General features: G+C 38.1%; 8 protein-coding genes and 1 long non-coding RNA gene across 13 annotated transcripts; 1 reads left to right on the plus strand and 8 right to left on the minus strand.

The window, feature by feature from the left end:
- Positions 1-288: 288 nt before the first annotated feature.
- On the minus strand, positions 289-12,852 carry LOC125276178 (CD209 antigen-like protein E). Of its 2 annotated transcripts, none has more exons than XM_048203697.1 (8): positions 12,725-12,852; positions 6,704-6,814; positions 5,379-5,507; positions 4,099-4,188; positions 3,853-3,924; positions 3,584-3,735; positions 1,283-1,395; positions 289-1,074 (listed from the first exon to the last, which is right to left on the minus strand). In XM_048203697.1, exons 2-8 carry the CDS (start codon positions 6,768-6,770, stop codon positions 912-914), a joined length of 786 nt encoding a protein of 261 aa, XP_048059654.1. In that variant the 5' UTR covers positions 6,771-6,814; positions 12,725-12,852; the 3' UTR covers positions 289-911. The 2 variants fall into 2 exon arrangements, with proteins under 2 accessions (XP_048059654.1, XP_048059655.1); XM_048203698.1 differs by lacking the exon at positions 12,725-12,852 and adding an exon at positions 7,642-7,694.
- Positions 12,511-16,705, minus strand: LOC125276177 (CD209 antigen-like protein C). 3 transcript variants are annotated; one of them, XM_048203694.1, is made up of 7 exons: positions 16,564-16,705; positions 15,243-15,335; positions 15,076-15,165; positions 14,237-14,308; positions 13,987-14,138; positions 13,789-13,901; positions 12,511-13,590 (listed from the first exon to the last, which is right to left on the minus strand). In XM_048203694.1, exons 1-7 carry the CDS (start codon positions 16,613-16,615, stop codon positions 13,395-13,397), a joined length of 768 nt encoding a protein of 255 aa, XP_048059651.1. In that variant the 5' UTR covers positions 16,616-16,705; the 3' UTR covers positions 12,511-13,394. The 3 variants fall into 3 exon arrangements, with proteins under 3 accessions (XP_048059651.1, XP_048059650.1, XP_048059653.1); XM_048203693.1 differs by having other exon boundaries at positions 16,540-16,692; XM_048203696.1 differs by lacking the exon at positions 14,237-14,308 and having other exon boundaries at positions 16,540-16,692.
- Positions 16,706-34,646: 17,941 nt separating this feature from the next.
- Positions 34,647-38,153, minus strand: LOC125276172 (endonuclease domain-containing 1 protein-like). Its single transcript, XM_048203688.1, has 2 exons — positions 37,565-38,153; positions 34,647-37,030 (listed from the first exon to the last, which is right to left on the minus strand). The coding sequence occupies exons 1-2, from the start codon at positions 37,883-37,885 to the stop codon at positions 36,497-36,499; spliced, it is 855 nt and encodes a 284-aa protein (XP_048059645.1). The 5' UTR covers positions 37,886-38,153; the 3' UTR covers positions 34,647-36,496.
- Positions 38,154-49,267: 11,114 nt separating this feature from the next.
- Positions 49,268-54,976, minus strand: LOC125276264 (endonuclease domain-containing 1 protein-like). Its single transcript, XM_048203767.1, has 4 exons — positions 54,899-54,976; positions 54,210-54,726; positions 49,452-49,517; positions 49,268-49,311 (listed from the first exon to the last, which is right to left on the minus strand). Exons 1-4 carry the CDS (start codon positions 54,974-54,976, stop codon positions 49,268-49,270), a joined length of 705 nt encoding a protein of 234 aa, XP_048059724.1.
- Positions 54,977-57,425: 2,449 nt separating this feature from the next.
- LOC125276218 lies at positions 57,426-61,349 on the minus strand. Its single transcript, XR_007186603.1, has 3 exons — positions 61,258-61,349; positions 60,934-61,088; positions 57,426-57,952 (listed from the first exon to the last, which is right to left on the minus strand). It is a non-coding gene; the product is annotated as an uncharacterized LOC125276218 (long non-coding RNA).
- A 9,657-nt stretch (positions 61,350-71,006) lies between these two features.
- LOC125276170 (endonuclease domain-containing 1 protein-like) lies at positions 71,007-72,415 on the minus strand. Its single transcript, XM_048203685.1, has 2 exons — positions 71,765-72,415; positions 71,007-71,636 (listed from the first exon to the last, which is right to left on the minus strand). The coding sequence occupies exons 1-2, from the start codon at positions 72,077-72,079 to the stop codon at positions 71,085-71,087; spliced, it is 867 nt and encodes a 288-aa protein (XP_048059642.1). The 5' UTR covers positions 72,080-72,415; the 3' UTR covers positions 71,007-71,084.
- Positions 72,416-73,630: 1,215 nt separating this feature from the next.
- Positions 73,631-75,424, minus strand: LOC125276169 (endonuclease domain-containing 1 protein-like). 2 transcript variants are annotated; one of them, XM_048203684.1, is made up of 2 exons: positions 74,994-75,424; positions 73,631-74,336 (listed from the first exon to the last, which is right to left on the minus strand). In XM_048203684.1, the coding sequence occupies exons 1-2, from the start codon at positions 75,315-75,317 to the stop codon at positions 73,839-73,841; spliced, it is 822 nt and encodes a 273-aa protein (XP_048059641.1). In that variant the 5' UTR covers positions 75,318-75,424; the 3' UTR covers positions 73,631-73,838. The 2 variants fall into 2 exon arrangements, with proteins under 2 accessions (XP_048059641.1, XP_048059640.1); XM_048203683.1 differs by having other exon boundaries at positions 73,631-74,381.
- A 4,848-nt stretch (positions 75,425-80,272) lies between these two features.
- On the minus strand, positions 80,273-90,171 carry LOC125276179 (CD209 antigen-like protein C). Its single transcript, XM_048203699.1, has 7 exons — positions 90,073-90,171; positions 89,583-89,684; positions 88,373-88,453; positions 84,715-84,792; positions 84,420-84,571; positions 84,225-84,337; positions 80,273-80,955 (listed from the first exon to the last, which is right to left on the minus strand). Exons 1-7 carry the CDS (start codon positions 90,137-90,139, stop codon positions 80,790-80,792), a joined length of 759 nt encoding a protein of 252 aa, XP_048059656.1. The 5' UTR covers positions 90,140-90,171; the 3' UTR covers positions 80,273-80,789.
- A 14,690-nt stretch (positions 90,172-104,861) lies between these two features.
- LOC125276171 (endonuclease domain-containing 1 protein-like) lies at positions 104,862-106,219 on the plus strand. Its single transcript, XM_048203686.1, has 2 exons — positions 104,862-105,344; positions 105,468-106,219. Exons 1-2 carry the CDS (start codon positions 105,030-105,032, stop codon positions 106,008-106,010), a joined length of 858 nt encoding a protein of 285 aa, XP_048059643.1. The 5' UTR covers positions 104,862-105,029; the 3' UTR covers positions 106,011-106,219.
- The last annotated feature ends 4,941 nt before the right edge of the window (positions 106,220-111,160 follow it).

Here is a 111,160-nt window from a genome sequence, read left to right on the forward strand (position 1 = left end):
TGTAGGCTATATATTAATATTCATTGAAACTAAATCATTAATAATAACTATTAAACTAAAATTGCTTGTGTAATGGATTAATAATAATAATAATAAATATGATTTATAATAAAATAATAATAATAATAATAAATGATAAATCATATATTTATGATTTATATATGATTTATATAATAATTCAATTATATATATATATATATATATATACACACACACACACAATTGAATTATTATATAAATCATATATAAATCATAAAATCATTCTAAGAAATTATCATTAAAGCCAGACAATTTCATTGTTAATTTTTTTTTTTGCTATATAGTGACCTTTAATTTGGAGGACGAGAAACTGGGGGAGTGACTTTATTGCGTTGGATGTGTCTGTTCATTTAGCTCACATCCGATTGGCCCAATTTTGGTTTGAGATCTCTGAACCAGAACATAACCTGCCCTGGAGCAGGTTAGCCGTGGAGCGCAAGTTACTATGGTGATGAACACCGCTAAAAGCCAAGTCACTTTCATAGTACCTAAAACCCAGGATTCACGCAAACTAATCTGAAACTTACCTGGCTAGCCAGCTAATCTGGCTTCATGGTACAGGCCCCAGATCTTGTCCAACCACAAGGCTGTCGTCTGCTCACAGCAGTTTCATACAAAAGCATGACTGCAAGTGATGTGTGAAGAATCAAAACAAAAAGCTTTTGCATTAACAGATATAGTCTGCTTTAGAGCTTATACTGTAGATTAAAATGTAAAGTTAGTCAGGACATTATAATGGAGCTTTCAATTCAGTTCAGTGGAGGAAAAATAGAACATTTTAACTTGTAAATCCAAAAGAGTCCTCCCTCTAGTTTTATGTGCATGTAAAATCAAAATAGACCTCATTAATTAGTTCCACTGATGTAGGCATATTAATATTTCTTTTCACAGATAAACTTTTTCTCTGTTTTACAAGAAGCATCAAACCAAGATTGAAAATTGCCATAATGATCTCCCAGACTAGCACAGTTCTCTCCAGACGGATCCTGTACTCTCCAGTTATCAGGTTGTCTCGGCTCCTCATTGAACCAGAACCTTTAACACACAAACAAGCAAATCCAAGTAAAAACACATTTTCCCTTGCTATAATTTTAGCTGTAGTTTTAGTGATTTTGATTGTTCATGTTTTTTATGCACTTTTTGTTGGTTCTCAGTTGTCATAAGTTCACAATCATGTCATTAAAATGTCATTATTTACATTATGAGTATATGATAAAACAGATCACACATGCAGAGTTCTTACTGTACTCCAGTTTCATTGAGAGTTTGGTTATTCACCCAAACCCAGTGTCCTTCAGTGTCCAGATCATTGAGACCAATCCAGTGCGTAATTTTAATTTTGGAGAGCAGAAAGTCCTAAAGACAAAAATTATAGTGTCACACAAATAGTAAAAATAGTAAAAAAAAAAAAAAACCAGCGGATGATATCATTCTGTTTATTCTACAGCGTGTGCTGCAGGTTTGTCGTCTGCCGCTTTAGATGCTTGAGCTTGTTTAAATGGTTAGTTCACCCAAAAATGAAAATTCTGTCATTTATTACTCACCCTCATGCCGTTCCACACCCGTAAGACCTTCGTTGATCTTCGGAACACAAATTAAGATATTTTAGTTGAAATCCGATGGCTCTGTGAGGCCTCCATAGGGAGCAATGGTATTTCCTCTCTCAAGATCCAAAAAGGTACTAAAAACATATTTAAATAGGTTCATGTAAATGCAGTGGTTCAATATTAATATTATAAAGCGACGAGAATATTTTTGGAGCGCCAAAAAAAAAAAAAAAAAAAAAAAAACTTATTTAATGATGGCCGATTTCAAAACACTGCTTCAGGAAGCTTTGGAGCATAAATGAATCAGTGTATCGAATCTGCTGTTCAGAGCGCCAAAGTCACGTGATTTCAGCCATTGGCAGTTTGACACACGATCTGAATCATGATTCAATACACTGATTCATTTATGCTCCGATGCTTCCGGAAGCAGTGTTTTGAAATCGGCCATCACTGTAGTGTTTTTTTTTTTTTTTTTTTTTGTGCACCAAAAATATTATCGTTGCTTTATGTTATTAATATTGAACCACTGTACTCACATGAACCAATTTAAATATGTTTTTAGTACCTTTATGGATCTTGAGAGAGGAAGTGTCATTGCTCCCTATGAAGGCCTCACAGAGTCATCGAATTTCAACTAAAATATCTTAATTTGTGTTCCGAAGATTAACGAAGGTCTTACGGGTGTGGAACGGCATGAGGGTGAGTAATAAATGACAGAATTTTCATTTTTGGGTGAACTAACCCTTTAAGCAGAATGGATTCTGATTGGCTGTCAATGTTTTGAACATTCATCAGCTGGAAAAAAAAATCATTATGAAAGTGATTCCAACTACATTATTTCTCTGTGCTGTTATTGTTTTAGTTGTGGTATGGACTTTTATTCTATTCCTTTTATTCTATTCTATTCTATAGGCTATATCGTTGTCTTAAAGGTATAGTTCACCCAAAAATGAAATCAATTACATTTTTGTCATCATTTACTCACCCTCAAGTTGTTTCAAACCTGTATGATTTTCTTTCATCAACAGAAAACAAAAGAAGATATTTTGAAAAATGTTTGTAACCAAAGGTTTGGAACAACTTGAGGTGAGTAAATAATGCCAGAATTTTCATTTATGGGTGAACTATAACTATAACCATTTAAGTGTGCTAGGAATATGTAAAGGTGTGCTATGAAAGGGTTTAGCCATAATTAATTTTATTTACTTGCATTAACTTTACTCAAATAGTGGTAGACAACCAACAGACAAGTGACCAATCCTGAGTGGCAATGTCACACATTGTGCAAGCTTTACAAGTGAGCTAATAATAATAATAATAATAATAATAATAATATATATATATATATATATATATATATATATATATATATATATATATAATATATTTTTTTTTTTTTCTTTCTTCCGTAAAATAAGATACAAGACTGATCACCCTATCTGGGTTTATTGTGCAATAACAGACTCCCTGCACTGCTCTCTGAAATACTGTATTCTGATTGGTCATTGGCAGCATTCCTCTGTCTGATATTTCCTGATAATGACTGTCATCAATAGCAACAAAGAATAACAGACCACTCTCTTAGTCTTGACTATCACATAGCTGTCTAGGGATAATGTACACTGAGCTGGTTGTTATCACAAAATAAACTCCCTCAGGGTGATTCGAGACTTATTTTCCATTACCCTTTTATTTAAGATAACAACCAGCTGATGTACATCATCCTTTATATATTATTAGGCAGAGGAGGTGAGCAGATCCTGACTAAGTCACTGATATGGCTGAATTTTTCATCTCTTTCATCTCATACTTTTAAATGTATTTATCAAAAGTATGCTATTCTACTACTATTCAGTAAAACATTTTACCGAGGAAAAAAATTACCTAGTGCATCTTGAGAACTAAAACAAAATCACCTCCAAAATCACATGTGACAAAAACTTTTTCATAATGCTACTACATCTACTATCAATTATTTAATAATTGATCTGACTTGCCTGTTCTGATCGGCTGGTTATGGTGACCAGATCGGCTCCTTTAGAAACACAGACATCTCGACTGCTCGACCAGTTCAGTTTATCAGAGCTGAATAAATACAGCTTTCCACGACAAGCTATCCAGCCATCCGCAGAGAGATTACAAGACTGAGCTGTGAGTAATGAATAAAGTGTGATTAAACCTTCCATTATTTAGATCATGAACTTAATCAAACTGGATCCATGAGCAAAAATATTCACACTTTGTGTCACACTTAGCTGACACTCACCATCATAAAAGGACAGCCATTCTCTGAGTGTGTTGTATCTGGCTGTAAGATCATTAAACTCTTTCTTCAGGGCTGATGAAAAGACAATTAAAACATAAAAGAGAAACAAGAAGCCATTTAGAAATATGAACTCTTCTTATGAGTTCTTTTAGCTCTTTCATTTTAGCTTCACGCATTCATTTTCAGTTCTGTTAATGAAACGTCACAAACATGTTCTTTGGCATTTACTAAATATAGTTTTGTCACCTGTGCTGTTGATCTCTTGAGCTGCCAGTTGCTTTGAAACCATGATGTGCTGCTCATTCAGTGATTCGAAATCAGCACGCTTATTATTATCTGATTAAAGACAAAACCATAGCAGCAGTAGCAGCAGCGGGGTCATGAGAGGCAGGCAAGATCAGTTACAGTTCAGGATGCAAATAGATGTATAAACAGACCAATCACAATTCAATATGCGATTTAGTACAGTTAATTATATTTAAGTAATAAACACATTCAGGGCTTGACATTAACTTTTTTGGTCACCAGCCATTGTGGCTTGTGTGTCACGGTTCACTAATCCGCTGTCTCATACTGTTGTCTGTGTGAAGGTTTTGGGATGTGTCACTTGATTGTTCTGTGTGGGCGTCGCCGCTGATTACTGATCAGCGGCAGCTGTGGATCATTACAACCTGCCTATTTAACGCCTTGTCTTTCGTCTCATGTTTGTCAGATCGTTGTTTGGAGTCCTGGTGTTTGTCCCGTTGTATTCTCGTGTTGTATGTTCCTGGATTGGATTTCTCGTCGCTGTTTCCTGGTTCCTGTCTGTTTCATTGGATTACTCGTTCTGGATTATGTTCACGGATCATCACACGGACACACGGACTCACCTCTCGGATCACCATTCACCACGGACATTCACCGCCCATCAAAGTCCCTGTGTTACCCCTCTCCTGCTGTCTGTGTTGCTACTGTGTGTGTTTGTTTGTCCACTATCATCTGGCGTAAAGCTCTAATAAAGAGATATTAACTTGCAATTGTATCCAGCCTTCTTTACCCGTGACATTGTGGTTTTCCAAAGTTACTAGCCACTCATAATTTTCACTGGCCACAATTCTGACATCAATACCATGGGGAAAAACTGACAGATATTTGTAATATTTTCTTATAATTTGGCAGCAGGTATATTAGGCTGCAGTTACTTTAAGTCCTGACGCACAGATCCATTATACTGTTACACATGTAATTCCATCTTAACTTAACTTAAAACATAACAGACTGTGTTTACATGAATACTCGACAAGACTGGCATTTTAACATTAATTTGTTTGTATTTGACTGTTTAAGCGCAATAAGCAGTGAAAAAGAACTCAATTTAGGACTGAGACAGAGACGGCATTATGTTTGCGCACGCTGGGTGTGAGCACAAAATCTGCAGGAATGAGTAAAGTTATGTGCAATACGCTCAGTCCCACCCCAAAATTCAAGCCCTGTAACACCAAAAATATGAATCCAAATACATTTAATAAAGTATCAGTTATACTCACAGAGTGTCCAGAGAGCGCAGAGACCTCCGAGAGCAAAAACAAGAGAGAAACCCAGAACAATCTGAAGAACTTTATTCCACTTAGGAGAAATTACTTCTGTCTCTCGTTCTTGCATTTGAATGGAGTTCACTGGGGTCAGAAATTATGTGTTAAAGTATCTCAGACTAATAACTTCCAAATCCCTGACTTTCTTTATAGGGTCAGTTTCCTGATTATTCACTGTCTATAGCTATTCTTGAATTTCACAAATTACAAATGTAACAATTTCTTAGTTGTACCATGTTCTTCAGCTTCTTCAAAACACCTCATGTCATTTGTGAATTGTGGGCATTTAAAACTAATACAAACAAAATGGGGATTCTTTTGGTCACATGAAAAACAGTATGCTGTAACAATTGATTAGAAACACCAGATTCATGACTCATTTAAAGGGGTCATGACATTTTGCCTTTATGTTTCGACATGTAAGAGATCTTTGTACCATTAGAAGTTTCATAGCTTAAAACATACTCCGAATTATAAACCAAGATTTTTAATCAAGTTCCAAAAATGGTTCACATGGGCAAATACATTTGCATATGATTGCCTTCAGTGGAAGACATCGACGAATAGTTTTACATCATCGCACCATAGGCTCCGCCCACTTGCATTCAGTTGCTTTGTTGCGTCTATATATTGAACAGCTCTTTTGTGTATCTGTACAGACTTCAGAAGGATCCCAGCATCAGAAAGAAGTCGTAATGTCGTCAAGGACCGCATCGGAGGACTATATGTTTGTTCTGAGCATATTGTTTTGTAAACGAGGCACACTGTATTTGGAGAGTTTGCAAAGAAACTGTTTGTTGAAAGATGAAGCAGCCAACTAACTGTATTGGATCTGACAGCAGCTACATCACAAACCATAAGTAAATGATTTCATAATGCTTTGTCTGTAAATGATGGTTTTATATGGATAATGATTTTAAAATACTCATGTGCAATAGTGAGTGGGCGTTGAAACAGTTTCCCATGAAATGATGTTAGCCAATCATAAAAGTGGCCGTTTACTGATGAGCCTTAATGGAGTAGTGCCTTAAAAACAAGATCATTTCAGAACATTATAAGTGAACCTCAAGGAACATATTAAAATAATAATAAAAAAAATCATGTCATGACCCCTTTCATTTAACAAAAGCATGAAACATTTTACACAAAGGTCTTTCTGCTGTGATAATCTTGCTAATATGATCCGGATGCCCGTTTTCTTCTCAGAAAGTTTTCAATATGTACTCTCTTAACAGAAATGAGCAGAATATAAACTCTAAAACATGACAATAATATCTTACCTTTGTACTGAGAGCATTTGGCACCTGAAGCTGGCATGTAATCATTACTTTCATTGACTGAATCCATTTCATCAACCCAATAGAAGACGTGCCCTTCTGGTTGAACTTTTGCTATGAACAAGAAAGCCACAGATGTATAAGTACAGTAATAAGAGTGATTTGTACAGACGGGAAATACAAAAGGCTTTTAATAAACATTTAAAGGTCCCGTTCTTCGTGATCCCATGTTTCAAACTTTCGTTAGTGTGTAATGTTGTTGTTAGAGTATAAATAAAATCTGTAAACTTTTAAAGCTCAAAGTTCAATGCCAAGCGAGATATTTTATTTAACAGAAGTCGCCTACATCGAACGGCCAGTTTGGACTACATTCCTCTACTTCCTTCCTTTGTAGAGTGTGTTTGTCGCCATGTCGTCGAAACGCTGTTATTTTCATCCCGCAGTCCAATCACCGGGTCTGATTCCGGCTCAAATTGATAGGGTAAAATTAAAGACATGTTTACAATAACACTGAGCGCGTGCATCTCCACGTTATGGTAAGAGGCGTGACCTTTCCGGGCAAGGTTCGCTAAGCTGCTGTCAAATCACAACACAGGAACCGCTGGCACAATCAGAACTCGTTACGTATTTCTGAAGGAGGGACTTCATAGAACAAGGAAGTCATCAGCCCGTTTTTATGACAGTGGAAACAGCGGTATACAGATAAGTAAATTATGTGAAAGATACTGTGTTTTTTTACACGCGAAACATGAACACATGTTATATTGCACACTATAAACACAATCAAAGCTTCAAAAAACCACGAAAAACGGGACCTTTAACAGAGCATAATGACATTCAGCTTGAAAACACTCATGTCCTTTTACATTTAAACAAACACGTATGCATGTAAAATAGGCCATGTTTCAGTAAATACACACAGTGTAATGTGCAGTACATACCGACATTGAGGCTGTGTGTCACTGTTTAAAGATGTTGCATCTATGGTTGTATATATATTCACATACAGTGTATACATGCAGTTACAAAACCAAAATTATCACAAAATTTATTATATATATATATATATATATATATATATATATATATTAAATTTAATAGTTTGTTCATTAAAAATATCTACAGTGAGGTTTTGTGGGAGAGGTTATAGTTGGAATGTTCCAGCAAAGTAAAGTTCCATCATCAGTAAAGGGGAATGAAAAGGAATGGAACGAAACTTACCTAAATGTTTAACACTGTTCTTTATTTTTAGGAAATGCAAATCTATTTTGGGAAATATAACTTGGGAATTTTTTTTTTACAGTGTTGGTTCAATATTTTTTCAGAATTTGTCATATGGAAACTGAGACATTTGTTATCATAGCAATTAGCTGTGGATTTATGAAAATAAATCTGGTCAGCTTATTGTAGTTCCCTCTCTTATTTCCTTCCTGACATTATGTCGACTGGAAGCATTGCACAGATCATGTTTGTTTTCATGTGGTTTCATTCAACCCCAAAGGAGGAACAGGCGGGAATGGAGAACATTGGTAAGTTGTCAGCTTCACTAGTGAATAAGGAACAAGGAATGTCCTACATAACATTCAGAAGAATTGGAAGTGGGAAGGAATAGTTGTTTTTAAATGCTGCACTCACTTGAAAACAAGTGGAAATCTTTAGTTGAACATTGAAACGTGATATCCAGATATAATTGTTAAAGATGTTGTACATAAACGCACAAAGAAAATATATGAGTATACTGGAACTATGAGTATACTGGAACACAGGAACTTAAATACACAGGTAAATGAGATTAAATGGAAACAGCTGAGAGTGATAGCAAATCATATTAGTAACCATGACAAAGGAAAGAGCGGGAAAACTAAACAGAGGAAATAAGAGTCCATGAAAATGAAACCAACTAAACAGAACTGTAACATTAAGCCCCCTCTCGGAAAGGCGCGTCATCGCGCCGTAACAGAGGAGTAGAGGGAGGGATGGTGGGGGCTTGGGAGGTGGGCGAGGAGAAGGCGCAGGGATGGAGAGAGGAGCAGGCAGAGAGACGGTCGAGGCAGATGGAATAAATAATGGAGGAGTAGATGGAGGTAGCAGCCACAGAGGAGAAGTGTAGAAAGTCCAGATGGTGCAGACCCAGAGCTCGACCAGAACGAGAGCCAATGTGTCGACTTGGCTGTCGACATCCTGGTGACGATAGACGGAACTGTAACCTCGGTATGGCAAGCCCACGTCGCAGCCGGAGAGCCGAGGGAGTGATGGGACGCTGAAGACCAGGGTGGCCGTGACGGAGCCAAAGCGACGCCCCTCCGAGGAGACGGTAGGGATCCAGAGGCCAGAGGTTGAGCTGGGGTGACCGAGGGCAGAGGTGATGCTCAGGGAAGGTGGAGCATGCCGGAGCCGAAGGGGTGGAGGGCCGGAGGGCAACGGACGTGGAGGAGTGGCGAGGTCTGACCTGGGTAGAGCCGATGGTCCAAGGGAACCCGGTGAAGCCGAATGGCTGATAGTCACTGCCGGAAACGAGTGTGGAAGGAGCGTCGGCGTAGAAGTCAGGACGATTGGTTGAGGTGGACCAGCACGCTCAGAGCTTCGGCTCCAGGTCGATGGTGTGCGTTGTCCTCCTTTCCTGAGGTACTGGCTCACCGGTCACAGCAGGAAGAAGGCATCCAGTCTGCAGGGGGCTCTGGCGTACAGTCCGTCGATTGGGGTGGAGACGGGTTGGGTTCTGGGTCAGGCTGTGAGACGTCTGCGAGGTGGGACTGGACGTTGATGTTACTGTCAACATCCGCTTCGTCCATTGTGAATGTGGATCCATTCACCCACAGTGCAAAACAGATGTAGTCCTTTAGGGACCAGCACGGATCTCCATGGGGCATGACGAAGCGAATGTCGTCATCTAGTCCACACCGGAAGTCTTCCATCACGCAGACGTCATCGCAACTGGCAAGGTGGCAAGTGTTGAGAAACTCCTCTATGTATTCCTCCAGGTTTCAGCCATTTTGAAAAATAAAAATAGCTGCTCCACTCAACATTGTGTTGTCCCATACTGGGACAACGTTTATAGACGCAATGTCCATAATCACTTTCAGGTCCGGTCTTCTGTTAAAGATGCTGTACATAAACGCACGAAGAAAATAAAGACGAGTATACTATTAAGTCTTTAATAAAACACAGGCAATTCCAACAGGGTAGCACAGCATAACATAAACAAGACCAGACAACATGCACTGAAAACACAGGAATTTAAATACACAGGTAAATGAGGAGATTAAACAGAAACATCTGAGAGTGATAGCAAATCATATTAGTAACCATGACAACAAAGGAAAGAGCGGGAAAACTAAACAGAGGAACACATGTGACTGAAAGAGACAAAATAAGAGTCCATGAAAATGAAACCAACTAAACAGAACTGTAACAATAATTGAGTGCATTTAAACTTTAAATCAAACAAAATGACAATAACTATGAAAAATATGCTCTTTATGAAAACCAGACAACTCAAGAAAATTGCGTTCAAAACAGAAACAGTATTTATCTGGTTTTGACGGCAAGGAGCCTATACAGACATGCGTAATTTGGTCATTTATAATTGTCCCTCTCAGTGTTGAATGTCTACAGTGGTTATAGACCTGCATATATATCCTACCATTTCTTCCACATTTAATATAGTTATATATCATATCTTCTACATTTAAAATACATTTACAATGAATGACTGGTAGTCTATCTAAAGACATCTTACAATGCAAAAAATTTTAGGTCATATTATAATGACAGCATGGCGAATGTAGTACATCCAGATTACATACATACTACACACACTCATACTATTAAAATAATTAATTCAAAATAAGTACCTACTCAACAGAGTATGCTATTTCAGACACACCTACTGACTTCCGGACGATGGAACCGGAAGTGCTAAATGCTAACTAATTTCTGGGTTTTGGCCTACAAATATGCATCCCTGCAGCACTCTATGGCAAGCTAGTTTTGAAAACATGAGATCCCACCCTCCCTTTAGAGCATCTCCAAAGCCACGCCTCCTCCAAAACACATGAACGCGCACAGCAGAGCAGGGTCTGCAAAGCGTCACGAGAAACGGCGTTAAATTACTTCATGTCTCAAAGCACATAACATTACAATAATAACGAATGTGAACAACTTGCACAGCTCTGACTTGTACCACCTGACTGCTGCAGATTCATTTCGCCGTTCATAGTGTTGCCAGAAAAATGCATAAATTAACATGCAGCTCCAAGTAGAACGTCACGGGTTGCCATTTCGTAATTACAGTAGTTACAACATTGGGTTAACTGCATAAGCTTGTTGTTTCTCAGTGAGTATTTAGGACACATCCTATGATAGGACAAACATTTTTTTTTGTTCCTGAGACTTCCAAATAATATATATATATATATATATATATATATATATATATATATATATATATATATATATGAAGAGTTCAGATGCAAAAGCCTCTAAGTGCCATCTGAAATTTTCTTCTAAAATGAGCATTTTTATCAAGCTTGTATGTTTATGTTCAGTTATTTCACTTTAATGGCAATGAAAATGACCTATTAATTTACATTAAAGTGAAATTACTGAACCTAAACATACAAGCTTGATAAAAATGCTCATTTTAGAAGAAACTTTCAGGTGGCACTTAGAGGCTTTTGCATCTGAACTCTTCATATATATATATATATATATATATATATATATATATATATATATATATAGCCTACTATTATTATTTGCTATCAGGATGTGAAGAGAGTTACTAGTAGAGTTACTAGAGAACTAGTTTAACAAAAAGTGCTTATGAAGAACACTTTAAGAGCAAAAAATGAGTACATGAAAAATGAATGGGCTGTCTATATAAAAAGCTGTGTTTGTATGAGTGGACTAGTTTGACTGTTTTGACATAATTTAGAGCTTCTAAATTTAAGAAAGACTTACAGAACAGGATAGTTTGGATAGCACCCTTATTTGGATTTGTTTTTTTGTGGTACGTTAAAGTTACATGTCTTACTTCCAGTGAAGCGCTAAAGGACATACTTCACTGGAGAAAAGATAACAAATAAGCAAATCCAAAGAAGGATTGGATTCTATCCAAACATCTTGCAAAAATCACACTGAAAGGTCTTGCTTTAGATTGTTGTCAGTATTCCTACACATAAAAAGGTTTTTAGTATATATATATATATATATATATATATATATATATATATATATATATATATATATATATATATATATGTATATATCAACTGCTTCAGATGGCAAATGCTTACAGGACAGAGGTAAGATATTATTGGCATGTTTTAGAAATTATATTTCTACTTTTGAATTATATAATAAAGATCAGAGTGAATCTATTAGAGGGAATTTCAGAGGGAATTTCTGGGAATCTAAACATTCCTTTTGTCTATAGAGGGTGGAGAAACAGCTGCATAAACTAGTTGATGTTTTTCTTTCTTTTTTTGAGCTGTTACTGCTCTTAATGCCAAATTCACAATTCTTTGAGGCTTTGGAAGGACATTAAGGACATGCTACAAATTTACTATAATTTGGATTGAGCTGGAGTAACTGATTTGGGGAATTCTTAACAGAATCAGTCTCCAACATCTGGCCAGCACTCGTCTGGTGAATGTTTAGTGAGTATGTCTAGACTATAAGAGGATATTACTCTCTTGATCATTGGCAGTAATATCCTAATATTTATCCAACACATTTAAAAGCATATAGCAACAATCAGCATTATTAGGGACTCCAAATTATAAGCATAAAATACAAACAACTTCAGATGCAATGCAAACAAGATTTTATTAACTAGACTAAATGCTTAAAGTAGTTGAACAAACATGCACATTGTTTAGCTTAGACGTGTAATTATGGTAGCACTTGAAATGCAGCAGATCAGCTGCTTGATGGAACAATCAGATTTTTAGTTAACGCACCTCAGTGACAAGGAGTAGATACTTAGTGCATCAATAAAGAAAGATTAAACTTGATACTTGCATGTCCTGCCTGTCTGAAAAAAGCTTGTCCTGCAATTTGTTAAAGCTGCAGTTGATCTCTGCTGAAGTTGTATTGATGAGCGAGAACAGGTTTGATGCAGAGGGTCTTTGATAAATGAAAAGTGAGTCTGTCAAGGACTTTTTCTAGTCGAGGATCATCATCATAATATTTATGTCAGAACATCTAACTCTCCCAGACTCTCCTCCCTACTTTAACTAGGGATCTTTTGAAGCGTGAGGAGGATGACACTCCCTCAGAACATGAGCGAGCCAATAAAAAGTTTGGAGAAAGTTGACTCTCTTTGTCTTACAGCTTGGTGCTTTGTATATAGTAAAAATTAGAAAATTGGATGTTAAATGTGAAATTATTCATTTGCAATGTTTGACAGCTGTTAAAAGTAGAGGTTGCTGCAGTAGTGACATCTAGTGGAGAATAGATAAAAACAACCAGCAAACAGGCGCAAAAATAAGTTCATGGATTGCAGTCTAAATATATTTTATTGTTATAACATAAAAGTTCAGTTGATGCAGTTTTTACAGCACAACTGTACACAAAATACATTTTGTCATTACGTTCTTTCATGAGCATGAAACAAGACTACAAGAAGAGCAGCTTTGAATATTCTAGCTGCATTTAAAGCAAAGAAACATACAAAGAAAATGTTTCCATATCAGTTGTTGTCATCGGTAAAGGGGAATGGATATTTTTTTTCACAGATAAACTTCTTCTTTGTCTTGCAAGGATTATCAAACCAAGTCTTTAAATTGCCGTCAATATTTCCCAGACTAGCGCAGTTTTCTCCAGAGGGATCTTCATGTCTCCAGTTATCAGGTTCACTTTTCCCAAATTGCCTCTCAGTCCAGAACCTTTAGAAGCAGAAACAAACATTTAACATCATCTTCATAGAATGTTCAGCATTACAAATGTAACAGTAACTATTTGCATGTAACTATTGTAGAAAATACAAATCTAGTATGTTTTCTTTGCTTATTCATATGTCAATTAGCCAACAGCTGAGATATAACTGATTAATATAGATTTATGACAGATACAGTAGTTCTTACTGTACTCCAGTGTCTTTGAGAGTTTCGTTGTTCACCCAAACCCAGTGTCCTTCAGTGTCCAGATCATTGAGACCAATCCAGTGCGTCTCACTAATTTTAGACACCAGAAAGTCCTAGAAAAAGCACAGGAGCTGTATTGCTGTGCAGCTTCAGGTTTTTTTTTTAAATTGTGTTTTTAATAAAGTTTCTCCAGCTTACCTGTTCTACTTTGCTGCTTATGGTGACCAGGTCAGCTTGTTTTGAAATGCAGACATCTCTGCTGTTTGACCAGTTGCATTTATCTGTGCTGAAGAAATAAACCTTTTCACGACAAACCATCCAGCCATTTACGCAGAGGTTACAAGACTGAGCTGTGAATATTAAAGAATAAGAATTTGTAGTTAAGTCCTTTCCGAGGTGAATAAACAGTTGATTACACCTCTGTGCGCACGAGTCTGACAAAACTCACCGTCGTGAAAGGAAAGCCATTCTCTCAGACTTTTGTACCTGGATGTAAGTTTCTCGAACTTTCTTTCCATGACTGGTACAGAGAAAATGAATAGTAAAGTTTTAAAAAAGGAAGCAACCATTTATAGAAAGACTGACATAAACACTATAAACTCCTTTCTCTTTCCCATTCTCTCTTTTCCAGCTTTACTTTTTTTTTTTTTTTTTTTGATTGTTTGAATACAACACTTTATATATACTGAGATTCTGATTCGTGTTTGAACAGTTGTTTATTACAGTTTTTCTCAATTGCTGACACACTATAACTGATTCAGTTGACTCAATATCCCCAAACCATTCATTCAGTTCTAGAAACAAAGACACATTTCTCAAAACGTTTAACACATTTCACTGGATCTGTTGTATTTAACATACTGTATATCTGCTCTATTTATGTTGTATACTGTAATAGACATTGAGCTTTATCTGATTGCCAGTGTTTTGAATTGCTCTCACTAGAGTGTAAAACTATGTTGTAGTGTGTTTGTTTTTAGGGCTTGTGTGTAATGTTTGAGGTCATGAGTTAAGCAAGACAATGGCTTTGAGTGGAGAGCTTCATTTTGATCTGAAATAGGAAGTATGGGGTATTGGGTGAGAAGTTATGCATTTGTGTTTAGAGTTTGGAGGCACAAGAAATATGTTGAAGCAATCGAAACAAACTTTAGTGTTTGAAACTTCTACAACATATTTTCAGATCATAGAAAATGATGGCATGCTTTGGGATGTTTCACTCATTGAATGGGCTTCATTATGAACAAGAAAGTGTCATGCACTATAGTTGATAAAATATATTTTACTCACTTGCGCTGTAATTCTGTTGGGCAGACAGTTGCATTGATGTGTTGTGCTGCTGCTCGTTCAGTAATTCAAAATCTGAACGCTTATTGTTATCTTTAATCGAAAACAATACCAGTTGATGTTCAAGTTAAAAGCATCATCAATGAGAATTTACTATCAGCGATACTCACACATGATCCCCTGAACACAGAGACCCCCGAGAGCAAAAACAAGAGAGATACCGAAAACTTTAGTCCACTTAGATGAAGTGACTTCTTCCTGACCTGTGATTAGAAGTCCAGCGTGATAAAGGAGAAGAAGAAAAAAAGGAACTATTCTGAAATTGACATGTTTTTAATTTATCAAGTAGAGATACATTTGAATCAGAAGACACCAATAATCTCTAACACAAATATAATGGCCTCAGTTTAGCTAAAGTTGTTGTTTGTCATAATCAGAATCTCTATTTAGGAACCAAAATCTCTGAAGAGAAATGAAATTCTTTATGCGTTTTGGCTGTTCAATTACAGGACAGCAGTGTACTACGTGTTCAGTGTTTTTTTACAAAGAACATCAGCAACTAATGGCCTGGCAGCAGAGTACAGCGTTTTCTATGTGACATGCAGTTTCAATGGCCAGTTAGCTTCCATGTTTTTTCCAGGTTGCATATATATATATATATATATATATATATATATATATATATATATATATATATATATATATTTTTTTTTTTTTTTTTTTAATATATTTTTTTCTCTTGCAATTTCACATTTAGCTTAACAGGGATCGTTTTGACAACACTGTCATCTGTATGCGAAAACTTCAATTTTTAGTACATTGTTGTTGAGTAAACGAACCTTAGTTACTCCTGGTTGGTTCTCATTTATGTATTGTGTGTTTTGGTTCCTGTGATTAAAGTTTTCTAAAGTTTATTAAAAACTGTCATGTATATCTTCATAGCGCACTGCCACCATTACACACTAGATTCCCACAACCTGTGCCATAATTTTACAAACTAAAAACAGGATGTACAGAAAGTAAAAGTGTATTTAAATAAATGAATGGATTTTTTTTTTCCAAAACCAAAAACATTGACATTAAACATTATTTTGTGAATGTTTAAAAGCTCTACTATAACTATCACCCTTGGATGCACACAACTCACTCTTATCAGTTCACTTCACCACAATAAACCTTTAAAAAAATATGTAAAACACAAACAATTTACCAGCATTTTAAAGTAATATTTTGTTAGAGCCAGTTGTAGCAAATGAGCACAAGCCTATGCTATTGCTCGAGGCACAGTGATGCAGAGTACGAATCCCATCCCTGTTCCTAAATTTTCCCAAAGTTCAGATTTTAATGGTATTTGAGTAAGATACTTCATGTGTCTTCTCCTTTCCCACAAAAGTGGAGAACTATCATGAAACAGAACTGACTACTACGTAAATTAATTTAAATACATAAAAGTATTCCCAGCCTTACCTTTGCTTTGACTGCATTTCTCACCTGAAGCAGTTGTTGAAAAAATGAAATCTGAATTTTCATAGACTGAAGCCATTAAATTTGTTTGACAGAAGATTTACAGTGGCAAATAACTGTTAGTTGAAAATAAGGAAGTAAAAAGACAGGAAATGTGTCATGAAGAAAAAAGTCATGAATCAAAATTCAGTGAAACAACTAATCTCTGCCAGTTAAAGGATTAGTTCACTTTAAAATGAAAATTACCCGAAGATGTACTCTTGCTCAAGCCATCCTAGATGTATATGACTGTCTTCTTTCAGACGAATACATTCAGAGTTATATTAATAATGACCCTGATGCTCCTCAGCTTTATAATTGCAGTGCACAGAAACCACTTGTTTGAAATTCAAAAACGTATTCCACATGACTCCGGGGGTTAATAAAGACCTTCTGTCCATATTTAACAAGTTATAAAGTAAAATAGTTTGCGCCAGACTGCCTTCTGTATTCAACTTATGAAGTAAGTGTAAAGCTTCAACAACTTTTTTGTAAGTTGCATACAGAAGGTGGTCGAGAATATCATTAACCTCATATGAAATCAATGGAAGTGATGGAAATCAATGGAAATGTATGCAATGTCTCAAAAGTAACCTGATGAACCTGATGATGCACTAGACTCTCTGATTAGAAAATTATTGGGTGTGTTTTTATATTGACATTTATTTATTTTATTTATTTAGGCTATTTATTTCATGAAAACCCACATCTTCAAAACACACATTATCTATATTTAATGGCACTCTATTCTATAACAGTGAATATACAGTTATTTGACAGTTACAGGTCACTATATTGTCTGCAAATGCATTGAATCCATAGAATATAATGCTGATATTATGACAAATGTGAGAAATTTGCTATGGTGGTATATTTAGTCTCCACGTAAAAAAAGCTGCAGTTTGTAAGTTTTGCCTCTTTGTCGCCATCTCTGTTTGAAACCAGCAATTGCAGTTATTTGCGGAATTACAATCTTTACGTGGGTTGTGCATCGGCACAGCACCTCAGCGTGGATGAATCTAATGTTTGCTGTCAGTCACCGCACCGGTGGTAGTATGACCAAAGTAAGAAGTAACATGCCTGCCACTTTTGTTGTGACCAACTGAGGAAAAAAAAAAGTATGACTTGCAGCTGTCTTATGGTCTTTTTGGGAAAGCATGAACAAGTTTCTTTAAGTCTTGACTGGAAATAAAGCATCTATTTCTTGGAATATTTTTGAGATGATAGTATGCTGATTTAGTTATTGCTTTTACATGACTAATGAAACTAAGGTCTGACTCCAGAATCACACCCAGATTCCTGACTTCTTTTTTTTCTCAGTTTTTAGACCCTTAGAGTGAAGGTATGCACTGACCTTGAGAACTTCATCTTTGTTTCCAAATTCAATAATAAAATAAATAAATAAATAAACAAATAACAGTACAACACAGTACAAACCAGTAAACCTTTAACTGTATTACTTCTCACATTATACAGCAAAAATAAACATGAGAACAATTTATTTTTAGCCATTTGATTTTTAAAAAAAGATATATTATATTATAAACAGTATTGTAATTATTTTTTGTTTATTTAAAATAAAAAAAATATGCGTTCAATTCCCAGCGTTATTAATATTCTTAAACTGATAAAAATGGATTTCTTTGGATAAATATGCCTGCCAAATGCATAAATGTAAATTAAATACTCTCAGAGGGTATTTGAGAAACTAACAAGAATATATACAAGAATTTTTTTTTGCTGCAGTTAACCATGAAATTGTCCCTCAAACATCAAAATCATCAGAAATTTTGTACATGCATTCTACAACACATCAGAGTGTCAAAACTTTGCAGGCAAGTTCATAACCCTAAATGACAAATTGTCAAAAAAAAAAAAAAAAAAAATGTATTAGTATTTCTGACAACTCATGCATAATAGGGTTAAATAACAAATAACTTTTATTTCTTATGAATATTTAGAGAGAAATGTAAAAGGCACAAATCCCTTAACAGTCCATATCTGCAGCCAAATCTATTGTTCTAAATGTGTTTTTTTGAAGAGCATAAAATTGCTACAAGATGGGATATGAGAGCGCTTAATATAAAAAGCTACTTTCGCAGTTGGTTTGACATAGTTTAGAGCTTCTAAACTTTAAAAAAGCCAGACAAAACACAAACAGATACATTTCACTGGAGAAAAAAAATGCAACATTTTAAGTGAATAAGCAAATCCAAAAGAAGACATGATGTTTTTCTTTTCACTAAATTTACATGTACAAAAAAATACCTCTTTCATTTCATGTCACTGATGGAGATAAGTTACATTTTCTTTTCACAGATAAACCTCAACTTATGTTTGCAAGAAACATCAGACCAATTATTTGGCTGCTCGACATCTCTCATCATAGCACAGTTCTCTCCAGTGGGATCTTCTCCTCTCTATCAGGTGCTCAATACCAAAACCTTTAATAGCAGAAACAGGCAGTCAGTGTTAAAACCATATTCGTCCTTTCAACAATATTTTGAAGAAAACCTAGCTGTCGTTTTTGTACAATATGGCAATATTGCAAAGATTATTTGGTCCCACTTTATATTAAGTGGCCTTAACTACTATGTACTTGCATCAAAAAAATAAGAACAATGTACTTATTGGGTCCATATTGAATTGCAAAACACTTTTGCTTCTATTGAGGTGGGATACGGGTAAGGTTAGGGAAAGCTTTGGTGGTATGGGTAGGTTTAAGGGTAGGTGTAACGAGGTCAGTAGATGTGGGAAGAAGGAGGCGGGAACCGGCGAACGTTCAACAAAAGTTTAATTCAAAATAAGCAAAGAACAAAACGAAAGTAATGCCGACAGACCCTCGCGGACGTCTGCCGGCCACACAAACATAATAAAACATAACATAAAGTCCAGGCCTGGTCCTCTCTCGTCCTCCACGGTCGTCGCTCCTCCTTTTATGCTCCCGGAGCTCCTCCGTGAGAGACTCAAGGCCGGTGCGCCTCCCAGGTGTAGCTCGTTAACTCTCGCGCCACCGGCCTCACGCCGTTCCCTCACGGCTCTCGCCCGCCCTGGTCGCCACATACCCCCATCGCCCCTCGCAGGCCGGGGGGTACCTCCGAGACTGCGCTCTACTCCCCCCCGGGGCCTGTCTTGGCGGCCGCAGCACCTGGGGGTAAGGACAGACGAGACGAGAGAAAGGAGACGGAAGCAAGGGGAGCGACAGGACGAGAGAGGGGAGAGAGGAAAAAGAGAGAAAAAAAAAATTCTTGGTCCGGTTCCCTGACACACTGCCGCTCGGTCCTCAGCCTGCCAAGAGGCTCTTTCTCGCGGTGCCATGCGGTGGCACTGGACGCTCGGTGGACGGCCCGATCCTCGACCGCCTCCTGGCGGCCGGCGATGGCTCCTCCGGCTGAGGGCAGCCGGCAGCGAGTCCCCCGTCCCCTGCTCCTCCCCTTCATGGCGGACGGCAGCAGGCTCCGGCCCACGGCGGACGGCGGCGACTCCTCCGCTCCCTCCAGGTCCAGGACGGCAGCCACCCCACCTCGTCCCAGGAGCATGGCATCCGGGTCTCCATCCCACCTTTCACAAGGCTCCAGCACCACCGCCTCGGGCAGCCTCTCGCGGTCTACACACACTCCCGCGCTGCCCGAACTCCGCAGCACCGCGATCCCCCTCAGCAGCGAGGGCTCTTCGACAGCATGTCCCTCCTTCCTCCCGGGTTTCGGCACCAATGTAACGAGGTCAGTAGATGTGGGAAGAAGGAGGCGGGAACCGGCGAACGTTCAACAAAAGTTTAATTCAAAATAAGCAAAGAACAAAACGAAAGTAATGCCGACAGACCCTCGCGGACGTCTGCCGGCCACACAAACATAATAAAACATAACATAAAGTCTAGGCCTGGTCCTCTCTCGTCCTCCACGGTCGTCGCTCCTCCTTTTATGCTCCCGGAGCTCCTCCGTGAGAGACTCAAGGCCGGTGCGCCTCCCAGGTGTAGCTCGTTAACTCTCGCGCCACCGGCCTCGCGCCGTTCCCTTACGGCTCTCGCCCGCCCTGGTCGCCACAGTAGGGGTACGGTGTAAGGGTTGGGTCAACCGTCTAATTATAAATGTAATTACAGAAATTAATTACAGATGTAATTACATGCAGGTATTTTTAAAATAATATTAGTACAATATAAAAACACTTTTCTACACATTAATTCATTGTTTCAAATGATTAATTTAAATGGAAGTACATAGTAGTTAAGGCCACTTAATATAAAGTGGGACCAATTATTTTTATGTTCCTTTCATTACTATACTGATAATTATGATTATGATAAATGTGATTTTCTTATAGTGACGTTGATTAACAAATGATTGCAGACAGAGTTCTTACTGTACTCCAGTTTCTTTGAGAGTTTGGTTATTCACCCAAACCCAGTGTCCTTCAGTGTCCAGATCATTGAGACCAATCCAGTGCCATCCTTTAACTTTAGTGATCAGAAACATCTAATAGAGAAAAAGCACATAAAGCTAAAAATTCAGTGGAGAGATGTTATTTTGCAATAAAGCATTTTTATATATTATAGATGTTTATTTTGTGCAAAACCACATTGAACTGTTTTTCTTCTCGCAAGCTTTACAAGTGAGCTTTATATATATATATATATATATATATATATATATATATATATATATATATATATATACATTATATTTTGCTGTTATCGCAAAAGAAACCCCTTTTAGGGTGATACAAGACTGATCACCCTGTCCGGGTTTATTGTGCAATAACAGACTCCCTGCTCAGCTCTCTGAAATACTTTATTCTGATTGGTCGTTCGCAACATTCCTCTGTCTGATAATGACCGTAATCATAGGCATCTATCCAAGCACTCAAGGAAAAACATCAAGAACCTGACACAAAATCTTGTGCTTTGTGTTTTTTGCACGATGATTGCATTTTAAATAATTAACTCCAAAATCATCAGGCGTATCAGCGAGAGAGCGAGTTGCAACCACACTCATGGAAAGAATATGTGCTTTGTTTGGTTGCTAATGAATTCGAGTGTTTCTCTTCACGAGACACATAAGTTTTATGTAATGAATTCATCAAGCTCACCATAGCATGGAGAAAAAGACAGCACTCTTGAAAAACTTGAAACTAATTAATTATTGAGTAAAATGTCACCTTGCGTAGTCCAGTTAAGATTTGCTTATGGAAAGAGAGGTGAATAAAGATGTTTATATTTTGGGGGGGAAAACCAGCAGGGTTCGGGGGTTTAGAGGAATATGGACACCCACCGGCGGAAACATAAATCTGCGCCTTTGACTGTCATCAAAAGCATTCGACTCTCACACAGGTTTATGTACTTAGAGTTGGTTGTTATCAGAAAATGAACTCCTCTCCTTTGTTTTGAGGTGTTCATCACCTTGTTTATTTTAAGATAACGCCCAGCTCAATTTACACTATCCCTTACATATTATTATTAATAATAATGCCCCATGAGGTGGTGAGCAGATTCACTAGCCCTGACTGAATTTTTCCATCTCATTCAAGTGAGAATATGTTTAAACATATTTGTCAAAATAAAGTATCCACAACTCCTACTACTACCATCTACTGTTCAGTAAATCTTTTTAAAGAGGAAAGCTGACTTATGCTTGTTACGTGTAGCTGGTAGAGAGATGAGGCAGATACAGATTTCCACAACAATAGACAATACTTTAATGAACACGGGCAAGGAGTACCAAACATACACTAAGCATAACATTAAGACGGACGAGGAGTGAAAGGAGTGAGTGCAATATAAAGGGAGTGCTGATGAGAGAGTCCAGGTGCAGGTGATCCGTGATGATGGGGAGATGGCGAGGGAAGTGAGTGCAGGTGTGGAGAACAGGAGGATCTTGGGAAATGGAGTCCGGGGAACAAGGGATCTGTGACATTACCCCCCCCCCCCCCCTCCCGGTAGGCGCGTCCTCGCGCCGTGGATAGAACAACCGGGAGGGGGGGTGGGCGCCCTGGAGACCTCATGCAGGTGCAGGGAGAGGAGCGGACAGGAACGGAGGTCTCCAGGGCGGATCCATGAACCATGGCGGATCTGGAGCCGCGGGCAGCCATGGCGGGTCTGGAGCCGTCGGTAGCCATGGCGGGTCAGGTGCAGCGGGCTGCCATGGAGGGTCAGGTGCAGCGGGCTGCCATGGAGGGTCAGGTGCAGCGGGCTGCCATGGAGGGTCTGGAGCCCTGGTGGGCTCTGGCGTTTCCGAAACCCCGCCCAGGAGTTCCCCACCCACAGGTACCGGAACGGGTACTAGGCCCCCCCCAAAAAATACATGGGGAGGTTAAGGAGAGTCTTTAAAAGTTTGAGGAAGGGAGTGTTTCTGTGGGCAGGAGTGGGCTTTTGGGCGGCGGAGCATGGAGCAGGCTTGGAGGTGGAGCATGGAGCTACCGCCTCGGCGGCTGAGACTAGAGCTGCTGGCTCGGCGGCTGAAACTGAAGATGCTGGCCCGGCGGCGGAGACTGGAGATGCAGGCCCGGCGGCGGAGACTGGAGATGCAGGCCCGGCGGCGGAGACTGGAGATGCAGGCCCGGCGGCGGAGACTGGAGATGCAGGCCCGGCGGCGGAGACTGGAGATGCAGGCTCGGCGGCGGAGACTGGAGAGGCAGGCTCGGCGGCGGCGGCTGGAGCGGCAGGCTCGGTGGCGGCGGCTGGAGCAGAGGGCTCGGTGGCGGCTGGAGCAGAGGGCTCGGCGGCGGCGGCTGGAGCGGCGGCGGCTGGAGCAGAGGGCTCGGCGGCGGTTGGAGCAGAGGGCTCGGCGGCGGCGGCTGGAGCGGCGGCGGCTGGAGCAGAGGGCTCGGCGGCGGCGGCTGGAGCAGAGGGCTCGGGGAACAAGGAGTCCGGGGAACAAGGGATCTGTGACAATGCTCAGATCTAATATAATTTATATAACAATTGATCTGACTTGCCTGTTCTGATTGGCTGGTTATGGTGACCAGATCGGCTCCTTTAGAAACACAGACATCTCGACTGATCGACCAGTTCAGTTTCTCAGAGCTGAATAAATACAGCTTTCCACGATAAGCTATCCAGCCATCCACAGAGAGATTACAAGACTGAGCTGTGAGTAATGAATAAAGTGTGATTAAACCTTCCATTATTTAGATCATAAACTTAATCAAACTGGTTCCATGTGCAAAAATATTCACACTTTCTGTCACACTCAGTTTGTAAACTGACACTCACCATCATTAAAGGACACATTAAGTGTGTGTATTTGGCTGTAAGATCATCAAACTCTTTCTTCAGGGCTGATGAAAAGACAAGTAAAATGTAAAAGAGAAACAAGAAGCCATGAAGCATTTTAAATGCCAAATTATAAATGTCAACTGGTTTTAAGATCACTTCAAGAAAATTGTGAAAACAAGCAGACATTTTCAGTTCTGTTAACGAAACGTCACAAATGTGTACTTTGCCATTTATGAAATATAGTTTTGTCACCTGTGCTGTTGATCTCTTGAGCTGCCAGTTGCTTTGAAACCATGATGTGCTGCTCATTCAGTGATTCGAAATCAGCATGCTTATTATTATCTGATTAAAGACAAAACAATAGCAGCAGCAGTGGGGTCAAACAGTTTTAGACAATTCAGTAACAGTTTATTTTGATGGTCCCTTTTAAACATTCTGTTGACTACAAGTAACTACATGTCAACTAACTCCCATTAGAGTATTAGTAGACTGTCTGCTTAGTATCTGCTAACTCTTTATTCTACTGATTATATGTAACTTTGCAAGTGCATGTGAACTTATTCTAACCCTAACCCTGCCAGTCTACTAATACTCTACTCACACTCTATTGAGAGTTTGTAGACATGTAGGTGCAACATTACTTGTAGTCAACAGAATGCGTTAAAGGGACCATCAAAATAAAGTGAAACTGAAATATCACCTCATTATAAATTTACTTGATATTACAAATGTATGTTTTTCATTGACAAACTAGGTTTGGAAATGGCTAAAAGGCAGCAAACGATAAGCTTATAGTTTAGCCTAAATTAACCAAATGCTTATATTAAAACTGCAGTCCATTAGTTTTGCCTCTTTGTCTCCATCTCTGTTTGAAACCTGCATTTGCAGTCATTTGAGTAATTATCATCTTTACGTTGGTTCACTGGGTTGTGCCTCGGCACAGCTCCTCAGCGCGGATGAATCTAATGTTTGCTGTCAATCACAACATCAGTGTGAATACTGTACTTCGGAATCACAGATTCTGCGTCTTGGAATTTTTACCAGAAAATGTCTTCTGAACAAGTAAGTAACATGTCTGCCACTTTTGATCTGACCAACTGAGAAAAAAAGCAATAAATCGCACTACCAATGGTAATTAAATCTAACGATCACTTAGCTCAGATCACGTCAAACCGTGCAAATTATTATTGTTGTTATACTTTGTTCTCAAGTTGTTAATGTTAACAACATCAGCATTGCGTGACTGTGTATTAATGTATATTAGCGTTACCTGTAGATTTCAATTTCTGTAGCTACTCCGCAGTCCGAAGCCTTTTGCTTTTGACTACGGGTGAATCTCCAGTTGTCACTGATGATTGTCATTTGGACCTTTCTAGATTACAATCCACCATCAAAATGATACGTTTAATTACTGCAGATGCTGTGAGAAAAGGCTATAAATGATCCGCTAATAGAAGCATCCTCACATGTGATTTAGCCTACTAGCTGGGACTCGTTCTTTATGTAAACAGACGTGATGTAATGACGCAAAGACAAACGGCTGCATGCTTTAATTTCCTGTGGAAACCCACCAGTACTGATTTTATTATAAAAAATTATTACAATCTTACCATTGTGAATCGGGCTAAGGTAAGCAGGTAGTTTTGACAACTGGCTGGTTATGTACTTGCTCAAAAATTTTTAATCAAAAAAGTTACGGACTGCAGCTTTAAGTAGAGGCTCTACATATGAATCAACATCAGTTATATAAATTATTAAATAATATGAGGCAGACAATTCAGTATGCAAATAGATATAAGAAACCAATTCAATATAAAATTTAGTATAATTAATTATATTTAAGTAATGAACACATTTAATAAAGTATCAGTTATACTCACAGAGTTTCCAGAGAGCGCAGAGACCTCCGAGAGCAAAAACAAGAGAGAAACCCAGAACAATCAGAAGAACTTTAGTCCTCTTTGGGGAAATGACTTCTGTCTCTCGCTCTTGCATTTGAATGGAGTTGACTGCAGGGGTCAGTAATGTTTTCCTGATTATTTACTGTCTATAACTATTCCTGAATTTCACAAATTACAAATTTGATCAATTTCTTAGACATACCCCACTGAGCAAATTACGTCCAGAAGACGTCTTTTTCAGGTCTTGTCTCAGGTTGAAAAGACGTCCACTGAGGGGCCAGAATGAAAGTTTTTATGACGTCTTTTTTGGACGTCTTCTGAACATCCGATATAGACGAACACGCACAATCACCAAAGGAGAAAAATCACAATTTTTAAGCCACCATCGTGGAGATGAGTGTTTGCTTTAGTTGGGCTCTTGACCCTTGCCTTATTAATATCAGAATTTGTTTGGGCTGTTAACTCAGTCATAACAGCCAGACAAGCAAAAAGAAATGATCGGGTGTTGGTTATGTTTTCACATAATCATTATTAGACCTGAGTCACTGAACTCGTCTAGAGCCCAATCTCTGAGTTAGATTTACATTATTGATTACAGCATCACTGTGATTCTATAGCGGAAGATCAGCTTTATCAATGCGATTCACATGATTTCAGAAAAGGTGTGTTGAACAAAAAAAAAAGCTTCTAATTTAGGCACACACAGACATCAAGAATCAGCCTGTGAATCTCAACAGTGGTGACCATCAAAAAGCATGTTGCAGTGCATTCTGGGAGCAACCAATCAAAATTCATCCATGGCTCCCATCATGCATTGCTGCATGAATAAATTATGAGCTTATTTTTTTTAGTAATTTCCTTTATTCTCATATTTTATTTTGTTCTGTTTATGTGACTTTTTAGTAGCTTGTTTTCTAATGTTCAGAGTTGATCTGTTGATCAGAATATGTTGCTTGTCACCGTTGTTGAGATTCACAGGCTGATTCTTGATGTCTGTGTGTGCCTAAGAGAAATTTCTTTTTTTTTTTGCTCAGAACAACTGTTTGTGAAATCTTTCAGATTACATTGATAAAGCTGATCTTGTGCTGTAGAATCACAGTGATGCTATAATCAATAATGTAAATCTAACTCAGAGATTGGGCTCTAAATGAGTTCAGTGATTCAGGTCAAATAATGATTATGTGAAAACATAACCAACACCTGATCATTTCTTTTTGCTTGTCTGGCTGTTATGACTGAGTTAACAGCCCAAACAAACTCTAATATTAATAAGGCAAGGGTCAAGAGCCCAACTAAAGCAAACACTCATCTCCACGATGGTGGCTTAAAAATGGTGATTTTTCTCCTTTGGTGATTCTGCGTGTTCGTCTATATCGGATGTCCAGAAGACGTCCAAAAAAGACGTCATAAAAACTTTCATTCTGGCCCCTCAGTGGACGTCTTTTCAACCTGAGACAAGACCTGAAAAAGACGTCTTCTGGACGTAATTTGCTCAGTGGGACCATGTCTTCAAAACACCTCATGGCATTTGTGGCGAAATTAAAACTAATACAAACAAAATGAGGATTCTTGATATTTGTCACATGATAAAAAGTTACTGTGCTTATTAAAAAGAAACACCAAATTGATATCTCCAGTATACCAATATTTGATGAATGAATGAAACATTTTAAAAGGTCTTTCTGCTGTGATAATCTTGCTAATATGATCTCAATGTCTGTTTTCTTCTCAGAAAGTGTTCAACACTGTACCTCTCTGAACTCTCTAAACAGAAATGAGCAGAATATAAACTCTAAAACATGACAATAATATCTCACCTTTGTACCGAGAGCATTTGGCACCTGAAGCTGGCATGTAATCATTACTTTCATTGACTGAATCCATTTCATCAACCCAATAGAAGACGTGCCCTTCTGGTTGAACTTTTGCTATGAACAAGAAAGCCACAGATGTATAAGTACAGTAATAAGAGTGATTTGTACAGACGGGAAATACATAAGGCAAGATTTAAATAAACATTTAACTGTCAGTATACTATCATTCAGCTTGAAAACACCCACATGTCATTTTACATTTAAATAAACATAGCCTATATTTTTCTTTATGTAAAATAAACAGGCTATGTATCATTATACAATGTAATAGCTACCATGTTGAGGGTGTGTGTCACTATTCCCAGATACGGAGTGTCTATTTACAATAAGTGCAAATAGCCTGCCTTGTTGGCAGAGGCTATTTACACTAACTCCGCCCACTGACGTCTGGTTGGGCCAGACAAAATTACAGAAGACACTTGATTTGTCAACAATAGCATGAGTGTTGGGCTAAGTTGTGTGGCAGATAGATTAGACCCAAGCTCAAATCCATTTTTAGTGAATCTATATCGCTCCAGTTGGTTCATGGAACCTTCCAAATCTTGCCAACCCATTGAACTGAGATTGAGAAATGTCTATTTTATGTTTTATTCTTAACGATCAAGGTTGACCGCCCACTGACTTATTAAACCATCGCTGAATCGTTGTCTATGGAAGCTTGTTTCTGCCACTGAAGTAGAATAAATGGAATATTTTCTTGTAAAACATACTGCTTATTTCCTTCCTGTCATTATGTCAATGGCCTAATGCAGAGGTTCTTAAACCTGTCCTGGAGTACACCCAGCCCTGCACATTCTGTATACCTCCCTACCAGGGATCATACAAAATTCATGTCATTTTTTTATTTAATACTGTCCTGAGTAAGATATTTTACATAAACAATGTTTACATAAAGTCCACAAAACAAACAAAAAAAATAGCTGAATTTATAAATATTTTGTGACGGTTGTTCATGAGTTTGTTCTGAACAGTTAAACTGCCCAAAATTCTTCAAAAAAATCCTCCAGGTCCCAAAAATTCTTCAGATTTCCATCATCTTTTGCATATTTGAACCATTTCCAGCAGTGACTGTATGATTTTGAGATCCATCTTTTCACACTGAGGACAACCAAGGAACTCAAACACAAGTATTTAAAAAGGATCAAACATTCACTGATGCTCCAGAAGGAAACAATTTGAAGATCAAGGAATATTATACATAATTTGTCTTCGGGCAAACATTTAAGTGTATTCTGTTGCTTCTGAAGGGCAGTACTAAATGTAAAAAAAAAAAAAAAAAAAGAGAGAGAGAGATATTTAAACAAAATAAGAAAAAATTGGACATCTTTATCCTGTTCAAAAGTTTTAACCCCTCAGCTCTTAATGCATCATGTTTCCTTCTGGAGCATCAGTGAATCCTTGAACCTTTTTTAATAGTTATGTTCAGTTGTCCTCAGTGTGAAAAGATGGATCTCACAGCTGGAAAGGGTTTAAATATGCGAAAGAAGCTGGAAATCTGAAGAATTTTCGGGACCTGGAGGATTTTTTTGAAGAATATTGGGCAGTTTAACTGCTCAGGACTAACAAGGGACTCCTGAACAACCATCACAAAACAAACAAACAGTCGTGGATCATCCAGGTAACCATACACAGTATTAAAGGTCCCGTTTTTCGTGGTTTTTTGAAGCTTTGATTGTGTTTATAGTGTGCAATATAACATGTGTTCATGTTTCGCGTGTAAAAAAACACAGTATTTTTCACATAATTTACTTATCTGTATACCGCTGTTTCCACTGTCATAAAAACAGGCTGATGACTTCCTTGTTCTATGAAGTCCCTCCTTCAGAAATACGTAACGAGTTCTGATTGTGCCAGCGGTTCCTGTGTTGTGATTCGACAGCAGCTTAGCGAACCTTGCCCGGAAAGGTCACGCATCTTATCATAACGTGGAGATGCACGCGCTCAGTGTTATTGTAAACATGTCTTTAATTTTACCCTATCAATTTGAGCCGGAATCAGACCCGGTGATTGGACTGCGGGATGAAAATAACAGCGTTTCGACGACATGGCGACAAACACACTCTACAAATGCAACTCTTGTGTATTCCTGTGGGCGGAGGTTAGTCAAAAAACTGTTTTAGTGACGTCATTAAAGAAGGAAGTAGAGGGATGTAGTCCAAACTGGCCGTTCGATGTAGGCGACTTCTGTTAAATAAAATATCTCGCTTGGCATTGAACTTTGAGCTTTAAAATTTTACAGATTTTATTTATACTCTAACAACAACATTACACACTAACTAAAGTTTGAAACATGGGATCACGAAGAACGGGACCTTTAAGAACCAAGGGCTGAGATTTCAACTTAGTATTCATATCCTTTAACTTCAAAAGCTGATGCAAGAGCTAGCTTCCTCTTTCTCGACATTTCTTATAGCACTATAGACTACTGTTGCTATAAAAAAAGTGTTCTCGTCGCTTCATAACATTAAGGTTGAACCACTGTAGTCACGTTGACTATTTTAACGTTAACTACTCGTCATTGAATTCCGTTTGCTGCGCAACAGTTAATCGCTGTTTGCGGATACCATAGAAATGAACGAGAAGTGCCGTAAACTGAATCGCAGCCTGCCTGTTGTGAAATTGTCCATGACTTATAAAACTCTTATTTTTTCAGTGTGAACTCTAAAAATAGATCAATCCAAAATGAATGTTTGAGCAATGTTTGAACATGTTGAAGATTAGACAATATCAGATGATTTTGTATTGTTCTTATGGATTGTTTCAATAAACCTTTTTTTTTTTTTTTTTTTTTTGAAGCATACTGCATGTGGCCTCTATTATTTTAGGGGTAGTGTAGGGGGATAGAAAATACAGTTTGTACAGTATAAAAACCATTACACCAATGGAATGTCCCCACAATTCACAAAAACGAACATATGTGTGTGTGTGTGTGTGTGTGTGTGTGTGTGTGTGTGTGTGTGTGTGTATGTGTGTGTGTAATTGTTATAATTTACCCCAGCATGTGGTACAACCTACCCTGGTAGTGGGGTAGATTGTAACAAAGAAACACCATGTATTTGAGATCAACTCTTAAAGGCTGGAATATTGCTATAGAGGTTTGAGTTGGTGGATTAAACAATGGGTGCTTTGTATAAATGTTTGAACACTCTAGCTCAAACATTCAGTGAGTTACAGATGTTGAAGCAAAAAGTGTTACAACCATTAGTCTCCTTACTGTCCACAATTATTTTAAACTAAAGTCTTCAAATTATTCTAATAGATAGATTATATAGCATGTCACAGGACACAGTTGAAGCTCAAAATTGTGAGCTTTTTTTAAACAAACCTGGGTCTGTTTTTTGTTTTTTAAACAAACCTGGGTCCCCTTTATCTCTAGATAAAAACAGTACCATGCACTGCAATCATAAACTATAATTCTTCTTCTTTTTCTTTATGTTTTATTTCACTTGGGCACAAAATAAACTATGACTGCCACTAAGGTGCCTGACGCCCCTGCTTTTTAAAACATACCCAGATAGCAACACTGTGTCGGCCCAGATCCGGCCCACATCTGGCACATGCGGGATGATGATCTGGCCCACATGTGGCAGGAATGATGGCACTTGGGCGGACCGCTCCTGTTTGCCAGATCTGGACCACAAGCAGGCCATAGAAATGCCAAATGTCAGCCAAGAGCAAAGAACTGGACCTTATCTGATCCACAAAATATTGATATATTATTTATAGAGTCATCTCAGCATTAACAATCCTGTTATCAAGCAGAATCACTGAGGGAAAGAGGGAAACAGAAAAAAAAGAGATGAGCAGAAACACAAGAACTACAACTGACTTCAGTCACAGCCTTAGAGGAAATCAACTAAAGATAAAAGACATTAAATCTCTGAAGATCTGATTAAACAACTCCACAAACAGCATTACCAGCTTCACTTATCACTAACCAGACTGACTTTATTTCTGTCACACGTCTACAGAAGCTCTTATTGAGTATTAACAGAAGTTTAACTCTCATGTTTGTTACATTTCAGGTTACCATGATGGTGATTGATGTTTCCATTAGTTGGCCTCTTAACTTTATACATATATAACTGTCTTTTCTGACTGCTGTGATAGTGTGTTTATCAAACACATTAGCAGCAGCGATAAAAATTAAAATGAGATCAGGTGTTGGCTGTTAGCCATTGATGATTTTACTAATCAATGATGTTGTTTAGATGAAAAAAAATGTTTTGCGCCATTAATACACTAACATTACAAACCCTGTGTTTCTGTAACATGAGCTTGAGCTGTATTGCAGAAATAATTATTATTATTATTTTTTTTAAAAAAAGGCACTTTGAGATGACACACTAAGACATCAAGAATCAGCACATGATTCTCAACTATGGTGACAATCAAAAGCATCATGTAGCCGCAATGCATGCTGGGTACTATAGTACAAAACTCCCAGAATGCATCAGAGCATTATGCAGCTGATGTGATTGTCTAAATATTTTGTTTATTGTCACCATCATTGAGACACATATGCTGATTACTGATATCTGTGTTTGTCAACATAGTTTCCCTTCATGTGTTTTTATTTATTTTCATCTTCTAAGTGATTTCTGCAAATCATCAAGTTTTGCAGTAACATTTATATTCAATTATTATGACTTCAGTGAAGCTGGCTATTTGATAGCTAATTGTTGGACACAGTGTTGTTCACAGGCTATATGATGATTACTAAATCATCAATAGTTAACAATGATCACATGATCATGCTTCAGTTTTCTTTGCTACTGCTAATGTGTTTGACAGAAACACTACCACAGCAGCCAGAGAAGACAAATATATATGTTAAAAGTTAAGAGGCCAACTAATGGAAACATCAATCACCATCATGGTAACCTGAAATGAAACAAACATGAGAGTTAAACTTCTGTTAATACTCAATAAGAGCTTCTGTAGACGTGTGACAGAAATAAAGTCAGTCTGGTTAGTGATAAGTGAAGCTGGTAATGCTGTTTGTGGAGTTGTTTAATCAGATCTTCAGAGATTTAATGTCTTTTATCTTTAGTTGATTTCCTCTAAGGCTGTGACTGAAGTCAGTTGTAGTTCTTGTGTTTCTGCTCATCTCTTTTTTTTCTGTTTCCCTCTTTCCTTCAGTGATTCTGCTTGATAACAGGATTGTTAATGCTGAGATGACTCTATAAATCCACTATAGATCCACTCTGATTGTGGATCAGATAAGGTCCAGTTCTTTGCTCTTGGCTGACATTTGGCATTTTTGTGGCCTGCTTGTGGTCCAGATCTGGCAAACAGGAGCGGTCCGCCCAAGTGCCATCATTCCTGCCACATGTGGGCCAGATCATCATCCCGCATGTGCCAGATGTGGGCCGGATCTGGGCCGACACAGTGTTGCTATCTGGGTAAGATCGGAAATGAGTGGGCTGTGTGTATAAAAATCTGTTCCCATTAGCGGTTATAGTTTAACTGCTTTGGCATAGTCTGGAGTTTCTACCTTTAAGAAAGCCAAGCAGACAGTTAGAACAATAATAATTTGGTTAGGATCATATAGAATATGCTTTTTTTGTGGTAAGTTAAAGTTACATAGCTTGCTTCCAGTGAAATGTAGCAGGACATGCTTCACTGGAGAAAAGATATACATCACTTAAACTTACCAAAAATAAGCAAATCCAAAAGAGGATTAGATTCCATTCCATTCCAAACATCTGGCGGAAATCACACTGAAGGGTCTCGTGCAAAACGCTTTAGTTTGCTGAAATGATTACTGTCAATATTCCTACTCACACCAAAAGGTATTACTAAAGGTTGCTAATAATAATCAGATCTGAGGATTAAATGATCTGAGACAGAGTGGAAAATGATCATTCATTATTAAATTATACAATGATTAGTAGTCATTTAGAGATCTGTTTTTTCTGGGAATCTAAACATTTCTTTTGTCTATGGAGGGTGGAGGAACAGCTGTTTATGTTTTTCTTTCCTCTTTTGAGTACTGTTACTGTTCCTAATGCCAAATTCACAGTTATTTTGGGCTCCTGAATGACATTAAGGATATGCTTTGCTATCATTTCTCAGAAATCTGGCCAGCACGTGTTCAGCAAATGTTTAATGAGAATGTCTGTAGACTGATAATACTCTCTTGAACATTGACAATAATCTCCTAATATTGATGCTGCAACACTGTTTAAGAGAATATAGCAACAATCAGCATGATTAGGGACTCCAGTTTATAAGCATAATATACAAATGACATCACATGAAATAGAAAACAAGACTTTATTAACTAGACTTAATTCTTAAACTAGTTGAACAAACATGCAAATTTTTTAACATAGACATGAAATTATGGTATTATTTGAAGGTACAAACAGTTTTAGTTAACGCACCTCAGTGACAAGCGGTAGGTGGTACTTAAACTTGTCCTGGAATTTGTTGAGGCTGCAGTTGATCTCTGCTGAAGTTGTATTGATGAGCAAGAACAGGTTTTGATGCAGAGGGTCTTTGATAAATGAAAAAGGGCTCTGTCAAGGACTTCTTCTAGTTGAGGATCATCATCATCATCATCATCATCATATTCATGTCAGAACATCTAACTCTCAAAGACTCTCCTCCGAGTCCTCCCTACTTTAACCAGTGATATATTAAAGCGTGAGGCGGATGCCACTCCCTCAGGACATGAGCGAGCCAATGAGAAGTTTGGAGAGAGAAAGTTGACTCGCTTTGTGTTACAGCATGGTGCACCATCTCAGTAGGCCAAAATGGAGCGAAAAAGATGCGTTTTCAAATGAAAACTTATCAGCTTAGGCCTTATAATCACAACTTCAGAAGTGGGATGCAGGACATTTCCGATAGCACGTGAATGCAGCATTAGATAAGAGAAATCTCAAAAATGTGCTGGACCGGGATTGGCAAACATTAACTTACAGTGACAAGTTCTTAACAAACATAAATGAAGATAGGTGTATACACTTCACACAATGTTTATTTTCTTTATATTTCAGTTTTGGTCATGAGCCTTTATTTACAGTATGGGATATTGCTGTTTTGACTGGTTAATCTTTCATTGTCATCTTCAAAAAGACATTTCATTTGTCTTCCAAAATTTAAATGCCACTGTAAGTCCACATGTCGCCCCAGTTTGGACCCTCAATTAATCCTGGTATAAAGAAAGCATCATATATAAATGATTATGACTGAAGTTCAGTTAGCCTGTTCTGTTAGCTTGATAGAAAAATAACAATAGGCCTAATTGTGGAATTAGGCCGCTGCACAATAACATATTGAATTTGCTTGAAGTTTCTCTTTTTTTTTTTTTTTTTTTGTAATTGCGTCCTCTCGTGGAGAACAGATGGAATAACAATAGGCTAGTCCAAAACATTAGTCTATTTGCAGCATATTTTTCGTGATGTCTATGTACAGTATATTGTCTATACAGTCCCAAAGCTTTAAAATCGTGAAAAAATGGAAAAGAGATATGTCAAGGCTGAAAAAGCAGACGTGGCGCAAACAGGGTTGACAGGTTTTAACAACAAAACCCACCAAATTGCTGGTCAGAACTAGCCTGATCGCGTTTCAGGGGGGTCCCTCGGTAAAAAAAACAAACAAAACTAAATAGCATTCCAGGGGCTAAATATCATGTTTTTTGGGGTCGCTTCAACCTGCAGACATTAAAAACAACTCATGGTAACAGTGTTAAAGTAGCTCAAGTCCACGGGAAAACCACTCACTTGGAAATACTGGGTGCAATGGTCAAGACGTCTATATTACAGATCAAAACAACATTTGCAGCATCTCGTGCATGTCACGGCATTTTAAAAACGCGGTGCTCAAGTTCAAATCAGATAAACTTTATAATAAATAAATAAAAAAATGTAAAGATTCAGCTCAGATTACATTAATGAATGTAGAGCAATTGCGTGTGAATTAATTCTACCTGGCAGCTTCTCTCTACAAATACAGTGAATCTGTATAGTTACTAAGAAATATCCCAACAAACATTGGTCCGATGGCAACGTCGTGTCCCTGGCGAAAAATAGTCACGGTAGGACTGCATAAATCAGTAAAACTATAACACAGCGTTTCCTAAAAAATGCAAATGGGGGGTGAATGGGAACGCGGGGGCACCGCAATGCGACCGCAAAGGGCACTTTCACTTTCGCGATCAAAGGGGCAGGGGCTCAAGCATATCTTGTGGAGCACTCTTGGATTCATGCATTTATTTGCCATTAACTGTTACTGGCGGATACTGAGCGTAAATGTGGACTTCAAAGATTTGTAATCCTGCTGCGCCCTCTATGGGCCATGACCAGCGAGTAGTCGAAGTTATGCTTTTCGAAAAGACTTGGTACAGCGTATCTATCTTTTATAAATATAATAAAACTAAAGATTTTTCGGAGATATGAAAGATGCAGTACTAAATTTTAGGTACTCAAGATTAACATGGTATTGGCGGAAACTGTGTGTGTTATTTACCCTTTAAAACGTCATGTCAGAGCAATAAAGTCGACTAGTCTAGTCAGTGCAACCCCTACCAGCAGGCCTAAGTGTCTTTTATTTCTGTTGATAGTATGTTTGCAAACTCTGATCTCATTTTTGATGGTGCCAATAAACAACTTTGTTTCCTTCTCAAGTTGTAGTGAAATTGCTGTCCTTACAAACATTTTTTGGACCTGTACTTCCACCACTACACCCCGATATTCCTCTTTTTCTTCAGTCAGTGAGATGACTCTGATATGTAAACATTTGCACAAGCTTTATTAGAGAAAATGCAGTTTGCACACAATTCAATATAATATGATCACAGACGTGTGTTTAATAGATGTGGGAGAGCTATGAATTAAGAGCAGAATGCTAAGTTAGGATTCTGGAAGAGCTCAAAGAAAGCATTTGATGGACTTCTAATCCAATAAGCAGAATAAATGATTATTCAGTGATCAGATATTTGGTTTGCAGTAATTCTGAAACAGCTGTACATTTTCCCCCCATTTTTCATTCAGAAATTCCTGTAATTCCAACAGGCTCTTTTTAGGGATAATGACTTTGGTGTTTTCTTCTTCATTTGGGGCCCAGTAAGCTTGGGAGACCCATGCTTTTTCCATACTGTTGTAACAGCAAAATGCCATCCACATGTAAGAGGGAATGTTCACTTTCTCTTCCATTTTATTGTTACCAGGTATAGCTCCGGTCAGCACATAGGCTACAACTTTATTGTTGTTATTTTTGCATGTGTCCATGATTTCTTTGGTCTCCTTTTCCATGCGACTCCAACTGCCAGCATTAAAGCTGATCTTCTGTGGCACTACATTGGTCAGTGTGAATGTAGATTCAGCAGTTTTTGAATCAGCTGCATGACAGCAGGGAAACAAGTGGCCGCGATTCACTTTTATACTTTCACAGTTATTGCAGTAGTCTGCACTGATTGCCTGGTTTAAACATTGCACAGTCATCTCAGCAACAGGAGGATCAAGCTGTGTTTAAAATAAAGAGAAACAGTCACTAAAACACTAAGAGATAAACCTCACTATTAATGGATAATATATATATATATATATGCAAATTCTGTCATTTACTCATGTTGTTTTAAACCTGCATGTTTCCTGTGGAATACAAAATATTTGTTATATTTCAAGTTATCATGAAGTTAATTTTGGAACAAACAAATCTTTAAGTTCAAATTCTTTCTTCTTTTGGATCTTGACACACATGGCCACATGGCAAAAAAAAAAAAAAAAAAAAAAAAAACTTTTTTTGTTTCAGAGAAAAAATAACAGCTTTTTTCATGCAAATAATGACAGAATTTTCTTTTTTTTTTTTACTATTTACTGAATCAGCAAATAGAATATTTACAGAAAAGAGTAAACTAAGATGTCAATAGATTATTGTACAATATGTGTATAATAATGCACACATATAGCAGACATAGGCTACATTATAAAGCTCTATCTCTATAGACATCATAATAAATCATTGAGAAAGAAAAGAATGACTATGAAAAACATTACCTGAGACTCAGTCATCCATTTCATCTTTGGTCTTGGGAAATTTCCTTTCCCAGTGTATCTGTAAGCTGAGAAAACAGGGATCCTATTTGTTGTGTCGTAGAGAGTTGCAAATCTGTAAGCCTTCTCATATTTCTGACAGATTAATTTGTAGCGATTGTTATTCTGTGAGACTGAATTCTCCAGAATGCCAGGAATCACTGGAGGCTGTTTGTTAAAAAAAAATTGACTGCATGTATTAAATGAATCTACAACTTCAGTCATGATGAAAGGCAAGCCAAACACCAGCAACACTGAGATGACAAGACACATCTTCATCTGCATATACTCAATCACAAACCAAAAAATAAAGATGAAGGGATTGTAGAAACACAGATGCAGTTCCACAGAAAGATTTAACAATTCAAACTCAAACCTCTCTGAATGAACTCTGAATGAATTCCCTGTTCACATTTAAATAGTGTACCAATAGAGACAACGCCCACATATGCTCATTATTATGAACTCAACTCCCACTGAATTGATAAGAAATAGACTCATAGATTTCACACACTGGCAGCTGGTAAAACAATAATAAAGAATTAAAACAAAAAATGGCAGACCAAAGCTAACAATCTTCACAACTTTTGTCATCACAGAACCATACGAAGACTTGAAGTAAAAACTACAGTTGCAAGAAAAAGTAATACAAAATGCATGTTATTTTTTATTTAGTACTGTCCTGAGTAAGATGTTTTACATAAAAGATGTTTGCATTTAGTTCACAAGACAAAAAAAAAAAAAAAATAGCTGAATTTATTAAAATGGCCCCATTCAAAAGTATGCGAACGTCTAGGTTACTATTGTAACCCCCGTTCCCAGAAGGAGGGAACGGAGACGTTACGTCGATACTGACGTAATGGGGTCTCGCCTGGGAGCCCAATCACCTCCAAGGGTACAAAACAAGCCAATGGGAATTGGCCTGTGAGATTTACATGCTGGGCCCCTCCCACGGCATCCGGGTATAAATAGGGCCGGCATACTCACCTTCATTCATATTTTTGCTGAGGAGCTGAGATAGGTATCTGGCCGCTCAGCGGTGACTCAGAGCTATGGCAGGGGAACGTAACGTCTCCGTTCCCTCCTTCTGGGAACGGGGGGTTACAATAGTAACCTAGACGTTCCCATTCAGTCAGTCACATTCGAGATGGGGGCGTCGATTCGCCACTTAAGTCTGCCGCGTCCCGTCCAGGAACCACACGTGGAGGTTCCACAGATTGGGACGCGGGTGGAATATGATGCCCTGCCCCTGAGAAAGGAGGTCCTTCCTCAGGGTGATGCACCAGGGATGGGCTGTCGCAAGGAGCATGAGTTCTGGGAACCAGGTCTGGTTGGGCCAGTACGGCGCAACTAGCAAGACCTGCTCCTCGTCCTCCCTGACCTTGCACAGTGTCTGTGCAAGGAGGCTCACTGGGGGAAACGCATACCTGCGTAGGCCCCCGGGGCCAGCTGTGTGCCAGTGCATCCGTGCCGAGGGTCCCCTCAGTCAGGGAATAGAACAACTGGCAATGGGCGGATTCCTGAGAGGCGAACAGGTCCACCTGCGGGTGGAGTCTCCATTCCCCCGGGAGCGTGAGCTGTCATGAGAGCGCGTCGGCCACACGATTGAGCTCGCCCGGGATGTAGGAGGCGTGCAGCAACCTGAGTCGGCGCTGACTCCACAGGAGGAGATGGCGGGCAAGTTGCGACATGCGACGGGAGCGTAGACCACCCTGATGCACTGTAAAAAAAGTCAGTAAAATATACAGCAAAACACCGTCAAATTCCAACGGTAATGGAGCGTAAAACCAAAAACTTCCTTTTACTGTATTAAATAGATTGAATTACCGTTAATTGTGAGACTGGATAAAACTTTGTTTTTTACTGTAATAAAATGTTGAAATTATAAATATTTTCTGTGAAAACAAATAAATATGCATACATTTTACAATTAAATATTGTAATGTTGAAAATGTCTAAAAACCTTAGATTTTATGGTATTATTTGAGTAAAACTACATCTTTTCGGGTTGTGCACATTGGAATTCACAGTATAAATCTGTAGATTTTTAAGCAAACAAAAACATTCATTTTTACAGAAGCAAGATGTTAAAAAATCCCACTAAACACTGGACGTCGGATAGACGTGCAGATCATGTCTATATTAGGTCCGTCGGTCCATGACCATTTCTGAACATCTATTCGACGTCCAAACTACACAGTTAAAAAAAAAACTGTCAAATTTACGGTAAAATACCGGCAGCTGTGGTTGCCAGGAATATACCGTGAAAAAAATGTGGAATCTGTAAAAGACAATACGGTATAATGGTTTTGTAACCCTAAATTTTACAGTAGACAACGTATTTTTTTTACCAAAATCATGGTAGAAAAAAACAAATATATTTGTCAATTATACAGGTCCACTATTTGGACGTCCAACCATGACCCAACTTGGACGTCATCTTGATCAACATTTGACCTTTGAACAGGGTAATTTTTTTGGACGTCATTTGGACGTCAATAACAGATGCAGGAAATTGACATGATTAATATGTAATATTTGTTTTATAGGGCCTATCAACATGATTAATACATGAAGAGCTCAGATGCAAAAGCCTCTAAGTGCCATCTGAAATTTTCTTCTAGAATTATCATTTTTATCAAGCTTGTATATTTAAGTTCAAAAATTTCACTTAAATGGCAATGCAAATTACCTATTAATTGTCATTTAAGTGAAAGCACTTAACTATACACACAGCAAAATCCCCAGTGTTAAATTAACACCCAAAGTGAACATGAGTCCATCTTACCGGGTGTTAAAAAGTAACACTAAAGCAGTGTTAAAGTTAATGAGATAATTGATTGATGATTGAGTGATGATTGACAATTAGTGGAGACACCTGATGATAATAAGCAGAATCACTGAAGAAACAACAAGAGAAAAAGAGAGAGACACAACATCTACAACTGACTTCCAGCCATTAAACATTATTACACTTATTATTAACCAGTTTGATTTGATTTCTGTCATACATCAACAAAAGTTCTTACTGAGAATGAACAGATGTTTAGATGTTAATGTTTTAATGAAAGTTTAGTTTGAAGTCACCATGATGGTGAAAAGCATTTCCTTTAGCTGGGCTCTTGACTCTCTTTATTTGCATTAATTTATCTCTGGCTGCTCCAACTTTGTGTTTGTAAAGCACGTTTGTTATGGTCAGAAAAAACTATGATCTGGGCTGTGTTTCCCAATCGTAATATGAACCAAAGGTTATCAATTTAGGTTTACAATGCTTTTGGAGTCACAGTCATGATGGTTTTGTTTTGATGATGATATTCTCTTTGTGAAATGGTCAGATTCATTGATGACGTCCAGTACTGTCAGTCATATAGATGTTATATTATTTCTTTCTAGTAAATCTGTTACCACTTGAAATCCAGCAGAGCTTTTATAATCTGAAGAACAGAAAAAAAAAAAAAAAAAAAAAAAAAAAAAACACAGACATCAAGAATCAGCATATGACCCTCAACAATGGTGACAATCAAACAAAGTGCTTCATGTTGCAGTGCATGATGGGAGCCACCAATCAAATCTCATCCATGGCTCCCATCATGCATTGCTGCATGAATAAATTATGCAGCTGAATTGTCCTGTAATTTTCGTAGATTGTTCATGTTTGCTTTATTTTTCTGTTGTTTTGTTGTGACAGTAGCTTGTTTTGTGATGTTCAGAGTTGATCTGTTTGTCAGTATTTTGTATTTATTTATCGTCACCGTTCTTGAGAATCATATGCTGACTCTTGATGTCTGTGTGTGTGTGTTTTTTTTTTCTTGATTCTTCAGATTATAAAAGCTTTTCTGGATTTCAAGTGGTAACACGTTTACTAAAAAGAAATAATATAACATCTATATGACCATCAATACTAGACGTCACCAATGAATCTGACCATTTCACAAAGGGAATATCATCAAAACAAAACCATCATGACTTTGATTCCCAAAGCATTGTAAACCTAAAGTGATCAACTTTAGCTCACATCACTATTGGGAAACACAGCCCAGATCATAGTTTTTCTGACCATAACAAATGTGCTTCACGAACACAAAGTTGGAGCAGCCAGAGATAAATTAATGTTAATAAATAGAGTCAAGAGCCCCGCTAAAGGAAATGCTTTTCACCATCATGGTGACTTCAAACTAAACTTTCATTCAAACATTAACATCTAAACATCTGTTCATTCTCAGTAAGAACTTTTGTTGATGTATGACAGAAATCAAATCAAACTGGTTAATAATAAGTGTAATAATGTTTAATGGCTGGAAGTCAGTTGTAGTTGTTGTGTCTCTCTCTTTTTCTCTTGTTGTTTCTTCAGTGATTCTGCTTATTATCATCAGGTGTCTCCACTAATTGTCAATCATCACTCAATCATCAATCAATTATCTCATTAACTTTAACACTGCTTCAGTGTTACTTTTTAACACCCGGTAAGATGGACTCATATGTTCACTTTGGGTGTTAATTTAACACTGGGGATTTTGCTTTATAAAAATGATCATTCTAGAAGAAATTCAGATGGCACTTAGAGGCTTTTGCATCTGAACTCTTCACATACAGATTATTTAGAAACAAACACGATTTATTATGTGAATGCCTATTTATTATTTCAGGCCATGTTTTTTTTTTTTTTTTTTTACATTTTCCTGTTTTTCTTTAACTGGTTTATTTAAAGTAGCCTAATCAAGTTATTTCTTTATGCATATGTGTTTTTGCATGTATCTGTTTATTTATTTGGAAATGCAATTTGTGGGAAATTATTCAGAAGTTCAGAAAATAATTTCATGGTAGCATATATTAGGCCTACACTGTTAAAAAAAAAACTGTCAAATTTACGGTAAAATACCGGCAGCTGTGGTTGCCAGGAATATACCGTGAAAAAAATGTGGAATCTGTAAAAGACAATACGGTATAATGTTTTGTAACCCTAAATTTTAAAGTAGACAACGTATTTTTTTTTTACCAAAATCATGGTAGAAAAAAACAAATATATTTGTCAATTATACAGTAATTTTATGTAAAAAATGCAACTTTCCATAGCTTTTCACGGATATTTGCAGTAAAAAAAAAGTTATAATATAATAATATATACAGTAATTTGTTGTTAATTTAACAGTAATAGGACCCTATTATGGTAAATAACTGTAAAAATAACAGAAATATGTTAAACCTTATTAAAACCTTTGACAGTAAAAAACACAGTGAAATTGTATAACAAATTACAGCATTTTATTTTGACCAGATACATTTTACGGTAAATTCCTGGCAACCACAGCTGCCGGTATTTTACCGCTAAAAATACAGTACAATATAAGGAACATAAATAGTTTACCGTACATTTTACATTTGCAATCGCTAAATATAGAAAAATCTAAAGATGCTCATATATAACCAAGGTAGTGAATATTACTGATAAACAATGAGAAAATTTGACATACCATTTGAAAACAGACTAAACATATCATTTTCTCTATTCCTACCAAACAGCATAGATCTTGAGAATACAGCATATGTCCATATATATGGCTGGTAATCCATGGAGAAATGAATAAACATGAAACAAAAAATGACCTGCCCCTGACCGATCAACAGTAATGAGTCACTGGGTCCTGCCTTGGTGAAGGAAAGCACTCAGTGGAGTTTCTAATGCGCATGGTGTCGAAGATACAAGCTCTGCAGGAGTACTTCAATGTCCATCAGGAGTTCACTTTGGACTGGCAGGATCCCCTCTGCAGCAAAAAAATGGATAAAGTTTCAAAAGTTTGATCAGTGCTTGAGCAAAATGCACAGAAATGAACAAAATGTGCTGTCAAAAACAGATCTAATGATAAATGATTTCTTAGGTGTAAAGTATGCAGTTCTTAAAGGATTAGTTCACTTTTAAAAAAACTTTTGCTGATAATTTACTCACCCCCATGTCATCCAAGATGTCCATGTCTTTCTTTCTTCAGTCGAAAAGAAATTAAGGTTTTTGATGAAAACATTCCAGGATTTTTCCCTATATTATGGTCTCCAATGGGACCCAAACGGTTCAAGGTCCAAATGACAGTTTCAGTGCAGCTTCAAAGGGCTTTAAACGATACCAGACGATGAATAAGGGTCTTATCTAGCGAAACGATCACTCATTTCAAAAATAAATAAAAAAGTTTAAGTTTTATAAGCACAAATGCTCGCCTTGCTCTGTTCTGTGATGCGCGTTTGTGACGTCACGTAATACGCAATTACGTTGAAAAGGTCACGCTTGAAACATTTCTGTCCTGAAGAAAATTTTCTTTTAGGCTTTTTAATATTAAAGCACCCAGGATACACACACGAAATGGGCATTTTAAACGATAAACTGACACAAATACATTTGAATATGTGGTGAATATGGTCCTCCTTCCGCACATTTGTAAACACGTCAACTTGACCTTTTCAACGTAATTGCGTATTACGTGACGTCACGAACGCGCATCACAGAACAGAGCAAGGCGAGCATTTGTAAAATACCGTTAAATTCACAGTTTTTGGAAGTGAAAAATAACAATTCATTGTAAAATTTACAGTGAAAATCCGTAAATTGACATTCCCACAATTCCCTGCATGACACTTCACAATTGATATATTTTCGTTGAAATAACTGTTTCTTCTTAGTTTTTCTCATTTTTTTCTAATCAGTTATGTACATTAGGGTTTTATGTTACATCTAATGTTGTTAAATTAATGTTTATTGCATTTTTAAAATTTCATGCATGTTACCATGATGGTGTTTAGTGTGTGTGTGAATGACACTTTGTGCACCTTCTATATATTAGTATTGTTCTCCTCAGCTTGTGGAAAAGCTGCTTGTGATGAACTTTGATTCATCATGTGACTCTTATCACCACTGTGTTTGGTGACTGTCAGTGTATTATAAAGGTACAAAACAGATATTGGTACTTCATTAGGTTAGTAAATTAACATTATATCAGTTAATGAAATACGTTATTTTACCGTAAATTTAACAATTTTTTGTTTTACGTTGCTACTGTATTTTTTTACGGTAAAGTTCTGGCAACCACAGCTGCTGTTTTTTTACCGTAAATTTTACTGGGATTTTTTTTACAGTGTGTTACTGTTAAATTAACAACAAATTACTGTATATATTATTATATTATAACTTTTTTTTTACTGCAAATATCCGTAAAAAGCTATGGAAAGTTGCATTTTTTACATAAAATTACTGTATAATTGACAAATATATTTGTTTTTTTCTACCATGATTTTGTTAAAAAAAAATACGTTGTCTACTGTAAAATTTAGGGTTACAAAACCAGTATACCGTATTGTCTTTTACAGATTCCACATTTTTTTCACGGTATATTCCTGGCAACCACAGCTGCCGGTATTTTACCGTAAATTTGACAGTTTTTTTTTAACAGTGTGGTTGATGTACGCTACAGTCGATGTGTTGTCCGTCCGGACCAGTACATGCTTGCCCTGCAGCAGCGGTCGAAACCAGCGCAGAGCAAGGAGTACTGCTAGCAACTCTAGGCAGTTGATGTGCCAGTGGCGATGGGGTCCTGTCCAGGAGCCTGACGCCGACTGGCCTCTGCATATGGCACCGCAGCCAGTGGTGGAGGCATCTGGTGTGACAACAACATGCCTGCCCTGGACACTTGTACTAGGGGCACCCCGGCCCGTAGAAAAGCAAGGTCCGACCATGAATGTGCGCCGACAACTTGGTGTGATGACCACACAGAGTGAGCCATGATGCCATGCCCATCTCGGGACTCGGTCGTGAAGCCAGTGCTGAAGCGGTCTCATATGAAGCAATCCGAGCGGTGTGACCGCAGCTCTGAAATTGTTTCAGTGGGACTGCTGTTTTCCGCGAGAACGAATTCAGGCAGTTCAGCACGGACTGTGCACGCTCGTTGGAGAGACGTGCTTTCATGTTGACCGAGTTCAGCTCCACACCGAGAAAAGAGATGCTCTGCACAGGGCAGAGCTTGCTCATTTCCCAGTTGACCCGAAGCCCCAACTGGCTGAGGTGACTGAGCTCCAGGTCACTGTGTTTGCACAACTGCTCTCGGGACTGGGCCAGAATGAGCCAGTTGTCGAGGTAGTTGAGAATGCAAACGCCCACTTCCCTGAGCGGGGCAAGGGCCCCCTCTGCGACTTTGGTAAAGATGCGAGGAGACAGGGACAGCCCGAAGGGTAGGAAAACGGTCTGTGTCGAGGAAGGATCGAGACATGAAAGTACGCGTCCTTCAGGTCGATGGCTGCAAACCAATCCTGGGCGCGAGCACACGTGAGAATGTGTTTCAGCATGAGCATCTTGAACGGGAGCTTGTGAAGGGCCCGATTCAAGACACGCAAATCCAGGATCGGTCGTAACCCCCCGCCTTTCTTGGGTACTATGAAGTAAGGGCTGTAAAACCCAGACTTCATCTCGGCTGGAGGGACAGGCTCTATTGCGTCCTTCGCCAAAAGAACCGCAATCTCCGCCCACACCGAAGTGAACAGAATGCCGCTGAACCTGGGGGGACGCCTGGCGAACTGAATCGCGTAGCCGAGTCTGACTGTCCAAATGAGCCAACGGGACGGGTTGGGAAGGTGTAGCCACGCTGCCAAGCACTGTACGAGTGGAACCAACCAGACAGCAGAAGTACCCACGGGGGGCAGCATGGAGCACTGTGGCCCAACCCGGGAGGCAGTGCGTCCCGAAGTTGAGGCTGTGCGTGGGGTCCACTCACATGGCTCCAAGTGGGCAGGGTGGCATGGGGAGGCTCTGTGTCCCCGGGGCGCCAAGACCCTGCCCGTGGCGAAGGAAGGAGTGGCTGAGAGAGAGGGAGCGGGCGCTCGCTCACCCTCAGCACAGAGCATATGACCCAGAGGTTTTGGAAATTGCTCTTTCATTGAAAATGTGGGTAGCCAGCGGCGGAACAGAAAGAAAAGGCAACACAGGATTCTCCCCCGGGCCCTCTCCCGGGGGATGGAGCGGTGCGGCCACCGTCTCCCATAGAGCAACCTCCTTCACCACTGGGTCTCCTGTCTCAGGGCCGCTTCTTAGCCTTCTTCTTCTTCGAAAGAAGGCTTGGCGGCCTGGGCAGGGGGCGCCGCTTTCCTGCGGAAAGCTCGGGGAGGATGGTACGAGTCCGATCTCCCGGGAGCCTGAGCCGCAGGAGGGTGCCCTCGGCGAGGAGCAGACGGAGGCGCGGCCCGTGGCGGCTTGGTGGCATCATCATGCCGGGGCAGGATGTGTTTTATGGTCTCCGTCTGCTTTTGCACCGCCGAGAACTGCTGAGCGAAGTCCTCGACATTGTCGCCGAAGAGGCCTGCCTGGGAGATGGGGGCGTAGAGAAAGCGAACTTTGTCGGCGTCCTTCATCTCAGCCAGGTCCAACCAAAGATGCCGTTCCTGGATCACCAGGGTGGACATCGTCTGATCCAGGGCGTGCACCGTGACTTTCGTCGCCCAGAGGGCGAGGTCAGTCACCGTGCGCAGCTCTTGCAGCAGCCCTGGCTCGGAACTACCCTCGTGCAGCTCCTTAAGAGCTTTCGCCTGATGGACCTGCAAGATGGCCATGGCGTGCAGGGCAAAAGCCGCCTGTCCAGCGCCGGAGTAAGCCTTAGCCACGAGAGCAGCCGTAGTCTTACCCGCCTTGGACGGGAGAAGCGGACGGTTCCGCCAGGTGGCCGCGGACTGCGGGCACAAGTGCACCGCAATCGCACGTTCCACCTGAGGAATCTCCACGTACCCCTTGCCGGCCCCGCTATCGAGGGTAGTGAGAGCGGAGGAGGCAGAAGAACGGTTTCTGGCCGTGTGAGGGGCCATCCACGTCTTCTGGAGCTCCTCATGCACCTCCGGGAAGAAAGGCACTGGGGCGGGATGCAGCTGGGAGCCGTGCCCCAAACCCAGAAACCAATCATCCAACCGCAAGGGCTCGGGACACAGTGGAGGATTCCACACGAGCCCGATGCCCGCGGCGGCCCGGGCAAGCATGACCGCCAATTCAGAGTCCGCCTCAGACTGAGCGACCACCCCTGAGGGCAGAAGCTTGGAGTCATGACGTTGCGCAGGAGTGGGAGGTTCGTGGGGGCGGACCCGACGAAGTGGCTCCCACTGTGATCCTCAGATCTCCCAGAGCACTAACTGGACCGGCGGCTAGCGCTGGGGTAGTGACAGAGGGGACCCTCACTTCTGTGTTAAAGAAGGAGAGTCGCGATCTCAACGCCAACAAGGACATGCCCTCGCAATGAGGGCAGCAAAAAACAGCAAAAATTGCTGTTTTTAGGAACTTGTCCCGTAGCAATTATAATTGCTGTTTTGCTCTAATAGAAGAAATTCGCTCTCTTGAAGAGGTGAATGGCAGATCCGATCCGATCGGTTCCGAAGCAAAAGTATGAATGAAGGTGAGTATGCGGCCCTATTTATACCCGGATGACGGGGGAGGGGCCCGGCATGTAAATCTCACAGGCCAATTCCCATTGGCTTGTTTTGTACCCTTGGGGGTGATTGGGCTCCCAGGCGAGACCCCATTATGTCAGTATCGACGTAACGTCGAACGTGACTGACTGAATGGGAACCACTGATTCTCAATACTGTGTGTGGTTACCTGGATGATCTACGACTGTTTTTTTGTGTGATGGTTGTTCATGAGTCTCTTGTTTGTCCTAAGCAGTTAAACTGAGATCTGTTCTTCAGAAAAATCCTCCAGGTCCTGCAGATTCTTCAGTTTTCAAGCATATTTTGCATATTTGAACCCTTTCCAGCAGTGACTGTATGATTTTGAGATCCGTCTTTTCACACTGAGGACAACTGAGGGACTCAAACACAACTATTAAAAAAGGTTCAAACATTCACTGATGCTCCAGAAGGAAACACGATGCATTAGCTGGGGAGTAAAATCTCTTCCTCTGTTTAGTGTCTGTTATTGTTTGTGTCTAGTGCACTCTGTCTCACATGTTGTCTTGTTATCTAGTTTAGAGTAAATACTATACTATATTATTGAATCTTCATCATCGTCTTCATTTGGAACCTTAGCATTACAGAATACTGGACTGAAGAAAATGGATTATAATGCCAGATTCATCTTCCTGGCTCAGGAGAGGTTTTTTTTTTTTTTTTTTGTCATGGACTTTTGTTGTTTGGCTATCACCTGTACCCTCGAAGACGAGACCCTGAAGACCTTGTTTTGGAACGGGGCAACATTCCATCACCCTATCAACCTCTACAGGACTGAGCTGGAAAGAGACCAACATCAGGTGTCTGGAGAGCGCCCCGATTAAGAGCACAGCCAGAGCCCTTTTCACCACTACCGACTGAGGAGAAGTCACGTGAGCCCCCCACTGACCGAACAGCACCTCCCGCCGCGACAAGCGAGCCAAAGTCCGAGGATAAGAGGAAAGATTTTGCCCCAGTGAATTGCCCCAATGTGGATCTGACCAGGGGTGTCCGCCCAAGACACCAGCAGCCAAGGGAACTGAATCAGAGGATTGGCTGATGGACTTTGATGGGGACTCGTTAACTCCCATCCTATCCCACCCACTATCTGAATAACTGGGACTATTATTTTTTGCTTTATCCTGTGTGAACTCTGTCATGATTACCTTTATTCTCTCAAGTCTTGTTTAATCAGAACCACTACAGAGCTCAGCTAGTCCTCCAGTCCCATCACTGCTGGATGCTTGCAGCCCTGTGCTGTCTCTGGGGAGTCCCTGCAATGACGTTGAGCCACAGGTTGAGCAATCACCAGCAGCACCTATCCTGGAGGATCCTTTGGCCCCGTCTCCGGCCTCGAATCCCTTTGCTCCATCTCAGCCCATCGACCTGTTAACTCTGTCTTGGCTCCTCTTACCTTCAGCTCCACCAGAGACCCTCAGTCTAGTGGCTCCTATAGGTTCCCTCTTCCCACAGGCTCCCCCTTTGGCAAGACACAATGTTTTATTAAAACACTCAAAAACTGAGTCTTTTAGAAAAAGACAGTTTAATGCTGAGCAGACATTTGCATACACTAGATATGCAGAAGTGAAATTTAAAAAGGAAGAGAAGGAAGAGACTATTTATAATTATTATTGGAATTGTTTAAAGTATTACTCAATACTTGCAATTCTTTTTCAAGAATTATCAAAACAAAAATAGCCAATAAAAAATGTACACTATGTTGCCAAAGGTTTTAGGACACCTGCCTTTACGTGCACATGAACTTTAATGACATCTCATTCTTAATCCGTAGGGTTTGATATGGAGTTGGTCCACCCTGTGCAGCTATTACAGCTTCAGCTCTTCTGGGAAGGCTTTCCATAAGGTTTAGGAGTGTGTTTATGGCAATTTTTGACCATTCTTCTAGAAGCGCATTTGTGAGGTCAGGCAGTGAAGTTGGCGAGAAGGCCTGGCTCACAGTCTCTGCTCTAATTCATCCCAAAGATGTTCTATCGGGTTGAGGTCAGGACTCTGTGCAGGCCAATCAAGTTCCTCCACACCAAACTCGCTCATCCATGTCTTTACAGACCTTGCTTTGTGCACTAGTGCGCAGTCATTTTGGAACAGGAAGGGGCCATCCCTAAACTGTTTCCACGAAGTTGGGAGCATGAAATTGTCCAAAATATCTTGGTATGCTGAAGCATTAAGAGTTCCTTTCACTGGAACTAAGGGGCCAAGCCCAACCCCTGAAAAACAACCCCACACCATAATACCGCCTCCACCAAACTTTATTCTTGGCACAATGCAGTCAGGCAAGTATCATTCTCCTGGCAACCGCCAAACCCAGACTCATTCATTGGATTGCCAGACAGAGAAGTGTGATTCGTCACTCCAGAGAACACCTTTTAGCTGCTCTAGAGTCCAGTGACGGCGTGCTTTACACCACTGCTTCCGACGCTTTGCATTGCACTTAATGTAAGGCTTGGATGCAGCTGCTCGGCCATGGAAACCCATTTCATGAAGCTCTCTACGCACTGTTCTTGAGCTAATCTGAAGGCCACACGAAGTTAGGAGGTCTGTAGCTATTGACTCTGCAGAAGTTAGCGACTTCTGCGCACTGTGTGCCTCAGCATGCGCTGACCCCACTCTGTGATTTTACGTGGCTGAGTTGCTGTTGTTCCCATTTGCTTCCACTTTATGATACCACTAACAGTTGACCATGGAATCTTTAGTAGTGAGGAAATTTCATGAATGAACTTATTGCACAGGTGGCAACCTATCATGGTACCACACTTGAATTCACTGAGTTCCTGAGACCCAGGTGAAAAAAAGGACACTTCTATAATGTACTTAAAGTGCTCTATTTTCGTGCACTAATTTTGTACTTAATATACTAAAAATTCTTCTTTAGTACTTCTTAAGATAATCTTAAGAACATCTAAGTGTACTCAACTGTGCCATTTTGAGACAGTATGATATATGAACTAAAATGTGCTTTTAATATACTATCTAGGTATTTAAAAAATATATTTAGTTGTAGTACACTATGGGTTCAAATGCACTGTACTAAAATTTATCTAAATACATTTATTAAATATAGAGATAGTATATTAAAAGCACATTTTAGTTCTTATTTCATGGTGTCTCAAAATAGCGAGTCGAGTATACTAAAATGTTCTTATCTTAATAAGTACTAAAGAAGAATTTTAGTATATTAAGTCAAAAATTAGTGCATGAAAATAGAGCACTTTAAGTACATTATAGAAGTGTACTTTTTTTCCACATGGGTTATCCAAGAATTTTTTTTTTTTTTTTTGCTCAGACTTTTATTTCTTCAATATAAAACACTGTCTTCAATATAGAACAATATTCACATCCAGGCAATCATACCTGCAATTAAAAAATTAAAATGTGCCACGTCATGGGAAGGGTAAAATCAGCACATCAGTTATATTTCTATTTATACCTTAAATTCATATAATTTTTTTAACTTCTGGATAATGTTTTCATGTCATTTGTGAGCTTAAAACTTAACTCTAGTATTCATGAGAGTGGCATATTTAATCTAAATGTGTAAATGGAAAGCATTCTGTTACTTCATTACTTTGATGACACAGTAAAATAGTGAAAAGGATCCAGAGTGTGCGGGTGCTGCATGTGAATATATTTACACCATTTATTGTTTTTAAATCCTGATATGTGTGTGAGAAGTATTGTAGATCATGCCTGTCTGTTTGGCACTAAAGTATTTTGTGTTAGACATATATGTTTTAAAGAATGATAGAATAGATTATTTTTCTTTGCATTGTAAGTCTTTGTCATGTTTTAATTTTGTTTCATGTTCATGTTTTATGTCTTATTTTGAAGTTTAGTCATGTTTCATGTTCCTGTTTGCCATGTGCTTCCCTTGTTTGTGTCAGGTTCTAGTCATGTGATCATTCCATGTGCTCTGCTTCTCATGTGCTATGATTTCTTTGATAAAAACAAAATTGAAACCGTGTGGTGAGAGTAGTGGGTCTGAGTGAACCTGTGATCGAGGACCAAATTAACTGTGGCGGACTGGAGGGTTAGACCTAGATGTCCAACAGATTTAGTTGCCGAGAAAAAAACACAGAGAAAGACAGCCAATATGGGGAAGAGAAAAAAAGTTTGTCACATCAAATGCATACTTTTGCTACCAGACAGATGGACAGTTAATGAGAGTGTGACTGAGAACATTTTTTGTTTCGTTTAGAGAAAATGAGTTAATGTGTTTGAATCGCTTGTCTAAAGTTAAGACTTTCAAATCATTTTAAAAGTAGCTAAATTAAAAGTAGGTGCTTTTTGGAAAAGAGAAGTTGCCAGAGTAGTCAGAATTGTTGCTTAATGTAGAAACAGAATCACCCAGTCTGCATCCCTGGAATGAGGAAGAAAGGAAGTAGGGGAGCAAGTAGCAAGAAAGCAGAAGTGTTTAAAGGTCAAACTGAACTCTGTCAGCTGCTCTATATACAGTTCCTCCAGAAAAACGCGATTATGCGATCGCCTGATTTAATGCATAATCAGCCAAAGTCCATATATATGCGGGGGTCGCATCTTTTAGTAGAAAGTTGAAAAATGTTGCGTTTACTTCACACAAGTAATGCACCATTATTTTCCCCCTATTGCCATGGGAACCTTATTAAGTGCAAACCCCGCGGTGAAACCAGGGTGAAAAACATTCTCATTTGCCAAGAAAAATAAGCGTAAAAGACTGCGCTATAATGTTTTGTAAGTTTGAGCCATGTGTTAATTAAGGTCTGAAATAAAACAGAATGAGAACTTAAATATTCTGTGATTTAGTATGCTTGCTTATCATAGGAAGTATAAGAAATTACTCTTTACAATAAAGTAGTAGCCTGGTGAGAACAGGGTGTTGGGGGAATCACCTTTTTTCTCTTTTTCATCAAACCGCAGTTTTTGCAAGTTCCCGCAATTTCATTGCATAAAATAGCAAAAATATCCCGCATATTCCATCGCATTTTTTAAGAAAACGTGCCGCAAAATCAAGGATTTTTGCCCGCAACAATCCCAAAAAAAATAAAAATCTGCGTTTTACTGGAGGGACTGTATATAGTTTTGAATGCTTTAGTAAACTACAATCCCATTCTCAGAGGATAAAACACAGATCTTATCAGATAATCAGACAGAGCAAGAAGCAAAGCATTGATTGGTTGTCAGTGAGGTAATAGGTTGGATGTTACATGTTGGAGTTTGGGGATGGTTTGGTGAACATGCCCATTTTGAAAATCTGCTTAGGGCACCCAAAATCCTAGGGCTGGCCATGTCTTTCCAGAAAATTGTATTATAAACATTTCATGCTTTCAAGTACAACAAATATTTTATAGGTAAAGTGAAACTATCTTTGGGGGGAAAATATATATTTGAAGTGTTTTTTTTCAAAATCAAAATGTTTTGGCTTCACTTTTCAGGACTTGTGTGGCAGACTTGGTAAAGACAGACTACAAAGCAAAGCTATGCAGCATCAGAAGTCAAATACTTCTGCTACTTCGTTTGCGTCGACCATCGTGGTCTTTCTGGTTATGCTGGTTTATCAGCAATGCTGGTCTTTTACTACACATGGTTTTCAGTGTAGATGTCACAAAAACTGAGAGATTAAAGCACCAAGGATTAAAATTGTACCGCTATTTGTTTCCTTACTAATTACAAATTGTTCGGTTTAAGTTGTACAACAGTTAATTACATAAAGCCTGAACAAAACATTTCCATGTCACAGAAACATAAATATAATTTGTTTGTTTGTTTGTTTACCTTCTTACATGGCAGTAAAAATCTGCATCTTCATTTTATTTTAAGAAAGGACATGATTCTGCTGTTGTGACTTTCAGTGGAAATATGAGATGCTGTTCACACAATATAAAATATGTGAACAGATCATGATGGGAAATAAAAGCAAAAAAGTGAAATCACTACAGACGCTAGTATCATTTTGCAAGCATTATGAAAGCATTTATTTGTTTTGCATAACAGTGATCAAAGACATTTAGAGCAAACGTAACTATGCATGACTTCAAGGATCTTTCAGCTGCATAATCAGGTCCAAACCGATGCTGGAAATTGATTGAATTAAGGACCACCATGATTCATGCTTGCTGTCTTCAGTATTTGGGTTCAAGTTAACCTTCATTCACTTTTTTTAAAAACTCAGAACAGTCACCGTTGAACGGTATGAATCCTGGACCATATTTTTTCTGCAGAAACTCAGACTGAAATTTGTCCAGAGATTTTGCATTGATTGTGTTTACATTACTTCCTTTGTTTTCATCCCAGTGAGCTTGAGACACCCATGCTGTACCATTATAGCAGCAGAACACTGTCCACATGTGTGAGGGAATGTTAACTCTTTTATTCAAGAGGTTGGCAGGGCTTGACACAGCTCCTGTCAGCACATATGCTAAGGTATTAGTAGGGTTGTCTTTGTCACGGCAGTGAGAATCCATGACATTTCTAACATTTTCCTCCATGATACGCCAACTACCATTATTAAAGCTGATATACTGCGGCACAGTATTGGTCATTGTGAATGTAGATTCAGCAGTGATGTTATCAGCTGCATGGCTGTTGGGAAATAAGTGACCACGATCCAATTCCTTCTTTGCCCAGTAGTCTCCTGGGAAAGCCTGACTGACACATGGTTCACGCATTTCCCCATATGTTTCCCCATCAGTTTCAAGCTATAGAACATAAAGAGAAAACGATGAACAGAACATGAGAAAATCAGAAGCTAAATTATTATGTGCAGAAAGTAAATCCAGATAAATAAAGCACCAACAAAATACATAAGGTTACTCTCAAACACAGCTGGATTTTTTTTTTTTTTTTTTTAGAAACATTAACAAACCTCACCTGTGGCTCAATCATCCATCGAGGACATTGTCTTCCTGTATAATGCCCAGTATATTTGTAGGCTGAGAAAACAGGCATCTTCTTTGTTGTGTCCTGTTGGACTCTGTTATGTTATATACTGCTTGTGACAGGTTACGGTGCCTTTAAGGCTTACAGCAGTGGTTTACGGCAAAGGTCGAAAAACGCCAGGTTGGCGGTAGTATAAAAACGTGATATGAACGAAGCTACACGGTGTGGTTATTGAGTCCAACACAAATACAACAATGTGTTTTTAAGACCTTTACATCTTGAAGTCAGAAGATAACAAATACAAATCATATCAGTTTCCACATGTGACAGTTGAATGACCCTCGTCCACATACTACACTGTTAAAAAAAAACTGTCAAATTTACGGTAAAATACTGGCAGCTGTGGTTGCCAGGAATATACCGTGAAAAAAATGTGGAATCTGTAAAAGACAATACGGTATACTGGTTTTGTAACCCTAAATTTTACAGTAGACAACGTATTTTTTTTACCAAAATCATGGTAGAAAAAAACAAATATATTTGTCAATTATACAGTAATTTTATGTAAAAAATGCAACTTTACATAGCTTTTTACGGATATTTGCAGTAAAAAAAAAGTTATAATATAATAATATATACAGTAATTTGTTGTTAATTTAACAGTAATACACTGTAAAAAAAAATCCCAGTAAAATTTACGGTAAAAAAACGGCAGCTGTGGTTGCCAGAACTTTACCGTAAAAATACAGTAACAACGTAAAAAAAAATCTGTTAAATTTACAGTAAAATAACGTATTTCATTAACTGATATAATGTTAATTTACCAACCTAATGAAGTAGAGTTGTGACGTTCGCGAACGAACCGATTCTTTTGAACGGCTCATAAACATGAACGATGGGAGCCGAGTCGCGGCTGGAGGGGAGCCGTTCTTTCTGTCGTTCTTTTTTCCTATGCGTGTTTCACACAGATGCACACAAATGAGCTCCTCCGCGAGACAGAACAGTTATAGGGGAGGGGCGCACCCACCCAGCGCAGGCCAACCCTTTATAGCGTGATGATATTAGTTATTAGTTGTGCACGCATCCTTCACGTGAGTACTCCAGTGGAAAAAAATTATCAGGAAAAAAAAAATCATTGCAGCCCACTTTGTTATTGTTCATTGACTTGAAGGGGCTGATGTCCTATTTGCAAAGTTTACAGTAGTAATAGTATGTACTACATACATACTGTAGTAAAAGCTGTACTACATACTATGTAGTATGTAGACATTTCCATTTTATTTATTCTAATTTTATCTACTTTAAATATTTTTTGTTTTCTATCAAAATGTTCTTGTGTGATAACAATGTTCTGTGGAAGTGTTTGTAGTAAAAGCTGTTTTGCACAGAAATTCATTGCATCCGGCTTTGTTTTTGATGTTTATTTGTGAGTAGGTATTGTATGAATAACATAAGTCAACGTAGCTTTACACACACACACACACACTTTGTACTAAAGGTAAATCCAAAATAGTGATGTCACTGTCTAAGCAGAGGGATTTGTGCAACCCTATGGAATATAGTCCACACATGACAAATGAGGTAATAATCAATATTTCAGAATAATTCAAACTCAGATATTGGTGTGTGATATCCGAGTTTTAATTATTTGACTACAAATCTCACCTCATCATTCCTCCCAGTGATTATTTCCAGGATAAACTGAGATGCCCCCAAGCTGGCTTCTTAAAACTGACTAAATATTTAAAAAGAGCCAAAAGAGCCGTTCTTTTGAACGGCTCTTTGAAAGGAACGGATCGCGAAGATCCGGATTCCCTCAAAGAGCCATAAATCCCATCACTATAATGAAGTACTAATATCTGTTTTGTACCTTTATAATACACTGACAGTCACCAAACACAGTGGTAATGAGAGTCACATGATGAATCAAAGTTCATCACAAACAGATTTCCCACAAGCTGAGAAGGACAACACTAACGTATAGAAGGCGCACACAGTGTCATTCACACACACACTAAACACCATCATGGTGACATGCATGAAATTTTTAAAAAATGCAATAAACATTAATTTAACAACATTAGATGTAACATAAAACCCTAATGTACATAACTGATTAGAAAAAAATAAGAAAAACTAAGAAGAAACAGAGTTATTTCAACGAAAATATATCAAATGTGAAGTGTCACGCAGGGAATTGTGGGAATGTTAATTTATGGTTTTTCACTGTAATATTTACAATGAATTGTTATTTTTCACTTCCAAAAACTGTGAATTTAATGGTATTTTATCATAAAATTACATTAAATGTACCATTAGATTTATCACAGTTATTCACCGTATATAGTACGGAAACTTTCTGTAAACCAATTGACAGTTTTTCACCGCAGCATTTTTACAGTCTTTTACTGTTAAAATCACGGTCATTTTTTTAATAGACCCTATTATGGTAAATAACTGTAAAAATAACAGAAATATGTTAAACCTTATTAAAACCTTTGACAGTAAAAAAACACAGTGAAATTGTATAACAAATTACAGCATTTTATTTTGACCAGATACATTTTACGGTAAATTCCTGGCAACCACAGCTGCCGGTATTTTACCGCTAAAAATACAGTACAATATGAGGAACATAAATAGTTTACCGTACATTTTACATTTGCAACCGCTAAATATAGAAAAATCTAAAGATGCTCATATAAAACCAAGGTAGTGAATATTACTGATAAACAATGAGAAAATTTGACATACCATTTGAAAACAGACTAAACATATCATTTTCTCTATTCCTACCAAACAGCATAGATCTTGAGAATACAGCATATGTCCATATATATGGCTGGTAATCCATGGAGAAATGAATAAACATGAAACAAAAAATGACCTGCGCCTGACCGATCAACAGTAATGAGTCACTGGGTCCTGCCTTGGTGAAGGAAAGCACTCAGTGGAGTTTCTAATGCGCATGGTGTCGAAGATACAAGCTCTGCAGGAGTACTTCAATGTCCATCAGGAGTTCACTTTGGACTGGCAGGATCCCCTCTGCAGCAAAAAAATGGATAAAGTTTCAAAAGTTTGATCAGTGCTTGAGCAAAATGCACAGAAATGAACAAAACGTGCTGTCAAAAACAGATCTAATGATAAATGATTTCTTAGGTGTAAAGTATGCAGTTCTTAAAGGATTAGTTCACTTTTAAAAAAACTTTTGCTGATAATTTACTCACCCCCATGTCATCCAAGATGTCCATGTCTTTCTTTCTTCAGTCGAAAAGAAATTAAGGTTTTTGATGAAAACATTCCAGGATTTTTCCCTATATTATGGTCTCCAATGGGACCCAAACGGTTCAAGGTCCAAATGACAGTTTCAGTGCAGCTTCAAACCCAGATAGCAACACTGTGTCGGCCCAGATCCGGCCCACATCTGGCACATGCGGGATGATGATCTGGCCCACATGTGGCAGGAATGATGGCACTTGGGCGGACCGCTCCTGTTTGCCAGATCTGGACCACAAGCAGGCCACAAAAATGCAAATGTCAGCCAAGAGCAAAGAACTGGACCTTATCTGATCCACAAAATATTGATATATTATTTATAGAGTCATCTCAGCATTAACAATCCTGTTATCAAGCAGAATCACTGAAGGAAAGAGGGAAACAGAAAAAAAGAGATGAGCAGAAACACAAGAACTACAACTGACTTCAGTCACAGCCTTAGAGGAAATCAACTAAAGATAAAAGACATTAAATCTCTGAAGATCTGATTAAACAACTCCACAAACAGCATTACCAGCTTCACTTATCACTAACCAGACTGACTTTATTTCTGTCACACGTCTACAGAAGCTCTTATTGAGTATTAACAGAAGTTTAACTCTCATGTTTGTTTCATTTCAGGTTACCATGATGGTGATTGATGTTTCCATTAGTTGGCCTCTTAACTTTTAACATATATATTTGTCTTCTCTGGCTGCTGTGGTAGTGTTTCTGTCAAACACATTAGCAGTAGCAAAGAAAACTGAAGCATGATCATGTGATCATTGTTAACTATTGATGATTTAGTAATCATCATATAGCCTGTGAACAACACTGTGTCCAACAATTAGCTATCAAATAGCCAGCTTCACTGAAGTCATAATAATTGAATATAAATGTTACTGCAAAATTTGATGATTTGCAGAAATCACTTAGAAGATGAAAATAAATAAAAACACATGAAGGGAAACTATGTTGACAAACACAGATATCAGTAATCAGCATATGTGTCTCAATGATGGTGACAATAAACAAAATATTTAGACAATCACATCAGCTGCATAATGCTCTGATGCATTCTGGGAGTTTTGTACTATAGTACCCAGCATGCATTGCGGCTACATGATGCTTTTGATTGTCACCATAGTTGAGAATCATGTGCTGATTCTTGATGTCTTAGTGTGTCATCTCAAAGTGCCTTTTTAAAAAAAAATAATAATAATAATTATTTCTGCAATACAGCTCAAGCTCATGTCACAGAAACACAGGGTTTTTTTCATCTAAACAACATCATTGATTAGTAAAATCATCAATGGCTAACAGCCAACACCTGATCTCATTTTAATTTTTATCGCTGCTGCTAATGTGTTTGATAAACACACTATCACAGCAGTCAGAAAAGACAGTTATATATGTATAAAGTTAAGAGGCCAACTAATGGAAACATCAATCACCATCATGGTAACCTGAAATGTAACAAACATGAGAGTTAACTTCTGTTAATACTCAATAAGAGCTTCTGTAGACGTGTGACAGAAATAAAGTCAGTCTGGTTAGTGATAAGTGAAGCTGGTAATGCTGTTTGTGGAGTTGTTTAATCAGATCTTCAGAGATTTAATGTCTTTTATCTTTAGTTGATTTCCTCTAAGGCTGTGACTGAAGTCAGTTGTAGTTCTTGTGTTTCTGCTCATCTCTTTTTTTTCTGTTTCCCTCTTTCCCTCAGTGATTCTGCTTGATAACAGGATTGTTAATGCTGAGATGACTCTATAAATAATATATCAATATTTTGTGGATCAGATAAGGTCCAGTTCTTTGCTCTTGGCTGACATTTGGCATTTCTATGGCCTGCTTGTGGTCCAGATCTGGCAAACAGGAGCGGTCCGCCCAAGTGCCATCATTCCTGCCACATGTGGGCCAGATCATCATCCCGCATGTGCCAGATGTGGGCCGGATCTGGGCCGACACAGTGTTGCTATCTGGGAAGGGCTTTAAATGATACCAGACGGTGAATAAGGGTCTTATCTAGCGAAACGATCACTCATTTCAAAAATAAATAAAAAAGTTTAAGGTTTATAAGCACAAATGCTCGCCTTGCTCTGTTCTGTGATGCGCGTTAGTGACGTCACGTAATACGCAATTACGTTGAAAAGGTCAAGTTGACGTGTTTACAAATGTGCGGAAGGAGGACCATATACACCACATATTCAAATGTATTTGTGTCAGTTTATCGTTTAAAATGCCCATTTCGTGTGTGTATCCTGGGTGCTTTAATATTAAAAACCTAAAAGAAAATTTTCTTCAGGACAGAAATTTTTCAAGCGTGACCTTTTAAACGTAATTGCGTATTACGTGACGTCACGAACGCGCATCACAGAACAGAGCAAGGCGAGCATTTGTGCTTATAAAACTTAAACTTTTTTATTTATTTTTGAAATGAGTGATCGTTTCGCTAGATAAGACCCTTATTCATCGTCTGGTATCGTTTAAAGCCCTTTGAAGCTGCACTGAAACTGTCATTTGGACCTTGAACCGTTTGGGTCCCATTGGAGACCATAATATAGGGAAAAATCCTGGAATGTTTTCATCAAAAACTTCAAGTTAATGACTGAATGCATGGTGATGAGACCTATCATTCAATCTACATTTTATAGCATCAGTTTCCTTCATCGTATGAAACTGCTCACCTGGACATGAACCTGAGCTCGGCTGATTAAGATTAGTGTCTCCTGTCCATCTTTCTTTTGCAAAACTTGAATAATACCACTGCTTACCTCTTATTGAATCTTTGGGTGCAGACTTAATTGAAGAGCCTCGTATAAACAGGGTGTGATGTTTAGGGAAACCAAAGAATACAGGCGCCATCATTTCTGCCAGAAGACTCACAGGGGGGCAACGAAGCTTTCATTGTGGACTGGCTAGATCCCTTCTGCATTCAGAAAGAAAACAAAAAGAGCATACACCATAAATAATAATAACTGACAAAAATAATGAGACAAGAAATTAAAGTAACAAGAAAATAAGTGCAAAACAAGTTTCCCTGTGTTGCAGTGTAGCTGAATGTTTTTCAACAATTTGATTTACGGTAAAACACATACCAAATATTTCCAGCCAAGGTTTGATTCAATCTTCAGCATGCTTTTCCTGCCATTGTCTTGAAACTGTTTCACCTGTCACTCTCATTTGATGCTGTTTACAAAAACAAAACAGCAATATTGTAAAGAGACAAAGGAAAATTAATTTAATGAAAAAAAAAAAAGAAAAAAAAACATGGCCTGAAATAATAAATAGGCATTCACATAATAAATCGTGTTTGTTTCTAAATAATCTGTATGTGAAGAGTTCAGATGCAAAAGCCTCTAAGTGCCATCTGAATTTCTTCTAGAATGATCATTTTTATAAAGCAAAATCCCCAGTGTTAAATTAACACCCAAAGTGAACATAAGAGTCCATCTTACCGGGTGTTAGAAAGTAACACTGAAGCAGTGTTAAAGTTAATAGGCTTGTTTGAGATGCGCCTAGCCTCGCCTGAAGTTCAGCCGAGAGTAGGCGGCTGCAGTGAGGGGAGGACTGAAAAAAGTGCAGGCAAGACGAACAGTTCTCTGTTCTCGTAGTGGATCAGAACCTACGACAGGGATGGACAACTCCGGTCCTGGAGGGCCAGTGTCCAGCAGAGTTTAGCTCCAACCCTAATCAAACACACCTGAACCAGCTAATCAAGGTCTTTAGGATTAGTACACAGCAAAAACTGCAGTGTTAAATTAACTCTCCTGGGAGTACATGTGAGACCATACTCAAGAGTGTTAAAGTGTTAAAATAAGAGTGTTAAAAGAACACTGAAAAGTGTTAAAGTTAATGAGTTAATTAAGTGATTAATTGAGTGATGATTGAGCATTATTGAAGACACCTGATGATAACAAGCAGAATCACCAAAGGAGAAAATCACAATTTTTAAGCCACCATCGTGGAGATGAGGGTTTGTTTTAGTTGGGCTCTTGTCCCTTGACTTTTTAAAATAATGTTTTGTTTGGGCTGTTTTAACTGAGTTATGACGTCCAGACAAACAAATGGAAAAAATGATCAGGTGATGTTGGTTATGTTTTCACATAATCATTATTTGTTCTGAATCACTGAACTCATTTAGAGCACAATCTCTGAGTTAGATTTACATTATTGATTTACAGCATCACTGTGATTCTACAGCACAAGATCAGCTTTATCAATAAAATCTGAAGGATTTCTTGAAAGTTGTTCTGAGCAAAAAAAAAAGAAAAATCTTTCTTCTTAGGCACAAACAGACATCAAGAATCAGCCTGTGAATCTCAATGACGGTGACAAGCAACATATTCTGATCAACAGATCAACTCTGAACATTAGAAAACAAGCTACTAAAAAGTCACATAAACGGAACAAAATAAAATATGAGAATAAAGGAAATTACTAAAACAATTCAGCTCATAATTTATTCATGCAGCAATGCATGATGGGAGCCATGGATGAATTTTGATTGGTGGCACCCAGAATGCACTGCAACATGGTTTATTATTCTCACCACTGTTGAGATTCACAGGCTGATTCTTGATGTCTGTGTGTGCCTAAGAGAAAGATTTTTCTTTTTTTGCTCAGAACAACTGTTTGTGAAATCCTTCAGATTATATTGATAAAGCTGATCTTGTGCTGTAGAATCACAGTGCTGCTGTAATCAATAATGTAAATCTAACTCAGAGATTGGGCTCTAAATGAGTTCAGTGATTCAAATCAAATAATGATTATGTGAAAACATAACCAACGACACCTGATCATTTTTTCTCTTTGTTTGTCTGGATGTTATAACTCAGTTAAAACAGCCCAAACAAAATTTTATTTTAAAAAGTCAAGGGACAAGAGCCCAACTAAAACAAACCCTCATCTCCACGATGGTGGCTTAAAAATTGTGATTTTCTCCTTTGGTGATTCTGCTTGTTATCATCAGGTGTCTTCAATAATGCTCAATCATTACTCAATTAATCACTTAATTATCTAATTAACTTTAACACTTTTCAGTGTTCTTTTAACACTTTTATTTTAACACTTTAACACTCTTAAGTATGGTCTCACATGTACTCCCAGGAGAGTTAATTTAACACTGCAGTTTTTGCTGTGTACTAATCCTAAAGACCTTGATTAGCTGGTTCAGGTGTGTTTGATTAGGGTTGGAGCTAAACTCTGCTGGACACTGGCCCTCCAGGACTGGAGTTGTCCATCCCTGACCTACGAGATCAAAGGCGGATATCGCGGGATTCACACTCGTGCGCTGTGTTGCTGATAAACTGGATGTAATTTTAGTTCTGTTGCTTTTATATTAAAATAAACATAATGAACAATACATCCAAAGTACTTGTTATTTATTTCCATTCGAAAGATGTGTGTATCAATTATTTTTACTTTAATTATAGACATGTTTTTATATATTTTTTTATAAATGACAACGTTCGCATAACCCATAGAGAGATCACTGTGTCAAGAGAGTTTGGGAATATTAACACATTATTTTTACACATTAAAACATGATATTAGAGTTTTAAAATCAAACATTTTAAATCAGATCAATACATCACGGTTGTTTAAACCAATAAGCTTTAAGCTGTGTCGTCAGCAAGTCGTTTCCCATCGTGCTTTTGGTCAGCGCAGTCGGTGGAGAGCAACTGCGCTCGACTACAGAATCCGACACGTCCGCCTCGCACTCGCAAGAGGTTTTTGACACAAGTTGGCATGACATCAGAGCAAGGCGGCCCACCCTCGGACACATTTCTAACCGGCATGCATCTCGCGGTGATCACCGGTGATCGGTTCTGCGCAGAATTTGCTCATCTCAAACAAGCCTATTGAGATAATTGATTGATGATTGAGTGATGATTGACAATTAGTGGAGACACCTGATGATAATAAGCAGAATCACTGAAGAAACAACAAGAGAAAAAGAGAGAGACACAACAACTACAACTGACTTCCAGCCATTAAACATTATTACACTTATTATTAACCAGTTTGATTTGATTTCTGTCATACATCAACAAAAGTTCTTACTGAGAATGAACAGATGTTTAGATGTTAATGTTTGAATGAAAGTTTAGTTTGAAGTCACCATGATGGTGAAAAGCATTTCCTTTAGCTGGGCTCTTGACTCTATTAACATTAATTTATCTCTGGCTGCTCCAACTTTGTGTTTGTAAAGCACATTTGTTATGGTCAGAAAAACTATGATCTGGGTTCTGCTTCCCAATTGTAATGTGGACCAAAGGTTATCAGTTTACAATGATCATCGGACCCACCGGTTTACAATGCTTTGGGGATCACAGTTGTGATGGTTTTGTTTTGATGATGATATTCTCTTTGTGAAATGGTCAGATTCATTGGTGACATCCAGTATTGATGGTCATATAGATGTTATATTATTTCTTTCTAGTAAATCTGTTACCACTTGAAATTCAGAAGAGCTTTTATAATCTGAAGTCAAGAAAAAAACACACAGACATCAAGAATCAGCATATGATTCTCAAGAACGGTGACGATAAATAAATACAAAATACTGACAAACAGATCAACTCTGAACATCACAAAACAAGCTACTGTCACAACAAAACTACAGAAAAAAAGCAAACATTAACAATCTACGAAAATTACAGGACAATTCAGCTGCATAATTTATTCATGCAGCAATGCATGATGGGAGCCATGGATGAGTTTTGATTGGTGGCTCCCATCATGCACTGCAACATGAAGCACTTTGTTTGATTGTCACCATTGTTGAGGGTCATATGCTGATTCTTGATGTCTGTTTTTTTTTCTTTTTTTTCTGTTCTTCAGATTATAAAAGCTCTTCTAGATTTCAAGTGGTAACAGATTTACTGGAAAGAAATAATATAACATCTATATGACTGACAATACTGGAAGTCACCAATGAATCTGACCATTTCACAAAAAGAACGTCATAATCAAAACAAAACCATCATGACTGCGATTCCCAAAGCATTGTAAACCTAAATTGATCAACTTTAGCTCACATCACTATTGGGAAACACAGCTCAGATCATAGCTTCTCTGGCCATAACAAATGTGCTTTACAAACACAAAGTTGGAGCAGCCAGAGATAAATTAATGCTAATAAATAGAGTCAAGAGCCCAACTAAAGGAAATGCTTTTCACCATCATGGTGACTTCAAACTAAACTTTCATTCAAACATTAACATCTAAACATCTGTTCATTCTCAGTAAGAACTTTTGTTGATGTATGACAGAAATCAAATCAAACTGGTTAATAATAAGTGACAGTGTAATAATGTTTAATGGCTGGAAGTCAGTTGTAGGTGTTGTGTCTCTCTCTTTTTCTCTTGTTGTTTCTTCAGTGATTCTGCTTATTAACATCAGGTGTCTCCACTAATTGTCAATCATCACTCAATCATCAATCAATTATCTCATTAACTTTAACACTGCTTCAGTGTTACTTTTTAACACCCGGTAAGATGGACTCATATGTTCACTTTGGGTGTTAATTTAACACTGGGGATTTTGCTGTGGTATAGTTAAGTACTTTCACTTAAATGACAATTAATAGGTAATTTGCATTGCCATTTAAGTGAAATTATTGAACTTAAATATACAAGCTTGATAAAAATGATAATTCTAGAAGAAAATTTCAGATGGCACTTAGAGGCTTTTGCATCTGAGCTCTTCGTGTATTAATCATGTTGATAGGCCCTATAAAACAAATATTACATATTAATCATGTCAATTTCCTGCATCTGTTATTGACGTCCAAATGACGTCCAAAAAAATTACCCAGTTCAAAGGTCAAATGTTGAACGTCAAGATGACGTCCAAGTTGGGTCATGGTTGGACGTCCAAATAGTGGACCTGTATAATTGACAAATATATTTGTTTTTTCTACCATGATTTTGGTTAAAAAAATACGTTGTCTACTGTAAAATTTAGGGTTACAAAACCAGTATACCGTATTGTCTTTTACAGATTCCAAATTTTTTTCACGGTATATTCCTGGCAACCACAGCTGCCGTAAATTTGACAGTTTTTTTTTTAACTGTGTAGTTTGGACGTCGAATAGATGTTCAGAAATGGTCATGGACCGACGGACCTAATATAGACATGATCTGCATGTCTATCCGACGTCCAGTGTTTAGTGGGATTTTTTAACATCTTGTTTCTGTAAAAATCAATGTTTTTGTTTGCTAAAAAATCTACAGATTTATACTGTGAATTCCAATGTGCACAACCCCAAAAGATGTAGTTTTACTCAAATAATACCATAAAATCTAAGGTTTTTAGACATTTTCAACATTACAATATTTAATTGTAAAATGTATGCATATTTATTTGTTTTCACAGAAAATATTTATAATTTCAACATTTTATTACAGTAAAAAACAAAGTTTTATCCAGTCTCACAATTAACAGTTATTCAATCTATTTAATACAGTAAAAGGAAGTTTTTGGTTTTACGCTCCATTACTGTTGGAATTTGACGGTGTTTTGCTGTAATATTTTACTGACTTTTTTTACAGTGTATATTAGCCTACTTGTTCTTTTATTATAATACATAAAGTCAGAAAGCATCAGATAAGTTAGTTTAACAAAAATGCACATTTACAGTATTTGTGATCATGTGATGCTACTGTTGTCATTGTAGTTGTGCCAAAAGTTGTGCCAACTTTACTGTTTAAGAAGCCTGAGTATTGATACAAATTTAAAAAGAAATCAAATGTTATACCTAATATTAATGTTAATATGCTTTTGATCATTTTAAAACAGTAGTTTGTTTTATACCCTCACAGTAAATAGATTCTACCTAAAAATAAAGGTTACACTTTACAATAAGGTTCATTAGTTAAACATTAGTTAATGTTTTATTAACTATGAGCAATACATTTGTTACAGTATTTACTATTCTTTGTTAATGTTAATTCATGAAACCACAGTTATTCATTGTTTGTTCAGTCCATTAACTAATGTTAAGAAGATTTTAATAATGTATTAGTAAATGTTGAAATGAACATAAACTAAGATTAATAAATGCTGTATTAGTGCAGTTCATTATTAGTTCATGTTAACTAATGTAGTTAACTAAAGAACCTTATTGTAAAGTGTTACTAAAAAAGAAAAAAACTTTGTCTTTTTTTGCTAATGTACTTTTAATGTATTTGCCATGTTTGGCAATGTTCTTCAGATGAGGTGGCAAAGTTTTTCTTAGGGTGGCAGTGGCCACTGCATGCAGCACTGGTAGATCCACCTCTGTGATGAATAAAAGCCAATCACCAGCAGCATGGAGATGACAAACACATGCATTTTCAGTGTTCAACTGAATCACAAACCAAAAATAAAGCTAAAGTGAAATGCTGATGTAATTCTCACATTTCAAACCACACTTCTCTGAATATATTCCCTGTAAGCATTTAAATAGTGCAGCATATAGACAACACCCACACACTCATTACTATGAACTCAGTTCTCATCGATTTTCTAAGTAAAGGCCTCATATCACACACTGAGTTGAGGTGTTAATATTCTTTAACACCTCTCTTAGCCCCAGAGGTGGAAAGTCCAGGGGTCAGAAAGTAAAAGTCCTGCCATATTTTTTTTCCACCCGCTGAAGCGGTGTTAAAGTTAATGAGATAATTAAGTGATTAATTGAGTGATGATTGAGCATTATTGAAGACACCTGATGTTAACAAGCAGAATCACCAAAGGAGAAAATCACAATTTTTAAGATACCATCGTGGAGATGAGGGTTTGCTTTAGTTGGGCTCTTGTCTTGACCCTTCACTTTTTAATGTTAGAATTTGTTTGGATTGCTGTAATTATAAAAGCTAGACAAGCAAAGAGAAAAGATGATCAGGTGGTGTTGGTTATGTTTTCACATGATCATTATTTGGAATGAATCACTGAATTCATTTAGACCCAATCTCTGAGTTAGATTCACATTATTGATTACAGCAGAACTGTGATTCTACAGCACAAGATCAGCTTTATCAATATAATCTGAGGGATTTCTTAAAAGTTGTTCTCTTTAAAAAAAAAAAAAAACTTTCTCTTAGGCACACACAGACATCAAGAATCAGCCTGTGAATCTCAACAACGGTGACAGGCAACATATTCTGATCAACAGATCAACTGTGAACATTAGAAAACAAGCTACTAAAAAGTCGCATAAACGGAACAAAATAAAATATGAGAATAAAGGAAATTACTAAGACAATTCAGCTCATAATTTATTCATGCAGCAATGCATGATGGGAGCCATGGATGAATTTTGATTGGTGGCTCCCAGAATGCACTGCAACATGCTTTTTGATGGTCACCACTGTTGAGATTCACAGGCTGATTCTTGATATCTGTGTGTCTACATGAGAGCCTCTTTTAATTTTTTCTAAGAAAAACTTTTGATGAAACCTTTGAATTATTTTGAAAAAAAAAAAAAAAAAAAATGGATCTTGTGCTGTACAATGAATCACAGTGCTGCTGTAATCAATAATGTGAATCTAACTCAGAGATAAAGCTCCAAATGAGTTTGTGTTGTTCAGACCAAGTAATAAGCATGTGAAAACATAACCAACAAAACCTGATCATCTTTTCTTTCTGCTTGTCTGGTTGTTATAACTCAGTTAAAACAGCCCAAACAAAATTTAATATTAAAAAGTGAAGGGTCAAGAGCCCAACTAAAGCAAACCCTCATCTCCACGATGGTGTCTTAAAAATTGTGATTTTCTCCTTTGGTGATTCTGCTTGTTATCATCAGGTGTCTTCAATAATGCTCAATCATCACTCAATTAATCACTTATTTATCTCATTAACTTTAACACTGTTTCAGCGGGTGGAAAAAAAAATATGGCAGGACTTTTACTTTCTGACCCCTGGACTTTCCACCTCTGCCTAAAATAAATGACACCTCCATTAGTTTTGCTTATTGCTGACTGTCAAATCAGGTCTGAATAAGTCTAAGTGTCTGAATTTCACTATAGTTAGGTGACATGATATATGTCATGAGAAAAATATGTTGTTCCCTCAACATAGGATCTCGAGGCCACAACTTCACATTGCATAGCCACAAGGATGCTACGACAAAATTGTCCTCTGGCCCCAACATATCATCATGTTCCCACAAATTAATATCTTGCCACAACATATTATCATGTTCCCACGAGTTAATATGTCATAGCCACGACAAAACTAAGTGATGCTAACATGTCCCTTCCTGGTCACCATACTATAGCTATTTTATTAGGGCCCGAGCACCGATGGTGTGAGGACCCTATTGGAATTGCTCAGCCAATTATTCTTCTTCTCCAAAATGAATCGCATTTTTGAGGGCCTAAACGTTCTCAAAAACTCATGAAACTTTGCACACGCATCAGAAGTGGTGAAAATTTACATCTGATATGGGTTTCAGAATTAGGTGTGGCAAAATGGCTCGATAGCGCCACCTACAAAATTTAAATTAAGCGCCCTTCGTGCTACGTTTCACGTACAGTTATGAAATTCGGTAGACAGATGTAACAGCCCAAGTTTGTAAACCCAACAGGAAGTGAGATATTTTGAATTTTCTCTACAAAATTTTGGCAGTTTTTGCCATTTCCACATGTTGTACTTTAACGAACTCCTCCTAGAGCTTTAATCAGATCAACATCATATTTGGTCAGTCTAATCTAAAGGCCTTTGAGACGTTAAATTGCGAAGATCTAGAGTTTTCGCTGAAAGGCGTGTCCGTGGAGGCCTGGCAAAGTTCGATGTTTCGCCATGAAACAGGAAGTTGTTGTAACTCGGGCATACAACGTCTGATCTGCCCCAAAACTTCACATGTTTTATTAGAGTCCTGACCTGAAGACATTTATATGGCAATATTCAGTTACAGTCATAGCACCACCTGTGGGTAACAGGAAATTACATGTTTTACACCATGATTAACTCCTCATAGAGATTAAGCGGCCTGACAAAGTTTGATGTTTCGCCATGAATGATGAAGATGTTGTAACTCAAGCATACAATGTCCGATCTGCTCCAAACTTCACATGTGTGATAAGGGTCCTGGCCTAAAGACATCTATATGCCAATATTCAGTTAGTCATAGCTCCACCTGCTGGCAACAGGAAATGGTATGCTTTACACTTTAGTTCACTCTCAGAAAAACATTTTAATATGCCATGATGTACCAAACATACTAGAAATATGTTAAATCATGAAACACTTGGCTAAGTGCAAATGTATGCGATTAAAGCCATGAAACAGGAAGTTCTAGTATCTCAGGCATAAAATGTCCAATCTGCTCCAAACTTCACATGTTTGATAATAGTCCTGGCCTGAAGACATCAACATGGCAATATTCGGTTACGGACAAAGCGCCACCTGTTGGCAGCAGGAAGTGTGGCACTTTGAAATGACTTGGCTATATTTCTCCTGTATTTTCTCGCTTACATCCATGTCACCCACTGTTCACTGTTTTCCTGATACCAACGGGTGGCGGTTAACCTGGGTGCGAGGGCCCTTTCATCGCTGCTTGTTTTGTATTGTATTTATTTTTGCTTAATATAAATTATAATAAAACCCCTCCCGAGGCGTAATCCCCATTCACCATTCATTAATTTTAACGTGCATTTAACTATTTTAATTTTGCATCAAGTTTTTAGTTTAAAATTTACATGCGTATTGTTTTGCTACCATTTTTAATCACTTTTTTTTTTTTTTTTTAGCTTTCACTTCTTGTGTGTGTGTGTGTGTGTGTGTGTGTGTGTTTATTTATTACTTATACATACAAACACATGAGCTGTTTCTGGTACTCTCAACATTTGCAACTGCAAGCTTTATTAAAGAAGAAAAAGCATTTACACACTAAGCACAACCTTTAAAAATCTCTGTAATACCATGATTTCACATTCTCCTATATATCTTTTGGTTTTCTGTTAACATTACAGTCATTGTAATACAGCTTTACTTGTTTCTTCCATTTTTCATTGAGGAATATTTGTAATTCATTCAGGCTCTTAAGTCTAATATTTTCCTCATTAACTCTCTCTACATTTGCTGCCCAATAAGCTTGAGAGAGCCATTGTCTTTCTGTACTGTTGTAGCAGCAGAATGCCATCCACATGTAAGAGGGAATGTTCACTCTTTCATTCAGACGATTATTTCCAGGTAAAGCTCCTGTCAACACATAGGCTGAGATTTTATTGTTGTTGTTTTGGTCACGACAGTAATTGTCCATCATTTCCAAAATCTGGTTTTGCACTCTAATCCAGCTGCCATTCCTTAAGTCCTTCCTCTGTGGGATACTGTTGGTGAGTGTGAATGTAGATATAGCAGTTTCTTTATCAGCTGCAAGACAGACTGGAAATAGATGACGAGGGTGCACATTTTGTGTGTTATTGTAATAGTCTCCATTGCAAGCCTGGTTGACGAATGGCACATTGATTTCATAATTTGAAGGTTCAAGCTATAGAATATAAATAATTGAAAGATTATTTTTTTAGATAATTTGTCAATAAACAAGAACTGAAGTAACAGAAGTAAAAGAATTCTTTTATAGCCATGAAAACAATAAGCCACAATAAGTAACATTACCTGCGATTCGATCATCCAATGAACCTTTCCTAGTTTCTCGAATTTTTGTCTTCTGGTGTATTTGTAAGCTGAGAAAACAGGGATCATCTCTGTTGTATCATAGAGTGTTGAAAACCTGTCACGTTTGTTATATTGTTGACAGATTATTTTATAACTACTATTCAGTGCAACTGAATCGTTTAGAATGCCAGAGATAAACGGAGACGTCCTTTTAAAAAAGTAGTCGCATTTACTGAATGTGTCGACAACTTTAGACGTGATGCATGTAAAAAACAGCACCAGCAGCACAGAAACGCTCATGATAAACAGCTGCATTTTCACTCGAGTTCAAGTAGAACTGAACCGTGTAAGTAAAACTGAGGTGCTTGTAGAAATGAGAATGCACTCAGGTCATGCAACACAAACTGTACTGAAATGTCCGTCCTCTAAAACACGTCAACTGCTTCACTGTGATGCACACACAAATGTACACACACCTAATTCTGTGAAATCAAGTTGTACACACTTTCTGAGAAGCTGATTCACACATAATTTGAGTGTTTTCACACCTGTGTGTTCAAGGGAAATTTTATAGGTCCTATTATTGGTCTCCATTTTATTTTAAATAGTTTTTAACTAACTCACACATGGAATGTGCAAACACATGAGATATTTCTGATTTGCAATTGCAAGCTTTGTTAATGCATTTACACACGTAAGAAGCATTTGCTAGAATACTTGAGTGCACATCTAATTCTGCGAACTCAAGTTGCACATACTTTGAAAAGCTGAGCGTCACACATAATTGTGAGTGTTAAGTTTTCTTTCACACCCTTGTGTGACCTCGAAATGATAAATATAATGATAGTTTGCCATAGCATTCATGTATTATACACTCTGCTGCTCTTTGCAGTCTTTATTATACATTATTTATGCACATAACATCTTTAAATTCATGTGCCTTGTACCTTCTCTGATGATGTAACATGTCACTCACATGAGATCCACCAATAACAAACCACAACCATCCAATCAAATTTTTTTTTTTTTTTTCAAGAAGCCTTTTTCACGCAGATATGTCACAATAGGGAAGAAAAGTCTTTCATGCAGACTTAAAAGCAAGATATGGACTCTTTTTCCTTGCAGCTCAGGATAGTAAGGAGTTTGAGGTGGAATTAGAGCAACAAGTGTTGAGATGAATTAATTGATGTAAAGCACAATGGTTTTAAGTGACACATCATGAATGGTTTATGAGGATAGGTAATAAGAACAAATGTTTACTTTTATTTGATGCCAAAAGCTTTGAACTCTTCCAGATTACAGTTAGTCATCAATGCTGTCATCATTTTCTCGTCCTCATGTTGTTCTAAACCCATAAGACTTTTGTTTATCTTCAGAACACAAATAAAGATATTTTTAATTAAATCTGATTTCTGTCCCTCCTTTGCATGTCTCTTCACTCAAAACGTTCATAAAGAGATCGTAAAATAAATCCAAATGAATGGAGCAGTTTAATCTAAGTCTTCTTCGCTTTGTATGATGAACCGACTGACATGCGAGAATGAACCTCATTGGTTCTCACACGTCAAGCAAACATGCTTGAGCTTGTGTTGCCATATTTGAGTGCTGTAAACATTGTTCACTGATCAACATTTATATATGAATAAAAGTCTAGATCTGTTTATCATATAAAGTGATATGACAAAATTTTCATCTTTGGGTGAACTAATCCTTTAAAGTAATGTGTTTGTGTGAACTCTTGAGATTGTGTGACCTGTTACTGGACTTGTATTATACATGACAGTCACCTTTCATACAATAATTCACCCCACTACTCCTCACTTCCCTTTAGACAGTGAAATGACAAGTGACTCTGATATGCCATTATTTGCACAAACTTTATTAAACACACAGTCCCATAGCAGACTTGACATATTTTCCAAAGTACTGTAATGTAGATGCTACAGAGTTAAAAGCAGTATTATAGAATGCCAAGGTAGGATTTTGGAGATAAAAGATAATTTTGCTAATTGTTTCTAATCCTACAAACAGAATAAATGATAATTCAATGAGCATATGAATCCTTCTGCTACTTTTAGTTGGTTGTATGCTTTTTTGCACAGTTGTTATTAAACAGCTGTACTTTAGTCATCAATTGTTGACTCAGAAATTCCTGTAATTTCTGCAAGCTCGTTTTATTGATAGTTTTGACTTTATTTTTGTCTTCTCCTACGTTTGGGGCCCAGTAAGCTTGGGAGACCCATGAATTTCCTGTTCTGTTGTAGCAGCAGAATGCCGTCCACAAGTAGGAGGGAACGTTGACTCTCTCATTCAGTTTACTCTTGCCAGGTATAGCTCCTGTCAGCACATGGGCTAAAACTTCATTATTGTCATAGCAATACTTATTCATGATGTCTTTAATTTCGTTTTCCATGCGATTCCAACTGCCGGCATTAAAGCTGATCTTCTGTGGCACAATGTTGGTCAGTGTGAATGTAGAGTTAGCAGTGACTTCATCAGCCGCATGACCACAGGGAAACAAGTGGCCGCGATTCACATGATCGCGGATATTGTTGTAGTCTTCACTGATAGCCTGGTTTGCATATGGAAGAGTCATGTCATCAACAGGAGGATCAAGCTGCAGAACAAATGTTTAAAAGAAAGAGAAACAAACACTAAGATCCGTACTAATAATTGTAAATTTTGTCATAAATCCCCCTACATTACAAACCTGTATGCTGTTAAGTTTGTCTGAAGAACACAAAATAAAATTTTTTTTTTAAAAAGAACCGTTACTTAGTTCAACAGTTGCACATCTGTCCTAAAAATGTCCTGAAAATGAAAATTCTCATATTTTTATATAATTATTTTTTATAATTTTAAATAATTCTCACATTTTTTTACAGGTTTGAAACAACATGAGTAAATAATGACAGATTTATTTTATTATATTTTTTTAATTTTGGAGAACTGTTCATTTAAGATGCTAAATAAGTGAATTCAGTGCTGTAGAGCAGATTGATAAAGTTCTGATATGAAATGAAAAACAACCACTTTGTTGCTACAAAACAAATGATTAAACAGAAGCAGGTGAAATACAGTCAATATACAGAAAAATGTTAGCTAAGTCAACAATAAATATTGTCTTGTATAATCAGGTAAATATAATATAAATCTCTGGAAATACATCTGAAACATTATTATGTTTTCTGAATCATGAAAAAGATTAAACTGCTAAGAAACTCCTCACCTGAGGCTCAACCATCCATGGAATCCTTGGTCTTTTGAACGGTGTACTTTGCCCAGTATATTTGTAAGCTGAGAAAACAGGAATCCTATTTTCTGTGTTGTAGAATGTTGCAAATTTGTACATTTTATGATATTTTTGACAGATTATTTTGTAATGATTATTCCGAGAGCGTGTTTCCAGGATGCCAGAAATCACCGGAGGCTGTTCTTTATAGAAAAACTCTTTACATTTGGTGAAAGCTTCTAAAACTTCAGAAATGGCGAATGGAAAGCTCATCGCCAGCAGCACAGTGAGGACGCTCACAATAAACAGATGCATATTCATGCAGAACCCAAATTAAAGGCGAACTGATTGTAGAAAATTAAGTATAATTTTTTGAAACCACCTTTAGTTCCACAAGTCTTGAAAGTCAAACAGCCTCTGTTCTTGCACACTTAAATAGTTCAGCAGCAAAGACGATGATCTTTAACACTGATGTTCACACATCTAAACCTGTGAACCCACAGACTTTTGTTTCACACATTGTCTACTCATAATAAAGTCCTGCAATATCATCATATGCAGGGGCAGCCTTTGTTATTCGGAGGCCGTTTCAAACAAATAGTTAGAACATTCAGTCTTCATCACTTAGCCCCTGCAGCGAGCATCTTGGACAGCGTAATGACCAGGCCATCAGAGCAAAGAAATAAAAATTAGAGAACAGTTATTAGATACACTGCCCTCCAAACGTTTGGAAACACCCCTGGCAAAGTGTGGTTTTGGACGATATCAGCATAAATCCTTATCATTAGTAATTTGATATTATCATTGAAGACCAGCAATAATAATTTTCATTTTGATTACATAATAATGGCAATATATACATGTCAAAGTCAGACATATCCTTTTGCCAGCTGTGATGCCTGGTTACTGGTTTAAACTTGGCCCAGGTTTGTAAAAGATGTTTGGGTCAGTACACCTTAACAGCTTCAACAATTGATTGCCAATTAAGTTTAGAATACAATGAACCAATTAGAACCCAGTTTAGGTCAAATAGCTGCTAATAGTGGATATTTTTGAGGAATCGAAAATTTAAGTTTTTTCTATGTATAAACTGTTTATATAATAAAATATGTTTTCGTAGTTTGTGTTGTCCCTTATCAGTGCAAAATTATCACAAATTAAAAAGGATTCATGCCAATATTGTCCAAAACCCCACTTTTCCAAACTTTTGGAGGGCAGTGTATAGTTTTGTTTTTGTTTTATGTTCATGTTTTTTTGTCTTATTTTGTGTGTTTTTTTTTTTCTTTTTCACAGTAGGCCTATAGTTATCTTGCCATGTGCTCCCCATGTCATGTGATATCATGCCATGTTGTCCCTTAGTCATTAGGCTTGTTTGCGATGAACTACACTAGCCTGCCACTGGCTGGTGAGATCTTCAGGTTGCAGGTGGGGGAGGAGCACAGAGACGGCCGTCAGGTCTGACACTTTGTGGTTTCCGTAGTGTCCTGATCCATATCATTCATGGCAGGCCACGGGATTTTTGCGCAACATCACATGTCATCCTTGTCATCACAGAAGCTGACCAATGAGTATAAAGTGTGTCATCATCAAGGCTTTCGCAGACGATTTTGAGCAACTGCAGTGCCTGACCTAGGCGGTTGGTCTCGTTTTGCTCTCGGTGGTACTTTGATGGCACATGTGATCGTAAGGCGGTTGTTATTAATTTAAGCACTCATGTTTGCCATGCGTCCTTGTCAAGTATCGTCCCTGTACCACTGTTGGTAAGCTCCATGTTTCTTGTTCTTACTTTGGCAAGCCAAGTCAAGCCATGCCAAGTAAAGTCTTTGTTTTATGTTGAGTAAAAGAAAAAACTTGGATTACAGAATACTTGACCAACACCAGGAACCCAGCAGTTGCTACATCTCTGTCAGGACAATCGCCCCATTGAAGATTATGATTAGGACTTCTGCAGACTTTGTTACCAGGAGGGCTTCAATGATGTTGCCCTCAAAGACATTTTTTGATCTTTTGAAATATTTGATGCATGACAGTGATTTTCCAGGGACTATAGCTGAGTATACAGATTATGCCATGCTGCTAAGCAGCTCACACTTTACTGTGGGAATTGTGGACAAGGGGCTCCACAATCCCACAGTACCCACAACACCAGAGCCTCCTCACATCATGTCTGCCAAGCCTGAGAATCTTCACGTCATGCCTGCCAAGCCAGAGGCTGTTCACATCACGCCTGCCAAGTCTGAGTCTCTTAACGTCAGTCCTGCCACGCCAGAGCCTCTCCACATCACGTCCGCCATGCCAGAGCCTCTCCACATGATCCAGGCCTGCCATTGCGCCATAGCCTAGTTTATCCCGTGCTCCACAACCCATGCAGGTCCACTACTGCACCAGGACCCTGTGCGCCATGACCCAGGTTCGCCAGTGCACCAGGACCTTTTGCTCCACGGCCCAGGTCCTCAAGTGCTCCACAACCCAGGTCCGCCAGTGCTCCAGGACCTTTTGCTTTATGGCCCGTATCTGCCCATGCTCCACAGCCCGGATCTGCCCATGCTCCACGGCCCAGGTCCACCCATGCTCCATGGCCCAGATCCACTCATGCTTCATGGCCCAGGCCCGCCATTGATCCACGGCCCAGGTCTGCCCATGCTCCATGGCCCAGATCCACCCATGCTCCATGACCCAAGCCCGCCATTGCCATGGTCCAGGTCCCGGTCCAGGTCCTATCCTCCTTCACAGGCCTGGCCTATCTAAGAAGATTGATGTATATCACACACTGTGTTTTAGGTGTCAATATTCTTTAACACCTCTCTTAGCCTCTCAAACAATGGTGAAACATTCAAACCCACAAATAAACATGACAAATTACAGTCTTTAATTACATTTTAAAGAGGCATTTTAACATCCATATTTAAATTCATTATTTTTAACAGTCTAGCCCAGCAGACTTCACACAGGACTAGTCGGTTATGTACTGGTGTGTACTGGTGCACCTAATGTACGCTTTGCTCCTTTGAATTTAAAGGTGTGATGTTCTAAAGGAGTGCTAGCATTTTAACATTCAGTTAAATCATTAATGAAAATTGTTGCAATAAGGAATTTTATTGTATTGGCATTTAACATTTCTCATGGTTCTGTTAAGCTGTGTTCTTTGTTACTTCAGTTAAGACAAAAAAAATGAAGAAGCAGTTTGTGTTAGAATTGAGGTTGATGACCTCTTGTGGAGAAAAACAATGACAGAAGAAAACAGAATCAAAAATTAGTTCATGCATTGCAGTCTCAATATGATGTTGTAGATCTTAATTCAAATATTAAAACAATGTTGTTGATTTTTCTGTACTAAAATGCTGAACAGCAATAGTCTTTCTGTTGCAAACACAGTTTCAGTTTAGCTTTAACAGAGTCTCAAAGTTATGCTTTCAGAGCACCAAAGATTAGTGATGGGAAGTTCGGTTCTTTTTCGCGAACCGGTTCTTTCGGACAGTTCGATTCAATAAACCGGCTGAAAAAAACGGTTCACTGGTTCTTTAACGCTCAGACGTAATGACGTCATCCACGATGACGTCGTCTATCGTGGGCCGGGATGAAAAAACAAGTGACTTAACCAGTCTATGGACTTAACACATTCAAATATATAAAGTTAGTAATCATAACATCAGTCAACTTTTGTCTTTATATCACCTTGTTTAGAAATTAAATAAGCTGTCCATGGATTATTTATGAAACAAATAAATGTTTCCAATCTTTAAAAAAAAGAACACTGAAAAGAACCGGTTAAAAAGAACGATTCGTTCGCGAACCGGACATCACTACCAAAGATTGAGTTTTGCCTAATATTTCCTTTGAGGATACCTTTGTGCCAGTTGTTTCAGATAACATGAGAAGGGGTTTTGGGATGCTTATGGGCTTTTATGATTTCTCAATATCTGTTTGCTGTATTTAAAGGATTAGTTCACTTTCACATTAAAATTTCCTGATAATTTACTCACCCCCATGTCATCCAAGATGTTCATGTCTTTCTCTTTTCAGTCAAAAAGAAATTAAAGGTTTTTGATAATATTCCAGGATTTTTCTACATATAGTGGACTTCAATGGAGCCCAAATGGTTGAAGGTCAAAATTACAGTTTCAGTGTCCACTACAAGGAGAAAAATCCTGGAATGTTTTCATCAAAAACCTTAATTTCTTTTCAACGGAAGAATGAAAGACATGGACATCTTGGATGACATGGGGGTGAGTAAATTATAAGGAAATTTTAATTTGAAAGTGAACTAATCCTTTAAAGCCAGTCTGTAACATTATTAAGGTGTGCTTCAAAAATCAGTGACCTGATGAAATCTGACCTGAACGTGTTTGTGTTTAACACACACACACACACACACACACACACACACACACACACACACACACACACACACACACACAGAATGGACAGCCTCGATTAAGGACATAGTGGAGAATTCAGTCTCATAGAATAACAATCAATATAAGATAATCTGCCAAACACCTAAGAAAGCTTACAGTTATGCATTATAAAGAGAGACCACTGTATAGGGATTGGTTAGCTATGATAAAAGATCTTATATCTTTGGAAATGTAGGTTCCATCTTATGGGTAAACTCACATTATTTAATAAAATATGGAAAGAACCATTGAAGTCTCTAGGGATTACTGAAGATTTCAGTATATACCCATAAGGGGAAAATTGTTGTATAAATGTATACAAATGTTATATTAAAATGTATTTCCCTGTTTATTTGGCTATTTATATATATGTTAATGTAAATTGGATATGTTTTCTTTTCCCTCCATTGTGTTATAAAGCACATACTGCATTTTTTTATTATTATTTTTATTTGGTATAATTTTGGTAAGAAAAAAAAAGATGCAATCTAATCCTGTTTACATGAAATAAGTCTGCTCCCGAGCAGGTTTAAGCTTACGGACCTGTTGCTATGACAGCAAGTCCAGGATTGAGCGTCGAAGAACTGAACAATCCAAGATAATGCCAAAACCGTCATCAATCAAATCCAGCTAAATGAGTTAGCAATGTATGAAGAACGGGCCCCAGGGAAACAGATCAAAAGCAAACTCAAAACGTGACAGTATGGTTCATCTGTTTCTTGGTGATAGGCAACAAATCCGAATCTTTGAAATGTTCCAGACTACAGCGAAACGGATTGTGTTTGTTTGAGACCTTTTATTGGACCTGTACATTTCCAACACTACACCCCAGTAGTCCTTATTTCCCTTTAGACAGTAAAATAACTCTGATATGCCAACATTTGCACAAGCTTTATTAGGGATAAGACAGTTTACACACAGTCCCATTTCTGGGCTTTAGACATAAATGTAAATGCTATATATATATTAAATACAGTGTGTTGTTTGATACTAATTACTTTGAGGTTCATGTAGATCATCATGGATCACATTTGTGATGTGACTTTCTAAGGCAATTTGCCATTCCAAGGCATAGGCCATAAACAGTGTAAACACATACAAATTCAACCCATTATTTATTTAAATGCAGTTATAAATGGAAGATACATGAAAGATACATTTTTAAAAAACTTCATACAGTATATTTTGAAGTAAGCAAAGAAATGTGAAGATTCAAGCACACATTTAGAAAATGCTAAGTTAGAAAGAGAATGTTCATTGTTCAATGTATCTGCATTCTGAGAATGAGATCAATTTGCATGCAATGATTTGATGATGACATCATTCTGAAAAGAGAGCTCGATTTATCGTAAATATTTGAGGTTCATTTGACCTCTTAGGCCTTTTTCAGTTGTGCTCACTGAAGGTAAATGAATATCTTTTCACAGATATATTTTTTCTTGGAGTTGCAAGAAGCATCAAACCAAGAATTTAAAAAGTAAGACCCATATCCCATACAAGCACAGTCTTCTTCACCTGAGTTATCGGGTTCTCTTTCTCCTGAGTCCTTTACGAACCAAAACCTTTAACAGCAGAAAGCAAGCATTTATTTATTTATTTATTTCAGGAACAGTAAGTGTTGATTATTTATTTAATAAAGTATGAGTGACTGATTGATGAGTGTCTTCTCATCAATATCTCTTCTCCTGCAGGAAATACACTGATGTGTGTGTGTGTGTGTGTGTGTGTGTGTGTGTGTGTGTGTGTGTGTGTGTGTGTGTGTGTGTGTGTGTGTGTGTGTGTGTGTGTGTGTGTGTGTGTGTGTGTGTGTGTGTGTGTGTGTGTGTGTGTGTGTGTGTGTGTGTGTGTGTGTGTGTGTGTGGAAGCCCACAGTTTCCGAAGTACAGAGCGAATGTTTATAAGATTTCTGTTTCAGGTACTGTACATTCATTGAGTTATACGGTCTAATCATGCTGCTTCTTTGGTGTTCTGCCACAAAAGTCTGCTTAAACTAAAAGACAGAAAATTAACTTTTTTTTTTTTTCTAAAGATTTCTTTTATATAACAAATTACACTGGAGCTGACATGAACAAAACCTGATCATGTTCTCTAGCATTATTTTAAATGTTCCATCTGACCCATATTTGCCAGGGTCACGGTTTTCCCACACAATTGGGCTATTTAAAAAAAAAAGCAGTTGCAGGGAAAATTACAGAGCCGTGGGTTGCGGGTTTTTGGGCTACTTTTATAATGTACTGCGGCCGCGAAAAAGTTTATCTGTAGACAAAGGAAATGAAAATTGGTCATTTTACTAATGTAGTATCATTAAAATGGATACATCGCGACCCAAGGACGGAGGAGAGACGGTATGGGGGGACGTTTGATGTCACCACAAACTATTACGTGAGTTTCACCAACAGCGGTGATTTCAAGGCCTTCACAGAGCAGAAATGAACGTGACAACAGCCAGTCAAAGCATGTCGCTTTAAGTCTGTGTGTTTTGCGTGTCTGTGTAAATGAACAGCGTAGTTTTGTCTACTACACACAAACTCCATCATACGTGAGACGCTTACAGGGTGTTCAACATCTGTCTTCTCAATTATGAGGACATGAACACATGAACTTTATCTCCAGAACTGCTCTGAGGCACTTTAGAGATTTGGGAAAAACTTAACCAACTACCAAAATAAATGTTTGCTTTAACTTGGAAGAAATTTTAACAGAAATATATTACTAGTAAAATGTATTGCTCAAGTATAAAAAATAATATTACCATTGTAAGGAATATCATACAACCAAGATATATTTTTCATCCATGTTTTATCAAACCGATCTGATGTGTAGCATCTTACTGATATTTGAAATTAATTAATAAAACTGTAACAATTAATTATTAAATTATAATAATAATTAATTGATAATTAATTGTTACAGTTTTATTAATTAATTTCATTAAACACTATTGTTGATGGCAAATTTCTATTAAATCATAAAACATAGGGAAAATAAAATAGATTTAATGGGGCCCTAAACTAAAAGGTGGCTTAGTGCAGTTTAATTCTGAACAAACAAGTTATGTTTACATTCATTCTCAAGGTCTAACAAACATGTGGACAGCTTGAATGGAAAATTAATATTGTGATAAATATCTATATCATATGATATGGAAAAATAATATTGTCATATTTCTGGTCATATTGCCCAGCCCTATTTTTAAAATTTATCATGAAAAATGCTGAAAATTAAAATCAAAGAAAGTGTAAAAGAAAATGTAGAAGAATTAAATTGTAGTGACTGAAGAGAAATAAAATACAGATACATTAATGTGCATATGTTACATATAAACAAGTCTAGCTAAAATTATCAACAGAATAAATACAAACAGTTTACTAAGGCGCATTATGAGAATAACGCAGCTGTCAGCAATGATTATGGGCAGGGGCTAGTTTTCATTCCTTTTTGGCGGGTTTTGAGTAAGCTTTGGGTTGGAAATTTTTCGGGGACCTGGCAACCCTGATCTGACCATCTAAAGAGTCCCATGATGTTCAATAGCACCAATTTATTAGATTTGATGAGTGACCTAGTGCAAATCTGAAATTATTTAATTATTTAAAGGGATAGTTCACCCCAAAATGAAAATGATCCCATAATTTACTCACCCTCGAGCCGTCCTAGGTGTATATGACTTTCTTCTTTCAGCCAAACACAATCTGAGTTATATTAAAAATACCCTGGCTTGTCCAAGCTTTACTATGGTAGTGACTGTAGGATGAGTTTTTGAAGTCCAAAAAAGTGCATGCATCGAATGCATTCCGGCTGTCGTGCCAGAAGCTCATTATTTTACTTTATAAAGTTTTAAATAAGGATATTTGTCTTACACAAACACATCGATTCACTTCAGAAGGCTTTTATTAACCCCCGGAGCTGTGTGGAGTACATTTATGGTCGATGGATGCACTTAGGTGCTAAAGAGGATGTTTTGTTTTATACATTTTTGCAATATTACTTGAAACTGTCTTTACTAACTGATAAAAGACTATTTATTAGGTGCACTGAAAGTAATAATATTAATATACATCATCTGTGCACGAGGTAGGGCCTTAAAAACATCAGCCAATCGTTTACGCGATCATCGCGTAAATGACTGGCCCTCTGGCTTGTCAATCACTGCCATGGCGTTCCTTGTAAGAGACGTGCGCGGATTGGCCCTCTGGCTTGTCAATCACTGCCATGACGATCCATGTGAGAGACGCGCGGCTACGCTCTCCAGTAACTTTCCACACTCCACAGGCGCCGCATGCAATGTTTTTGTCAGGAGACAGGAGTAACAACTGCAGATTATGAGTTACCTGCAGTGAGTCCGACATAATGAATCCACTAACACGACACAGCGAATGTCGATCCCCAAAAAAGTGCATGCATCGAATGTGTACGGCTGTCGTGCCAGAAGCTCATTATTTTACTTTATAAAGTTTTAAATAAGGATATTTGTCTTACACAAACACATCGATTCACTCCAGAAGGCTTTTATTAACCCCCGGAGCTGTGTGGAGTACATTTATGGTCGATGGATGCACTTTTTTGGACTTCAAAAACTCATTCTCCAATCACTCCCATATGATCCAGGGTATTTTTAATATAACTCTGATTATGTTTGGCTGAAAGAAGAAAGTCATATACACCTAGGATGGCTTGAGGGCGAGTAAATTATGGGGTAATTTTCATTTTTGGGTGAACTAACCATTAAATGTAATGACTTATTTTTAAGTTAACTTAAACTAAAGCTGCAGTGTTGACAGCCTTTTGGACCCCCCATCAACAAATTATATAGTGAAGACAAAGCAGTTCTTACTCCAGTTGTGTTTCAGTGAGCGTCTGGCTGTTCATCCAAACCCAGTGTCCTTCAGTGTCCAGATCATTGAGACCAATCCAGCTCGTCTGGTCAATTTTAGAGGCCAGAAAATCCTAATGGAGGACATTTACTATATTGCAGTTTTTCAGACAAAAATGATTTTAATCTTTCACTGTATGTATGTAATCCACTCACCTGTACTTCTTTATTGTTTATGGTGACCAGATGAGCGCCTGATGCTACACATGAATCACGACCCTCAAACCACGTCTTCTGTGTAGAAGAGAAGAAATAGCACTTTCCATGATGTGCTGTCCAACCATCCTCACAGGGTTTACAAGCCGGATCTATTATTTTTAAGCAAATCTCTGTTTACTGCAAAAATATGATTATTGACTGCATTTAAAAGAGCAGGAAACTTTACAAGAAAATAAAACACAGAACACTGACCAAAGAAAGACAAACAGCTTGAAAGGATTTATCCACTCACCAGAGCAAGAAGAGAGGCATTTTGTGAATCTCTTGTACTTGAGCAAGAGCTCTTCATGACCGTCTGATACAGGACACACTTGAATGAACAAAGAAAAGCAAGTAAATAAAAATGAGACACTGGTTTTGTGTAGACAATATGAAAGAAACAACTTTATATCTCATTTTGGCTCTATTGATCATAAACTGTTATGTTGTGTAACATATTACACAATTAATCGAATTTCTAATCACAATTACGTTTACGGATGCCATGATTTCGTTATCGTTCAAAGGCGCGATTACAAGGAAAAATATCCACTTAAGTTATTCTGCGTGTTTAAGAGGTTTGTTAGGAGCATGTTGCATTGTGAGAGGCAAATCACAACTACTTCAGAGTGTAAAAGGTCTAACCCAGCAAAGGAGCTACCAGTGAACGAACGCACGTGAAACCAACACCCGCCATTTTTGTGTACCCAGCCTATATATTTACTCCATGAACGAACTCTACAAACATGTAATACAGTGATAGATGGATCTCTGAACCGTACTCTAAGGAGAAAATCCAATGCAACTTTGAGCAGACCAAGCAAAACATGATTATGTGTTTGTGCTAAACTATTGACATTGGGCAACAACCACAGGGCAAAGCTACTTTTTCATATACTGTCTACTTTCTTTTTATAACAGTTCTATCTAATAACGTATTAGATAGGACTGTTAAACAGATCATAAACTAATGAAGACGGACTGTGTGCTCAGGATCAGGCTTGCCAGGTTTTCAAAACAAAACTCGCCCAATTGCTTCTCAAAACCAGCCTAAAACTTCAATATCGTTTCAGGTTAAAAATCGTGTTCCGGGGGTAAAATCCGTGTTTTTGCTGTGGTTTCCTGGTAAAATTTGCATCCCAGGGGCTAAATATCATGTTATTTGGAGTCAACCCACAGATATTAAAAACAACCCGCAGCAACAGTGTAAAAGTAGTCCAATTCCACTGAAAAACCGTGGACTTGGCAGCACTGCTCAGGACACTGTATCAGTCTGTCACAGGCAATTCTAGTTGCACTTTTCATCAATTAATTTAAATTATCCTTTGACTATGTTCTGGCCCACCATCTACCCACTGAGCAAATTAGGTCCAGAAGACGTCTTTTTGAGGTCTTGTCTCAGGTTGAAAAGACGTCCACTGAGGGGCCAGAATGAAAGTTTTTATGACGTCTTTTTTGGATGTCTTCTGGACATCCAATATAGACGAACACGCAGAATCACCAAAGGAGAAAAATCACAATTTTTAAGCCACCATCGTGGAGATGAGTGTTTGCTTTAGTTGGGCTCTTGACCCTTGACTTTTTATATTAGATTTTGTTTGGGCTGTTGTAACAGCTAGTTAAGCAAAGAAAAAAGATTATCTGAAGATGTTGGTTATGTTTTCACATAATCATTATTTGATCTGAATCCCTGAGCTCATTTAGAGCCCAATCTCTGAGTTAGATTTACATTATTGATTACAGCAACACTGTGATTCTTTATCAATATAATCTGAAAGATTTCACATAAGGTGTTCTGATTAAAAAAAAAAATCTATCTTTTAGGCACACACAGACATCAAGAATCAGCCTGTGAATCTCAATGACGGTGACAAAGGAAAGGAAATTACTAAGACAATTGAGCTCATAATTTATTCATGAAGCAATGCATGATGGGAGCCATGTGTGAATTTTGATTGGTGGCTCCCAGAATGCACTGCAACATGCTTTTTGATGGTCACCACTGTTGAGATTCACAGGATGATCCTTGATGTCTGTGTGTGCCTAAAATAAAAAAATAAAAAACACTTTTTTTCTTATTTGTTCAGCACGTCTTTTCTGAATTTTTTTGAATCATATTGTAAAAGCAGATGTTCTGCTGTAGAATCACAGTGCTGCTGTAATCAATAACTGTAAATCCAACTCAGAGATTGGGCTCTAAATGAGCTCAGGGATTCAGGTAAAATAATGATTATGTGAAAACATAACCGCCACCTGATAATCTTTTTTCTTTGCTTGACTAGCTGTTACAACAGCCCAAACAAAATTTAATATAAAAAGTCAAGGGTCAAGAGCACAACTAAAGCAAACACTCATCTCCACGATGGTGGCTTAAAAATTGTGATTTTTCTCCTTTGGTGATTCTGTGTGTTCGTCTATATCGGACGTTCAGAAGACGTCAAAAAAAGACGTCATAAAAACTTTCATTCTGGCCCCTCAGTGGACGTCTTTTCAACCTGAGACAAGACCTCAAAAAGACGTCTTCTGGACCTAATTTGCTCAGTGGGTAGTGGTGACTTTTTTATTTTTTTGGCATGTTGTCAGACTTAAAGGTGCTAAAGAGGATGTTTTATTTTATACATTTTTGCAATATTACTTGAAACTGTCTTTACTAACTGATAAAAGACTATTTATTATGTGCACTGAAACTAATAATATTACTATACATCATCTTTGCACGATGTAGGGCCTTAAAAACATCAGCCAATCGTTTACGCAATCATCGCGTAAACGACTGGCCCTCTGGCTTGTTAATCACTGCCATGACGATCCATGTGAGAGACGAGCGGGGCTGCGCGCTCCAGTAACATTCCACACTCCACAGGCGCCACATGCAATGTTTTTGTCCGGAGACAGGAGTAACAACTGCAGATTATGAGTTACCTGCGGTGAGTCCGACATAATGAATCCACTAACACAACACAGCGAATGCCGGTGGTAAACACTCATGTTCCAATACGAGTGTTTACGAGTTTTGGGAGGCGTTCCCTCTAAATGAGCTGTGAAGGAGGGGGGTTGTTCTTACCGATGCGCTCATTTCAAAAACTCAGTTGACAAAAAGAACCTCTTTAGCACCTTTAATTGTTAGTTCTCTTGGAACTACACAAAAGCCCCTATTGTTATTCCATGCATATGTTGACTTTTTATTATTATTATTATTATTTAAAGAAGAAACCATAACAATATATAGTTGACATTTGAGGTTTAACGCTAAAGAAAAACAGTTTGAAAAAAATTGTTTTCAGATTGTATTTTTATTTATTTATTATTTTATAGAAAAGTATGGCATGCAGTTGCTTCAAATAATGGCTATTCAATACATCATCCAATGTAAATTGTGATAATTGTAATTAATAATCGCAATTACAATTTCAAGGGAATAATCAACAATTATTATTTTTGTCATAATCGTGCAGCCCTGGGCGGGGCCTGTTTCAATGAGATGTCACATTGGAGTACATTCCTGAATGCCTCATTTTGAGGCACTGTTTCAGATTAATGAGGAAAATAACAAAAGGAGTAGATGGATTTTTATCACAATAGGGTGGTTGTGTACACACAGTGCAGACACATATTTATGTTCAAAAACAATATAAAAAACAATACAACTGTAGTGACAAACAGATCTGAGTTCCACAGAACTCTACCTCTTGGTTTGCTTATGGGTGAGGGGTAGTGTGGATTATTTGTAAAATATATCAAATAATTGTGATTGTCTGATCTGTTTGTCACTACAGTTGTTTCTAAAAAAATAAAATAAATGCTAATATTTCACATAATTAAAAGTTTATATTTTTATCATTTTATATATAACTTTATGAACAAATGCTACTTTATTTTCTCAACTAGTTATAGAAATGATATGTGCTTACATTTCTCCGTATCTGACTGCAGTTTCGAAACATTGTGCCGCTGGTCAGTCAGAGCGTCACGTCCGGGGAATTTACCAGCATCTAATTTACAAACAAACAATAAATACATAGTTTGCACAAGCAAAATTCACTCTGACAAGGTATTATCACTCAAAAAAAAAAAAAAGATTAGATGGGAGGAAATTAATAAGTCAAAGATTTTGTGTTCTCTCACAAATGTTTTGCGTTCCCTCAAGAAAATCTTTCCAGTTCTTTGCGAGTGAATGCAAGTTTCTTGGTGGAATGCAAACATTTTTGCGAATGAACACAAAGTTTCTCGGGGGAAAGCAAAACATTTGCGAGAGAATGCAAAAGCATTGACAAATGCTTTTGCCAAATTTTTTCCACCATCTCATATTTTATTCTCCTTCACCATGTCCCTTTAAGAGCTCCATAGGTATTAAAAAACTGCAGCAGAAAAAAAATATTATTGGTTATCATTTAATATGTTGTAAGGTTGAATCAAAAGTAGAGGAAACTTTGTTTTTTGTGACTATAATCAACACAACTGTCACGAATACGGCTCCCGCGGCTCTTCATCCCGGCCGCCGGAGGGAGCCGTCACCGGAATATTGACTTGTTCCTATCTGGACTACATTACCCATAGGCCCTCATTCCTGGGACTGATTGCGCACACACCTGCACCACATCACGCTCACTCCATAAAATACTCACACGCATCCATGCACCGCAAAGTCTTGATTTGCCTTGGTGATCATTTCTGAGTGTTTTCTTGTGGACTGTTTCCCTGTTATCGATTGGACTGCCTTACCTCTGTGAACCTTTGCTGCCGACCCTGACCTCTGCCTGTTTCCTGGACTCTGTTTGCTTGCCACCTGCTACGATCCCTGCCTGATGTAAGACCTTGATTCATTGCCGCCTGTCTCGACCCAAGCCTGTCCCTGTTTGTATTGTGCTGTCTTGTCTTAATAAAGACGCTGCAAATGGATCCTCACGCTGTTGACCCATCATTACAACAACATTTCAGGTTTTTTTTTTTTTTAAGAGACATAAATATTCTTACAAATGTGTGATATTTATATGGCACATATAGTCAGGAAGGATAAGAATTTTTCATCATATTAGTCTCCTGCACCCTGCAAACAGGGAGCTGCAATAAATCAGACTGTTGCCATCAAAGCAAAGCACACATATAGCATGAAGTACTCACACATGATCCTCAGAACACAGAGACCTCCAAGAGCCAAAACAAGAGAGACACTGAGAACGATCAGAAGAACTTTAATGCACTTTGAGGAAGAAACTTGATTACCTGTGATTAAAAATCAAATATGATGGTTGAATTACAGCATGATTCAAATGTTGATTATTTCATTAAATATTGCTTGATAAGTTATTTGTGCTTTTACATTTAAACAGGCATTTTATAAATTCATAAATAAAGAGAGAGATAGCTCGCTTTATACTGAGCATCAGAAAGCAGTATGTGGTGACAACCGGAAATAGAAACATGCAAGAATTTACAAACCCTCAAACTCAGAAAGTGTTCAATGTATTAATGTCTTTTCAGTGTTTATCAATTCAGTTACACATTATTTTACAATGTTTGGCAGCATTTATTGAACTGTAATAATTATAAATTAATTAGACATGAACAGAATAGAAAAATCAGATGTACGGAAAATCACACATATTCTTACCCCTGCAATGAGAGCATTTTTGGTTCGAATAATCCGAATGATCCACATTAGTATAGATCTCTTCCATTTTACTAACCCGACAGCAAGCTCTGAGCACTGTGTGTGCAAAACCTCAAAGAAGGAAGTTCAGTTCATCAACTTTAGCTATTATTGCTGATGATGCTGTAGGAAATGACAATGTTTTTTTTTGCGATTAACTGATAACATGTTTAACTGATGTTGAAGCCATATCTTAAACAAAAAAATATTGTAGGATAAACCTAGTATTTTTATGTGAATTAGCTGAACATATTGATGTTTAACAGTACTGTATTATTACTGTGTCTGACATCAAGGTGAATTGTCACAGTACTGTGGTAGTAAGAAATCACTCATCAGCTGGGAGTGCAAACAAAACATTCTTTAATATAATCCACAAGGAAGATGAAGGTAAACACGAGAATCATAAGTAACCACTTTGTACATCTAATTTGGACTAACACCAGACAATGAGAGAACTAAGACTCGGCGTATAAGAAGAGAGACCAAACAATGGAACTAAAAGATGAACACCTGAAACGGTCCTACTTTATATTAGGTGGCCTTAACTACTGTGTACTTGCATTTAAATGAATCTTTTGATACAATATACTTATTGTGTACATTAATGTTTTTTACATTGTACTTATATTTTAAAAGTACCTGCATGTAATGACATCTGCAATTAATTTCTGTAATTAGGGCCCAAGCACCGATGGTGTGGCACGTCCTGATATTGCTGAGTTAGATGCGTTCCTGGGTCAACATATTTTGTTGATCCTGGAACAACATTCTAGTCTGAAAATTTAGTCTTAACCCTATTCCTACCCCTAAACCTAACCCTACCCATAAGTTATCCCAAAAATCAGAGGGAAATGATAGATGAATAACACTGATGTAGAAGCACCAATTCATGATTTTAAGCCTAAACTTGACATAATCTGTAAACTTGACATAAACCTGTAAACTGTCCCTGAAATCTGATTGGTTGATCTGAATGTTGTTCCAGGATCAACAAAAATGTTGACCCAGGAACATGTTGAACTCAGCAATATCAGGTTATGCGATGGTGTGAGGACCTTATTGTAATTGTTCGGTCAATTCTTCTTCTTCTCCGAAATTAATCGTATTTTTGAGAGCATAAACATGCTTGAAAACTCATGAAACTTTGCACACATGTCAGAAGTGGTAAAAAAATATACGTCTGATATGGGTTTCATAATTAGGTGTGGAAAAATGGCTCGATAACGCAACCTACAAAATTTCAATTAAGCTCCCTTCGTGCTACGTTTCATATACAAGTATGAAATTTGGTAGACACATGTAACAGCTCTTTACCCACAAAAAAGTCCCTGGGTGCAATATATGAAAACCACAAAAGGAAGTGAGATATTTTGAATTTTCTCTTCAAAATGTTTGCAGTTTTTGCCATTTCCATATGTTGAACTTTAACAAACTCCTCCTAGAGATTTTATCAGAAATCTAAAGGCTTTTGCAACATTAAATTGCACAGATCTTGAGTTTTTGCTGAAGGGCATGTCTGTGGCAGCCTGACAAAGTTTGATGTTTCACCATGAAGCCTGACAAAGTTTGATGTTTCACCAGCGGTGATCCACAGGGATATCTTTATCCACACAAAACACTCAAGTGTGTAATATCTCCTGATTTTGTTCTGACAGCTGGTGGACTAAATGGCTCAAAAACTGCTTTCTCTTTCTGCGTGGAACAACACTGGACCATCGTGAAGATCTAATGTTTGTTATTGTCAACCGAAGCATCAATCCTCAGAAGAGATAAATAAACATGAGAATATGATATGGACTCAGTGCATGCTTTAGTAACTTTATTTGGTAACATTATTATTGCTAACTATTAGTAGCCAATGTAATTTAAATGCATAATTCTCAGTGTTTTTGTATTTCCCCTGTGCGTTTCTATTAATTACTGCATTTATTTAGTTCAAGTGAGACGAGTAAAGAGCATCTGTTGCATAAATCTGTCTCGTCTAAGTAACAGAAAACATATTTTACTATGGGTAAAAAAAAAAAAAAACTTAGGCTACCTATAACTGTTTGTGCTACAGTTAAAAATGTAAATGAATCGCAATCTTTTCACAGCCCTTGTTTTTATCTAAAAAGATAATAGATGGAAAGAAATCGTAAAGTAGCTATGTGATCATATTGATGGAGCCACCCGTAAACCTTCCCATACCACCAATCCTGTCCCTAACTTTACCCATATCCCACTTAAAAAGCAGCAGAATATTTTTGCAATACAATATAAGTAACACAATAAGTACAGTGTACTTATTTTTTTGATGCAAGTACATAGAATGTTAAGGTCACCTAATATAAAGTGGGACCCCTGAAACGAATACTTATTCAATTACAATTACCATCAATTCATCAACAATTCATCAACTACCAAGGAAACCAACAAGCGGGGAAAAGAGGAGTGCAAAACCAATTAACAAACTAACAGAAGATACTAGAACAGGAAAACTAAATCAGACAGAATACAAAACATGAAATACAGACTGAGACTCTGACAAGAACAAGGACAAAAAATGAGTTTCCCTTACAAAAATACGTATACTTCAAGTTCATTATATTAAATACTTAAGTAAAGGTTAAGTATATTGTAAGTATTGGTTCGTTCTCCTCCTGGGAAGTTTGTATATACGAGGTGGGAAGTCGTGTTTATGACGACAGGTGCATTCAAATGTATTTCGTTTTTACTTAATTTATGAAGCCACTGTAAACTTTATCATATCATTATACTTCATTGTAAATATAAAAGCTGGACAATGTCACTGCTAAATACCTATAATATTGTGGCATTCTAACATGTTTAATTATGAGTTAAATTCAGCAAATTTTGATGTGTGTGTGTACAAATATTTTTGTGACATATCAGGACACAAATGTGTATAATGACATGGGTATGACATAGGAATTACAAGGAGAGGATGACTTTTGAGGACATTACCCCATGTCCCCAAAAGGCTTATAAATCATACAGAATGAGTTTTTGTGAAAAAGTTTCTTGTGATGTGTAGGTTTAGGGGTAGGTGTAGTGAAGGGTGATAGAAAATGCACTTTGTACAGTATAAAAACCATTATGCCTATGGAATGTCCCCACAATTCACAAAAACAAACATGTGTGTGTGTGTGTCATGCATGTATGTGTGTTATGTGTAATGGGGTTTGTAAAATGTGTCTGTGGCCACATTACCCTTTGTGCCCGGCATGAGGTCAATCTAGGAGATCTTTAAAGTCACTTAGTAACCATGAGGATGTTCCTGCTTAGCCTCTACAAAGCAACTAAAATGACAACGGAGGCAATTCAGTACAGACTCACTGGAGCCAGGTCTGTGATTTACATGAAGGAGTCAAAAGATAAAAGCTTTACTGAGGTCTAGAGCTGACTCAATCAACTTGACCCAGTCCAGACGCTACAGTTTCCTCCTTTTGACCGATGAAGTTCATGTGGGGACATCCTCAGATGACAGTTGTCATGATGGTTGGATGGCAGGTGGATCATGATGGTCCATTAGCAGGTTTCTAATTGTCCTCAGCCTTTGGTTCCTCAGGCTAAGGGTCCATCTCAATGAGGTTAGACATAGTCTCCATCTGGGTTCCTCCTTTTCGAAGGTTCCATTTGAAGCCTCAAGGAAGGGCGGCCATGCACTTGTCCACAGACTTTTGCGTCACGTTGACCCTTTTAAACAGGATGAAGGCCAGGCCCAGTGTCAGGGTGTATCTTATTGCCGTAGAGAGGCAAAGTGCCTTGTTGGCGGCAGTCCAAGTTTGGACAGCAGGTGAGTTGGTCAGGATGGGCAGTCAGGACAGTGCTTGGAGGGCCGTGTCAATGGGAGTAATGTTGATTAGCCATCATCCACTGTCTGGAAAGTGTCTACCCCTCGGTCTAGAACAAAGCTGGACCCAGAGCCCATTTCACCATCTGCAACTACGGAGTCGTGTGTGCCCCTCAAAGATGGAGAGCTACCACCTGCCGCAGCATGTCAGCCAGAGCCTGAGGACAAGTGGATAATGCTGAACCTCACCCCAGAAGAGGAACCCCCTGTTGTGTCTGACCAGGGGTGTGAGCCCACTACATCAGCGGCCGAGGGTATACTGGTGGAAATAGAGACTGAAGACTGGCTGATGGATTTCAGTACACAGCTATCATCTCCCTATCCTACAGTGTTTCATGTTCCTCATTCCACTATGGACTGTAATTTGGTTATTTCTTCTGAACCCTCATTGCTGTTTCCAGACAGCAAAATGGACTGTTTGGACAAGGAATTATCCCTTTCTTCTGAACTTTCCACACTGTTTCTAGACAGCACTATGGACTATACATTACCTTTGTTCTCTTCGGATCTCCATCTGCCTCTGTCATCCAGCCCTGCTTCTGATGGAAGTTTGCAGCCCTTCGCCATCTCCTGGGATGCCTAGCTGTGTCATCGAGCCTCAGGTTGAGCAAACTCCTGAATCCTATGGCTCCACCTCCAGCCTCTGATCACCTTGCTCTGTTTTGGCCCGCTGACCTGTCAGCTCTGCCTGGGTTCCTCCCACCTTCGGCTCCACCAGACAACCACCTTGCTCCACTTATCCTACCAGCTCCCCCTTGGTTAGTCATCACTCCAACTTCGCCACAGACTTGCGGACCTTCCGCTATGCTCCGTTCCTCCACCCCTATGGCTGTAGTGGGCTCCTCTTTCCCTTTGGGTTCGCCTCGGTCCGCTATCACACCGGCATTGCCTCAGTCCTCAGGCAGTTCTCCTCAGATGCTTGTTGCCGTGGCATTGCCTAGGTCTCCTGTACCAGTGATGTCACTCTGCTCCATCGGCTCTCCATCTACGCCCTGGGATCCATCGGCTCCTCTTCCGTCGGTCCTCCCCCAGTTGACGTCAGCCTCCACGCCACCTTGGCTTCTCCCTCCCTCGACTCCACCATGGGTTGTCATCTCTGGGCTCTAGGTCTGTGCCATCAGATGCCCACCATCATCGACGCTGGTGTCTCATTGTCATCACCATCCTTCTACCATCTGCTATCACCATTCCTTCGCCACCTCCTCCCACCTCCAGAGCCCCCACCTTCCCTTGTTGTGTGTATTATAAGTAAGCTGAGAAAAAAAATCAACAACAACATCAAAACACTTTTTTCAAAAAAAATGTGTGTCCATAGTGTCCATGGTGACTGAAGAGTGGTGGAAAACTTGAACAAAGTAACACATGTGACGAGTGAAAAACAAAACTAACTGAACATGACTGTGACAGCACACCCCTAGTAGACATGTTAAACCATAAGAGGAAGTTAAGATCTTATTTTACTTTCATAGACAATAATGGAAGCTTGCCAAATCTGTTAAGTGTGTAAAAAAAAATGCAAACACTTACTCTGCATGCTCGACCAAGGATATGGTGACCTGATATGGACAAGTGTTTGCAAGAATCTTCCAGCTGTGGAAGGTTGTAAGAGATGTTTAAAAATAATTTAGCATCTATGCAGGTACTTTCACCAAACTGTCTAGGTAACTTCATGCAATAGAAGACTTCTAAATCTAAATTTTCACATGTTAAGTCATGGCTTGTCTTCCTTTACTTTATATGTTGAACTCCATGCTTAGTTGGTATAAGAACAGCTTACTTTAATTCAAAACTTTTATTTAAACTTTATGTTTGATTAATTCATTGTTGAAATTATAACCATTGTTAAACTTTTAGAAACTGCATTCAGTTTATAATATAGTAATTAAAATTTGTTATTCCTTATTTTCAAAATGTTGTCTTGGACATCTTTATTTTCGTCTGCCTGGATCTCACTGCATCACAAAATTAGCTTAACAAATCTGCAACAATATTTAACTATTTGTTTAGAAAACGTATGAAATTATGGTCTAACATGTCTGTTAGACTGAAATTGTAATTGAAATATACATTTATATTTGGCATCATTGAGCCATCATTGGACTCTGGTCAGGGGCTGGAGCCTTCACTGGACTCTGGTCAGGGACCTTTAGCCATCACTGGACTTTGGTCAGGGGTTGGAGCCATCACTGTACTCTGGTCAGGGACTGGAGCATTCACTGGACTCTGGTCTGGGGCTTGAGCCATCATTGGACTCTGGTCAGGGGCTGGAGCCTTCACTGGACTCTGGTCAGGGGCTGAAGCCTTCACTGGACTCTGGTCAGGGGCTGGAGCCTTCACTGGACTCTGGTCTGGGGCTTGAGCCATCATTGAACTCTGGTCAGGGGCTGGAGCCTTCACTGGACTCTGGTCTGGGGCTTGAACCATCATTAAACTCTGGTCAGGGGCTGGAGCCTTCACTGGACTCTGGTCTGGGGCTTGAGCCATCATTGAACTCTGGTCAGGGGCTGGAGCCATCACTACTTTGATGGTGAAGCTGTAGTCTCTCTCTGTCAGAATCTTCATGAGGTCCAGATGGTGGATGGCATGAGGCAGGGCGTGACCCTTGTAGATGTGCACAGTGTGGGTGACACCATCACCAGAGTCCATCTTTACTGCTGCTAGATCCAATTTTAATGGTCAGTTCTTCTGTCACGTTTGGTTGCAGGAGAGATTAAGCAGGATCAAGGTGCAGCAGTCTTTATTCAAAATCAAACTCAAATGCAAAAGAACAGGATCAAAACAATCAACTTAACGCAACATAGAACTGACAATGAACTGAAAGAAACACAGGGATTAAATAGACATGACAAACAAAGGGAGAACACACCTGGGGTGTATTCCAGAAAGCAGGGTTAACTTACTGTCACATATACCCTGAACTCTCGGTTGATTAACCCAAACCTTGCTTACTCGAGGTATGCTGGTTCCAAAATAAGTTCAGCCAACCCAGAGTATGTTCCCGGTTAACACACAAGACATTCTCAACAGAGCGACGAATCGATGATTCACCATGGAAACAGACGCTAAGAAAAAGCGCACCATTCTACTTCATTCTTCTTCTTTTGTTTAATGGCGATTTACATAACCTACTTGGTGCACATCACCACCTATTGGGTGGTTGTGCAATAATTTTTAATCTTAATATTGTTTGTTTGATGCTAATTATTTAATAAAATATCACATATATGATATGTATTTTATTATAGAAATTATAGCATAGAAAATGTCCTGTTATAAAGATTAAGAAGTAGATCCATGTGTGCTATGACAATAAAATTCATATATTAGAATTGAATAAACATTTATATATTGTATAATATAACATTGTGTATATAACTGTAACTATATAACTATAACTATATAACTGTAACTATATATTTAGATACATTAATATAACCATATTGATAATATAACACACATCTAAATTCCTCTTAAGCTAACTAACCCTTGAACATAACCTGCTCCGGAGCAGGTTATGTTCAGAGAGCAAGTTGCTATGGTTACTTACATACCCTAAAAGTTACCTCCGTTTTTGGAACCGAAAGTTGAGGTTATCCGCTTACTTACTCTTAAACATACCCAGGTATGTCACATAACCTGCTTTCTGGAATACCCCCCTGAACTGAAGACTCTAATCAAATCAGTTACCATGTAAACAAACAAAGGACAGAACAAGCAAACTAGAAAACAAACCTAGAAACTTAGACATGAACAGAATAAATTATAATAAAATCAAAATGTGACAGCTGAAACCCCAGTGTGGTGGAAAGATAAAAAGTGGTAATATTATTAACTGAAGACTTCCTGTTGCACAAGCTTCAGTTTGATAATATTGCCACTTTTTATCTTTTAAGCAAGGCTTCGTCTGATGCATGGATAAGAGCAATTACACAGATAAAGAGGCACGCTTTAGTTTTCAATCACAAAAACTCACAGAATCAGACATTTCTACTTATTATATGCATTATACGACTGACAGACCGCAACGGTTGGAGTTAAAAATAATCATTTGTGTTCTACTGAAGAAACAAAGTCACCTACATCTTGGATGCCCTGGGGGTAAGCAGATAAACATAAAAGTTTCATTTTTGGGTGAACTTTCCCTTTAAGTAGATTTTATAAATGTGCCTGATGTAGGGCCTCGTTCGACAGGACTTACCGAATGACGTTACCAATATGACTAAACAAAGCTTCATTTGACCAAGGATTCATTTGCTGACACCAAAATCCCTGGGGGCACTGGATAGCTCCTAATTCCAGCTAGTCAGCATTAAGAGAAGTGGTAACGTGACTTAAGAACAGAGAATATCTGTTCTGAGGCCTTCCTGATCACATTAAATTTATAGACGCTCACAAAACCCTTTTGTATCAAACGAACCGAACAGGAAACACTAATTAAACGGACCTGAAAAGAACAACGGATCCATACAGACATCCTCCTGATTAGGAGTCCGTTTTGACCCGGTCACTTGTGACTCTGGTCGCTGTTCAGTGACTCTGTGCTTACAGACTCAATCTTCAATCTCAAAAGGACGATTGTTGATCATTTAAAGTATTAATTATATCCAGAATAACACATGCCATGATGTGATTACTAACATGTTGGATTCGAAGCATTATATGTTTGTATTCCCTTACGCATTTTCTTTCTCTTGTAATCACTATTTTAATTAGGTCAGTCTAGTAATATGTGTGTAAGAAGTGTGTCATGTTTGAGTTCTTAATGCAGAATTTATAATTCTCTGTAATTCTGTGTGAATGAAACATTGAAATTCAGTATCAGGAAAATATTAAGAAACGTTATAAAGTTGTTAATAAAACAGGAGCATGTTCTGCAGACATCACGCGATGTGATCAATAGACAATAGACGAGGCGTGTCTAATCTCCGTAGCAACATCTCATTGGAGGATCACATCTGAAGGATGGAGCCAACTTGCTCCTTTAAAACTATGCTGTCCGAACGAGCTAGTCGTCGAAGTCGGTCGTTGAAGTCGGAGTTGAAGCATAGTCGTTGAAGCCCAGTAGCCGAAGCACCGCTACTTTGACCACGGCGGAAAAGTTGCTTGGGTCATGCTGAAAAGAAGAAGTTGAGAACTGATCCTTTACCGGGGCTGATTTTCCATCTAACAGTCGTCGACTTCATCCACGAGCCGCGCAGCTGACCATTCAACAGCCGTCACATCCAGACTCCAAAACACTCCGTGAAATATCTGACCAAAGTCTCCAAAGAAGAAAACTGCTCAGAACAGCGCGTTTCACCAGCCGGCAACAACTTTAAAGCTTCCGCGCAACCCACGAAGGGCTTTCCCGAGAAGACGTCACCTCAAAGACAGCCAATCCAGAACGGGACTCCGCTGCACACGAGTCACAGAGCAACCCGATTACCTCAGCTGTCAGAGCAAACGCAGGTACAAGCAAACTTCTCTCTCTCTCTTGCTGGAAACTGGTGAAACCCCTTTAAACCTAAAGAATCAAGCCAAAGCTCTGCTTTTGTGATTTTCCTCAGGTTGCGATGTTCAATTAGTATTTGGGACTTTCTTCATAACTCATATCAACTCCGCGAATGTGTGTGTGTGTACTGTAGAAAAGTGGTATTGAACTGTTTAACATATTTTAATAGAGAGATATGTTTAGAAAATTTTTATTTTGACAGCACTGTTAAGAAACCTCAAACCTGAAAGCTTCGGGGGTTTTGGAAAAACATTCGGGCCTCCAGCCCCCTTAGCCCACCCCTAGCTCCACCCCTGTTTCAAAACATTATGATTTTCATCAATATTAGAGAGTCCAGAGAATTCCACTGCATTGGTTTTATTCAGATTTAGCAAAAATATATATATTTTTAAATATTCTTGAATATTTAATGAGCGATTTGATTGACAACAATGGTTCTTGAGGCAAAGTTGTTCAGAATGAGCAGATCTAACAATTATATGATCATAGATGGAAAAGACCATTTACAGCCAATGCAGGCAATTTACAGAAATATATGGTTTTTAAGTTGTAGCGCCACCTATGGTCCGATCTCCATTAAAGTTGACATGCTTTTTTAGAGTCATATGCTGCACGTGTTCAACTATTTACGTGAAGTTTTGAGTTTTCGTTTAGGATCTATTGGCTATTGAGTATATTTTGCCACGCCCATTTTCTAAATGACCCTGTTATAGCAACCCAAAGGGTAAAGCTCAACTTCTTTTTATATAATAATCATTAATCTAGAGAGTCCAGAGAATTGTCCTGCACTGGTTTGGTTCTGATCAGGTGAAAAACCTAGGACTAGTTCGCAAAAGTAGTTTTTTTTTTTTTTTACATAATTGCAAATATTTAATGAAAGTTTTGATTGACAGCAATAGTTTGAGGCAAAGTTGTTTAGCATGAGGAGATCTATCAAATGATATGCATATTGTGTGGATCTGTGAAACACCACATGATTACAGAGTCATAAAACTCTTAGCGCCACCTAATGGCGGATTTCTTTCAAAATTCTTACAGACCTCTAGGCCCATGAGTTGAACATGCACACCGAGTTTCATTCCGATCGGACTCCGTTAACCTTGTCTAATAGGTGCTTACATTTCATTGGCCAATGGCGGCCATGTTTTTTGAGATACGCCAAGGACCTAAACAATCATGCCTGCTTGGACTAAGAAATTGCATGCCAAATTTCAAGTCGTTCAGACTAACAGTTGTGTAGTTACAGCTGTTTTCATGTTTTGTTTTGTTTTTTCAAGTTATAGCGCCACCAAGTGTCCAATCGTGATGGTTTTTTATTGTGACCAAAGACTGAGCATATACACATGTCTACTGAGTTTGGTGAAAATATCTTTAAAAATATAAAATGAGACAAATCTTCTATTATTTTAATCTCCAATCTGTTATTTGACAGTTTGGATAGTTCTTTAATGCTCGCATAACTAGCAGAATACACTAGCAGTGTTTAAAGTTGCACAGATGGGGCATGTTCTATCACTGTGTTACAATGCTAGTCTGGCTATCACCAGACCAAGCTCAATTTAAAATTGAACATTGGTCTGGGGAGTTTGCTATGTATTTCCTACTGCACAAGAGGCGTGATCAACGAGCATTATTCACGCAATTGGATAGTCCTTCAACCAATCAGATCAACGATCCGGGTGACGTACTTTGCAGAGCATGCGAAAAATCCAGACAGGTTTACCGTGCGTCTCAATCAGCTCCCAAGTTCAGTAGTCAGGGCACTGATCAGGGAATCAGCCACATTCACTTGCATGATATACTGATTCACGACCTAGGGAACTAGGGAGCTGATTGATCCGCGGTTTGCAGAAGCAGCAATGGCATCGAGCGATTTTTTTAAGGTTGTGCAAAAAATCGGTATTTACACCCACTCGAGCAATTTGTTTGCTAATTAAAGACATCATTCAGCATCGTCGAGAGTTTAAAAGGCGACTCTGATACTGTTCTGGTTCAGTGTAAATGAACGCGGAATATAGCCGCCCTGAACTACGTCATTGTCATGACAACCAAAAAGAATTCCAGTCAGCTCAGGCAGCGCGAGATTCAAGAAGCAGGGAGACGAAACATATAGAGCAAATAATAAAAATATTGTCTACCAACAAGGGGCATTGAAGTAAAAGAGTCCCGTACTCACATCGTGAAGCAAACCACCAAAATAACAGCAGAGAATCATCGTGTGTCATCAATCGCCGTTTGTAATCTTCCTATGAAGAGACTGTCGGATCAGCGCGCTGCTACATGTCTCTCAGATAAGGTAAATGCTTAACACAATCGGCGTCACTGTGATTGTGCACTGTTATTTTGGAGTGACTGGTAGATCAGATTGAGTTTGAAAACTGCTTGCCGTCGCTTCTCTATCGTCATCGTGTTATACCCGCCAATAGCGAGCAAGGTGGATAAGCCAGTCTGTGATTGGTTCCCGCAAAAATGTAAGAGATGCAGCAGAATTGAATGTACGGGTTTCCAGACTGAGTTGCCGGGCGAAATCAAATCGCCAGCAGATCAGGCTGGGTTTACCCAGACTATTACAATGCGCTATTAGAAATACTCTGTTCTATGACGTTAGCAATGTTTTTCACATGAATAACTTTTATGAATTCTATTGAAAAAACATGAGAAACAGGTAAATAAAGACTGAGAGTCAATGTTCAGTGTTGAGAAATTATTCTTTCAATAAATGTATGTGTTCATCTCTGTGTTTTTATGAATGTCTGAATGTGTTTATGCATCAGTTTAGTGTTTTTGTGTTAATTGTCAAACTCCAAAAGTAATTTATTTTCAATTATTTAAAAAAAGTGACTAGTTTTTATATTGCCAAAATATTTTACTTTACTTAAAGGTTCTCTAAGCGATCCTGAGCGGAGTAACTTCCTGTTGACGTTCGAAGTGTTGTCAAACAAAACAGAGGCTAGCTAGACCCTCCCTCCTCCTCCTCTTCCCCTCCCCTCCGTGCTTCCTGAAACAGTCATGAACGCGCATTTAAAATCATTCTTGTCGGTTATTGGCTGGAGCGTGTTTATTATGATTTGTAGTCCAGGCTGCACCAGTTTGTTTTTATTGCCGTTTTCGGAGCTTGTGGCGACTACAGAGACCGCGTTTTTTTACAGTGTGTTCAGGGGACAGGCAGCTAGCGGATAGTGAGGAGATGTTTGCTGTATGTGACAAAAAATGTTTTGGCCTAAAAACGCGTGACATCACTTAGAGGACCTTTAAACTTCTCTGAGGCTCATATGATTGAGGATCCAAATGCAGTTTAATGGGTTAATCCACATTCATACACAAAGGCGAGGCAAAGGTCAAAAGATAAGCAGTCAAAACAAAGAATGTTCAGGGCTGAGGCAATAAAAAGGAAATAAAATCCAGGGACACCTGGGGAATGGGGAACGAGGAACGAGGAACAAGGAACAAGGAACAAGGAACTTGACTGGCTTAAATAACGGGCACAAATGAGATACGTCTAGATGCAAATCATGGCTGATTGTCCAGGCAAAGGATAATGGGAACTAGAGTCTGAGAATCATGGGCATTGGATTTACACAAAATGAGAAAGCCAAAAAATTTTAAGTTGTGCCCCTCTCTCCCCTATTATTGTTGTCATTGTAAATATTCACGTTCCCATGGCCACGGAGAAGAATAAGAGATTGTGGGTCACATTCAGTGGACAGACACTGACACACTGTATTTTATTATATTTATTTCAACAAATGACAACCAAAATCAAAGAAGTTTGTGAACAGTTTTGTAGTGGTTCTTTAAATGAGAGGAAAACGCTTAAAGGTACAATATGTAATAATTTTGGCTGCTAGAGGTCGCTAGAGGCCTATTCAAAACAAAGGCGTAGCTTGATGACGCCAAGTTTGAGCGCAGAATCTTGGGACATGTGGTCTCCATCTCAACGGACGGTGCAAAACAATAGGTATAAGACTCGGGAACAAATCATGTTCATGGATGCGATTATTAACGTTACTGTAGTATGAAGCAGAGCAGGAGCGAGTGTTGTGGGAGCTGAACAAGGCCGCTGGAGCGATTGCGCAACACACACCTCACGAGAAGCGGGACTGTTATTATGATACAGTCGCCAGCACCGCTTCCACTTGTCCGGTCATGAGTATGAGGTAACGCAGCTCTGTTTATCATATTAGATACATTTGAGTGTGTTGAAAATGATGTTATAACTTTACTCTGTGCGTTCACTCAGCTGCTGTGAGACACTTTTGCACACTGCAGTAAGATAGATCGATTTTAGAATATCAGATTAAATACTGGAGGGCTGTTTTGATAAATGGCATGAAAATTAATTTTAAAACATATTGTATGATGGAGAAAATGCTGTATTACTGTTACTAAAAATAAAGCTGCATCTGATTATGCTGTTAGCTATTTGACAAATTAGTGTTTTTCTCTGAGGCATGGTGAAGCATGGTACTCACAAAAAATCAAGAAAATTAATTTAAACAAGAAGACTAAACGTGTTGAGCTATATAACAGCAAATCGTTTTTTGTCTATAAATATATCAAAACAGTTGTTCCTTTGTCTATTAAAACATGTAATATATTAAAGCGTCTTTGGTGTTTCCATGGTTTCTACAAAATAAAACCGGAAACCAAGGGTAACGCGGGTATGACGCAATTGACAGGCAACTCCTCGCACATCCCGGAGCCTTGATTAAAATTGCAATTTTCTTACGATTTACAAATAGTTGGAAACATTTGGGATATTGTAAGTACTCAAGTGAACAAAATATATAACACTGGCCTAGTGGTTTTTGGATATTTTACTGCAAAAATATTACATATTGCACCTTTAAAATTAAAATTGTGGTGCTTCTTTGAGTGATAAAAAGCAGTTGCAAATGAGGTACAAAATACACATAGCCCACTCATCTTGGCATCAATAAATTGCGCAACACTTTATATTTTACTACCAAATTATATGTAATATATAATTAATTTAACTTACAGTCGAATGTTTTCCTTGACATCTCACGATTTTGGGGCATGCGAGTTCCCGAACATAATGCATGATGGGATACTATAGCCTCGATTACCACTCAGAAGCGGTATTCAAGGTAGTGTGAGTTTAGTGTGCATTAAGGGCACTGCACTTGGGCATTTTTAAGACATGGGACAGTCTTGCGCACTTACTTCCTGTCGCATGCATGAGCTCTCAAGTGGCCAAGACCGCAAGTGTGGGTATTTGGACAAGGCAATTGAATGTCCTCACAAAGATTTTGTTGAAAAGAGCTAAAAGTAATGCTAACCACCAAAGCTGACGACACAAAACGACCATAACACTACTGCAGAACAGGCTTGTACATGTGTCAGATTATTAACACCCACGTCTACTTCTTAGTAACTCAGTGGGAGTTGAGTTTATAGTGTATGTAGGCGTCGTCTCTGTTGCTGCACTATTTAAATGCGAACAGGGACTTGAATCCGTTCAGACCTGTCTGTGGAACTGCATCAGCATTTGTACAAACAAATCAGCTTTATTTTTAACATTTTTTTTTGGTTTGAGATTCACTTAAGATGAAGATGCGTCTGTTTGTTGCCTCAATACTGCTGCTGTTTGGTTTTCCATTCATCATGACTAAAGTTGTAGATTCATTCAGCACATGCAGTGAGTTTTTTTTAAAAGGACAACCACCAACGATTAAAGGCATTCTGGAGAATTCAGTCTCACAGGATAACAATCAGTACAAGATAATCTGTCAAAAATATAAGAACGCTTACAGATTTGCAAATTTCTACAACACAGCAAATAAGATCCCAGTTTTCTCTGCTTACAAGTATACTGGGAGTGCTACAGGGAGACCACATCTCCCATGGATGATTGAGCCGCAGGTGATGTTTGTTATATATTTTTGTCAACTCATTTATTTGTCTGGTTTTACATTCTACAGGCAATAATGTAGTTTCAGATTTTTTTCAAGCTATCATTCTCTTTCTTCATTATCTGTTCTGCAGCTTGAAACTTCAGGTGATGAAATGCGTGAACCATGTGTCAATCAGGCTTCCCCAGGAGACTACTGGACACAGAAAGTGTTGAATCGTGGTCACTTATTTCCCAACGCTCATGCAGCTGATGAAGACACTGCTGAATCTACATTCACGCTGACCAATACTGTGCCGCAGGATGAGACATTTAACAGTGGTAGCTGGCTCAAAATGGAGGAAAATGTTAGAGCTTACATGGATTCTCACTGCCGTGACAAAGACAACGCTGCGAACACCTTGGCGTACGTGTTGACAGGAGCTGTGCCGGGTGGAAGTGCACCCTTAAATAAGCGAGTAAACGTTCCCTCACACATGTGGACAGCGTTCTGCTGCTATAACAGTGTGAGCAAGAAATGGGAGTCTCAAGCTCACTGGGCTGAAAACAAAGATGAGAGCAAAGATAAAGATAAGACTATCAGTACAAAAACACTGGAGAAATTACAGGAGTTTCTCCAGAAAAAATATAACACAGAATACAAACTGTTCATCAATGACTGTTCAGACATTAAATAAGTGAAATCCATACTACTGTTCATATACTGAACAAGGTGAACAAAAATCATGATAGTCCTTAATTCATTTGTTTCCAGCTTTAGTCTGAACCTGCTTTTATGGAGTAAATTCTTATGAGTACAAATTTATGTTATAAACTGTCCGTGTTATTTCTTTGACGGCTATGTAAAGTAAAACCAAACAAATAAACACTTCCAAATCATGCAAAATGATACTTGTCACTACAGTTACTGTGTTTGAAAGAAGTCTCTTTGTTTGTTTGATCAAATGTACAGTAAAAACAGTAATATTGTGAAATATTATTACAATATAAAACAACTGTTTTCTATTAAAATATATATATTTTAAAATGTAATTTATTCCTGTGATGCAAAGCTAATTTTTTTTAGCATCATTACTCCAGTATTTAGTGTCAAACATTTCTTATTATTATCAGTGTTGCTTTTTATTTTTGTGGCAACCACAAAACACTACATTCAACATTTTTTTTTTTTGAAAAATAATCTGCATTAAATTGATCAAAAGTGACATTTATAATGCTAAAGGGTCATGTGACTCCGAAGACTGGAGTAATGATGCTGAAAATTCAGCTTTGATCACAGAAATGAATAATTAATTTTAAATATGGGACGTCAAAAGTGTTTGGTCAGCATGTGGTCAGTTAGCTTCTGTAAAAGGCTAAATGCATCATTCCTCATGGACATCCTTTCAAAAGTAGGGTCCACTTTGCAAACACCTGTACTGGAACCTAATGTTTAAACACAACTTTACACCACACAGTACACCTTTGTGGAACAACAGATATATTCTGAGTTATAGGAAATCATTGTTTTTCGGTACTTGGATGGAAAAAGGTATATGGGCAGTAAGTCATTTGATGGATAATTTTGGTAATTTGCTATATTACAGTGACTTCTGTGATAAGTTTAGTTTCAAGTGCCCAATTAGAGAATACAATGGAGTGATAAAGGCCATCCCAGCGCCCCTGAAAACAATAATTCAGCAGTTTGTAATATATTCTAACTCTCAATCAGAAATGAGATCACTTTGTATTGAGGGTATTAATTTAAATAGCAAACAGTTTACAAATAGGTTTATTAGAAATGTCCTATCTAAACAGTATTATCCTAATCAACTGAAAAGAAAATATGCTCGGCAAGACTTTAGTGGGGAAGAAGCGAAAAAAAAAAGGAAACGATATGTATCGTACCCATTTCTTCCCAAGGCCAAAGAGGTGACATTCAGAATCTTAAATGACATTTATCCATCCAACTCCTTTTTGCATGAGAGATTTAACTGGGAAAACAATTCATGTGGATTTTGTGAGAAAGACACTGAAACGGTAGAACATATTTTCTTTCAGTGTGAATTTGTAAATGAATTTTGGCTTTCATTTCAAAATTGGATACAATCTAAAGATATTTATTTATTTATCCTTTAAATATGACCTCAATTATGATAAAAATGATAAAAATATAGAATTTTTGATAACCTGATTGTGTTAGGAAAACACTTTATACATAGATGTAAGTATTTAAAGGTTAAACCCCATTTCACTGGATGGAAAAATGATTTGAAGTTATTTGCAAAATCCCTTCATTGGATGATGGACAGAAATGCCCTGAAACTTCTTTCTGGACTTATATATGTTGTTAGATTAAGACCCACTTTTTGGGTAACACTTTACAATAAAGGTTTCATTTACTAACATTTGTTAACTACATTAGTTAACGCGAACTGTCACTGGCCCACTGGGCCCATTTGCCACTGCATATTTAAAACAATCCTATACTTAATCTGATCTAATGTTGACAACTATATATCATTCAAAAGCTTATGAAGATTCATCCTGTGAAAACAGTTTTGAAATCGGACCTTGCATTACCATGAAAATGGTAGTTTAATTTCTTTTAGCAAGCTCCTCCCCTAGTGTGTGGGTTTTTTGTATTACAAAATTTATTTGAACTACTTTATAATTAAAACCTTTTCTAATCTTGACAAAGCACATATCATTGGAAAGGTCTGAGTCTCACGGTTCCATATCAGCTGTTTTGTGATATTTGGACAGAAATATATAAATTCGTTACAGGAGAATGCATAGGAAAAAAAAAAAAAAAATCAATAGAATGTCAATGACACCCAGTGGCTATTTTTGGTACAGCGCCTAAACAAAATCTCATGGGAACTTCAATTTTTGTGATATCAACTTAACATTTTGAACACAAATTGGTTAGATATATGGCTTTGATTTGATAGTAATTTTAGAGTAAACATTATTTTGTATAATAATTATTTTATATAAAATATAAAATATTTAGTACAGTATACATTTTATTTACAGTTTCATATACAATTTCACTAAAGGAATAATCTGCTGACTGTCTTCTTTAAAACGAGACCAAACTTATGTCTTCTAAATCTTTCTTAAATTACAACCATTTAAGTTTGGATCGTGCATTTTCATGTATATTCTCAAAAAGAATGAACAGGTTTCGGCGAACACTAAGACACTAATTTGATAGATTAGAAGTAAAATCAGCACTCTGACATAAAATGAAAACTATAGGTGAAGCACTTTTTTACTAAGTGTCTGTTAAAGACTTGGAAAAAAAGTACAATAAAGATTACTGTACAGTGTGTGTAAATTCATCACATGACATCAGACAGTAACACTCTGGCACAACATATGTGATACGTGACATGTTCTGTAAATCATAAAAACAAGGTATGAAAATCATCACCTGAGGCTCAACCACCTTAGCTTTTTTCTGTTTTTGTTTTTGTTTTTTTTTAATTCTGTATACAAATTTCCTGTATTCTCTGGTTATATTCTAATGAAGAGACAGAGAAATAATTATATGGTCATTATACCATTGCTAAAACAACATCTAATGGTGGCCTAAGACTTTTGCAAAGTAGGCTACTGTATCCTGAACCTACATTTCTGGTGACTTTTTCAACTATTTTGACAGATTTTTTTGTAATGAACATCCTCAGAGTGTGGATTCAGGATGCCAGGAATCACCGGAGGCTGTCCTCTAAAGGTGAAGCTGAAATGCTGAACGCCAGCAGAACAGTGAGGATGCTCACGATAAACAGCTGCATATTCACCTGTGTTCACCCAAACCCAGTGTCCTTCAGTGTCCAGATCCAGTGACTGTTTCCACTTTTAGAGACCAGGGAAGCCTATGAAAAACATTTCATACTGTAAAACAAATGCCTTCAAGATAAAGTTAAAAAGGTAAAAATTATTTAGCTACAGGTTGCTTTATTTATACCCAAAAAGTCTTCCATTGTACACCAGTAGTGCGTTTATATAAAAAAATGTTCTGAAAAGCCACTTCTGTTGTTTTCAGACTCACCTGTTCTTCTTTGCTGTTTATTATGATCAGATGAGTTTCTGATGCTACACAAAAATCTTTACTCCTAAACCACGTCTTAACTGTGGAAGAAAAGTAACACTTTCCACCATATGCTCTCCAGCCGTCCTCACAGGGTTTATGAGACAGAGATATGATTTCTGAAGCAGAACATTGAGGAAGTTGTTTACAATCGCAGTACATAAAGCGAAAACAGAGCAAGAAAAACAGAGAATCAGTTGTCAGCTGAAAGTGGCAGGTAATACAGGTGCTGGTCATATAATTAGAATATCATCAAAACATTGATTTATTTCACTAATTCCATTCAAAACGTGAAACTTGTATATTATATTCATTTATTACACACAGACTGATATATTTCAAATATTTATTAATTTTGATGATTATAACTGACAACTAAGGAAAATCCCAAATTAGAATATTACTTAAGACCAATACAAAGAAAGGATTTTTAGAAATCTTGGCCAACTGAAAAGTATGAACATGAAAAGTATGAGCATGTACAGCACTCAGTACTTAGTTGGGGCTCCTTTTTCCTGAATTACTGCAGCAATGCGGCGTGGCATGGAGTCGATCAGTCTGTGGCACTGCTCAGGTGTTATGAGAGCCCAGGTTGCTCTGATAGCGGCCTTCAGCTCTTCTGCATTGTTGGGTCTGGCATATTGCATCTTTCTCTTCACAATTCCCCATAGATTTTCTATGGGGTTAAGGTCAGGCGAGTTTGCTGGCCAATTAAGAACAGGGATACCATCGTCCTTAAACCAGGTACTGGTAGCTTTGGCACTGTGTGCAGGTGCCAAGTCCTGTTGGAAAATGAAATCTGCATCTCCATAAAGTTGGTCAGCAGCAGGAACCATGAAGTGCTCTAAAACTTCCTGGTATACGGCTGCGTTGACCTTGGACCTAAGAAAACACAGTGGACCAACACCAGCAGATGACATGGCACCCCAAACCATCACTGACTGTGGAAACTTTACACTGGACCTCAAGCAATGTGGATTGTGTGCCTCTCCTCTCTTCCTCCAGACTCTAGGACCCTGATTTACAAAGGAAATGCAAAATTTACTTTCATCAGAGAACATAACTTTGGACCACTCAGCAGCAGTCCAGTCCTTTTTGTCTTTAGCCCAGGCGAGACACTTCTGACGCTGTCTGTTGTTCAAGAGTGGCCTGACACAAGGAATGCGACAGCTGAAACCCATGTCTTGCATACGTCTGTGCGTAGTGGTTCTTGAAGCACTGACTCCAGCTGCAGTCCACTCTTTGTGAATCTCCCCCACATTTTTGAATGGGTTTTGTTTCACAATCCTCTCCAGGGTGCGGTTATCCCTATTGCTTGTACACTTTTTTCTACCACATCTTTTCCTTCCCTTCGCCTCTCTATTAATGTGCTTGGACACAGAGCTCTGTGAACAGTCAGCCTCTTTTGCAATGACCTTTTGTGTCTTGCCCTCCTTGTGCAAGGTGTCAATGGTCGTCTTTTGGACAACTGTCAAGTCAGCAGTCTTCCCCATGATTGTTTAGCCTACAAAACTAGACTGAGAGACCATTTAAAAGCCTTTGCAGGTGTTTTGAGTTAATTAGCTGATTAGAGTGTGGCACCAGGTGTCTTCAATATTGAACCTTTTCATAATATTCAAATTTTCTCAGATACTGAATTTGGGATTTTCCTTAGTTGTCAGTTATAATAATCCAAATTAAAAGAAATAAACATTTGAAATATATCAGTCTGTGTGTAATGAATGAATATAATATACAAGTTTCACTTTT

Source organism: Megalobrama amblycephala, linkage group LG9, assembly GCF_018812025.1.
Source record: "Megalobrama amblycephala isolate DHTTF-2021 linkage group LG9, ASM1881202v1, whole genome shotgun sequence".
Classification (NCBI taxonomy): Eukaryota; Metazoa; Chordata; class Actinopteri; order Cypriniformes; family Xenocyprididae; genus Megalobrama; species Megalobrama amblycephala.

Coding starts and splice junctions, on each gene's coding strand:
- LOC125276178 (XM_048203697.1), bottom strand. CDS start 6,770: ATGGATTCAGTCAATGAAAGTAATGATTACATGCCAGCTTCAGGTGCC. Junction 3,736..3,852: donor ATGGCTGTCCTTTTATGATG/GTGAGTGTCAGC, acceptor CATTACTCACAG/CTCAGTCTTGTAATCTCTCT. Junction 1,396..3,583: donor TAACCAGCCGATCAGAACAG/GCAAGTCAGATC, acceptor TTTTGTCTTTAG/GACTTTCTGCTCTCCAAAAT.
- LOC125276179 (XM_048203699.1), bottom strand. CDS start 90,139: ATGGAAGAGATCTATACTAATGTGGATCATTCGGATTATTCGAACCAA. Junction 89,685..90,072: donor AAAATGCTCTCATTGCAGGG/GTAAGAATATGT, acceptor TTTTAATCACAG/GTAATCAAGTTTCTTCCTCA. Junction 80,956..84,224: donor CTCACTGAAACACAACTGGA/GTAAGAACTGCT, acceptor CTGCTGTTAAAG/GTTTTGGTTCGTAAAGGACT.
- LOC125276171 (XM_048203686.1), top strand. CDS start 105,030: ATGAAGATGCGTCTGTTTGTTGCCTCAATACTGCTGCTGTTTGGTTTT. Junction 105,345..105,467: donor CATGGATGATTGAGCCGCAG/GTGATGTTTGTT, acceptor TCTGTTCTGCAG/CTTGAAACTTCAGGTGATGA.
- LOC125276170 (XM_048203685.1), bottom strand. CDS start 72,079: ATGCAGCTGTTTATCATGAGCGTTTCTGTGCTGCTGGTGCTGTTTTTT. Junction 71,637..71,764: donor ATTGGATGATCGAATCGCAG/GTAATGTTACTT, acceptor TATATTCTATAG/CTTGAACCTTCAAATTATGA.
- LOC125276172 (XM_048203688.1), bottom strand. CDS start 37,885: ATGCAGATGAAGATGTGTCTTGTCATCTCAGTGTTGCTGGTGTTTGGC. Junction 37,031..37,564: donor AATGGATGACTGAGTCTCAG/GTAATGTTTTTC, acceptor TTTTAAACACAG/CTTGATCCTCCTGTTGCTGA.
- LOC125276169 (XM_048203683.1), bottom strand. CDS start 75,317: ATGAATATGCATCTGTTTATTGTGAGCGTCCTCACTGTGCTGCTGGCG. Junction 74,382..74,993: donor CATGGATGGTTGAGCCTCAG/GTGAGGAGTTTC, acceptor TTTGTTCTGCAG/CTTGATCCTCCTGTTGATGA.
- LOC125276264 (XM_048203767.1), bottom strand. CDS start 54,976: ATGCCTGTTTTCTCAGCCTACAAATATACTGGGCATTATACAGGAAGA. Junction 54,727..54,898: donor GATGGATGATTGAGCCACAG/GTGAGGTTTGTT, acceptor TATGTTCTATAG/CTTGAAACTGATGGGGAAAC. Junction 49,518..54,209: donor AGGATTCATACCGTTCAACG/GTGACTGTTCTG, acceptor GTCTTGCCAAAG/GGGGAGCCTGTGGGAAGAGG.
- LOC125276177 (XM_048203693.1), bottom strand. CDS start 16,615: ATGGCTTCAGTCTATGAAAATTCAGATTTCATTTTTTCAACAACTGCT. Junction 15,336..16,539: donor GAAATGCAGTCAAAGCAAAG/GTAAGGCTGGGA, acceptor TTCTAATCACAG/GTCAGGAAGAAGTCACTTCA. Junction 13,902..13,986: donor TAAGCAGCAAAGTAGAACAG/GTAAGCTGGAGA, acceptor TGCTTTTTCTAG/GACTTTCTGGTGTCTAAAAT.